This window comes from Microtus pennsylvanicus, chromosome 8, assembly GCF_037038515.1.
Source record: "Microtus pennsylvanicus isolate mMicPen1 chromosome 8, mMicPen1.hap1, whole genome shotgun sequence".
In the NCBI taxonomy this organism is placed as follows: Eukaryota; Metazoa; Chordata; class Mammalia; order Rodentia; family Cricetidae; genus Microtus; species Microtus pennsylvanicus.
In genome coordinates, this window is record NC_134586.1 from 18837161 (window position 1) to 18981339 (window position 144179).

Consider the following 144179-nt stretch of genomic DNA (forward strand, 5'->3'; position numbering starts at 1 on the left):
GGATTATTGAATATCCACTCAGCCAATGATCAATGCAACGAATGAGTCAGTGATAAAGAACATTAAAAGATCCAGCAGTCTGGCACTGTGTGTGTATCCTAGGTGAGAAGTCAGGGACCGTGGCCATTATCACAGGATTCACAACAGTCAAAAGGCAGCAGCATGCAGGTTTGCTCCCCAGGAACAGTGACACAGTGAGTGTCGTGTGCATAGATCACAATCATCAGCCTCAAAGAGGAATGACCAAGTAGGTTTTGTGGCCCACATGCCATTCATGCTAATGAAGACTTCAAACTATAGATCTGTCTGAACCTCTGACAACTCTATCCTGTCTCCAAGAACAGAGAGCTGGGGTCCTAGATCTAGGTATCATTTTTGACCTTAGGAAAGTAGGCAGGAGGCTAGATAGCTCTAAGACAAGTTAAGAGTTACTGCTTAAAAATCAGCCCTGATACATGAGGACTTGTCACATGTCCAAGTTCAATAGCTGTCCTGACAGGAAGGCTTCTCTGCCTACCTAAGTGTAAATCTGGAAAATTCTACAGGAGTATGTTGTAGGGTATCCCTAAGGACATGCTGCTTTGTGGGTACAGCTCATCACAAATCCTTGGACAGATGAGAGGTGTTAGGAGTGCCTGTGCCCTGGTAGCTTTACAAAAGTTCATGTGTGAGGGGAGCAGAAGGAGGCAGAAGAGATGATGGAGCTGGGAAAATGCAACAGATATAATTAAGATGAAACCAGGTCTTAATTTATGCCAAATGATGTACAACAAACAAAAAAGATAAATGTTTGGGTCCTATGTAGAATGTTGGACCATAGGTTTGGGTCCTATGTAGGATGAGGGATAGGTGGTTTGGGCTCAATATAGGATATTGGGCAAAAAGCCTGTGGTAAGCATGCTTCCCTTTGGCTGAATATTTCCTATAGCCCCACACTGCTCTGAAGCCTAAAACTGATGCACAGACCACCAAGGACCTGTACCAGTACCAGGATGATGCTGATGACACACAGAAATGGAGCACTATGTATTATTCAAAATATGTCACTTGCAAGAATATTCTCTGTTTCAAGCTGAACTTTAAAGTTAATTAATTGAAATGAATTTAATGTTCTAAAGGTAACTCAGTAGAATTAGGTTAGGCTTAAAAGATGATTTTTAAATTTAAAATTAAAAAGAAGGTTTTTTTTTTTTTTTTTGTAAAGATCCCAAAAGGAAATGAGAAATATAGCACCTGGAGCAACAGCTGTAGGTGCAGGAAACCAAGCTCTTATTCTTTGGTTTTGAGCCTGGCCTCTAAAGGCTGAATCATCTCCTTAACCCATCCCCCATTCTGCTCAAGGCCTTCCTGTGCTTCCCTGAAGAACATAAGGGCTGCCAGTGCGAAACAACACTTCTGTTGATCATATTCATATTGCTGATCCCTGAAAAACTGTTTCCTGAGTTGGATGTAAAAACAAAGACTGGATAAGTCATGAGTATTTGCAGTGATCACATCTGATCTGGGGGATGCTTGATCTCTGCTTCTCACCAGGAAGAATAAAAGACAAAGAACCAGAGGGCCAGGTGGCTGATCCAGCGGATCTGTGGAAACCTAGTTTGATAGGAGAGGAATGTGGCCTGCAGTCACGGATGTGGGAGGGTGTCGGATGTGCTCTCTGGACATAGGCAAAGACATCTCTGCTGTAGAATGGAGCTTGTGTGACTGGAGCAGCTGATTAGAGCAGGGTAAAGGTAGCTGAGCACAGCTGGAGTGCAAGGAGGAGCTTTATGGCTTTTGGAAGGATGCTTTGGATTCAGACTTTTCATGCTGAAAATATTTGGAATAATAAAAAAATCCCAAGCTGGGCTCAAACTTCAAATCCTCCTCTCTCTGCCTCTTCAGTGAATCCTCCTGTAGCACATCTCAACTGAAGGAAACAATGTGAGTTAGAGGTCTAGTTGAGTAAGCTATGCTGTAACATTACAGGACCCACAAGGATGGGAGGAGCTCAGAATTTGGAATGTAAAATGGCCTTTCCACCCTCTTGCAAAACAAGTTCTTGGAGTGGTTCACATGATCCTAGCTTCACACTAGATTCCCTCACTTCAGGGAAACAGATCCCCTAACCCTCAGTGTCCTTTCTAAAGCCTTTTGCCTCCTGCTGGCAACTCTGAAAAATGCACCACCACCCCCTACTCCTTAGGCATACAAATTCTGCTGAACAACCCATTCATGGAATCTCCATACTCTTTTCCTCTGTCCTGGGGCTCATCATTCACAGCAGAACATCAGCACCCAGTTGGAGGGGGTACACACAGGTGGCCTCCCTTAGTGGTGATTGGCTGGCGTCAGAATTCAAAACTCAATTCTATTTCAAGTGCTGCTGTGGCTATGAGCACTTGAACCCTTGACACTTTACACTAACTTCTAAGTTCCAAGACACCCAGAGATATCTGTTCAAGGTGGGAAGAGAACACCACAGGACTAGTGCGTGCACACCCCTGGTTCATACCTAGTGGTTTCCCACCACCAAAACACTTGCCCTCCCTCAGCTGTAAACACCTCCTTCAAAGATGCTGGGGACATAGTATGTGTCTCATTCCAACTTTACATTTCTTTGTCAGGATTAGGTTCAGAATTTCCATCTAGGTGTGTGTCATGGACTATGTGTGCCCTGGACTTGGCCATCTTCTGTGAAGGGTGACTGGGTAGTTCATTTCATGTTATTAATGGTTTAGAAATTTCCTTGAGATGGGCATTGGTGGCTCACCTTTTAAACCTAGAACTTGGGAGTAGAGGCAGGCAGATCTTTGTGAATTTGAGGCCACCTTGTCTTACAAGAGGACAGCAGGGCAATACAGAGAAACCCTGTCTTGAAAACCAAAGACAAATCAAAGAAACACAAATCTAAAACAAAAAAAAAATAATTTTTTTGACAGCTGTGGAGGCTCCTGCCCTCTTACATAAATGTCCAAAATATAAAATGATAGTTCATGATTGATTTAAATTGTTTTAAAATGTAGGATTTATGGGAGAGCTATCTCATACCTTATCTCAGACCTCTACCAACTGCAACTCCCAGGTAAGAAGATCCTTTACCTTGCCAGGGCAGCTACAGATCCAACTGTACTGGAGATGGTGTGGGTAAACCTGCCTCTACACAGTGAGCAAGGAAGCTGGGACAGATAGTAGACTTGGTCACAATATAGCCAGCCTTCTTGTCAGAGGTGTGGTTAAGCCAGCCCCAAAGTTTTAAATGTGGGAGAGCTATCCCCACTTCTTTTCTGTCACACTGTAGTGTAAGTGGGGAAGATAAATGCCCCTTAACACTTTCCCCTACTCTCCTGCAACAGAGGAGAGATCAGACCCAAATGATTACCATGTGCAGCACCCAGGAAAATGGGCCCTGTTCCTCACAAAGGCAGCTCAGCAGAGACGGCCCTGTTGTCAGACTTGTGAGTGACCCAGTCCCCATGTTGGGAGCAAGGTGGGGATGTCCCCATTACTCATATGACAGAGGCCTCATACCAGACCAGTTACTCTTTTCAATGAACCCTTGCAAGTAAAGATATTTGTAAAAAGTGGTTTATTGTTTAACTCCATGTATCACACGGCAGCTTCCATGATAAGGTTTTAATTTCTTTTATTTTTAAAAAAATATTTATTTTTATATTATGTGGGGGGTGTTGCAAGGGCAAAGGACAGATTTGAGAGGACAGAGAAATGAATAGGATCATGATGCATGATGGGAAAAACACACAGAATACATGAAAAGAAAGAGAATACAAGTAAAAATTTAATAATGAATAAGGGCATATAACTTTAATAAGCACAACAGAAAAAAAAGATTTACATATGACCAATCAGTGATTGAAACAGGGAATACTGAACACACAATCCTGAAGAAAGTATAAGTCAGAGCCTCATGGGAAATCGTTTCCTACCTATCAACAACAATAAAAAGGAACACAAGTATCAGAGAAGAGAGAGAGCATGGAGCCTAAGAACACTATTCTAAAGTCCCTGGGAAACAATGGAAATTCCTCAAAAAAAATTAAGAGGGACTGCAGTTTGATCCACCAATCTGTCGTTTAGATGTTTACACAAAGGATTAAATTTCATAACTTTCAGAGATATGACCATTTCTTTTTCATTAAAACACTATTCATAACAAAGTTACAAGATAAACAACAAGCCTAGATTCCTGTTAACAGCTGAGTTAGCTATATTTGTTAGAGTGAAACTGTAGACAGAGTTTAGAGAGAAAGGGATATGTGGATCAGGAACCTAATGTGAACCTGAAGGACTTTACCCAAAATAAATAAGTGACTCAAGGAAGCATACATTGCCTGATTCCATACACGGGAAACACCCACAGTAGTCAAATGTAAACTTCAAAGAAAAGAGAAATGATCACCAGGGAATAGGGATGGATGGGGAATAACTAAGTACATGCAGAAACTCAAGCAGATTCAGTAAACTCTAGAGACCTGTTGTATTGCATTCCACCTGTCATCCCCAGTTATCTACTGAGTACTAAAAATTTCATAATAGAGTGGGCTGGAGAGATATCTCAGTTGTTACAAAGATCCAGGATAAGCTCTCAGCACCCACATGGCAGCTCACACTCCCCTTACTCTGCTTTAAACGAACCCGGCATTCTCTTCTGGCCTCCTTGGGCACCATGCATGAAAGTGGTGCCCATGTAAACAGGTATTGTCGTAAGTCACAAGACAATCCCACACCATTTTGTAATTATGATTAATAAAACAGTTATTTATTAAAAGAAAAAACCTACAGATCACTTTCCTTGACAATAACCTTCTGCACGACCAGGAAAGGAATCTATTAGTTGGAAGTGGAGTCTGAAGCAAGAGAGAAAAGCATGGCTACTGCTGTTTTTTCAAGCCAAAGAGACCATGCCCAAGTGGGCTGGTATCTTAAAGGCTATTGGCTGAAGAAGTGGAAGGAGCTCCCGCAGTACCTCCCCCTTTTGTTTAAGTAAGAGAGTTCTAAACCTACTACAAAATTTTATACAATAAGAACAAATATCCTATTCTAACTAGCTTAAGTCTTGTATAATAAATAACTTGTCCAAATCATGAGAGGAAAGTAACTACAGTTTTCTAGTCTTCAACCCCGTAGAAGATCCAAGAAGGGAAATAATGTTACCCGAGTAATTAGGAAGTGCAATCAAACAACTTTGAAAACATGTAACAAATCACAGAGACAACTGGCTGCCTGAGCAATCACCCAAAGTCATGCTTGCATTGTTGAAGCAACCATCTTTGGTTAAGGCCTAGAATAACTGACAGATTATTTTTAAAGGCAAGAATATTTTCAAAACCGTCTTACCCTGTCTTGGCAAGATTTGACAGTTCTGCTTATTCATTTCTGGATACTATGTATTTTGTCAGTAGTTGAGGTATGGGCAGTTCCTTGCCCAGATGCGGGTTTTGTCAAGAAGAAGACAAGCTCCAAGTGGAGTGTCTTTGGTGCTCATCACTGTCTTGGGAATAGATAAATTTTACCAGGAACGATTATGTCTCACTACCACAGAACTCTAAGTTAGATTAAATGCCATTTTCTACAGCTCTTTGAAGAGGTTGAAGATTATCTATTTATATAGAATATAATGTCTATGTATCTAAAGAACCTGATTTATCTAACAATAGATATCACAAACATAGATGACTATTGAATTATAATCCCTAATACCTATCTATCTTAAATACTACGACAAAAGAAAACTGTGCACTAAATGAGAGCAATTGTTGTAATATGAGCGGTAGGCTATGTCCCACCACCCAGGAGGGCTCCCAGAGCAGTGGGCTATGACGCGCCACCTGGATAGCTTTACCCAAAATAATTACATGGAAACTGTATTCTTTTAAACACTGCCTGGCCCATTAGTTACAGCCTCTTATTGGCTAACTCTTACATATTGATCTAACCCATTTCTAATAATCTGTGTAGCCCACGAGGTGGCTTACCAGGGAAGATCTTAACCTGCATCTGTCTGGAGTGGGAGAATTATGGCGACTCGCTGACTCAGCTTCTTTCTCCCAGCATTCTGTTCTGTCTACTCTGCCTACCTAATTTTCTGTCCTATCAGGGTCAAGCAGTTTCTTTATTAATTAACCAATGAAAGCAACAGATTAGAAAGAAGTTACTCCCACTTCATTTCACCTTTTTCTGTTTAAACAAAAAAGAAAGGCTTTAACTTTAACATAGTAAAATTACATATAGCAAAACAGTTAACAAGCAAGAATTACAGTTACAATATTTATGTCTATTTTATCTTTTATTATAACTAAGGAAAACTATAATTATCTATTCATCAACTCCATCAAAGACTCCAGAAGGATATAATACTACCTAAGTAAACAAGAAATAAGAAAACTCTAGAAATGACAGAGACATCTCGCTGTCTGGACAGTCACCCAAAGTTCTTTTGTACTATTGGGGCATCCATCTTCAGCCTACAGGCCCATAGTACCCAGCAGACATTTCCATGAAGCAGGAAAATTCAAAGACAGTTCAGTCACTATCTGCTTTGTCCTGTGTCTTGCAGACTCTTTCATGAGTCAGGAACCCCAAAGACCATCTCACCTATAGGCAAGTTCAGCAATCTTCTCTCTGTGGGTTCTTTGTGTCCAGTTTATGCATCAGTCCAGGCAAGAGCAGTTTCTTACCCAAATGACTATCAAACTCTCTAAGGAGCCTCTTTGATGCCCATCTTCCTCTTGAAGTAGCTTGGTGCTGCCAGGAGCAGACGTGTCTCATTGTCATGAAAAGCCCTAAGTTATTAAAACATTAAATGCCATATTCTGTAGTCTTTGAAAGATATGAAGAATGCCTATCTTTCTGCACTGTATGTATGCACATCTATAGAACCTAACATGACTACAAACTTGACTATTCTAGATGAATATTCATTAACAACCTATATACATTACATTTTTAAATGAACTACACAATCACAATACCTTAATCAATATCAGAAATACATATATATATAACAAAATTGTCCTTAACTTAATAGCAATAAAGCAAAATTTATACCAATGCAAATTATTCATATCTATATCATATCCCCTTTAAATGTAAAAGAGCATTTAAAAATAATATTTGGGAACATGGGCACAGTTTTTTCTCTCCAAACTGCTTTCTGCTGAATGAGGGCACTGTTATTCAGGTCTTTTAGGGTGTAACCTGTGTGCCAGGTTCATCTCAGTTGGCAGTTGACTGAAGTCAACCTTTTTTGAGGGTTTTCACAGCAACTTTTCCGGAGGTCATGGTCTATCATACCATATTGGGATAGAATCAATCCACAAGATCTGGTCCTCTATGAAAACAAAAGAAGACCCTCTCCAAATCATCATATCCTTAGACCCAAATTTTGAAATCGTAATACCCTTTTATCCATTCTGGTTTAGCTTGGCAGCCCATGTAATAAAATGTCTGTCTGTACTTAGCTCCTTCACAGTCAAAAATTTTAAAGAAAACACAATGTACATAATCCAGACTCTCTGTGAATTTTTCATTTTTACGTGGCTTATTTTTCTTTATTTCTTTTAATCTCTTAACTATCTGTACTCTGTCTCTTTAAAGACTTTATCCCCCCCACCACCATTTTAAGGGCATTAACTTTATTCTCTCTCTAGCCTACGTATACTCATCCAACAGTGTGATCCATTTAGTGGTCTTCTATGTCTGAAATTTGTTCTATTGTGAATCTGCAACTTTTTACTATCTAGGAACACTTTGTTTTGAGCTTTTAAATCATTAAGCACTTAAGAATCTAAGCTGTGACATTCCTAGTCAAAAACAGGTACTGCCTGCTTGCCCTACCCGGTCCAACATGGCAGAGCCGCTCGTGCCTCTGATCCTTACACATTGCACCAGTAGCGTAGTGGAGCTGCTTGTGCCTCTGAGCCATAGCACACAATGACTTGCTTATAGGCACACAGCAAGTCTAGTTGCCATCAAACAAATCCAAATGCTCCATTCAAAGATTCTGCCTCCCGCAGGAGCCAGACAGAGATTGCAATGGCGGCACAGCCCAGAAAGCCGGCATTTTAAAAGAGACAGTTTTTCCTGCTGCTGAGTCAGCACAATTTCTTTGCGGCACGCAACCCACAAACAACAAAAAGCTGTCTTAAATTCTCTCTCTCTTCTTTTTAAGCCCTCTCAGGTTTTACGTGGAGTTCATTGCCACACTGGGTGCCACTCTGTTGTAGTGGGAGCGGTGGGCTGTGTTCCACAACCTGGGAGGGCTCCCGGAGCTGCGGGTTGCGTTGCGCCACCTGGCTAGCTTTACCCAAAATAATTATACGGAAATGTATTTTCCCTTATGAGCCCATTCCTAATTTTGCTTCGGCTACTGATTATAGGCCCATGTATATTAAATAAACTAATTGCTTTCATTAGAGAAGAATAAGTGCTGTTAAGATTTTGATGTTAAGCCACCAATATAGTGCTTTACAAGGTCAAGAAGATCCTGAAATCTAGTTCTATGATTAGAACTAGGTACTAGAAGAAGTGGGGAGATGAAAGGCCTGGATAAATCCAGACCCCTCTAGCAGGAAAAATAAAGCCAAGAATCTAGGTTCAGTGACTCTGTTTCAGGAACTAGCTGAAGATAAAGATAGATTATAATCTTGAGAATAATCTTGAGAAACAGGGAGTTACCCCCTTGTGATCCCCACAGGTATTTTCAGAATTTCCTATGATGCCTTCCCTACCCCTTTCGGATTACAGGGCTGTGGTTTCTTCCCTTAAAAATCCCTTCTCCCAGTTACTCGAGGTCGAACTCCTCCCCTGTGTGGGCTATGAGTCTTGGCCCCAGTGCACTGGCTCCTGTCCTATCAATCAACTTCATGTGATTGCAGCAAGGATGGTGTCTAGTGAATTACAGAGGTGGTCATGTTATCCTGAGACTTGAGTGAGAGTCTCCCCACACCAGGGATCTTTCAGATGAAATTGGTCCTTATGCTAAATGAAGTACAACAACCAAAAAAAGATAAATGTTTGGGTCCTATGTATGATATGGAACAGTAAGTTTTAATCCTATGTAGGATGAGGGCTGGGCCCTTTATAGGATTTGGGGCAGAAGGCCTATGGTAAGCATGCTCCTTGTGGCTGGACATTTCCTGTAGCCCCACACTGCTCTGAAGTCTAAAGGTGATGCAAAGACAACCAAGGAACTGTACCTCAAGTACAAGGATGACACAGACCACACACCACACAAGGAAATGGAACACTATTCAAAATACGTCACTCCCAAGACTATTCTCTATGTCAACCTGAACTTTAAAGTTAATTAATCGAAATGATTTTAATGTTCTAAAGGAAACTCAGTAGAATTAGGTTAGGCTTAAAAGATGAATTTTACATAAATTTAAAATGAAAAAGAAGGGGGTTTTGTTTTGTAAAGATCCCAAAAGGAAATGAGAAATATAGCACCTGGAGCAACAGCTGTGGGTGCAGGAAACCAAGATCTTACTGCTTGGTTTTGAGCCTGGCCTCTAAAGGCTGAATCATCTCTGTAGCCCATCCCCCATTCTGCTCAATGCCTTCCAGAGCTTCTCTGAAGCACGTAAGGGCTGCCATTGCAAAACAACATTTCTGTTGCGCTTATTCACATTTATGATCACTGACGAACTTTTCCTGGGTTGGACGTAAAAACAAAGACTGGATAAGTCATGAGTATTTGCAGTGATCACATCTGATCTGGGGGATGCTTGATCTCTGCTTCTCACCATGAGGAATAAGAGTCAGAGAACCAAAGGGGCAGGTGGCTGATATCACAGATATGAGGAAACCTAGTTTGAAAGGAGAGGAATGTGGCCTGCAGTCACGGATGTGGGAGAGTGTCTGATGTGTACTCTGGACTCAAGCAAGGACATTTTCGCTGTAGAATGGTGCTTGTGTGACTGGAGCAGCTAATTAAAGCAGGGTAAAGGTAGCTGAGCACAGCTGGAGTGCAAGGAGGAGCTTTATGGCTTTTGGAAGGATGCTTTGGATTCAGATTTTTTATGCTGAAAATGTTTGGAATAATAAAAAATCCCAAGCTGGGCTCAAACTTCAAATCCTCCTCTCTCTGACTCTTCAGTGAATCCTCTTGTAGCACATCTCAACTGAAGGAAACAATGTAAGTTAGAGGTCTAGTTGAGTACCTATCATGTGATGTTACAGTTCCCTCCAGGATAAAAGGAGCTCAGAGTTTGAAATGTGAAATAGCCTGTCTACCCTGCTCCAAACCCAAGCTCATGGAGTGGATCAAGCAATCCCTCCTCACTTCAGGGAACCAGATTCCCTAGGCTTGGAGACCCTTATTTTCCCATGCCTTCTTCTGGTCACTATGAAAAAATGCACCTCCCTACTTCTTAGGCATGTGAGCTCTGCTGAGCAACCCATTCATGGAATCTCCATACTCTTTTCCTCTGTCCTGGGGCTCATCATTCACAGCAGAACATCAGCACCAAGATGGAGGGGGCACCCACAGGTGGCCTCCCTTAGTGGTGACTGGCCGGCGTCAGAATTCAAAACTCAATTCTATTTCAAGTGCTGCTGTGGCTTTGAGCACTTGAACCCTTGACACTTTACACTAAGTTCCAAGACACCCAGAGATATCTGGTCAGGGTGGGAAGAGAATGTCATAGGACTAATGTGTGGACACCCCTGGTTCATGCCTAGTGGTTTCCCACCACCAAAACACTTGCCCTCCCTCAGCTGTAAACACCTCCTTCAAAGATGCTGGGGACATAGTATGTGTCTCATCCCAACTTTACATTTCTTTGTCAGGATTCGGTTAAGGATTTGGATCTATCTGTGTGCCAGGGACTATGTGTGCCCTGGACTTGGCCATCTTCTGTGAAGGGCGACTGGGTAGTTCGTTTCATGTTATTAATGGTTTAGAAATTTCCTTGAGATGGGCATTGGTGGCTCACCTTTTAAACCTAGAACTTGGGAGTAGAGGCAGGCAGATCTTTGTGAGTCAGAGGCCACATTGTTCTACAAGAGGATAGTCAGGGTAACACAGAGTAGCCCTGTCTTGAATAACAAAAACAAATCAAAGAAACAAGAACCTAAAACAAAACAAAAATAAATTTCCTTGACATCTGTGGAGGCTCCTGCCCTCTTACACGAATGTCCAAAATATAAAAGGATAGTTCATGATTGATTTAAATTGCTTTAAAATGTAGCAATTATGGGAGAGCTATCTCATTAACCCAGATCTCCACCAGCTACAACTCCCAGGAAAGAGGATCCCTTACCTTGCCAGGGAAGCAACAGATGCAACTATACTGGAGACAGTGTGGTGAACCTGCCCTGCATAGTGAGCACGGAAGCTGGGGCAGATGGGAGACTTGGTCACAATATAGCCAGCCTTCTTGTCAGAGGTGTGGTTAAGCCAGCCCCAAAGTTTTAAATGTGGGAGAGTTATCCTCACTACTTTTCAGTCACAAAGCAATATAAATGGTGAAGACAAATGCCCCTTAACACTTGCCCTTACTGTCTTGCAACAGAGGAGAGATCAGACCCATGTCATTACCAGGTGTAGCACTCAGGAAAGTGGGCCCTGTTCCTCACAAAGGCAACACAACAAAGATGGCCCTGTTGTCAGACTTGTGAGTGACCCAGTCCCCATGTTGGGAGCAAGGGGGGAATATCCCCATTACTCACATGACAGAGGCCTCAATCCAGACCAATAACTCTTAGCAATGAACACTTGCAAATGAAGAAATATGTTAAAGGGGTTTTCTGTGTAACTCCATGTGTCACGCTGCAGCTTCCATGATGAGGTTTTAATTTCTTTTCTTTTAAAACAAATTTAATTTTGTATTAAGTAGTGGCTGTTGCAAGGGCAGAGGGCAGATTTGAGAGGACAGAGAAATGAATGGGATCATGATGCATGATGGGAAAAATACACAGAATACATAAAAAGAAAAAAACGTAAGTAAAAATTTTAATGAATAAAAGTGGGCATATGACTTTAATAAGCACTACAGAAAAAAAGATTCACATATGGCCAATCATTATATGAAAGTAGGAATACTGAACACATAATCCTAAAGGAAGTAGAAATCAGAGCTTCATGGGAAATCGCTTACTGCCTATCAACAACAATAAAAAAATCACAATTATCAGAGAAGAGAGAGAGCATGGAGCCCAAGAACACTATGGGAATTCTAAAGACCCTGGAAAACAATAGAAATTCCTGAAAAAATTCAAAAGGACTCCAGTTTGACCCACCAATCTTTCTTCAAGACTTTTAGACAAAGGACAATATACCATAACTTTAAGAGATATGACCATTTCTTTTTCATTAAAGCAGTATTCAAAACAAAGTTGCATGATGCACAACCAGCCTAGATCCTTGTTAATGGCTGAGTGTGGTATATTTGTACAGTGGAATGATAGTCAGACTTTAGAGAGAAGGCGACATGTGGATCAGGAACCTAGGTGAACCTGAAGGACTTTACACAAAATAAATAAGTGACTTAGGGTAACATACGTTTCCTGATTCCACACACAGGAAACGCCTGCAGTAGTCAAATGTGAACTTCAAAGAAAAGCAACATGGTCACAACGTAATAGGGATGGATGGGGACTAACTAAGTACATGCAGAAACTCAAGCAGGTTCAGCAAACTAGAGACATGCTGTACTGCATTGCACCTGTCATCCCCAGTTATAGATTGGATACTGGAAGTCTCAAAATAGAGTGGGCTGGAGAGATAGCTCAGTTGTTACAAAGATTCAGAATAAGCTTCCAGCACCTACATGGCAGCTCACAGCCACCTCTAACTCTGCCGGGTTTTTTAATGGAACCCGGCACTCTCTTCTGGGCTTCTTGGGTACCAGGCTTTAAAGTGGTGCACATACAAACAGAGAAACTCACATACACGTAAAAATGCACTCTAAAAATCTTTAAAGATAAATTTTGAATTGGACTCCTGTAATAAAGTAAATAGAAAAAAAGTGAATTCGCATTGTGACATATTAGGAATCTGATTAAATAATGCAGCTTTTAAAAGTAGTTAGGAAAATGTCAAGAGAGCTATGTGTTGAACATTGTGGTGTTCATCTCTATTCCTAGCAATCAAGAGGCTGGTGGGTCTCTGAGCCCTACTCCATATTGGTCTACCTAATGAGTTGCAGGATAATAGGAGTACATACTTACATACACCCCACTCACACACATACACAAACACACACACACACACAGAGAGACAGAGACAAAGACAGAGACAGAGAGAGATACAAATTCCAGAGATTTATAACCAAAAGATAAATTATACAGACCATATCCAATTCTCCTGATTATTTCACAGGGAGCACATAGGTTGTGGTACCTGAAAGTTCTAAAACCTTGTTTATTGGTCATACATTCTAAAATCTCACCACTATATTCTCAATTCTGTAATGCTTTGGAGGAATACTACTAGTTGTTAGGAACTTATTCTCTGTTGGTATCTTCCTTCTATTCAGGGTGTCTTTGTTGACTTTATATCTATATTCAAATTTAGCCAAGAAAATAACTTGAAGCAGGAAAAACTTATCTGTCCCAGTTTTAGAATTTTCAGCTCTAGTTTGTTTTTCTGGTTCCATGGAATGCAGAATATGATGGTAGAGACCATATGTCAACTTGGATTTAGAAAAGCTTGGCCAAAGCAGGACCAAGAGTGAATTAGAGCCACTGATGACACATTTCCAGAGTCTACCTCCCTCCAAACCTGATCTCAGAGCTTCCCTCATCCCCCAGTTTGATTATCAAGTTATAACCTAATCAGTGTATTAAAATGAGGCAGAGCCCTCATTCTCTAACAACTTTTCAGTGACTGCATCTGTAATTAGTATGGAGATCAAGACATCAACACATGACCCTACTTCACAGGGCACTTCCTATCTAAAATATAAGAAAGACTGTGATAGGATTACACTATGCTTCCTTGATTCTAGTCTTGGCCACTTACTGTTACAGTCAAATGAATGTGTAAATTATATGTTAGTGTTAGAGTCTTAAGAACCAGGTAAGATTGGCCAAGATCAAAAACACTGATGACAACTTATGCTGGAGAGGTTGAAAGGTACATGGAACACTTCTGCATTTCTGGTTGGAATGCAAGTTGGTATAGCCCCTTTGGATGTCAGTGTGGCAATTTCTCAGAAAATCAGGAAACAACCTTCCTCAAGACCCATTAATACCACGTTTGGGTATATATCCAAAGGATGCTAAATCGTGCCACAAAGATATGTGCTCAACTATGTTCATAACAGCTTTGTTTGTCATAACCAGAACCTGGAAGCAACTTAAATGCCCCTCAAACAAAGAACGGATAAGGAAAATGTGGTACATTTGCACAATGCGGTACTACACAGTAGAAAAAAAATAATGAAATCGTGAATTTTGCAGGCAAAAGGATGAACTAGAAAACATTATTTTGAGTGAGGTAACTCAGATACAGAAAGACAATTATCACATGTACTTACTCATAAGTGGTTTTTAAACATAAAACAAATATAATCAGTCCACAAATCAAAATGCCAGAGAACTTAGACAACAATGAGGACACTAAGAGAGACATACATAGATCTAATCTACATGGGAAGTAGAAAAAGACAAGATCTCCTGAGTAAATTGGGAGCATGGGAATTTTGGAGGAGGACTGAAAGGTAGAGGGATAGGCAGGGAGGAATGCAGAGAAAAATGAAGAGCTCAATAAAAATCAAGAAAAAATAAAAGCAAAAAATAAAAGAACCAGGTTTAATTTGAGAGTTTTTGCCAAAACTATAATCTGCCTGTAGATCAGGGAGTAAAACAGAGGCAAAGCAGGAGAATGCAGTGTACATTGTGATTCTCAAATTTATGACAAGAAACTTCTCTTCTGTCTTCTCCCCTTCATTCTTCTCTCCGCTCCCATCCTTACCATTTCTCCTCCTCTTGTTCTCTCTTGCTCTGTAACTCAAACTCAGGGCCTCATAAACTGGAAAGACACTCAAATGCCAGAACTTTTATCAAATCCCCTTCATTTTAAAACAGACTTGACTTTTCTTACATGGAAGTACTCTGACAGGCACACTGAAAAAACTAGGCCCGTAAATCTTTAACATTTACCTAATAATAATCTCTGGGGAAGAGATATATGGGAAATGACTGGAGCCATGCTTTTCCCTGATTTATGATAGCTAAGAGCTCATGAAAGGAACCTAAACCCCACCTCCAAACAAAACGGGCTGTTTTGACTTTCTCATCCGTAAAATTTAAAAGGAAATACGTGAACCCTTATGGGTCGAACAATAGCCTCTTAATCAAAGGAAACTGTGACATGCTCAGGAGTTAGTAGAACAAATACAAATGGGACAAGTTGAACTCAGCCTTCATCCCTGGATGTCATTCAGGAAAAAATCTAAAGGTAAAGGGAAATTATTACATGACTTAAGGTCTATTAATTTAAAAAATGAAAACAATGGGTTCTTACAGCATGGCCTTTCAAGAAGAACTGCTATCACTATTAATAAATATATTCCAGTATTATATATAAAAAGGCGATAGAGAAAGATTTGCTTTTTTCATACCAGTGCCAAATATATAAATCCTGATCAAAGATAGTAGTGGAAAATTTTCCCTTGAAGGATAAAACATAACCCTACTATCCATCAATATCACAGGCTTCAAGCCTTAAATCCCCTGTTAAATGTCCCATCTATTATATTTATTCATCATATGGATGATATTTTGCATGCTCAGTATGATTCTACCAAATTACGGGAAGGTTTTCAAATACCTCAAACAATTATAAGTGATACCTGCCTTAAAACAATTTTGTCTCCAGTGACATTATTTACTTTAAAGTTTTTGATAATAAATGACAGCTCATTATATTGCAAAACTTAGTCAAGGCCTATGAGTTTATCTCTGGTTACTGGGAAAGATATAATAACAGATAATAGTAATCAACAGCCCTATTACCTATTATTGCAAGAGTTTCCTTTTGTCTTTTCAGAAAACATACTGCAGGAATCTGTAACCTTGCCCAGCTGAACAGATCTTGGACAGCTGATAACATTGAAGAGATGCAAGAGAAAACAGCAAGCGCCTATCATACTTGTGTGTTTGCTTACTGAACTAAGTCCAAATAATGCCAAATCCAGAATGTATTAGGCATTAGTACCTAGCCCTCCCTTGTTACTAGGGTGAAGATCAGAGGCCCTTGCCTTCAGCTCTTTGCTAATGGCTTCAACCTATTTTGATATGGGTCCTAGAAGAGAAGATTCAAACTTTGAAATGACACTATTGCTTCTCCCAGATACTCTCCTTGCTTTCACAACCTCTCTAATTTATATACCTCTTTTAATATCTCTTTAGTTGTAATACTTTGGCTAGCATATTCTGTCCCTGAATGAGAATGTTCTGCTCTCAGGAAATCAAAATGATATAGAGGTGAGAATTGTGGGAGAAAATGCAGGCATGGCCAGGGAACCAACCCACCTGTTCACTGGGCTAATAAATAAGTAGCATGGAATACCATACTCCTGTGTATATCCAGAAGTAAGAACACTGAATTCTGAAACACTGTGAGTAGATAGCAGTTGTCCTGATGAACAGATTGCATTCTAGGTCTCTTTTTGGTGCTTCTTCAGTAAAAAGACAAAAATGGCATGTGTCCTCACTGTCAAATCTGAGATGGTGCACTGATTAATCACAGTCCATAAGATTCCAATATATATTTTTAGTTGTTCGAGTACAATAAAGCAAAAGCTATTCCCTGTAACTGTCTCCAGAGGCGTTTATCTCTGGACTCTCTTCTGACCTACAGGCTTGTGTGTGTGTGTGTGTGTGTGTGTGGTTGGGAGATTTGGGAAATGACAGTAAGAAAACATTTGTCATCTCCGTGTGGTCCTAAAAGGAAAAGGGAGTCAGAGACAGAACAATTTTCAGGTGATCCTGGACAGGTGATTCAGACAAATGGAGCAGCAATAAGATACTGTATCCAACAAGGAAGAAAGGTGAGAGGATTCATGCTCACAGTTGTCCTCTGAACACCAGTGGTCATATGTGTACTCAGGTACATATGTTCGCACATTCATAACTCAAAAACGTAGATGCACATTCACTCCTACGTACCACACATACACATGGAGGCATGCACACATACATACACACATACACACACTGCATTTGTTTAATACAATCACTAAATTTGGTTTAGCTGTTGGGAACAGTTTTAACCAGACTATTTGCTAGCAGAAGATTCAGCTACCTCTACATGGCTTTGCAATGGTTTTCACCCAGTTCAAAGGAGAAATACATTCACTGATAGTTTAAGAAAAACACTTCTATGATTGATGCTAAGAATTCAGCCTATAATTCCAAAACATAAGCCTCTCAGAATATGGTAGGTACAAAATCAAGGTTGTGGTATATCTACACAAAGTTTTGTGACTTGTCAGAAACAGCTGAAGAAGAGTAAATTTAACCATTTTCTAGCATCCAAATAAGGAGGGAGAAGAAGAGGAGGAAAGAGAAGACAAACAGGGCAGAGACTGAGCTCGAATAAGGATAAAGAGCTGTAAGGAGAGAGAGAGGAGACACTAAAGGTACTTGTTATGAGAAGGGTCTCAAGAGCTATCTTGATGGACAAATATCTAAGGCATGGTGTTGAAAGCTGTAACACAAGCTTATGATAAAGATTGAAGAAGGTTGTAGAGTCCTAGGAACTAAACCTTTGAGGGCTGAGGGCCATGATTATTGAGGCCTGTACAAGGACTGAACACTTAAGGACACCAGTTGCTTCTGATTCCCACACAGCTGCTGTGGCTCACTTCTACAAAAAGAAATGAAAGAACTTCTAGTCATCAAGGTGGAGGAAGGAAACTTCAGCCTGCTAGTTTCTGACATTTTTCACATACTATGCATAAAATGTGTGATTAAAAAAAATTACTTGGGGACGTCAAAAGGCAGTGTTCTGATATTCCTTTACCACAAACTACACCAGAATCTAGGGAAAACAAATCTAAAAGTAGACAAAATTTACACAAGAATAAACATTTTAGAATAAATAAAATATACTGATATGGAAAGCTCTCTATACATCAATGAATAAGAGACAACTTCAATAAAAGCACCCATAGTAGCTTAAATCAAGGTACTAAAGCAAAATGGTGGAGGAAATAAATGAGTTTTCATTGGTCAGCAGAGACATGAAAGAATGAAAAGATTAAAGGAGGACTCCATTAAAAATGGTGAATATGAAATTCATTCAGCCAGCCAAGCTAAAGCAATCAAAGGGGTAATTGTTGGAAGAATTAAGAGATTTTGATGATATTCCAAATAATAGTAAGGAGAGAGGACAATGAAAGAAGCTGAATTTTAATACAGCAAAATTTCTGGAAATGACAGACAAGTCAGAACAATCCCAGGATTTCCAAAGAAGCCTCATTAAGAACTACTGTGGAAAATGCTCTTGTACACCGTAAAGATTTGTCACTCTTATTGGATTAATAAAATACTTATTGGCCAGTAACAAGGCAGGAAATAGATGCAGGGCAACTACACTTGGAGAATTTTAGGAAGAAGGAAGACAGAGTCAGTCACCAGCCGTGTGCAGAAGAAGCAAGTTGAAAATGTTGCACTGAGAAAAGGTACCATGACACATGGCTAAACATAGTCAGAGACTATGTGTTAATTTAAGCTATAAGAGCTAGTTAATAATAAGCCTGAGGTAGTAGGTCAAACAGTTTATAAATAATATGACCCTCTGTATGTTTCATTGCGACTGAACAGCTGTGGGAATGAGTGAGACAGAATCTTATGTCTGCAAAGAACCTCACTTTCTATATTAGTACTGATTGAGATGAGACTAGTGAAAACACCAGACCTGATTCAAACTCTGTCACAGTCACCTCAAGGACCAGTTGTAAAAGTCTAGTGTGTGTCTTCTGAGGAGAATCAGTGAGCAAGCCATCTTCTTATGTCTGTGCACATCTTAGACACATGTATTAGTGGTCATCACTTTCTGTAAAGAACTTACTAAGTACTATGCAATAAAAATTGTATCCCACTTTGGACCTTCTACAAACCCTGATTATCTGATTAGAACTTTTGTGATAGTGGAGAGGTAGGGATATGGCATAGACCAGTTATAATTTATCTTTAAAATGATATCCATTCACTGTCTACTTCTGTGTCTGACTTGATATATTTGTAGCTGACATACAAAACATGTTTGGAAAGTGTTAACAGACTCCTAGTTTCCACCAACCAACAAGAAAAGAATGCTACCGGGTAGCATACGAGAGTTATAGCTTAGGTTCCCCATGTTACTGGAACATGCCCATTTGATGTTTCTGCCATAATTGAAAAGTTTCTTGATTCATGGCATTCTTTGTTCTATTCCAATAAAAACTTCATGAAACTGCCACCATAATGGATCATGGAGTTTGAAGTAACTTGTATCTGTGTTATTGGACCATGAGTATTCATGTTTGACTCTGGAATAAACTATCTCTCACCCATTTATGAGAAGGCTTACATTTTTCATATTGACAAATGCATATTGAAAGTACATAAAGAGAGAGCATGGCATTCTATGCAAAGATGGAGACTATAGGTTTTCCATGAAGGCCACCATGACACAAAAGTACATTAATTACAACACTCTTTGGCCAAAGGCTTAGCCATATTCCTAACTAGCTCATATATATTAATTGAGCCCATTTCTAGTAATCTTTGTATTTCCACAAACGTGAGGAAACTATGTCCTTCAGCCAAAACATGGTGTCTCTTTATATTCTGATTAGTCTTTCTATATATCTCTGTTTGGTCTTCCTGAATAAGGACACTTTAAAAAATCACACATTAGGTCAGAATTGAGAATAATAGAGAGTTATCTATTTTAGCAGTAGACTCACAAATCACAATCCTCTAAGGAGAGTGGACTTCTTCTTCTATGTAAAGCTGTCATGGGGGCGATGTTCTATCTATGGAATCCTGTGTAAGTAACATGATGATTAAGTTCTAATATTATTGTCTGATATAATTGCAAATAGTCTATGAATATTTGGTAGGCTTTTTTTGAGGTTCGTATTTGGAATTCTAGTCAGAGCATTGTAAGAAGTGCACCATTTCAGCTAACCAAGTCAAAATCAACTTGAGCAGCCGGTACCCAAACAGGTCTTATAGCAGCACTATCAGAATCATGAATCATTTCAAACACCTGGAGTTGTTGTGGACCCCATCTTTTTCCTCCAAACTTCAAAGATTACTGCAGTAAAATTTATTGTTTATTATGAAGAACTTAAACATTATTTATACAGACCTATATATTCAAAGAAATATAAGTTAGAGACAAAAATATGTGTGAAGAAATGTAAACTTTTTTCTAAATTCTTTCTTCTTTCTGTCCCATACCAGTCATGTCTTCACATAAGACAGAAATTCTGAATATTTATTTTATTTTTTTTTATTTTTATTTTATTTTTTTTGGTTTTTCGAGACAGGGTTTCTCTGTGGTTTTGGAGCCTGTCCTGGAACTAGCTCTTGTAGACCAGGCTGGTCTCGAACTCACAGAGATCCACCTGCCTCTGCCCCCCAAGTGCTGGGATTAAAGGCGTGCGCCACCACTGCCCGGCGTATGAATATTTATTTTAATATCATGCTTAAATTTAAAAAATGACAGAGCCCTTGTCCAACTCCAAAGCCAGATCTATATAGTTATAAATTTAAGTGTATATTTTGATCACATGTCCTTACTAGTCATACTCCTTTTTCTTGATGATCCTTATTGGATAGCTATTTTTCCTTCTGTCAGCACCCAAACATCCAGGGTCTCTTGAAGTTTTGAATATGTTCATTTTTCTGAAAAGGGAAGAACAGAACCCTGTCCCAATCCTTATTAGGCTTCCTTACCACCAGTATGGTTGTTACTGATGTGGATGAGCTGTCATTTCTTTTTACAAGAGGTTACCCCTTTTGAAGGTGAATCTTTATTAATTTTGATGGTATTCATAGTTTCTCTTCTGCTGTGGAAACAAGAGCAAAGCCCTTCCCCCAATATAGAACATTTCTTGGTTTCTATTCTGAGGTCAATACATCCGTGAAATACACTGGCTGATTTAATTCAGAAGACTTTTCTCTTAATCAATGTCTTTCTGCTGCTATTGTCCCTTTCCCATTAGTTTTAAGAGATTCAAAGTTAATAAAGCATTATGTAATCTATTTTTGGGATTATTGCCCATCCCTTTTTGTTGTTTAACATATCCTCATAGTTCAATTTGATCTTTCTATAACTGCCTGAACTGTAGGATTCTGTGGTATATCTGTAATATGCTTAATATTATAATAAGCAAAAATGTTTCATTTTCTTAAAAGATATATGCTAGATGATTATCTGTCTTTAATTGTACATGTATACCTATAATGGCCATCACTTCTAATAAATGTGTGATTACTAAATGAGCCTTTTCTGAACTTAAAGCTGTTGTCCACAGAAAACCCAAGTGTCAATGGTGTGGTTCACATATTTTAATTTTCTAAATTCTGCAAAGTGAAAACATCCATGTGCCAGATTTCATTCCTTTGAGAACCCATTGGGTTAGTCTCTGAAAGCAATGGTGTTTGGTTATAGAAAGAGCAAATAGGACATCTCTTTAAAATCTCTTTAGCTTGCAGGCATGTAAGAGAAAACTCTTTCTTTAAACATTTGCTATTGGCATGATTTTCTTAATGAAGTTATGAGGCCTGCAACAAACTTACAACCAATAATTGATCAATTTCTGTATTGTCTTGTGATAGAAACCTAGCAGATCCATATGGGGTTGGATATATGTCATTTATATGGGAAAATCCTATTCCCAATTGTATCTCGAAACTGTATGAATAATAAATTCAATTCGTCATGATCTGGTATAAATTCAGTTGTTTCAATATGCAGAACAACTCTTTCTGCATATTGTGATTCAGTAACTATATTAAAATGTTCTTAATATCCCATAGCACCATAAGCATAGCATATAATAATTTAGCCTTTTGAGAGGAATTATAAAGACTTTGTTCCAACTAACTTAATTATCCTGATTTGTAACCTGCCTTCCCTGAATATTTGCATCAATATAAAATGTATGGGCTCCAGGTATTGATGCATCACATACAGTTCAGTGAAAATCCAAGAATTTCTCTTTACAAGGTTAAGTCTATTGCTTTTGGCAAAATTGCTATTAATTCCTTCAAAAAATTAGCAGAAGCCCTTTGCCAGAGTTCACTATCTTCCAATAACTTTTTTTTTATTTATCAATAGTAAACGGCACTACAATCTCTGCTGTGTCTATACCTGCTAATTGATGAAGTCTTAATTTACATTTTATAATTAATTCAGAGGTTTTTTTTCCATATAAGTTTTAATTTTTACTTGGCTTACATGTAAAAAGATTCCTTCTAGGATAATATTGTCTCTCTGCACTAAAATTGGTGTGGGAGAAATTCTGGAAAGCAATATGTCTAAAATACAATTAAAATTTGAATTCACCCTATCCACATATGCCTCCTGTCAGTTCTCCTTAACAAATGTCAATTCCTTTTCTGATACACCTATTAATTCTATGGGACTATTCAAGTCTTTATCACCTTCTAAGGTTTTGTTTAAATGGATTATTAGATCAGGTGTTATTGCAACAGCCAGTCATAAACTGGAAATGTCTCCTAACAATCTTAGAAAGTCATTAAGAATCTGTAGCCAGTCTCTCCTAACTTGTGCCTTTTGTATTCTAATATTTTGTAAACCTATTTTATTCTCTATGGAACTGACAGAATCTCTTCTCTGTATTTTTCAGGAGCAATTTGTAATACCCATTTTGGCAAAACTTTCTTTAGTTCTTCAAAGATTTTTTTTAAAGTATGTGTTTGAATCAGATAGCCAAATGTCATCCATGTAATGGTAGATTATAGACTTAGGAAATTGTTTACATATTATTTCCTATGGCTGACTTACAAAGTGTTGGCACAGAGTGGAGCTATTGAGCATTTTCTGTGAGAGAGTGGTCCGTTGATATCTCCCAATAGAATGAGAATTATTATAAGTAGGCACTGTGATGGCAAATCTTTCTTTATCCTTTTCTGGTAAAGGTATAATGAAGAAACAGTCTTTTAAATCAATAACTATAACAGGCCATCCTTTTGGTAATAGAGAAGGCAGAGGAATTTCAGATTGTAGAGGGCTCACAGGTTGAATTACTTTGTTGACAGCTCTTAGATCTGTCACCATTCTCCATTTACCAGATTTCTTATTAACAACAAATACAGGAGAATTCTAAGGGCTGGTTGATTCTTCAATATGGTGAGCATCTAGTGCTCTTGTACAAGTTGTTCTAAAGCCTTCAGCTTTTCTTCAGGGAGTGGCCATTGTTTAACCCATATTAGTTTCACAGTTAATCATAGTAAAATGGTATCTACAAAGCAGTTATCAAGCAAGAATTAAAGTAACAATATTTAGTCCATTTACATTTGGCAAATTAAGCAAGTAATCTATTATCTATCCCATCTTTATGATTCTAAAGTTTTATATCTACTTTATCTTTTATCAGAACTAAGGAACTATAATTATAATATCTTGTCTTCAATTCCATCCAATACCCCAGAAAAATATATTACCTAAGTAAACAGGAAGTGCATTGTAAGCTACTTTCAAATTCTGTAAATGAGAGACATCTCACTGCTTAGGAAGTCATCCAAAGATATTTTGTAATGTTGGGCAATCCATCTTCTGATAGCAGTAACAATGACAAACATTCATCAATGTACATCCACATAAAATTTAAGAAAGTATTAACAAAACTGCTTCTAGACCCACAAAAAATGGAGTCAATTACAACTTCTTGGAAGCTAAATTTTTTAGATAGGCTCTGTTTGTTGGTGGTGAGCAGAAGCATGGTTTCTTTACAAGGTGGTTTCCTGGCTCATGTTAGTGTCATGAACAGCTCTGGCTCTTACAGGAGTTCCTGTTATGTAACAATTAAGTGGGGTTTGTGAGTAGCACGCTACTAGTTGCTTGATGGTGAAATAGACTTGCTGAATCCCTGGAGCTCAGGGGTGAGCATTGCTCACAGAGGTAGTAAGTATACCTCTGCCATGTTGGAAGAGGTGGAGCCTATAGGCAAAGCCAAAACATTAGTCCTGGACATGCCAACTCAGCAATTTAAAAAAATGCTTTTAGTCAGAAAAGAATTAGGGGACACAAAAATTTGATAAATTTGCATGGGCTTGAGACAAATAGAATAAAGTATAGTAATAGTTAATAATAATTTAGTGATATTAAACTAATGTTTAGGTTTAAGCTGCCTTTCTGTCTTGACAGACACAAGGTGTTTCTTTGACTCTGCCGTCTCTCTCTCTCTCTCTCCATCTCTGTTAAAATTTCTCACCCAACTTTATTCTGCTAAGTCATTGGCCAAAGCAACTTTTTTCTTCAACCAATAAAAGCAGCACATATACAAAATGGCACCCCACATCAAGATACTTTTGAAATTTTTTTTACTTTAAAAAAACATATTTGTCAAATAGAAATCAAATATGAGTTGAAGGAGAAGTTTCTCTTTTGTTTCCACAAAAAGTAAGAGGCTGTGGATTTGTTCCAGGTGAATATGGATCTGGTTTGATGCAGGAAGACTGCCTGAAACTTGACAAGTGATAGCCATCAACAAAAATTATAGCTAGTCTTCCAAGGACTTGGTCATGATCTCAAAATTATCTTGTGGACCTTTAGAGAATCTTTGCCTAAAATCAGTAAGAAACAGTCTACAGAACACAATTTCCACACACACAAGAACTGGATTGTGGAATGCTTTTAGCTAATTGGTGGGTCATGGATGTCCTTTATAGTGGGAGTATTACAGGAATATAGGAACAATAAGATAAAAGGGTAGTGATGGAGGAGGATCATCTGTCTATCTGTTATTTCATTTTTTAATTAATAAAGAAAACTGCTTGGCCTGATAGGTCAGAACATAGGTAGGTATAGAAGACAGAACAGAATGCTGGGAGGAAGAAGGCAGTGAGGCAGATGCCATAGCTCTCCTCTCTGAGATGGACACAGGTTAGAATTTACCCGGTAAGCCACCACTTCGTGGTGCTACACAGATTATTAGAAATGGGTTAAGCAAGATATGAGAGTTAACCAAGAAGAGGCTGAAACTAATGGGCCAAGCAGTGTTTAAAAGAATACAGTTTGTATGTTGTTTTTTCAGGTATAAAGCTAGCCATGTGGGAGCCAGGTAGGACAAAAAGCAGGCCTGCTTGCCTCATCACTACAGGGTAGATTGTTGATTCTACTTTAAACAAAAAAGCAACTATTAATCTCAAATATTTTGCATTGAATTAGACTTTTCTATACTAAAACAAATTTAATATAATTTTTGTTATAGCACACTGTATATATGTTTATAGTCTTGTTTATTGGATTTTTATATGTAGATAAAAATTTAATGATATTTTTGCTATAACAGATTATAAGTAAGTTTCTATATTTATCTATATATTATTTCTATGCAATTCACTTAGAAATGTAGTGTGAAGTTCTAGTCTTTGAAAACTATTCTTATAAACTATATATGATAATCAAGAAATATAGGTTAGTAGTTTAAGTCATAGATAACAGTAAATTTTGTAGATATGTTAGGCATGTTTTAAATATAGTTTAGATTGATAAATGGTCTACAAATAATTAATGACCTTTAGATTATGGCATTTAAAATGTTGCATTAATCTGAGGTCTCTCATAACACTAAGACACATCTCTTCCTGGTAGAACCAGTTTACTTCAGAGATGAAGGCCATTTAAAAAGATCCTTATGGAATTTGCTGTCATTGTGGCAAGATTAGTCATTTGAGCAAAAACCTGCCCTTGCTTGAACTTCTTACAGTATGTTGTACAAACTGGACATGCAGGATCTATAATAGAGTGACCACCGAGCTTTGACAAATCAAGGCAGAATGATGCTTTTGTGTTCTGATTCCTGGAAGGTACTGTCAGGCATTCTACAGGACACAGGAGATAGTAATTGACAAACAGCCAATATGGATGCCACAGTTTTTCAAATTTCCTGCTTCATTGAAAAGTCTTGCCTGATATGATGGGCCTGTAGGAGGAAGATGAATGCCCAATGTTATAAACCTATTTTGGCTGACTGCAATCAGTTCTCTTTGTCATTTCTAGAAATTTGGAAGTCATTTGCAATGTATTTTTTGTTTACTTAAATAATATTATATCTCTCTGGTGTCTTTGGTGGAGGTGAAGACTAGATAATTATAATTGTAATGTTCCTCAGATATGATAAGAAGTAAATTAGTGTAAGAATACATGTGCTGCGGTAGCACATTCTGCTCCTTTAGGATTCCAACCCACTTGGATGTGGTTTCTTATACGGTAAATGCAGCTGTTAAGCCTATGCTTTCGCTCTTGCTTCCAGATCTCACTTCTGGCAGCTAGACTCTGCTCCTGTTCATGCAGAGGTCTGTAATATAGAAAAGTGATCTGCAAGTTTCCCCTAAATAAATAACCCCTTATTATTCATAATTCTGAACTGGTGAGGGATCATTTTGTGACTTCTGCCATCATCTGGTGCCCAATCATTTGGTTTTAGAATCCCCATCCCTGAGTGTCTACCTGTATTCCACCAAGGCTTAAGCATGGCCCAGCTTGGCACAAGTCCTCTCTCAGCAATATTCAGCTGTGGCCTATATATCAAGCCAGCAGTTCATTTGGATATAGAATTCATATACAGTGATTTTTCTTGCTATGGATTGGCCACAGTTCTTTATATTTTCTCATTATATGCCTTGGAGCATCTTCAAGTTTCCATGCACCCCACCACTAGCCTCTCAACAGCATGCACTGTGGATACTCAGGCAAAATGTGGGCTTCCTTGGTCTGAGACAGCTGTTCTGTAGCTTCTAACAGTTTGTCTGCATTTGCTATTTCAGTTCTCTAGGAACATCTGTAGAGCACACAGTCTGTGATTTTTTTTATAAAATAATGGTTTTTAATCAGAACATATCTTTCAGCTTTCATGCTAAAATCAGATTCAGACCAACCAAATGACTCCAAGAGCACCAGTAAGCTCCTCTTAGTTTGTTTTATAGTGGCCTGCGACACCTACTGCCAGGTAATGGCTATTGCACCTACTCCAACTCAAACTCAACCATAGGAAGTTTCATAATTTGAAATATAAATCATAAATTAATAATTTAAAAGGGAAATATGCCAGACAACCTAACTGTCCAGGGTATCAATAGCCTCTTTACTTACACCATATATGAGGTTTTACAAGAGTTATATGATTTTCCTCCTACATCACTACTTTTGATTCTGGGGATAGTCTTCAATATTTTTCCTTAAAAATATGGTTTGATAAGAGGGCTTAGAGTGAGGCACTTTTAGAAATGGTACAGTCTTTACAGAGTGAAACCAAGCTTCTAAAAGAAGAGGTTGGAACTCTTAAGAAGAATACAAACAATTTAACTAACAAAATTCAGTCATCTGTGGTACTTTTTGAAATGGTACAGACTGATAGTAATTTATTAAAATGAAAATTCAGCACCATGGAGAAAGAAAGAGTCAATTTGGCACACAAAACTCAGTCAATGACAGTGGGTGCTGAAACATAATTAGAGAGAATTAGTACTATTGAATGTATTAATCAGATTCTGTCAAAGGGGTATAAGAGGTTGACTGATAGAATGTCTCTCCAGGAAGATAATATGCATACTATAAAGATTATGCCCAAGGATGAGACATTATTTCTATTGGACAGACTTCATACTGTGGAATCCCCTCAATAAGGGCATTAGAACAGAACACAGGAAAGGAGATCCAGACTTTACAAAAGGTGATGGTAAACAGATTTGAGAAGATTGAGGAACTTATCAAATTTGATAACCAGGGACAAATAGTACAATGACAAAATGTAGCCTCATCAGTATGTAAAATCCTCCAGGATAACTTCCCCATACCCTAATGTTGCCAAAGAATATTCATGGGAGTCCATACATATGACTGATCTAAAGGAAATTAAACAAGCAAATGTTAGCTTACAGTACTTTGTTAAGAAAATTGTCAAAACACGGGCTTCTAGTAACAAAGCAATGTCACAAGACTGGACTCAGTTAATCTCAGCAGTCCTAGAAAGTGGAAGCAGTTGCTTTGGAGTTGCTATGTTAAAGTAGAAGTTAAAATTTTAAAGCAACTTGAAAAAGCAAAAGAACTTGAGATTTTTCTAGATCAGATTCTAGGAGAGGAACTTTACTCTGATTCTCAAGATCAAGTTCTTTACAGTGAATACACTTTATTTTTATATAGCACACTAGTTTTAATGGCTTGGGGCAGGATTCAGGAACCAGAAAAGTGATTTGAATTATATCTTAGGGTTAAACAGCATCAGCGAGAAACTTTCAGAGACTTTTTTTTGTACAAATGGAGGTAAATGACCCAGAAGCTAGACATACAATTATTGAATCTTTGTCTTATGAGAATGCCAACTTAGAATGCAAAAGAATGTTTGGGCCTTTAAAGAACAGATCAGCACCCACAAATGGGTCTTGCAAACAAGGAATGTTGTGACACTTGACTATGGTACTGAAGCTTGGGTAGGAGAAGCAATTTCCAATAGTAAGAGTAGACATAAAAATACCAAATATTATAATATTTAATATTTAAATATTTAACTGTGGTAGAATGGGACATCTGAGGAGGGATTGTAGACAATATACCTCTGCCCCTTGAAGTTACAGAGGTCAATCTACCTCTGCCTCCCAAGTGTTGGGATTAAAGGTGTGTACCACCACACCCAACTACTCTCTTTCTTTCTTTACTTTAAGAACTTTAACTTTTTTCAAGCCTGCATATCTTTTTAAACACTGTAAACCATTTAGACATTTTCTTCAACTTTGAATCTGTCTTTTACTGTATATGTCTCTTTTTTGGCCATATGAGTCTTTAATTTATCAAGAAATATCAGTAGGACTAAAGCCGTAGCTTTGGTGGCTGGATCTACCCCATTCCTTAGTTTTCCAGCCTCATTGTGGAGGTACCGGCTGTAGAAATTTTTATTGCCACAACTCTATGGTGTTTCAAGGTCCCTGCCAGCAAGCAAGATGCAACATTATGCACACAGACCAAACTCGGTTTGACTGCCTGCCTAAAAGAGTCAGAGTTTGCCCTGGCAGGATGGCCCAGAAACCTGGCATTTTAAAACAGCGCAGCTTTTTTCCTGCTATGTCTGAAAACCACAAAACATGTGTTCAGCTTTTCATCAACACTGTTTATGTGTTTTGTGGCAGGACCTCTTAAAAGAGCTGCAAGGTTTTGCAGCGAAAGCTGAGTCAGGAAGCCTCTCTTAGATGAGAGCACTTGATTGCCTCTAGCAAACAGAGCAGACCTGAGAAATTGCTACTATAAGAATCCATGCTTTATTCTATTCTTTCCCAAGCTTTCTCAGTCTTTCTGTGGATTAAGTTATCTACATCTGGGTTCCATTTTGTAGTAATGAGGCATACAGGTCTGCTTTTCATCCTGCCTGGTTCTTTCACAGCTAGCTTTACATCCAAAATGACAACACACAAATGGTATTCTTTTAAACACTGCTTAGCCTATTAGTTTTAGCCTCTCATTGTCTAATTCTCATATCTTGATTAACCCATTTCTAGTAATCTGTGTACAACCACGAAGTGGTGGCTTATTGGGTAGATTCAGCATGTCTGACCTGGTGGTTGGCTCCACGGTGTCTGCCTCACTGCCTTCTTCTTCCCAGGATTCAGTTCTGTTTTCTCTGCCTACCTAATTTTCTGTCCTATCAAAGGGCCAAGGCAGTTTCTTTATTTACCAATGAAAGTAACACATAGACAGATGACACTCCTCTATCATCCCCCATATCCACTTGTCTGGTTTCCCTTCAGAGGAAAGCAGGCCTCCAAGGAATATCAACCAAACACAGCACAACAATGCAAATATCAACCAAACACAGCACCCATCAATGAGTATAGTAGAATACCATTAGTAGTCATTTTTGTTTGTTTTGTTTTGTTTTCTATCTTAGGTATCTTGTCTATTCAGTCTCCAGATCTTGGTCCTCCAGGCAGTATCAGTCATGGGCTCTGTTTCTTGAAGTGGGTCTAAATTTAAATCAGTCATTGATAAGTCACTCCCACAAGTTCTTAACCTCCATTACCTCAGGAATTCTGGAAGGAAGGAAGGACAGATTATAAATTGAAGGTTTTGTGGCATTGGTGGTGTTCCAAGCCCACTACTAGAAGTTACCTGGTTATAGAAGATAGCTCGTTCAGGGTCTGAATCCTCAAAATTTAGGAATTCTCCCTAGGATCACTCCTATAATCCTGGGAAATTCCACTGCACTAGATTTCCACATACCCCCTAAATGCTTTCCAATTTCATTCATCTCTTTCATTATTCTCTTGTCCTCCATACACTTAATCCCTTCCATTTCCAGTCCTACCTACCACCAATGTACCCACAACATCTATTTCCCCTTCTCAGGGAGAGCAATGGAGCCAATTTAAAACTCTCCTTATAATTTAGACTTTGTAGGTCCTTGGCTATAATATGACTATCATTTACTTAACAGCTATTATCCACTTATAAGCTACTGCATATAATGTTTATTTTTCTGGGGCCTGATTATCTTACTCAGGGTGATTCTTTTTCCAGTTCCAACCAATTGACTGCAAATTTTATGTCACATTTTGTTTAACAATTGAGTAATACTCCATTTAGTAAATGTATCACATCTATGCCCTTGCATTTGTAGAGTAGATTTTCAGAACTGAAAGATCATCTTGGTGGATTATTTCCTTGAGCAGAATAAAATGTCCTTTCCTATGTCTTTTGATTAATTTTGGTTTGGAGACTATTTTGTTGGATATTAAAATAATTTCACAAGCTTATTTCCAATGTGAACATATTAGACACTCTTTTTCTCACCCTTTACTATGAGGTAATTTCAATGTTTGATTTTGAGGTTTGGTATTTTTGTTTGTTTGTTTGGTTGGTTCTTTGAGACAGGTTTTCTCTGTGTAACAATTATGGAACGAGATCTTGTAGATATTGGTTGTCCTAAAACCAACAGACATCCATCTACCTCTGGCTCCCAAGTTCTGGGGTTAAAGGTGTGTGCCGCCACCACCCAGTGAGGTTTGTTTCTTGTATGCAGCAGAAGGACAGATCTTGTTTTTGACCCTACTCAGTTTGTGTCTTTTTATCGAGGAAATGAGTTCATCGGTATTAAGAGATATCAATAACTAATGAATGCTAATTCCTATTATTTGGTGTTTGTTGTTATAATAGGTTTTATTGGTATTGTTTTTGACAACCCTCTAAACATCTTGTGACTTTTTCCAGTCAGTGCTTTAATCCATTATCTTTATGATGTGACAAGGCAGTGTGAAGGCAGTCATGGTGATTGAGAAGGTAATAAGAGTTTTACATCTAGACTAACAGTCAAAGAAGCAACTGTTTTCCATACTGGGCATATTTTGAGCACAGGAGATGTCAAAAATCTGAAAACCCACCACCACCATGATAAATTTCCTCTAACAAAGCCACATCTACTACAACAAACCACACCTCCCAATACTTCTACTACCTTTAGTGGCCATTTCCTTTCAAACTACAAGTTCTTAGAAAAGCAATCTAAATAGCTCCCTAACAACATGCTAGATCCCAATATTATTTGGGACCTTTACAAGTGCTATGATTGATCAGGGAAATGGAAATAGACTACCTACTCGCTATTTCTCTTTTCTCTCCTCCAAGACACACACACACACACACACACACACACACAGTATGAATATCTTGTCTTTTAATTATGGATGTGTCTACAAGTGTTTTTGCAAAGTGGGAATTGGTGCCAGATCTAAAAGGAGAGGAAAGATGTAAAGAAGCAGATCAGTTGCCGCCTACACACATAGGACACACATTCTTCACTGGCTGGGACTGCCTCAGCTTTCCACTACTATGTACTCTATTTATTGCCAGAGCTCCAAAATTTCCTATCTTTAAAAGTATTCTCTCTTATCTGTATACTGTATTCAGTTTTACATGGATTAAGGTTTTTTTCAGGTATGATTGGCATTGGACTATTGTTGTATGCTATTCCACTTCAGTTAGAGGCTGGCTCTAGAGTTGGATTATGATTTCCCATCCTCTAGACCCAAGCATAATTTTTAAAAATGAATTACATAGTTTTGTGCCATATCAGGTGAGCCACTTGAGTATGTTACAGAGTCAACAAAAGAACAAAGTAAGAAGACTGACTATTCCTAGTGTATATTATTTCTACTCATTTCATACTTTTGGTTTACATTTAAATCTCAGATTGTTTTGCAAAGGTATAAATCTTTTCTCAACATTTATAATACTATTCTTCTAAACTTTTTATACCTCAAATTTTATAAGCATATGTATATGACTAAAAATCTATAAGAAAAAGGTTAACTTAAGACTCCTAACATCAAGACTAATTGTTAAAAATCTATAAGTAGGAAATCTTAAAGAAAACATGTAGCTAGTCACCAAGTTAGCTGTTGTCCCCTCATTATGATGGAGGTAGCCACATGACTCACAGTTATCATTGAATTGGAAAGGATGTATTTTGCCATGTGACTTTCCTTCCATCTTGTTTAAAAGCGATGATATGGTATAAGAATAAAGAAAAGCAATAAATAGGGCTTTGAAAAGGAATGTTAGACACAAAAATACAGAGTTTAACACATCTTCTTGCTGTTTGCTAGTGGCTTGCCACAGCTCCTTTAACAAAGACTTTTCTGACTTAGCCTCAGCAGACAAAAAGTGGCTGTTTTGAAATGGTGGCTTTCTGGGTTAAGCTGCCAGCATGACCTCTGGTTCTATCTGTAGCAAGGAGCTGTGAGGTTGCCTCCCTGCCACCGCAGCTCCCAGCCATCTGCTAGCTTTACCCGAAATAATTACATGGAAACTGTATTCTTTTAAACATTGCGTGGCCCATTAGTTTTAACCGCTTATTGGCTAGCTCTTACATATTGATCTAACCCATTTCTAATATCCTGTATAGCCCCATGAAGTGGCTTACCAGGGAGATCTTAACCTATGTCTGTGTCTGGTGGGAGAATCATAGCGACTGCCTGACTCAGTTTCTTTCTCCCAGCATTCTGTTCTGTCTACTCCACCTACCTAATATTCTGTCCTATCAAAGCCAAGGCAGTCTCTTTATTTAACCAATGAAATTAACACAAAACAAGAGACTCTCCCCCATCATCTATCAGGAGAAGGAACATTTGGATGGGGTTTGTGAGTAGTGTGCTTCAATTTGCTTGATCACAACATGGACCAGCTTTATGCCTAGAACCGAAGTAGTATATGTGGCTCAGAGGTGCAAGCTGTTTTGCCATGCTAGACTGTATTGAGAAAGCAGGGAGTACCATAAACACCATAGTAATACACAGTTCATTTTTCAGACTGGGCTGGCAAGCAGGAAATACTGTATATGCCATACTACTGACACAGCTTAAATTTAAGAAACACTTCCCATTTTTTTAAAAAAAAAAAGAGTTCTTGGACAGTAAATAATCATAGGTAGGCAATAAAGCCAAATCCAGATGAGTCACAGAGTTGGATAAATACACATAGGCTTGGAAGTGGGTTGGTTAGCCATTTGGGCAAGAAACTGCTTTAGCCTGGACTGCTTCAGTGGACTTGCAGGACCCATGGAGAAATGACGGCTGAACTTGCATTAAGGTGAGAAGTCCCTTCAGAGTTCTGGCTTCAGGAAAGAGTCTTCTCGAAATTGTGCAGGACACAGAAAATTTTGACAGACACACTGCCAGTAGAGGTAGGACTGTCATAAAATTTCCTGCTTTGTAGAATAGTCTGCTGGATATTGTGGGCCTGTATGATGGATGCCCCAATGGTACAGAAAACTTTGGGTGACTGTCCAGATATTGAGAAGTCTCTGTCAATTCTAGAGTTTTGGAAATTGCTTACAATGTACTTTTAGTTTACTTAGGTAATATCATATCCTTTTGGAGTCTTTGATGGAGTTGAAGAATTTATAGTTATAGTTTTCCTTAGTTATGATAAAAGATAAGGTAGATATAAATATTGTAACTGTAATTCTTAATTGATACCATTTTTATATGTAATTTTACTATGTTAAAGTTAAAGCCTTTCTTTCTGTTTAAACAGAAAAAGGGAGGTGATGTGGAAGTCCCCTCTGTGTCCTGTGATTACCTTTAATGAATAAAGAACCTGCCTTGGCCTCAACAGGTAACTTATGTAGGTGGGGAAAATGTAACTGAATCCCGGGAGAAAAGAGGGCAGGAAAGATGCTATGGTGCCACTGGAAACAGATGCTGGAAATATTACCAGTTAAGCCACTGCCATGTGGCAATACATAGAATAATAGAAATGGTTTAAATTTAAATGTAAGAATTAGCCAATAAAAAGCTAGAGCTAATGTATCAAGTAGTAATTTAATTAGTACAGTTTCTTTGTGATTATTTCAGATGTAAGCTAATCAGGCAGCTGGAAAGAACTGGTAGCCTCCTCCTACACTCTTCTGACATGCAGGCATATATGTAGACAGAACACTCATATATGTAAATGAATAAATTTTAAAACAAACAAAAAATTAATATGAAAATAGTAGGTATTAAAAAATAAATACTAAGATAAACCCTATGTGGTGATACATAACTATAATTCTAGCATCTGTGAATTAAAGAGAAACCATATTACAAAATAAAGATTATAGAAAGGAATGGTATAAGAGATTAATAGGGTATGCTTGCCAAACATGTGTGAGTAGATTCAGCATATATATACAAGTCTGTAGCATGAAGGTCAGGCTTGTTGGGGTTTCTGTCCTGCTCAGTCCCCCCAGCCATTTAGTCCTAGAGAAAAATCACACATAGATTCCACATTAGATATAAACTGATTGGTCCGTTAGCTCAGACTTTGTATTAGCTCTTATAACTATATTAACCCATTATTTTAGTATATGTTAGCCACATGGCTCAATACCTTTTTCAGTGGTGTAGGTCACATCCTGCTTCTTTGGTGATCTGGGAAGAACTGGGGGGAAGAGCTTCCTTGTAGTAGTAGGAGCGGCGGGCTGAGTCCCCGCACCCGGCCGCCTGAATGGTTAGCTTTTCCCGAAATAATTACACGGAAACTGTATTCTTTTAAACATTGCCTGACCCATTAGTTTCAGTTTCTTATTGGCTAGCTTTTACATATTGATCTAACCCATTTCTATTAATCTGTGTAGCCCACAAGCTGGCTTACCAGGAATGATCTTAACCTGCGTCTGTCTGGAGTGGGAGAACCATGGCGACTCCTCGACTCAGCTTCTTTCTCCCAGCATTCCATTCTGTTTACTCCGCCTACCTAAGGGTTGGCCTATCAAATGGGTCTAGGCAGTTTCTTTATTAATAAGAAATCACTCCCACATCATTTCCCCTTTTTCTGTTTAAACAAAAAAGAAAGGCTTTAACTTTAACATAATAAAATTACATATAGCAAAACAGTTATTAAGCAAGAATCACAGTTACAATATTTATATCTATTTTATCTTTTATCATAACAATGGAAAACTATAACTTCCATTCTTCAACTCCATCAAAGACTCCAGAAGGATATAATATTACCTAAGTAAACAAGAAAATGACAGAGACATCTCGCTGCCTGTACAGTCACCCAAAGTTCCTCTGTACCATTGGGGCATCCATCTTCAGCCTTCAGGCCCATAGTATCCAGGAGACATTTCCATGAAGCAGGCAATTTTAAAGACAGTTCAGTCACTATCTGCTGTGTCCTGCAGAATGTCTCGCAGACTCTTTCATGAGTCATGAATCCCAAAAGACCGTCTCACCTTTAGGCAAGTTCAGCAGTCCTCTCTCTGCGGGTTCTCTGTGTCCATTTTATGCAACAGTCCAGGCAAGAGCAGTTTCTTGCCCAAATGGCTATCAAACTCCATAAGGATCCTCTTTGATGCCCATCTTCCTCTCGAAGTAGATTGGTGCCGCCAGGAGCAGACATGTCTCATTGTCATGAAAAGTCCTAAGTTATTAAAATATTTTAAATACCATATTCTGTAGCCTTTGAGAGATATGAAGAATGCCTATCTGAAATATATCTCTATATATCTAGAAAATCTAAGTAACATGACTACAAACTTGACTATTATTTATGATTATCCATCAACAACCTATATTTCCTAATTATACATTACATTTTAAAAATGAACTACACAATCACACCTTATTCAAGATCGAAAATACATATACATATAACAAAATTGACCTTAAAATCCATACCAATGCAAATTATTCATACCTATATCATATCCCCCTTTAAATGTAAAAGAACATTTATAAACAATTTTTGGGAATATGGGCGCAGTTTTTTCTCTCCAAACTGCTTCCTGCTGAATGGGGGCGTCGTTAATTAGGTCTTTCATGGTATAACCTGTGTGCCAGGGTCATCTCAGTTGGCAGTTGAGCGAAGCAATTTTTTGAAGATGTCACAACAACCTTTCAGGAGGGCGTGGTCTATCATACCAAATTGTAATAGAAGAAATCCATAGGGTCTGGTCCTCTGTGAAAACAAAAGAAGACCCTCTCCAAAGCATCATATTCTTAGACCCAAATTTTGAAATCGTAATACCCTTATATCCATTCTGGTTTAGCTTGGCAGCCCATGTAATGAAATGTCTCTCTGTACTTAGCTCCTTTAGAGTCAAAAATTTTAAAGAAAGCACAATGTACATAATCCAGACTCTCTGTGAATTTTCCATTTTTACGTGGCTTATTTTTCTTTATTTCTTTTAATCTCTTAACTATCTGTATTCTGTCTCTTTAAAGACTTTACCTTTTTTTTAAACCATTAACTTTATTCTCTATATTCTTTTTCTTCTCTCTCTCAAGCCTACGTACATTCATCCAACAGTATGGTCTTTTATGTCTGAATCTGTTTTATTGTGAATCTGTAACATTTTTTTACTATCCAGGAGCATTTCTTAAAATGTTAAGCAGTTCTTAAAAACTTAAGTTGCACCATGTACAAGTAATACGGTAATAAGGTACAGCCTGTTTCCTGCCCAGTCTAAACCTTAACTGCGCTGTTTTTATGGTAATTACGGTAGTTCCTACCTGAGACCGGCACAGTTCAGCATGGCGGAGCTGAGCAGCTCCTGCCTCAGAGCCATTTGGTGCCCCTGAGCCACACACAGTTCCAGGCACACAGCAGTCCACATTGCCATCAACCAAGCCGTAGAGCTTTACTCCAAATGCTCCATTTAAAAGCTCTGTCTCCCACAGGGGCCAGACAGAGATCGCAATGGCGGCACAGCCCAGAAAGCCGGCATTTTAAAACAGCCAGTTTTTTCCTGCTGCTGAGTCAGGACAATTTCTTTGCGGCGCGCAACCCACAAACAGCAAAAAGCTGTCTTAAATTCTCTCTCTCTCTCTCTCTCTCTCTCTCTCTCTCTCTCTCCTTTTTAAGCCCTCTCAGGTTTTACGTGGAGTTCATTAGCACGTTGGGTGCCACTCTGTAGTAGTAGGAGCGGCGGGCTGAGTCCCCGCACCCGGCCGCCTGAATGGTTAGCTTTTCCCGAAATAATTACACGGAAACTGTATTCTTTTAAACACTGCCTGACCCATTAGTTTCAGTTTCTTATTGGCTAGCTTTTACATATTGATCTAACCCATTTCTATTAATCTGTGTAGCCCACAAGCTGGCTTACCAGGAATGATCTTAACCTGCGTCTGTCTGGAGTGGGAGAACCATGGCGACTCCTCGACTCAGCTTCTTTCTCCCAGCATTCCATTCTGTTTACTCCGCCTACCTAAGGGTTGGCCTATCAAATGGGTCTAGGCAGTTTCTTTATTAATAAGAAATCACTCCCACATCACTTCCTTCTTCCCAGAATACTCCCACTCTCATTTCTCTGCATCTTCTTCCTGTCTGGTTTTCCTGCCTGTACTTTCTTCCTGGCTATCAGCCAATCAGCATTTATTTAAAATATAATTGATAGAATATAGAATTGTCTCACACCATTTTCCCTTCTTTTATTTTTTAAGAAAACAAGAACATCCATAGTCGATTCTTTGGGAATGTGGGCGTAGTTTTCCAGGCTACTTCTGGCTGGTTTGGGGCACTGATAATCTTATAGGGACCTAAAAAAAATTTAGAATTATGATCAAGTTCTGACTGGAATATCCTGTGAGTCTTGATCATCTTAGGCAGCAGTCTTGAATCTGTTCTGGTTGTAGAACTCTGACATCTGGGCCACCTGTTCCTACTGGAGATTTCTCAGGTGGTCTTTCTTTATCAAACATGATTTTTCTTAACTCAGAATGAATCCATGGCCTCTCATTTCCTGTGGAAACAAAATCAAATCCTCTTCTCCAAATTAACACACCTTTTGACTTCAGTTTTGTAGTAAAGGTATTTTCAAAATACATATCTTGGATTAGTTCAAAAGCATTTGCAAACAAATGTAATTTAGCAACTGTTGCTCCTTCCTCAGCATTCAAATTTTTAAAGAGAGCATAATAACATAAAGTATGCAGATTCTCTGTCTGTTTTCCATCTTTATGCAGCTTTATTTTAAACTCTATTTCTTTTATTTTTAATTTTTGGATTTTGAGACATGGTTTCTGTGTATCTTTGTTCTGGAACTCAGTCTGTAAACTGGATTGTCCTTGAACTTACAGAGATCCACCTGCCTATGCCTTCCAAGTGCTGGGATAGAAGGTGTGTGCCACCAAACCTTGAACTCACAAGAATCTGTCTACCTCTGCCTCCCAGGTATTGGGATTAAAGGCACAAATCAAAAGAAAATGTTAACTAAACAGATGTTTGTGACCCATAATCTTGTTACTGTGGGGACTTATCAGTGCAGTGCAGTAAAAGATCAAACAAAAACTTATGTATTTTGTACTTAGAACTCAATAATATGTTAACATTAGAAGTCAAATGTTTATGGTGCTTCAGTATCAAATAAAAATACATTAAATGGCACTCTTAAATGTGGAATTTTTAAAAATTAAATAGATAAAGTAAAATGGCATTACTTGTAATAGTTATTGATCACTTGTAATTAAAAAATTGTACTGAGAATATTCCAAAAACATTTTGAGAGTATTCATAATGAACTAAATTATAGTTTGTATGGTATTGATTTTAATCCCATCTAGATTTCCTTTTATGTTTGTCATTCAATTTTGTAAAATATGTTGAATGTTCCAGAAAATATTCAAAGGAATAACAAATTATCTTTCCTGGGATTATTGAAATATTTACATGGTTTAACTTACCCTTCGATTCTTAAATTTCCAGGCCTTCAAAAGAGGAAGTAATGACAAATGTTTATAAGTGGACATAAAGTAGAGGTCACTAATATTGTTTTTGTACTTTAGCTTTCAGATACGTGTACCAGCTTCTACCTGAACACCTATTTAACTTAAAATCATCTATGGTCTCCCAAGCACCTCTAAGGGTTGTACTATAAGATAGTTTTTATCCTTGATGTTATCACACAATACAAATTGATTTTGTATACTGGTATTAGCAGTTCAAAAATGGAGACTCACCATGGGTAACATGTAATAGATTTCCAACAAATGCTTTGACACTTTCCCTACCTTAGATTAAAGAACAACGGACATTGAGTAGTGTAAAGTACGGCTGTTGAACTTGTTACAGATCCAATATTCTCTTGAGTAGCTGAAGTCATTGGCAATTATATTGGCAAACACTGTACCTATAAGGCCACCTCCAAAAACAGGTTCCCTAAAACAAACAAACAAAAAAAAACTAAATTTCTACAGAGGCCAACACTCTTGCAATGAAATTTTACCCACCTCCATTGCTTATTTCCAGAATGAATCAAAGAAAGGCAGAATCCATGAGGAATCAACAACACTGGTTTTCATCTAGTGTCTTTTATATCCCATGGTTCAACTTGAACACTACATCTTTATTATTGATCCATATTGAACCTTGAAATGTGTATCTAAGGCATTTGATAGGTGCTTGCTGCCATGTTAAAAGGAATTGCCACTACTCTGACTTGCCTCACTGAGGGTGATGTTAAATTCTACCTTGAAGTATTTTACAAATGTATACTAATGCTGAAATCTCCCTTCATAGTAAATTGCTAACAGGGATTTAATGATGGAAATGACTGGGCATATGTTTTGTCATTTCAGTAAAGTGGCTCCATTCAAAATGGCTATCAATGCTCTTGTCTAAGAGCTGTCTTAGTGCAGACTTTCTAGGAGGTTCCTAATGTGCCAGGAGTCTCTGTATGTGAGAACAGGTACAACTGTGTAAACAGTTGCCTGGCAAGTCTTGCCCCATCCATTCTGCAATGGCTTTCTGAGGTTTCAGAACCCTCGTAGCCCATCTGCAGTTCTGTAGACATGCCACAAGGTCATTTCTCAGGAGAAAGTGTTTTACATTGATGATGGAGCAGAAAAGCTTATCCCCAGATGCCATCAAAATGTTAAAGATTTTGAGTCAAATCACACAAGGCAAATGCTTTGAAGATGATGGCGAATAAATAGGAGAGCAAGTAGTTGGAAGTTTTCCTGCCTTTACCTTCCACTCCCTGTTCCAGCGACTGCTTACAAATTACCACACAGAGACTTTAAATTATTTATAAATGCTCAGGCTTACTATGGGATAACTCTTACACTTAAATTAACCCATATTTTTATTTATGGTTTGTCAAAATCCCATAGCTTGCTACCTCATTTTTTACACATCATGCTTGCTAGGGGCTGGCATCTTTGGAGACTCCCCTAACTCTGGCATTCCTCCTCCCATCATTCTCTTTGTGTCACTCTGTTTTGTTCAAACTCTTCTTGTCCTGCTATCTGTCAATCAATTTCTTAAAAACAATAAGTATAATTCAAAGTATTGAGCATCCAATGATGTAAATATGTAAGACTGTGGAGCTTGCTAGGGATTGGCTCTTGCATTTAACCACATACCCCGCCTCAGATCCAACCTCAAGACCACAGGCTTATGTTTCTTGCTTTCCAGAACAATTGGCAGAACATGACACTGACTTTTATTTCTCATAGCCACAATTCACACATCACAACACAGGAAAGCAGTAGGAAAAAATAGTCTGAAAACGTACAAATTATTATATTCAGTGTTGTCTGTCCACTTCCAAGGGTGTTGCAATGACTCTCTATACAGGCCAATCCAGTGGGGAGTAATGGATGCACATCTCTTCAGGAAATTCTGTCATAAAACATTAAAAGTAAAATCAAGTGTCCCTCTGTTTCAAATGATCCTTCCGTCTCTCTGCCCTACAGCCTCCTTTCTGAAATGCAGCAGGTTGTATTTGATGGTAATCATCTTTGGAACATCATAACACTCTGTTTTCACTCTATGAAATTATATTAATAATCCAAAGTATATTGTTGGCTCCTCAATTTTTACATGGCTAAAAACACCCCTCATTAAACCTATTCTTTCCATTATTAACAATTACTACATTCACTATGTAATACCTGCCAACTTGGATAAAGACGTCCATGATTATCTTGTATCTAAGTGGATTGTCCGGCCATGTGCATTGACTGCCAGAACTACATGAGAACATGTCTTTGGGAGAGCTCAGGGCTCCAGTCAGAAGCAACAACTTTAGAGATAATACACATTCAACAGAACAAACAACAAACCAATTCTTGATCATTCTTACCAGCTCCTCCAGGCTGTCAAATCGAGCTAGTTCGGCTGCCTGTGCCCTACAGTAGGCTTGGCTGACTGTCCAGTTTCTCCGTTTATCAGAAAAATAAAAACATTTGTTTCCAAATCCAATCCAGCCATTTGGGCAGTTCGCATAACAAGATCCAGGGGTCAACACGACTTGTTTTTCCTTTCTCACTAAAATGCAGACAGTGCAATGAAATAAAGCAAAGAAACATTTTCATGGTACATCTCTTTTGCTAGCCATGCAAATCTCATTTGGGGTTTATGTGTTTATACTGTGCTCCAGTTTATCACTAGAGGACCCGTTCAAGCATGATGGTCCCAAATCCAAGGTCTTCCAGTGGGCTATGAAGAAATGCTTTATTTTCTTTCTTTATAAATATAAAGAAGAATTTAAGAAAGAATTTTAAGAAAGAGTCTTGTTACATCCCCTTTCCTGGATCTCACTGTGTAGACTACACTTGTCTGAAGCTTGTATTTATCCTGCTGTCTGTGCCTCCCATGTGCTGGAACTAAAGACACAGTGCCATACAAGTAAATCATTTCTAGGCCATCAGCTCCTTAGAACTGAGAAGTTTAAACTTCTTTCATTTTAAAAGTTAAGATGCAGTATCTTACAAAATGGGCTATTGATAAACAACATCCTGAACACAAGGACAAGAGAGAGAGCACAGAACATGTCCATGGCCTCAATCAACCCCACAGTACCTCAAAGCAATGACTAAAGAAGGACAATTCCTGTAACCCCTCAAACAAGCCTGGACTTGCCCAAGTATGCCCAAATCTGAAAAACAATAGTCAAAAAAATCTCTTAATGAAACATGAGAAATGATACAGCTTTTTTCCTAGAATTTATCTAGCTATGCTAAAATGGACCTGTGGGTCTTTGTTTGCAGGTTACCATTTTGTACATGTAGTAGATCCTGCATCCTGGAATAAGTGCTGTTTGTCTTTGCCTACTGTTTGAGTCTGGGCCTTCTTCAGTGGTTCTCATTCCCTTAAAAAGACTATTCTTTACTCCTGGACCCTATATCTTCCTTTCCGATAATACTTCACTTCCTCTTTTCTCTTCAAAAAAAGGTTTTCTCACCTTGCCTGAATTTTACTATAGAAGAAATGACAGTGTGTAGAACATGGGCATATCAAAATAGATCTTTTATATCAAGTTCCCTATAATTCTTCCTCACTAGCATTGTGTGTGTGTATGAGTGTGTGTGTGTGTGTGTGTGTGTGTGCACATGCTGGATTTTGTTAGAGCAACACAGAATGGCTATCTTAAAAAAATCTTACAATTGATGTTAGAAAAGTGTGCAGAAATATGTATAGTAATTCTCTGATGGTGGGAGTATAAATTGATAGTCAGCTGAAGGTTCCTCAAAGAAATTTGAAGTAAACATATTATGTGTCACAGCTTTGCCATTCCTGGGCATATATAGAGACAATCTGACATCCTACCACAGAGATATTTGTACATCCATGTTTACTGTGTCCTTATGTACAATAGATATGATATAGACCTGACCTGAATAGCTATCAGCCGGAAAGATCATTAAATGTGTTACACATACAAAACATAATGTTACTCATTCATAAAGAAGAATGAAATTTAGGGAAAGTGAGTGTATTTCAAATGTTTGATATCAAGTGCGGTCACCCAAACTCAAAAATAAAGAAACCCATGTACTCTATTACAAGGAGTCCTGTCCTGTGATGTACAGTGTAAATATCTGTGAGTGTGAGTATTTTTACTACATTGTAAGGGGAACAAGGAAGAGTAGTGTAAAGTGACAACGAATGACAGGAGGTAGTAAGTGGCTTGTAGTTGTAAGAAAGGGTTATAAAGAGAATTGTATTTGTAATTTCAACTCTACCATGTTTTTGTGTGTGTGTGTGTGTGAATAAGTGAATAAAAATGTGATTGACAGTGAAAGTCTAAAACAATAACCAAAGCTCCATAGCATCAGAATTGCTATTATGTGTGGGAGTTCAGTGAGATACATAGGGTTCGGGACTTGACAGGTCTTGGAGTGGCTATGCTAATGTAGCTGTATGATGTGTTTATTTGTAAGTCTATCACAATAGAGTGATTGTGTATGTGCATGTGTGTGTATGTGTATAAGAAGCTCTGAATTTCAGAGAACAGCTTAGAAGAATAACATTTTTTTTCATACCTTCAACTTTTTCATCCTTTAAATGAGTAGAGGGAAGGCACTGTTCTTCTAATGGTCTTCTAAATCCTAGAAATAAGTGATTTCATAAGAGAAATTAAATATCAGAAATGGCTCCCCTACTAATTTTTAGTAGAAGGAAATTTTCTGTCTTTGTCCCCAGTTCTCATACCACATACACCGAGGCTTCAGTGAAAGGGACAAATGTAACAGACAGTGAGGATGACTGTAACTTCTTTTGATTTGACTCTTTTCACATCTGTGTAATACTTTATGTTATACTGAGTAAGATTTTTTGGAAGTTGTTTGTAGATGTTTAGGCCTGTTTATTATTCACTGACTTGGATAACGTTGATTTTATGAAACAATATCACAAAACATTTATTTGAGCTATGACAAAAAGCTGTACAAAATTTTATCAGATAATTCTGAACAGTCCACACCTAAAAAAAGCTTATGAAAAGCATACTTCTAGAACTGTCTGTTTAATATTTTCAAACCGTGGTTGAAGACATTAACTGAAATCAAGAGTCATGTGGTGTGGGGTTCTGTACATTCTTCCAACCAAACACTCTTCACTTCCTCACATCTCTCAGGTGCATCAGCCCTCTTGAGCTTTCTTCCTAGAGCTTTCTTGCTCACTGAATTGAATAGTTCTGCTGCTCCTGTTTAAAGGTTGCTGAATGTCCTCTTCCTCGCCTCCTGTGCACACCACAGCCTGTGCTGTTTTTTCACTGCATCTTTCTGCTACACCCTAAATTTCCAGAGCAGAGGAATTTCCTGTATGTTACCTCTAGAGCCTTTCCCACAATGCTTGGCTCACAGGGATCAGTAAGAGTGACTGAAATGTGAGTGTATCAGAGACCAGCTTTGACAATAATACCACTTACAAGGTTAGGGACATGGGGATTAGAAAAGTTGATAAAGGGTACAAAGACATGAGTGAAAATAATAAAACAGAAAACATAGGATAGTACTGGTGGGATGTTCAAGTGAATACTGAAATCATCCACGTTCAATATTCTATATATTTTTATATCTCAATACTAAGAAGACAAAAGACTTCTTTAACATGGTCAAAAGGACAACTAGAACAGTTATTTACTTCAATACTTTGAGTCATCAAGCCATTACTCCAATAAGCATTTTGTGGTCTATGCAGTGAAACCACCCTAGACCTAGTATCTTGAAGGCAGCAACTCCCAAGGCCAAACCTCCTATTTCAGAAGAAAGAGCCAAAGTATGTTTGAATTTCCTGACCACTAGTCCGGGGGGCTGTACCTACTTGTATAGTATATCTTAAGGTCAGAAAGGCCAAGAAGCCACACCCTAGGTCAGGGTGTGTAGACACACGCTTTGTTAACAACTATCAACAAGGTGAAACTCTCTGACCTTCAGCCAGGATAGAAATAGGTTCACATTTTTGGGTCTCCACATCAATGTATAGAATGTTGCAGAATTTGGACAACGAGTCACATACCTGACAAGGCAACAGAAAGTGCAATTACAGCTACAGTGAGAACCATGATCACTACATAGCAACAATAAAGCTTAACAGGAGGCTCAGTTGAGATGATTCTCAGACATTTTCCTTGATGCCTTTTACCTGAAAATATAAATATCAGAATATCAACCTCAGGAAACTTTCAGGAAAAAAATACCTAGAATTAACTGTAAATTTCACTTCTGCTCCACTTGAGCAAATGCCCTTCACAAAAGTTCCTGGTCCATAAATGATGTCCTTGGCTTGCAAAACACTAGAGAAAAGAGAAACACTTTTTTTTGCCACAATTATCTAGTTATTTTCTCTAGGAAAATGGTCTCATACTTTGTTTCTTTTGTTTGTTTGTTTTTATTTTTTTTTGTTTTTGTTTTTCGAGACAGGGTTTCTCTGTGGCTTTGGAGCCTGTCCTGGAACTAGCTCTGTAGACCAGGCTGGTCTCAAACTCACAGAGATCCACCTGCCTCTGCCTCCCGAGTGCTGGGATTAAAGGCGTGCGCCACCATCGTCTGGCTGGTCTCATACTTTGTAAAGATTTGTCACTTGTATTTTAATGAAATACTGATTGCCAGTAGCCATGCAGGAAGTATATGTGGGGTGACCAGGCAGGAAGTAGTGGCAGGGAGACCAGGAAGAAAATAGAGGTTAGGCAGCAAAAAGGGAGAATTCTGGTAAGAGGAAAGCTCAGTCTGTAGTCATGATCTAGCCACAGAGGAAGCAAGATGAGAATGCTTTACTGATAAAGGTACCAAGCCATGTGGCTTACAAAGACAAGACTTATGGGCTACTATAAGTTATAAGAGTTAATAAAAAGCCTGAGATAATAGGCCAACAAGTTCATGGCTAATGTAGATCTCTGTGTTTTCTTTGGTACTAAATGGCTGCAAAACTGGGCATGACAGAAATCTCAGTCAATAGTTATTGAATTAGGCACAAATGAAAGAGGAATAAACAGAAACAGTGAAGATAATGGTAAATAGAAAATAACAACAACAAAAAACTTTTAGTGCTATAAGAAGAGAACAGGTTAGGACGGATGGGTCTGTAATAATAATATTAATGAAAGAAAATCAGTGTGTAAGCTGGGGTGACAAAGGAGTGTTCTTCGGGCACTTAGGAGGTGGAGGCAGGAGACTCAGGAGTTTGACATAATTCTCGGCTAAATATTGAGTTTGAAGCTTAGATGGACTAAAATAGACCTCATTCTATATATCTGTCTTTCTGTCTGTCTATAATTTATCCATCTATCTTTCTATCTATCTCTTTATTTACCTATTCATCCATCCATCATCTGTCTATCTATCTATCTATCTATCTATCTATCTATCTATCTATCTATCTATCTATCTCTCTATCAGTCTATCTATCAGTCTATCTATCTATCAATCTTTCTATCGCTCTATCTTCTATTTCTCTATAATGAACTAACTAAATGCAGTTTGACATATAAGCAGAATAAGAAAATAAAAAAAAGATCATTTCAACAAAGTACACACACAAGTTACTGTAAATCCATAGTAAGAACTTTCAACATATTAGTAATTAAATGAATTTTTTGAACCTAACAGGAGCTATCCAGAATAAATGAAAACACAACTATAACTAAAGTCAGCATGAATGCTCTCCCCCAGTCACCCAGATCAAGGCAAGGATGTCTGCTCACCATTCTAGCATGACTCTTGGGTTACTATGCAGGACATAAGGATGAGAAAGTGAAATAAGTGTCATGCTCCACAAAGAGAGATGCAAGTGTTGCTATTCAGACAACATGGATGGATCTACATACAAAGTTCTAAGGAGTCTTTTGGAAGAGCCCTAAAAAGAATGAATGAGTTTACAATGAGGCAGGACACAATATCAATGCTTAAAATAATTTGCATTTTTATACACTAGCAATTGTCAAAAATAAACAAATATAAGTACTACAGCTCTCAGAGTACTGCCAAACACATAACTGTACATGTAGTAGAACATGGTCATATTCAGTTGTTGGCAGAGCAACAAGGGCTTTTAAACTCTGAGTCAATTCTCTGTTTCCTTTCATTGGGTTCCTAAAGATCTCAACATATTGTAGGTACAATTTCTTTTGAGAGAATGAAAAAAATAAACATTAACAAGAAAATATAAAATTCTTGTCAGTACATGTTTACCTTTTGATTCTTTTGTCAGGGATCAGAAATACTAAATCTATTTTATTTTTCTATGTGTGGGTTAAGAAATCTCTGTCTGAGACAAGTGCACCAACTAGTTTCTTCTTCAAATAGATTTAAAAAGTTCTAGTCTTCCTGTTTGTGTCTTTTGTCCAATTTTAGTCATTTATTATACAATGAATGAGGTATGAGTCATCATCATGGGAAACAGCTGTCTTAGCATCATATGCAGAGGAAATATCATCCTTTCTTTACCCATGAAACTTGCAAACTGAGACTGCTTTTTTGTTTCCCGGCTGTCCATACTCTAATAATCACACAGAAACTATATCAATTACGACACTGTTTGGTCAATGACTCAAGCATTTTCCTAGTTAGCTCTTATACCTTAAATTAACCCATTTTTATTTCTGTACCACTATGAGGCTGTGGCCTACCAGTAAGTTTCTTGTATCTTTCTATATTGGCAGCTACATGGCACTTGGCTGACTCCACCTTTTTTCCTCCTCTATCTCTGCTTGGATTTCCTGATTTGCTATATTCTATACTGCCATAGGTCAAAGCAGATTGTTTATTAACCAATGGTAATAAAACAAATTCATAGCATACAACAGACTTCATATTTACATCGTTTTCCCTTTTGCATGATTTATTGTTCAATAAATGAGGTATGGAAGAAACTGTCTTAGCATCATATATAGAAGAGATACCTTCCATTCTCTACCTAAAAAACTGTCCACCTTACCTAGTTTACAGTTCATAGACATACACATTTAATAAAACCCACATTGATTTCTAAAAACAAAAATATACCAAAAGTGAGAAGCTGCAGTAAATACATCTTTTTAAAATGGTCAATATTACCAATGTTTGGGAGAAACATAGTTTAGTGGTTTGCTAAAATTTGAATGTTTCTCTCATAACCTAGATCTAAGGGAAATGCCTTTGTTTACATAAAGAAGCCTGTCTGCATTCTAGCAGCTTTATGAATGTAGTCTGTGTTTGCAACAACTCAAATATCCCTGAGCTTGTGACAAAGTGAAACAATATTACTCAAACCTGGGGAAGTGACTGAAAAGAAAAACTGGACCTCGGGCTTGCATTTGCCCATTTCTTCTTGTGCTTGCTAAATGTTTTTCAGCTTTCTCTTCCCAGAGATCCTTAAGCAAAAATTTGATGCCCACTTTAGTAACCCTTAAGTAGTTGGCAACAAAAGTAGTCATTCATGGCTAGCAAGGTGGCTTAGTGGAAAAAAAAGTGTATTATATTCAAGCCTGATATCCTGGATTTAGTCCCTGGAACATGCACAAAAGCAGGAGATAACCAAATACAGGTAACTGTTTTATTGACTTTAGATGTGAGTTAAAACTCATGTGTGAAGTCACCACTACTACCATCACCACCAAATCCCAAACAGCAACAAAATCTCACCCAGTCCATGTGCAGTTTACTTGGAGAATCTGATGACAGGTCACTAGTTTTCTGCTGATAAATTTCAATTACCTGCTCTCTTTTTGCTCATTCTCTTACCCGCTAGTTTCCTGAAAGGTTTCCCTGACCTGTTTGAAAATATTTTTTGTGTTCAGGTTTGAAATACAAACTCTGAATTTACATCTCACACCTCAATCAATCATGTTATCAAACCTCTTCTACTGTGTTCACAGTTGACATATGACTGGAATGTACTGTGGATTAATCTCAAATGCATGATTTCAGCAGGGATCCAGCTTTAAGACATTCTTGAAAAGCAAGTGTTTCAGCACTGAAAAGGCAAAGATGCCATAGGCTGTGTACAGAGGAAAAGAGTTTCTAGAGAAGGGCACTGGGGTACTAGAGTGGGGTCTGAGTCTATAATGTGACTATGATGAAGACTTCATAGTTACATATGTTCTAAAAGTTTATGAACATATAAACTTTTATGCAGTGGTATAGTTAAGGGGAAGGTTTAAATTGTAGACATAAAGAAGAGTACAGTGAGAGGCTTCAGGAAAAGTTCAGAGCTGTGAGAGAATGTAGTGGACTAACATGGCCAGCAGCTGGAAGTGGATGACAAAGAGAAAGGGAGGGGGCAGAGATGAAGACAAGGGAGGGGGAGAGACCAGGGGAGAAGAAGATAAGAGTGAAGACCAAGAGAAGGAGTAAAGAGGAGGGTAAGAGAAAGCATGGCAGGACTATAGGGCACCAAGACTGGGAGAGGGAAGCCCAAGATATGGAGTTTAGGGTAGGGTGCAGATTGAAAAGAACTGAGATGGGCCACAGGCACTGAGTAAGCCTGGAGGTCAGCATGTGCTTTGGTGTGCTGAAAGTCACCAGAAGCTGTTTTCTAACTGACAACTCTCACTGCTTTCTTTCTTTACTTTTTGTTTTGCTTTGTTTCTGTTTTGATTTTTTTTAATTAAAACAAAAATGTTGTTATGGAAAATATCAAAGCACATAGAAAAAATGGTAAGAAAAAGCCACAGGCTGTGCTACCTTGTCTCAAATGAACTGTGGAGTGTTTGTTTGGGGATGGGGGGTCTGTAAGGAGGATGGAAATATTTTCAGTTATGGAACTATTTGACCTAGCTGAAAAACATCTATGTTTTATGAACTTGCTTTCAATGGAAAGTACGAATGTTGCTTTCCAGAAAATTCAATATTCTTTCACTAAAACACACAAAGAAAAATTAAAGTGATGGAAAAGGGAAGAAAGAAGTAGAAATAAAAATGAAGCCAATAGTTTTCAAACAGAGAAAACAGTTTTCTCCCTAAAGACTAAAACAGAAATCCCACAAGATTCTTCATTTCCATAATTTTCTGTAGAGTGAAAATACCAGACGATTTAGTGCTGTGGATATGTGTGTGTGTGTATGATTTGCCAGGGGGAGAAGTGGCCACACAACCAACCACTGCACCTTATTCCTCCCTGAGTTTTCTTTGAATCACTCTGGATCTGAAAACCTCAGGTTCTAGCTTCATAGGGAACTTCCTTAGCTGAAAATATTGAAAGGTATTGTGTTTGAAATTCCTTCCATCTGAGAAATAAAATGTATGGTATACAGCACTTTCCTGTAACTCACGAGATCAAGATGGGAAAAGAAAACTACAAACACACACACACACACACACACACACAAACACACACACACACACGAACACACCAAAACCAAGATCAAAACAAATAACTAATGAAAAACCAAACAACAACAAAAAGTCCAATTACCTAAAATACAATCAAACAAGAACTATTCCTCAGGCTCTTAAAATTAACTCATCATTCATTTTTGTCTTGCCTATTTGAGTACTATACACTCGATAGAGTAAGTAAGGTATTAGAGGCCTCCAAGCACTTCCACTTCTACAAAGTCCTACCATGGCAAACTTAACAGACTGGGGATTCAGTTCCTCTCAAGCCCTGGGAAGGCTCCTCTCTGCCTTTTCAGTTTGCTTCAAATTTTATCAAATACATACCCATGTCTCCCTCTGGAATGTGGTCTGGGGCAGACATTTCTGCCTTTACCATGCCCATGGAAGTCTCTTCAACCTCTTCAGCAGGCATCTCTGAACTGAGAGGAAGAAACTTGCCTGAACTAAGGAGGAGGGATGAAACCTGAAACCCTGGAGAGGGAGACAAAGCTTTGTATTCTGAGTTTCCTAATAAGCACTCTGCAAGCACAACCCAGCTGTCTGTGTGACTCATTAACCACTCCTTAACAGTTCTGAACACATCACCTCTCAGCACATAGCGTTTTGTTCCTGGAGGAAACAGAATTACAAAGTAGGACTATGTGAAGTGAAATTAAGTGGACTATAGTACAGTAAACATTTCAGATTCATCACTACTACTTTAAGAAAAGTATTACTTTGATGAAAGTCACTGTTATTCAGTGGGGAAATGTTGATTGATTGTCTGACTGATTGAATCAGGGTTTCACTATGTAGCTCAGTTTAGCCTCAAATAAACCCACATTGGACCTGCATTTCTTGTCTATGTCCTATATTTAAAGATCAGGATTGCTGTAAGTCCTGAAATTCCAGATCATATAGGTGAGGGCAGATCAGACCTGGACAGGGAGGCAGAGAGGAAAGTGGCATCGAATTAAAGGGCAAAGTGACAAACTTCTGGAGTCAGAGATACTTGTGCCTGAGGTTATTATAGATGCAAAAATCCCAGCAAAAAGAGTAAAAAAAAAAACAGTTTTCCTAAAGTTAGGTAGAAGCTTCACCAGCTGCATGTGTTAATTCCTGCTCTGGATTCAGTCAACTGTGGTGAGGGGGTGTCTTTCTTCACCTCGTTCTCTATATGGCTGAAGACACTAACTGATGATGTTGTGGGCTTCAAAGCAAATCTGAATTCTGGAGTTAGGGAGCAGACACTAAAAACTACACTTCCATTTATCTGTACACACATCTTAAAATGTGTTGTCAAATATAAATCACAAACACTTTGGGAGAAGAACCAAGACTCAAATCTCTTTCCCTCCCACTTTGTCACCCCATAAGGCTCCTCACTATGTAAAACCTCAGCATAGTTTGCCAGAGACTGTGTTGCATTGGATTGGGAAGATTTATGGCCCAACCATTACCCAGGAACCTTGTTGACATGCAGATTCAGACTGTCTGCACTTGGTAACAATCTCCAGGTGACATCTGCATTTCTGAGAAGCCTTTCCAGAAACACTCCTTCCTGAGGAAACAGACAGAGCCACTCAAATCTGTTGTACAGAGGTCAGTTCCTAGATTGTTTTACGTTTAAGCAGTTATTAAAAAAATGTACATACCCAGACATCATAGAGGATGAACTCTTACCTCAATCAGCTGTGGATCCCACTTTCTATTCCCTGGTAATTGTCTTATTTTGAAAAAGAGGGAAGTGCCAGCATTTCCTCTCCTAAGCCTTTGATATGCTCTTACACTTTTACAACTCCCCTGTCAGTACTTGAAGATAAGCTTTGACTAAAGCTGCAGGGGCTTCCAAGTTTAATGACCTCCTTCTGTGATAGAAAAATATTTTCTTTCTTTTTATTTATTTATTAAAAATTTCAACCTCCTCCCTTCCTCCCATTTTTCTCCTCCTCCCCCCACTCCTCTTCCCCCTCCCTCTCCACTCCTAAGAGCAGTCAGGGTTCCCTGCCCTGTGGGAAGTCCAAGGTCCTCCCCCCTCCATCCAGGTCTAGGCAGGAGAGCATCCAAACAGACTAGGCTCCCAGAAAGCTAGTCCATGCAGTAGAATCAAAACCCAGTGTCATTGTCCTTGGCTTCTCAGTCAGCCCTCATTGTGAGCCACATTCAGAGAGTCAGGATTGATCACATGCTAGTTCAGCCTCAGTCCAGCTGGCCTTGGACTCTCCGTGGTGGACAAATCCCTTGCCTTCCTGACTTAGATAGCCCAGACCCAAAAAGATGAATATGGTATGTCCTCACTCACAAGTGGATTCTAGCCATAAATAAAGGACATTGAGCCTATCATTTGTGATCCCAGAGAAGCTAAATAAGAAGGTGAACCCAAAGAAAAACATATAGTTATCCCTCTGGATATTGGAAGTAGACAAGATTGCCAGGCAAAAGTTGGGAGCACGGGGGTGGGACTGGGGTGGAAGCAGAAGAAGATGGGGAGAGAGAAGGGAGAAGGGGAGGATTGGGGAGAGCTTGGGGAAATGGGATGCTTGAGATGGAGGAAGGGTGGATATGGGAGCAAGGGAAGTAGATATCTTAATTAAGGGAGCCATTTTAGGGTTGGCAAGAGACTTTACTATAGAGGGGTTCCCAGGTGTCCAAGGAGATGTCACCACCTTGTTCCTTGGGCAGCATAGGAGAGGGTGCCTGAACTGGCCTTTTCCCATATCCACACTGATGAATATCTTGCATGTCACCATAGAACCTTCACTGGTGATGGATGAAGATAGAAACAGAGACCCACATTGGAGCACTGGACTGAGGTCCTAAGGTCCAATTGAAGAGCAGAAGGCGGGAGTAAAATATTTTCTTACAACCAAAAGATAGCCTGAAGTCAGAAGGAGGAAAGAAACACGATGGTAAGAATAAGTGTTCACTCAACGAAAAGCACACTTATCCAGTCCTGAACCTCTGCCTTCTCAAGATAGGGGGGACTGCAGTTATGAGCCTACAGCCAGTCTCTGAGGGTCTCAGGAAAGAGGCAGGGAATGGAATGGGGAGGAATTGTGGCCACAGAGAAGTGAGCTATCACAGATTTAATATCCTTATGTCTTAGTATTCTAATGCCATAAAGAGACACTTTGACCATGGGATCTCTTAAAAAGAATAGCATTAGCCGGGTGATGGTGGCCCACGCCTTTAATCCCAGCACTCGGGAGGCAGAGGCAGGCGAATCTCTGTGAGTTTGAGACCAGCCTGGTCTACAGAGCTAGTTCCAGGACAGGCTCCAAAGCCACAGAGAAACTCTGTCTTGAAAAACAAAACAAACAAACAAAAAATAAATAAATAAAGGATAGCATTTCACTGGACTCTGCTTACAATTTCAGATTTTTAGTCCATTGTCCTCATTGTGGGGAATATGGAGGTATGCATGTGGACATGGTGTAGCTGAAGAGTTCTAAATCCAGATCTGCAGACAGCATGAAGAGAGAGAAGAAGAGAGTGAGAGGAAGCCACTAGGTCTGCCTTGGACTTCTGAAACCCCAAAGATCACCCCTAGGGATATACTTCCTCCAACAAGGTAGCACTCCTTGATCCCTTCCAAGTAGCTCCACTCCCTAAAGATCAAATATTCAAATATATGAGCCTATGAAGGTTATTTCTATTCAAGTCAGGAATCTGCCTGACTCCATTCTAAATGCAGGATTCATTATGCTGTATTTTAAAAATAAGTTTCTTTTTACAGTGTGAATTGAGTTGCTCTGTTTCCTGGTACTTGTCCTTCCCAAGCCCATGATCTTGATTTGCTTTTGAGAATATCCTGACTATCTTTCTTTCTCTCTGAGTTTCCCTGACCTCCCCTTTTCTCTCCTAACCACATGGGGGAAGGAATCACACAGTTTTTTAAAATATTTTTTAAAATTGTCTCTTGCCCCTTTGTCTCAATTCTATAAAACTACTAGTGATTTTACTCCTTAAAAGGGGCAAATAGGTGAATTTGGGCTGTTTGCTCTCTCTTTAACTTATCTTAGGAGGCAGTGGCTTGTCAGCCCACAGTTGTACCCCAATAAAATTCAAGCTCACTTGAAATTTGGCTCAAATTGTGGAGGTGTTCTCCTATTCTCACCGTTTGGATAAACACCAGCTCCCCTTGTTTCAGATATGAACAAAGTCCAGGAGATTTTTTTTCATCCTATAACTTGACTTCCCTGGATGTGGCTCTGGAGAAGAGAAGAAGCAGACTCTGTGGTTTGGAAAGCCAAGGAAATGTGGGAAAAAACCTCCATGATATGGAAGGAGTCTTTGATGGAGGTAGGGTAGGCCAGGAGAAATTGTTGGCTTTTCTGGGCTGTTCAATCCCACCTATGTTAGAGTTAAAGGAGGAAACATGGAATTAACTTCATGAGCTGATGAAAAGTATCCAAGCATTGAAGAGGTCAATGCAGCGAGAGTGCTAGTAAGGCCACAGCAAGGGCAATATAATGATATTTTCTTTCAAAAAATTAATTAGTTGAAGGTTAAATAACCAGAACTAGGCATGATGGTTTACACCCATAATCTCAGCACTGGTGAAACTGAGGGAGGAGGATTGCAGTGAGTTTCTCATGAGATTAGGCTACAGAGAAAGTTCTATCTCAGAAAAACAAAGTTAATTAATTAGGAGTTCGTAGAACCGAGCTAAATGGATGAGATTTCCAGGGATCTGGTTAGAGATGAGCTTATGGGTTCCTGTGGTCAGGACTACATGTGTCTCACCACCTGAATTCATATCACATCTTTAACAATCATGTCGCTGATGGTCAGAACAGGATTTATTCCCCATTACAAGGGCTTCCTGTGTAAAACTCAAAGTAAGAGCCCATTCCAGGTTAGAAATGAAATGGACACATAGAATACTGATTTTCTTTTCCTTCTTAAATTACTTAAAAGAAGCAATAGGTTTAGAATATCTGAAGTATGCCACATACATTTTGTATACATGGTCATCTTTTTATTGGCTGTGACTGCCAGAATTAAGGCATTATGCTGGCCTTCCCCGTCATCTGACAGGATGTACACAGGTTGTACTCTCGCCAGCACAAGGTCCTAATAGGTACTCAATTGTAGAGGTCCTCTTAAGAAGCAAATCCTGCTGATTTAGACCTCTCTCTTCTCACCAAGGAAAACAGGTCTTGAACTCTCTCTCTCTCTTTCTCTCTCTCTCTCTGTCTCTCTCTCTGTCTCTGTCTCTCTGTCTCTCTCTCTGTCTCTGTCTCTCTCTTTCATCTTCTCTCTCTTCTCTTCCCCTCTCTCTATGTCTATCCTTTTTCTCCTTCACCCTAAACTCCTAATACCCTCTTCTTAATGAAACTCCACACTCAAGCTCTCTTTGCATGGAGTATTCTGTCACCCACTGTGATTCTCACCAGTGGTGGGACCTATCAGGTCCCTACTCACGCTGTATATTAATAGTGACTGTCTAAAGTAGACAATGTAACTTGAAAGATTGGGCCTGCCAGAGGGTGTTCAACCCCATCTTAAGCCAGAAGCCTGTTCATCTTATTGGCGATACCACTACACACTCCATAGAGCACTCTTATCTTCATCAAGGACTGATTAACAAACACACTTTAAGTATTTAAAAATCATGTCCAAGTTCCCAGAAGAAGTAATTAGGAAACCTTGGGCTCAATTTCATTGAAAACAAGCACAGAAGTTTAGGCCCTATGCCCTGCTGGCATCTTCTTCTGTCTGGACAGGCCTAGTCTATTCTAGTCAAAAGTATGCATGACCTGGAATGGACATAGATAACAACTACACAAGTCAAAGCACTTAAATGCAAACATTAGTAACTATGATTAAATCAAGGAAAATTAAAGAAATAAAAAAGCATTTGTTAGTGAACCTCATATTTGAGAGGAGGGATTCAGTATCAGTGTCACAGTAAAGTCAAAATATCTATTGTTAATTTTTTTCTCTCTGTTTCCATCCAACTGACAGATACAATGTTTGGGTAAATTCATTCTGGCTCACAGATGAAAGAATACAGTCCATTATGGTATGGGAACCTTAGAAGAAACACTGTAGCAGCCTGTTGCCACAGGACTGTACAGAAACTGCTTATTAGCTGACAATAGCCAGGAATGGAGTGAGATGGGCCCAAGGTGGAAGCCCCCACCTGTGTCAATCAGCACTAGAAATCACGCCCAAAGGTCTCAAAACTCTCAGACAGCACCATGAAATGTAGGGGACATTTCACCTTTAAAGAAAAACAGTCTTGAGCACTGTTCCCTTCATGAGTCCAGGAAGAATTCATATAAAAATTATTTCATGAGACACTGGAGACTCACCAAAAGGCACTTGCCTTTCTGGAGAATGACTTGAAATCAGACCAATTATTTACCTCCACTCTGTTCATCAAGGAAAATCTTCTCTCTGTCAACAATGGTCCTGTGAGAGGTCAAGGGCCCATTGCATCCTATTCACCATTGGGTTGACCACTGATGGCTGGACTAAACTTGATTAGAATTGTGTATAGCGCACTGTTGTTTGCTTGTTTGTTTGAGTCAGGAATTCTCTCTAGAGTCTGAATGTCCTGAAATTCATTCTATCGACCAGGCTGGCCTCAAACACATTCAGCTACCACTCCTAACTTTCAAGAGCACTTTTACTCAATTGGATCTGTTACACACAAAGGTATTCAGAGGGATTGTCTGGATGGTAAAGGGAGAAAGGAGAGTGTTTGCCATGCCTGTCGGTGAACTTGAAGCTGGTATACACAGGGATAAAATGTCTTTATTGTCGTGGATACAGTGGAGCTCCTACTAAAAAAAGCAAAAAAAAAAAAAGATGGATTATTGAATATCCACTCAGCCAATGATCAATGCAACGAATGAGTCAGTGATAAAGAACATTAAAAGATCCAGCAGTCTGGCACTGTGTGTGTATCCTAGGTGAGAAGTCAGGGACCGTGGCCATTATCACAGGATTCACAACAGTCAAAAGGCAGCAGCATGCAGGTTTGCTCCCCAGGAACAGTGACACAGTGAGTGTCGTGTGCATAGATCACAATCATCAGCCTCAAAGAGGAATGACCAAGTAGGTTTTGTGGCCCACATGCCATTCATGCTAATGAAGACTTCAAACTATAGATCTGTCTGAACCTCTGACAACTCTATCCTGTCTCCAAGAACAGAGAGCTGGGGTCCTAGATCTAGGTATCATTTTTGACCTTAGGAAAGTAGGCAGGAGGCTAGATAGCTCTAAGACAAGTTAAGAGTTACTGCTTAAAAATCAGCCCTGATACATGACGACTTGTCACATGTCCAAGTTCAATAGCTGTCCTGACAGGAAGGCTTCTCTGCCTACCTAAGTGTAAATCTGGAAAATTCTACAGGAGTATGTTGTAGGGTATCCCTAAGGACATGCTGCTTTGTGGGTACAGCTCATCACAAATCCTTGGACAGATGAGAGGTGTTAGGAGTGCCTGTGCCCTGGTAGCTTTACAAAAGTTCATGTGTGAGGGGAGCAGAAGGAGGCAGAAGAGATGATGGAGCTGGGAAAATGCAACAGATATAATTAAGATGAAACCAGGTCTTAATTTATGCCAAATGATGTACAACAAACAAAAAGGATAAATGTTTGGGTCCTATGTAGAATTTGGACCATAGGTTTGGGTCCTATGTAGGATGAGGGATAGGTGGTTTGGGCTCAATATAGGATATTGGGCAAAAAGCCTGTGGTAAGCATGCTTCCCTTTGGCTGAATATTTCCTGTAGCCCCACACTGCTATGAAGCCTAAAACTGATGCACAGACCACCAAGGACCTGTACCAGTACCAGGATGATGCTGATGACACACAGAAATGGAGCACTATGTATTATTCAAAATATGTCACTTGCAAGAATATTCTCTGTTTCAAGCTGAACTTTAAAGTTAATTAATTGAAATGAATTTAATGTTCTAAAGGTAACTCAGTAGAATTAGGTTAGGCTTAAAAGATGATTTTTAAATTTAAAATTAAAAAGAAGGTTTTTTTTTTTGTTTTGTAAAGATCCCAAAAGGAAATGAGAAATATAGCACCTGGAGCAACAGCTGTGGGTGCAGGAAACCAAGATCTTACTGCTTGGTTTTGAGCCTGGCCTCTAAAGGCTGAATCATCTCCTTAACCCATCCCCCATTCTGCTCAAGGCCTTCCTGTGCTTCCCTGAAGAACATAAAGGCTGCCAGTGAGAAACAACACTTCTGTTGATCATATTCATATTGCTGATCCCTGAAAAACTGTTTCCTGAGTTGGATGTAAAAACAAAGACTGGATAAGTCATAAGTATTTGCAGTGATCACATCTGATCTGGGGGATGCTTGATCTCTGCTTCTCACCAGGAAGAATAAAAGACAAAGAACCAGAGGGCCAGGTGGCTGATCCAGAGGATCTGTGGAAACCTAGTTTGATAGGAGAGGAATGTGGCCTGCAGTCACGGAAGTGGGAGGGTGTCTGATGTGCCCTCTGGACATAGGCAAAGACATCTCTGCTGTAGAATGGAGCTTGTGTGACTGGAGCAGCTGATTAGAGCAGGGTAAAGGTAGCTGAGCACAGCTGGAGTGCAAGGAGGAGCTTTATGGCTTTTGGAAGGATGCTTTGGATTCAGACTTTTCATGCTGAAAATATTTGGAATAATAAAAAAATCCCAAGCTGGGCTCAAACTTCAAATCCTCCTCTCTCTGCCTCTTCAGTGAATCCTCCTGTAGCACATCTCAACTGAAGGAAACAATGTGAGTTAGAGGTCTAGTTGAGTAAGCTATGCTGTAACATTACAGGACCCACAAGGATGGGAGGAGCTCAGAATTTGGAATGTAAAATGGCCTGTCCACCCTCTTGCAAAACAAGTTCTTGGAGTGGTTCACATAATCCTAGCTTCACACTAGATTCACTCACTTCAGGGAAACAGATCCCCTAAGCCTCAGTGTCCTTTCTAAAGCCTTTTGCCTCCTGCTGGCGACTCTGAAAAATGCACCACCACCCCCTACTCCTTAGGCATACAAGTTCTGCTGAACAACCCATTCATGGAATCTCCATACTCTTTTCCTCTGTCCTGGGGCTCATCATTCACAGCAGAACATCAGCACCCAGTTGGAGGGGGTACACACAGGTGGCCTCCCTTAGTGGTGATTGGCTGGCGTCAGAATTCAAAACTCAATTCTATTTCAAGTGCTGCTGTGGCTATGAGCACTTGAACCCTTGACACTTTACACTAACTTCTAAGTTCCAAGACACCCAGAGATATCTGTTCAAGGTGGGAAGAGAACACCACAGGACTAGTGCGTGCACACCCCTGGTTCATACCTAGTGGTTTCCCACCACCAAAACACTTGCCCTCCCTCAGCTGTAAACACCTCCTTCAAAGATGCTGGGGACATAGTATGTGTCTCATCCCAACTTTACATTTCTTTGTCAGGATTCAGTTAAGGATTTTGATCTATCTGCGTGCCAGGGACTATGTGTGCCCTGGACTTGGCCATCTTCTGTGAAGGGTGACTGGGTAGTTCGTTTCATGCTATTAATGGTTTAGAAATTTCCTTGAGATGGGCATTGGTGGCTCACCTTTTAAACCTAGAACTCGGGAGCAGAGGCAGGCAGATCTTTGTGAGTCAGAGGCCACATTGTTCTACGAGAGCACAGTAAGGGCAACACAGAGTAGCCCTGTCTTGAAGAACAAAAACAAATCAAAGAAACAAGAACCTAAAACAAAACAAAAATAAATTTCCTTGACAGCTGTGGAGGCTCCTGCCCTCTTACACGAATGTCCAAAATATAAAAGGATAGTTCATGATTGATTTAAATTGTTTTAAATGTAGCAATTATGGGAGCGCTATCTCATTTTTCCAGACTTCTACCAGCTACAATTACCAGGAAAGAAGATTCTGTACCTTGCCAGGGCAGCAACAGATGCAACTATACTGGAGATGGTGTGGTGAACCTGCCCCGCATAGTGAGCAAGGAAGCTGGGGCAGATGGGAGACTTGGTCACAATATAGCCAGCCTTCTTATCAGAGGTGTGGTTAAGCCAGCCCCAAAGTTTTTAAATGTGGGAGAGTTATCCTCACTACTTTTCAGTCACAAAGCAGTATAAGTGGTGAAGACAAATGCCCCTTAACACTTGCCCTTACTGTCTTGCAACAGAGGAGAGATCAGACCCATGTCATTACCAGGTGTAGCACTCAGGAAAGTGGGCCCTGTTCCTCACATGGGCAGCTCAGCAGAGATGGCCCTGTTGTCAGACTTGTGAGTGACCCAGTCCCCATGATGGGAGCAAGATGGGAATATCCCTATTACTCACATGACAGAGGCCTCAATCCAGACCCATTACTTTTAGCAATGAACACTTGCAAATAAAGATATATGTTAAAGGGGTTTTCTGTGTAACTCCATGTGTCACACTGCAGCTTCCATGATGAGGTTTTAATTTTTTTCTTTTAAAACAAATTTAATTTTGTATTAAGTAGTGGCTGTTGCAAGGGCAGAGGGCAGATTTGAGAGGACAGAGAAATGAATGGGATCATGATGCATGATGGGAAAAACACACAGAATACATAAAAAGAAAGAAAACACAAGTAAAAATTTAATAATGAATAAAAGTGGGCATATGACTTTCATAAGCACTACAGAAAAAAAAGATTCACATATGGCCAATCATTAATTGAAAGTAGGAATACTGAACACACAATCCTAAAGGAAGTAGAAACCAGAGCCTCATGGGAAATTGCTTACTGCCTATCAACAACAATAAAAAAATCACAATTATCAGAGAAGAGAGAGAGCATGGAGCCCAAGAACACTATGGGAATTCTAAAGACCATGGGAAACAATAGAAATTCTTCAAAATATTCAAGAGGACTCCAGTTTGACCCACCAATCTTTCTTCAAGATTTTTTTTAATTAATTAATTTATTTATTATGCATACAATATTCTGTCTGTGTGTATGTCTGCAGGCCAGAAGAGGGCACCAGACCCCGTTACAGATGGTTGTGAGCCACCATGTGGGTTGCTGGGAATTGAACTCAGGACCTTTGGAAGAGCAGGCAATGCTCTTAACCTCTGAGCCATCTCTCCAGCCCCTTTCTTCAAGAATTTTAGACAAAGGACAATATACCATAACTTTAAGAGATATGACCATTTCTTTTTCATTAAAGCAGTATTCAAAACAAAATTGCATGATGCACAACCAGCCTAGATCTTTGTTAACGGCTGAGTGTGGTATATTTGTACAGTGGAATGATAGACTTTAGAGAGAAGACGACATGTGGATCAGGAACCTAGGTGAACCTGAAGGACGTTACACAAAATAAATAAGTGACTCTGGGTAACTTATGTTTCCTGATTCCACACACAGGAAACACCTGCAGTAGTCAAATGTGAACTTCAAAGAAAAGCGACATGGTCACCACGGAATAGGGATGGATGGGGACTAACAAAGTACATGCAGAAACTCAAGCATATTCAGTAAACTAGAGACATGCTGTACTGCATTGCACCTATCATCCCCAGTTATAGATTGCATACTGGAAGTCTCAAAATAGAGTGGGCTGGAGAGATAGCTCAGTTGTTACAAAGATTCAGAATAAGCTTCCAGCACCTACATGGCAGCTCACAGCCACCTCTAACTCTGCCGGGTTCTTTAATGAAATCTGACACTCTCTTCTGGGCTTCTTGGGTACCAGACTTGAAAGTGGTGCACATGCAAACAGAGAAACTCACATACACGTAAAAATGCACTCTAAAAATCTTTAAAGATAAATTTTGAATTGGACTCCTGTAATAAAGTAAATAGAAAAAAAGTGAATTGGCATTGTGACATATTAGGAATCTGATTAAATAATGCAGCTTTTAAAAGTAGTTAGGAAAATGTCAAGAGAGCATTGTGGTGTTCATCTCTATTCCTAGCAATCAAGAGGCTGGTGGGTCTCTGAGCCCTACTCCATAATGGTCTACCTAATGAGTTGCAGGATAATAGGAGTACATACTTACATACACCCCCAATCACACACATACACACACACACACACACACACACACACAGAATCAGAGACAAAGACAGAGAGAGATACAAATTCCAGAGATTTATAACCAAAAGATAAATTATACAGACAATATTCAATACTCCTGATTATTTCAAAGGAAGCATATAGGTTATGGTACTTAAAAGTTCTAAAATCTTATTTATTGGTCATACATTCTAAAATCTCAATACTATATGTTTCTCAATTCTGGAATGCTTTGAAGGAATACTGCTAGTATTTAGAAACTTGTTCTTTTGGGGTATTGTCCTTTTATCCAGAATGTCTTCATTGGACTTTATATCTATATTCAAAAAAGCCAAGAAAATAACTTCAAGCAGAAAAACTTTATCTGTCCCAGTTTTAGAATTTTCAACTCTGGTATGTTTTTCTGGTTCCATGGAATGCAGATTATGATGGTAGAGACCATATGTCAACTTGGATTTAGAAAAGCTTGGCCAAAGCAGGACCAAGAGTGAACTAGAGCCACTGATGACACATTTCCAGAGTCTACCTCTCTCCAAACCTGATCTCAGAGCTTCCCTCATCCCCCAGTCTGATTATCGTGTTATAACCTAATCAGTGTATTAAAATGAGGCAGAGCCCTCATTCTCTAACAACTTTTCAGTGACTGCATCTGTAATTAGTATGGAGATCTCAAGACATCAACACATGACCCTACTTCACAGGGCATTTCCTATCTAAAATATAAGAAAGACTGTGCTAGGATTACACTCTGTTTTCTTGAATCCAGTCTTGGCCACTTACTGTTACAGTCAAATGAATATCTAAAATATATGTTAGTTTTAGAGTCTTAAAAACCATGTAAGAATGACCCAGATCATAAACACTGATGACAACTTATGCTGGAAAGCTTTCAAGGTACAGGGAATACTTCTGCATTACTGGTGGGAATGAAAGTTGGTACAGCCCCTTTGGATGTTCATATGGAAATTTCTCAGAAAATCAGGAAACAACCTTCCTCAAGACCCATTAATACCACATTTGGGTATATATATCCAAGGATGCTAAATTGTGCCACAAAGATATGTGCTCAATTATGTTCATAACAGCTTTGCTTGTCATAGCCAGAACCTGGAAACAACCTAAATGCCCCTCGACCAAAGAATGGATAAGGAAAATGAGGTACATTTACAAAATGGAGTACTACAAAGCAGAAAAAAATAATAAAATCGTGAATTTTGCAGGCAAAAGGATGGAGCTAGAAAACATTATTTTGAGTGAAGTGACCCACATACAGTAACACAATTATCACATGTACTCACTCATAAGTGTTTTTTAAACATAAACCAAAGAAAACGAGTCCACAAATCACAATTCCAGAAAACTTAGACAACAATGAGGACACTAAGAGAGACATACATAGATCTAATCTACATGGGAAGTAGAAAAAGACAAGATCTCCTGAGTAAATTGGCAGCATGGGAATCTTGGAGGAGGACTGAAAGGTAGGGGGATAGGCAAGGAGGAATGCAGAGAAAAATGAAGAGCTCAATAAAAATCAATAAAAAAAAGCAAAAAATAAAAGAACCAGGTTTATTTTGAGAGTTTTTGCCAAAGCTATAATCTGCCTGTATATCAGGGAGTAAAACAGAGGCAAAGCAGGAGAATGCAGTGTACATTGTGATTCTCAAATTTATGACAAGAAACTTCTCTTCTGTCTTCTCCCCTTCATTCTTCTCTCCTGTTCTTCTCTCTGCTCCCATCCTTACCATTTCTCATCCTCTTGTTCTCTCTTGCTCTGTAACTCAAACTCAGGGCCTCATACGCTGGACAGACACTCAAACACCAGAACTTTAATCAAATCCCCTTCATTCTAAAACAGACTTAACTTTTCTTACATGGAAGTACTCTGACAGGCACACTGAAAAAACTAAGCCCATAATTCTTTAATGCTTACCTAATAAATATCTCTGGGGAAGAGATATATGGGAAATGACTGGAGCCATGCTTTTCCCTGATTTATGATAGCCAAGAGCTCATTACAGGAACCTAAACCCTACCTCCAACAAAATGGGCTGTTTTACTTTCTCATCCGTAAAATTTAAAAGGAAATACGTGAACCCTTATGGGTCGAACAATAGCCTCCTATTCAAAGGAAACTGTGACGTGCTCAGGATTTAGTAGAACAAATACAAATGGGACATGTTGAACTCAGCCTTTATCAGTGGATGTCATTCAGGAAAAAATCTAAAAGTAAAGGGAAATTATTACATGACTTAAGATCTATTAATTTAAAAATGAAAACAATGGGTTCTTACAGCATGGCTTTTCATGAAGAACTGCTATTACTATTAATAAATATATTCCAGTATTATATATAAAAAGGGGATTTGAGAAAGATTGGCTTTTTTCATACCAGTGCCAAATATATATATATATATATATATATATATATATATATATATATATATATATCCATCCTGATCAAAGATAGTAGTGGAAAATTTTCCCTTGAAGGATAAAACATAGCCCTACTATCCATCAATATCACAGGCTTCAAGCCTTAAATCCCCTGTTAAATGGCCGATCTATTATATTTATTCAATATATGGATGATATTTTGCTTGTTCAGTATTTTTCTTCCAAATTACAGGAAGGTTTTCAAATACCTAAAACAATTATAAGTGGTACCTGCCTTAAAACTATTTTGTCTCCAGTGACATTATTTACTTTAATGTTTTTGATAATAAATGACAGCTCATTATATTGCAAAACTTAGTCAAGGCCTATGAGTTTATCTCCGGTTACTTGGAAAGACATAATAACAGATAATGGTAATCAACAGCCCTATAACCTATCATTGAAAGAGTTTCCTTGTGTCTTTTCAGAAAATATGCTGCAGGAATCTGTAAACCTGCCCAGCTGAACAGATCTTGGACAGCTGATAACATTGAAGAGATGCAAGAAAAATCAGCAATCGCCTATCATACTTGTGTGTTTGCTTACTGAACTAAGTCCAAATAATGCCAAATCAAGAATGTATTGGGCATTGGTACTTAGCCCTCCCTTGTTACTAGGGTGAAGATCCGAGGCCCTTGCCTTCAGCTCTTTGCTAATGGCTTCAACCTATTTTGATATGGGTCCTAGAAGAGAAGATTCAAACTTTAAATGACATTATTGCTTCTCCGAGATACTCTCCTTGCTTTCACAACCACTCTAATTTATATACCTCTTTTAATAACTCTTTAGTTGTAATACTTTTGCTAGCATATTCTGTCCCTGAATGAGGATGCTCTGCTCTCAGGAAAGCAAAATAATATAGAGGTGAGAATTGTAGGAGAAAATGCAGGCATGGCCAGGGAACCAACCCACCTGTTCACTGGGCTAATAAATAAGTAGCATGGAACACCATACTCCTGTGTATATCCAGAATTTAGAACACTGAATTCTGAAACACTGTGGGTAGATAGCAGTTGTCCTGATGAACAGACTGCATTCTATGTCTCTTTTTGGTGCTTCTTCAATAAAAAGACAAAAATGGCATGTGTGCTCACTGTCAAATCTGAGATAGTGTGCTGATTAATCAGTCCATAAGATTCCAATATATATATATATATATGTTTTAGTTGCTCGAGTACAATAAAGCAAATGCTATTCCCTGTAACTGTCTCCAGAGGCGTTTATCTCTGAACTCTCTCCTGACCTACTGGCTTGTGTGTGTCTTTTGGGGAATTTTGGGAAATAATAGTAAGAAAACATTTGTCATCCCAGTGTGGTCCTAAAAGGAAAAGGGAGTCAGAGACAGAACAATTTTCAGGTGATCCTGGACAGGCGATTCAGACAAATGGAGCAGCAATAAGACACTGTATCCAACAAGGAAGAAAGGTGAGAGGATTCATGCTCACAGTTGTCCTCTGAACACCAGTGGTCATATGTGTACTCTGGCACATATGTTCGCACATTCATAACTCAAAAACGTAGATGCACATTCACTCCTACATACCACACATACACATGGAGGCATGCACACGTACATACACACATACACACACTGCATTTGTTTAATACAATCACTAAATTTGGTTTAGCTGTTGGGAACAGTTTTAATCAGACCATTTGCTAGCAGAAGATTCAGCTACCTCTACATGGCTTTGCAATGGTTTTCACCCAGTTCAAAGGAGAAATACATTCACTGATAGTTTAAAAAAAAACACTTCTATGATTGATGCTAAGAATTCAGCCTATAATTCCAAAACATAAGCGTCTCAGAACATGGTAGATACAAAATCAAGGTTGTGGTATATCTACACAAAGTGCTGTGACTGGTCAGAAACAGCTGAAGAAGAGTAAATTTAACCATTTTCTAGCATCCAAATAAGGAGGGAGAAGAAGAGGAGGAAAGAGAAGACAAACAAGGCAGAGACTGAGCTCGAATAAGGATAAAGAGCTGTAAGGAGAGAGAGAGGAGACACTAAAGGTACTTGGTATGAGAAGGCTCTCAAGTGCTATCTTGATGGAAGTATCTAAGGCCTGGTATTGAAAGCTGTAACACAGGCTTATGATAAAGATTGAGGAAGGTCGTAGAGTCCTAGGAACTAAACCTTTGATTGCTGAGGCCCATGATTATTGAGGCCTATACAAGGACTGAACACTTAAGGACACCAGTTGCTTATGATTCCCACACAGCTGCTGTGGTTCACTCCTACAAAAGAAATGGAAGAACTTATTGTCATTGAGCAAGGAAACTTCAGCATGCTAGTTTCTGACATTTTCAAATAGTATGCATAAAATATGTATTTAAAAGAAAAACTTACTTGGGGACTTCATAAAGGAAGTGTTCTGACATTCCTTTACCAAAAACTACACCAGAATCTGGGGAAAACAAATCTAAAAGTAGACAAAAATTTACATAAGAATAAACATTTTAGGATAAATAAAATATACTGATATGGAAAGTTCTCCATACATCAATGAATAAGAGACAATTTCAATAAAAGCATCCATAATAGCTTAAGTCAAGGTATTAAAGCAAAATGCTGGAGGGAATAAGTGAGTTTTCATTGGTCAGCAGAGACATGAAAGAATAAAAAGATTAAAGGAGGACTCCATTGCAAAATGGTGAACATGAAATTCATCTAGCCAGCAAAGCTAAAGCAATGAAAAGTGTAATTGTTGGAAGAACTAAGAGATTTTGATGATATTCCAAATAATAGTAAGGAGAGAGGACAATGAAAGAAGCTGAATTTTAGTACAGCAAAATTTCTGGAAATGACAGACAAGTCAGAACAATCCCAGGATTTCCAAAGAAGCCTCATTAAGAACTACTGTGGAAAATGCTCTTGTATATAATAATTTGTCACTCTGATTGGATTAATAAAATACTCATTGACCAGTAACAAGGCAGGAAATATATGCAGGGCAACTACACTTGGAGAATTTTGGGAAGCAGAGAGGCAGAGCTAGTCACCAGCCTGGTGCGGAAGAAGCAAGGTGAGAATGTTGCACTGCGAAAAGGCACCATGCCACATGGCTAAACATAGTCAAAGACTATATGTTAATTTAAGCTATAAGAGCTAGTTAATAATAAGCCTGAGGTAATAGGTCAAACAGTTTATAAGTAATATAACCCTCTGTATGTTTCATTGCGACTGAACAGCTGTGGGAATGAGTGAGACAGAATTTTATGACTGCAAAGGACCTCAATTTCTATATAAGTGAAAACACCAGACCTGATTCAAACTCTGTCACAGTCAACTCAAGTACTAGTAGTAAAAGTCTAGTGTGTATCCTCTGAGGAGAGTCAGTGAGCAAGCCATGTTCTTATGCCTGTGTACATCTTAGACACATGTATTAGTGGTCATCACTTTCTGTAAAGAACTTACTAAGTGCTATGCAATAAAAGTTGTATCCCACTTTGGACCTTCTACAAACCCTGATTACCTGATTAGAACTTTTGTGATAGTGGAGAGGTAGGGATATTGCATAGCCCAGTTAAAATTTACCTTTAAAATGATATCCACTCTCTGCCTACTTCTGTGTCTGACTTGATATATTTGTAGCTGACATACAAAACATGTTTGGAAAGTGTTAACAGACTCCTAGCTTCCACCAACTCACTTGAAAAGAATACTACCAGGTAGCATATGAGACTTGTAGCTTAGGTTCCCCATATTGCTGGAACCTGCCCATTTGATGTTTCTACCATATTTGAAAAGTTTCTTGATTCATGGCATTCTTTGTTCTATTCCAATAAAAAACTTCATGAAACTGCTACCATAATGGATCATGGAGTTTGGGGTAACTTGAATCTGTGTTACTGGGCCATGAACATTCATGTTTGACTCTGTAATAAACTATCTCTCACCCATTTATGGGAAGGCCTACATTTTTCATATTGACAAATGCATATTTAAAACTATCTATCTCTAGAAAGGGCATGGCATTCTATGCAAAGATAGAAAGTATGGGTTTTCCATCAAGGACACCATGACACAAAAATATATAAATTATAACACTCTTTGGCCAAAGGCTTAGGCATATTCCTAACTAGCTCATATATATTAATTGAGCCCATTTCTAGTAATATGTGTATTTATACAAAGCTGCAGATTACTCATAAAATTTTGGCCACTATGTGCTTCAGCAGAAACATGGTGTCTCTTTATATTCTGATTACTATTTCTATATATCTCTGTTTAGTCTTCCTGAAGAAGGATGCTTAAAAAAATCCCACATTAGCTCAGAATTGAGAATAATAGAGAGATATTTATTTTAGCAGTAGACTCACAAATCACAATCCTCTAAGAAGAGGGGACTTCTTCTTATATAATTATGTCCAGCTGTCATGGAGGCAATGTTTTATCTATGGAATCCTGTGAAAGTAACATGATGATTAAGTTCTAATATTATTGTCTGATATAATTGCAAATAGTCTATGAATATTTGGTAGGCTTTTTATGAGGTTCCTATTTGGAGTTCTGGTAAGAGCATTGTAAAAAATGCACCATTTCAGATAACCAAGTTGAAATCATCTTGAGCAGCCAGTACCCAAAACAGGTCTTATAGCAGCACTATCAGCATCATGACCTCATTTCAAACACCTGGAGTTGTTATTGTGGACCCCATCTTTCTCCTCAAAACTTCAGAGATTACTGCAGTAAAACTTATTGGTTATTTTAAAAACTTAAACATTATTTATACAGACTTATATATTCAATGAAATATAAGTTAGAGACAAAAATAGGTGTGAAGAAATGTAAACTGTTTTCTAAATTCTTTCTTCTTTCTGTCCCATACCAGACATCTCTTCACATGAGAAAGAAACTCTGAATATTTATTTTGATATCATGCTTGAATTTAGAAAATGACAGAGCCCTTGTCCAACTCCAAAGCTATATATATATTTATAAATTTAAGTGTATATTTTGATCACATGTCCTTACTAGTCATATTCCTTTTTCTTGATGATCATTATTGGATAGCTATTTTTCCTTCTGTCAGCATCCTAATATCCAGGGTCTCTTGAAGTTTTGAATATGTTCATTTTCCTGAACAGGCAAGAATACAACCCTGTCCCAACCCTTACTAGGCTTCCTTACCACCAGCATGGTTGATACTGAAGTGGATGAGCTGTCATTTCTTTTTACAAGAGGTTACCCCTTTTCAAGGTGAATCTTTATTAATTTTGATTGTATTCATGGTTTCTCTTCTGCTGTGGAAAGAAGAGCAAAGTTCTTGCCCCAATGTAGAACATCTCTTGGTTTCTATTCTGAAGTCAATACATCCGTGAAATACACTGGCTGATTTAATTCAGAAGACTTTTCTCTTAATCAATGTCTCTCTGCTGCTATTGTCCCTTTCTCATTAGTGTTAAGAGATTCAAAGTTAATAAAGCATTATGTAATCTATTTTTGGGATTATTGCCCATCCTTTTTTGTTGTTTAACATATCCTTCATAGTTCAATTTGATCTTTCTATAACTGCCTGAACTGTAGGATTCTGTGGTATATCTGTAGTATGCTTAAAATTATAATAAGCAAAAATGTTTCATTTTCTTAAAAGATATATGCTAGATGATTATCTGTCTTTAATTGTATATGTATCCCTATGATGGCCATCACTTATAATAAATGTGTGATTACTAAATGAGCCTTTTCTGAACTTAAAGCTGTTGTCCACTGAAAACCTGAGTTAGTGTCAATGGTTCACATATTTTAATTTTCTAAATTCTGCAAAGTGAAAATATCCATGTGCCAGATTTCATTCCTTTGAGTACCCATTGGGTTAGTCTCTGAAAGCGATGGTGTTTGGTTATAGAAAGATCAAATAGGACATCTCTTTATAATCTCTTTAGCTTGTAGGCATGTAATAAAAAACTCTTTCTTTAAACATTTGCTATTGGCGTGAATTTTTTATGAAATTCTGAGGCCTGAAACATACTTATAATCAATAATTGATCAATTTATGTATTATCTTGTGATAGAAGACCTAGCAGATCCATATGGGATTGGATGTATGTTATTTATATAGGAAAATCTTATTCCCAATTGTACCTTGAAACTGTATGAATAATAAAGTCAGTTCTTCATGATCTGGTATAAATTCAGTTGTTTCAATATGCAAAACAACTCTTTCTGCATATTGTGAATCAGTAACTATATTAAAATGTTCTTAATATCCCATAGCACCATTAGAATAGCATATAATAATGCCTTTTGAGAGGAATTATAAAGGCTTTGTTCCAACTAACTTAATTATCCTGATTTGTAACGCGCCTTCCCTGATTTATTTGCATCAATATAAAATGTATGGGCTCCGGGTATTGGTGCATCACACACAGTTCAGCGAAAATCCAAGAATTTCTCTTTACAAGGCTAAGTTTATTGCTTTTCGCAAAATTGCTATTAATTCCTTCAAAAATTAGCAGAAACCCTTTGCCAGAGTTCATAACTCTGGCAAACTTTTTTTATTCATCAATAGTAAATGGCACTACAATCTCTGCTGTGTCTATACCTGCTAATTGATGAAGTCTTAATTTACCTTTTATAATTAATTCAGAGGTTTTTTTCCATATAAGTTTTAATTTTTTACTTGGCTATATGTAAAAAGATTCCTTCTAGGATAATATTATCCCTCGGCACTAAAATTGGTGTAATAGAAATTCTGGAAGGCAATATGGCTAAAATACAATTAAGATTTGAATTTACCCTATCCACATGTGCCTCCTGTCATTTCTCCTTAACAAATGTCAATTCCTTTTCTGCTACAGCTATTAATTCTCTGGGACTATTCAAGTCTTTATCACCTTCTAAGATTTTGTTTAGATCAGGTGTTATTGCAACAGCCAGTCATAAACTGGAAATGTCTCCTAACAATCTTAGAAAGTCACCAAGAATCTGTAGCCAGTTTCTCCTAACTTGTGCCTTTTGTATTCTAATGTTTTGTAAACCTATTTTATAACCTATGGAACTGACAGAATATCTTCTCTGTATTTTTTCAGGAGCAATTTGTAATACCCATTTTGGCAAACCTTTCTTTAGATCTTCAAAGATTTTTTTTTCTAAAATATGTGTTTGAATCAGATAGCCAAATATCATCCATGTAATGATAGATTATAGACTTAGGAAATTGTTTACATATTATTTCCTATGGCTGACTTACAAAGTGTTGGCACAGAGTGGAGCTATTGAGCATTCCCTGTGATAGAATGGTCCGTTGATATCTCCCAGTATACTGAGAATTATTATAAGTAGGCAGTGTGATGGCAAATTTTTCTCTATCCTTTTCTGGTAAAGATATAATGAAGAAACAGTCTTTCAAATCAATAACTATAAGAGGCCATCCTTTTGGTAATAGAGAAGGAGAGGAATTTCAGATTGTAGGGGGCTCGTAGGTTGAATTACTTTGTTGACAGCTCTTAGATCTGTCACCATTCTCCATTTACCAGATTTCTTATTAACAACAAATACAGGAGAATTCTAAGGGCTGGTTGATTCTTCAATATGGTAAAGTCCTCTTGTACAAGTTGTTCTAAAGCCTTCAGCTTTTCTTCAGGGAGTGGCCATTGTTTAACCCATATTGGTTTCACAGTTAATCATAGTAAAATGGTATCTACAAAGCAGTTATCAAGCAAGAATTAAAGTAACAATATTTAGTCCATTTACATTTGGCAAATTAATGAAGTAATCTATTATCTATCCCATCTCTATGAGTCTAAAGTTTTATATCTACTTTATCTTTTATCAGAACTAAGGAACTATAATTATAATATCTTGTCTTCAACTCCATCTAATACTTCAGAAAAATATAATATTGCCTAAGTAAACAGAAAGTGCAAGCTACTATCAAATTCTGTAAATGACAGAGACATCTCACTGCTTAGGAAGTCATCCAAAGATATTTTGTAATGTTGGGCAATCCATCTTCTGACAGCAGTAACAATGACAAACATTCATCAATGTACATCCACATAAAATCCAAGAAAGTATTAACAAAAATACTTCTAGACCCACAAAAAATGGAGTCAATTACAACTTCCTGGAAGCTAAATTTCTTAGATAGGCTCTGTTTGTTGGTGGTGAGCAGAAGCATGGTTTATTTACAAGGTGGTTTCCTGGCTCATGTTAGTGTCATGGACAGCTCTGGCTTTTATAGGAGTTCCTGTTATGTAACAATTAAGTGGGGTTTGTGAGCAGCATGCTACTAGTTGCTTAATGGTGAAATAGACCAGCTGCATCCCTGGAGCTCAGGGGTGAGCATGGCTCACAGAGGCAGTAAGCATACCTCTGCCTTGTTGGAAGAGGTGGAGCCTATAGGCAAAGCCATAACATTAGTCCTAGACATGCCAACTCAGCAATTTAAAAAAATACTTCTGGTCAGAAAAGGATTAGGGGACACAAAAATTTGATAAATTTGCATGGGCTTGAGACAAATAGAATAAAGGATAGTAATAGTTAATAATAATTTAGTTATATTAAACTAATGTTTAGGTTTAAGCTGTCTTTCTCTCTTGACAGATACACGGTGTTTCTTAGACTCTGCCGTCTCTCTCCATCTCTGTTAAGATTTCTCACCCAACTTTACTCTGCTAAGTCATTGGCCAAAACAACTTTATTCTTCAACCAATAAAAGCAGCACATATACAAAATGGCACCCCACATCAAGATACTTTAGAAATTTCTTAACTTTAAAAAGTCAAAATTAAAAACCCATTTGTCAAATAGAAATCAAAAATGAGTTGAAGGAGAAGTTTCTCTTTTGTTTCCACAAAAAGCAAGAGGCTATGGATTTGTTCCAGGTGAATATGGATCTGGTTTGATGCAGGAAGACTGCCTGAAACTTGACAAGTGATAGCCATCAACAAAAATTATAGCTAGTCTTCCAACGGCTTGTTTATGATCTCAAAATTATCTTGTGGACCTTTAGAGAATCTTTGCCTATATTCCGTAAGAAACAGTCTAGAGAACACAATTTCCACACACACAAGAAATGGACTGTGAAATGTTTTTAGCGAATTGGTGAGTCATGGATGTCCTTTATTGGGAGGATTACAGGAATATGGAACAATAAGATAAAAGGGTAGTGATGGAGGAGGGTCATCTGTCTATCTGTTATTTCATTTTTTAATTAATAAAGAAAACTGTTTGGCCTGATAGGTCAGAACATAAGTAGGTGGGGAAGACAGAACAGAATGCTGGGAGGAAGAAGGCAGGGAGGCAGATGGCATAGCTCTCCTCTCTGAGATGGACACAGGTTAGAATTTTCCCAGTAAGCCACAACTTCATGGTGCTATACAGATTATTAGAAATGGGTTAAGCAAGATATGAGAGTTAGCCAAGAAGAGGCTGAAACTAATTGGGCCAAGCAGTGTTTAAAAGAATACAGTTTGTGTGTTGATATTTCGGTTATAAAGCTAGCCATGTGGGAGCTAGGCGGGACGAAAAGCAGGCCTGCTTGCCTCATCACTACAGGGTAGATTATTGATTCTACTTTAAACAAAAAAGCAACTATTAATCTCAAATAGTTTGCATTGAAATCAACTTTTCTATACTAAAACAAATTTAATATAATTTTTGTTATAGCACACTGTATATATGGTTCTAGTCTTGGTTATTGGATTTTCATATGTAGATAAAAATTTTAATGTTATTTTTGCTATAACAGATTATAAGTATGTTTCTATGTTTGACTAAGGTATTATGACTATGCAATTCACTTAGATATGTAGTGTGAAGTTCTAGTTTTTGAAAGCTATTCTTATAAACTATATAGGATAATCAAGAAATATAGGTTAATAGTTTAAGTCATAGATACCAGTAAATTTTGTAGATATGTTAGGCATGTTTTCTATAACATACAGAGATATAGTTTAGATTGATAAATGGTCTACAAATAATTCATGACCTTTAGATTATGGCATTTAAAATGTTGCATTAATCTAAGGTCTCTCATGACACTAAGACACATCTCATCCTGGTAGAACCAGTTTACTTCAGAGATGAAGGCCATTTAAAAAGATCCTTATGGAATTTGCTGTCATTGTGGAAAGATTGGTCATTTGGGCAAAATCCTGCCCTTGCTTGAACTTCTTACAGTATGTTGTACAAACTGGACATGCAGGATCTACAATAGAGTGACCATCGGGCTTTGACAAATCAAGGCAGAATGATACTTTTGTGTTCTGATTCCTGGAAGGTACTCTCAGGCATTCTACAAAACACAGGGGAAAGTAATTGACAAACAGCCAATATGGATGCCACAGTTTTTCAAATTTCCTGCTTCATTGAAAAGTCTTGCCCGATATGATGGGCCTGTAGGTGGAAGATGAATGCCCAATGTTATAAACCTATTTTGGCTGACTGCATTGGCAATCAGTTCTCTGTGTCATTTCTAGAAATTTGGAAGTCATTTGCAATGTATTTTTTGTTTACTTAAATAATATTATATCTCTCTGGTGTCTTTGGTGGAGGTGAAGACTAGATAATTATAATTGTAATGTTCCTCAGATATGATAAGAAGTAAATTAGTGTAAGAATACATGTGCTGCGGTAGCACATTCTGCTCCTTTAGGATTCCAACCCACTTGGATGTGGTCTCTTATACGGTAAATGCAGCTGTTAAGCCTATGCTTTCACTCTTGCTTCCAGATCTCACTTCTGGCAGCTAGACTCTGCTCCTGTTCATGCAGAGGTCTGTAATGTAGGAAAGTGATCTGTAAGTTTACCCTAAACAAATAACCCCTTATTATTGATAATTCTGAACTGGTGTGGGATCATTTTGTAACTTCTGCCATCATTTGGTGCCCAATCATTTGGTATTAGAATCCCCATCTCTGAGTTTCTACCTGTACTCCACCAAGGCTTGAGCATGGCCCAGCTTGGCACAAGTCCTCTCTCAACAATGTTCAGCTGTGGCCTATATGTCAAGCCAGCAGTACATTTGGCTATAGAATTCATATACAGTGGTTTTTCTTGCTATGGATTGGCCACAGAACAGCTTCAAGTTTCCATGCACCCCACCACTAGCCTCTCACCAGCATGCACTGTGGATACTCAGGTGAAATGTGGGCTTCCCTGCTCTGAGACAGCTGTTCTGTAGCTTCTAACATTTTGTCTGCATTTGCTATTTCAGTTCTCTAGGAACAGTGTGTGATTTTTTTTATAAAATAATGATTTTTAATCAGAACATATCTTTCAGCTTTCACCCTAAAATCAGATTCAGACCAACCAAATTTCTCCAAGAGCACCACTAAGCCGCTCTGAGTTTGGTTTGTAGTGGCCTGCGACACCTACTGCAAGGTAATGGCTATTGCACCTACTCCAGCTCAAACTCAACCATAGGTAAGATTCATAATTTGAAATATAAATCATAAATTAATAATTTAAAAGGGAAATATGCCAGACAACCTAACTGTCCAGGGTATCAATAGCCTCTTTACTTACACCATATATGAGGTTTTACAAGACTTATATGATTTTCCTCCTACATCACTATTTTTGATTCTGGGGATAGTCTTCAATATTTTTCCTTAAAAATATGGTTTGATAAGAGGGCTTAGAGTGAGGCACTTTTAGAAATGGTACAGTCTTTACAGAGTGAAACCAAGCTTCTAAAAGAAGAGGTTGGAACTCTTAAGAAGAATACAAACAATTTAACTAACAAAATTCAGTCATCTGTGGTACTTTTTGAAATGGTACAGACTGATAGTAATTTATTAAAATAAAAATTCAGCACCATGGAGAAAGAAAGAGCCAATTTGCCACACAAAACTCAGTCAATGACAGTGGGTGCTGAAACATAGAGAGAATTAGTACTATTGAATGTATCAATCGGATTCTGTCAAAGGGGTATAAGAGATTGTCTGATAGAATGTCTCTCCAGGAAGATAATATGCATACTATAAAGATTATGCCCAAGGATGAGACATTATCTCTATTGGACAGACTTCATACTGTGGAATCTCCTCAATAAGGGCATTAGAACAGAACATTGGAAAGGAGATCAAGTCTTTAAAAAAGGTGATGGTAAACAGATTTGAGAAGATTGAGGAACTTATCCAATTTGATAACCAGGGACAAATGGTACAAAGACAAAATTTAGCCTCATCAGTACGTAAAATCCTCAAGGATAACTTCCCCACAGTTCTGTCTTTCTTTCCAGTAATAACATCAGAAAGAGTATTTGGCCCCAAATACCCTAATGTTGGCAAAGAATATTCATGGGAGTCCATACATATGACTGATCTAAAGGAAATTAAACAAGCAAATGTTAGCTTACAGTACTTTGTTAAGAAAATGGTCAAAACACGGGCTTCTAGTAACAAAGCAATGTCACAAGACTGGACTCAGTTAATCTCAGCAGTCCTAGAAAGTGGAAAGCAGTTGCTTTGGAGTTGCTATGTTAAAGAAGAAGCTAAAATTTTAAAGCAACTCAAAAAAGCAAAAGAACTCAGATTTTTCTAGATCAGATTCTAGGAGAGGAACTTTACTCTGATTCTCAAGATCAAGTTCTTTACAGTGAATACACTTTATTTTTATATAGCACACCAGTTTTAAAGGCTTGGGGCAGGATTCAGGAACCAGAAAAGTGATTTGAATTATATCTTAGGGTTATACAGCATCAGCGAGAAACTGTCAGAGACTTTTTTTTTTTTTACAAAGACTAAGGTTGTACAAATGGGGGTAACTGACCCAGAAGCTAGACATATAATTATTGAATCTTTGTCTTATGAGAATGCCAGCTTAGAATGCAAAAGAATGTTTGGGCCTTTAAAGAACAGATCAGCACCCACAAATGGGTCTTGCAAACAAGGAATGTTGTGCCACTTGACTATGGTACTGAAGCTTGGGTAGGAGAAGCAATTTCTAATGGTAAGAGTAGACAAGAAAATACCAAATATTATAATATTTAATATTTAAATATTTAACTGTGGTAGAATGGGACATCTGAGAAGGGATTGTAGACAAGGGACTCCTAGGAATAATGTCTCTTCAGGGAATGTAAGGAATAGGAGGACTCACCCTTCAGGTATAAGCAGGAAGTGTGACAAAGGCTGATATTAGACCAATGAATGTAGGTCAATGAAAGACAGACAAGGTAACCTGATACCACTGGGAAATGCTGTGGGTGCCATCTTGCAGGCCCCCATGACAAATGAAGGCCAGTTATTCCTACTTACTCTGGAGAACGTATCTCACTAGGAAATTTTAAAAATTCAATGCTTAGTAAATGTGATCATGTCAGGGGGAAGTAGCCAGCAATTGAAGTTCGTGAAGCAGGCCCAACAGCAAACCTAGCTCTCATGGGTGAATGTTGGATAGGAAAGGCCCTAATGGCATTGGTTGCAGAATGTCTTCTTGCTACATCTATGCCTTTATATCTTTGCCGCTGATTTTTTCTTTGTTATCTCTCATGGTGAGGATGGATATGGTGAGATTCCCACTGCCCTTAATGTAGTGTGATTATCTTATAAAAATATCCCATTCTAATGAACATTTTACCTATATATTATTATGAAGATGATTTCCTCTTAAGCAATGTACTTTATATTGTTGAACTGAAGCAAAGATTTTATAGAATAATAGAGTTACTTTAAATAGACTTTTGATGATTGAGGTTCTTAAAAATAGAATAGAGAATCATAATAGAGGTTAGCTTAGTGGGAAAATTAATAAAGGTAAAAGCAAGATAAGGAGTTGTCTCTGCCCCTGATAATTCATGAGTACATAGGATACAAAATGAAAACAAGAAAATGTCACATAACTAATTTTCCTTCAGGAGTTGTATATACTGTGATTAGATTATTACAAGAAACAACTTAGATATTGTGTCCCAGATGCTAAGTTAGCTCAAGTTCTTTTTATCTTAATGTTGAGAGGTGTACTCACAGGTTTGGTGTACATCATAGCTGAAACAAATCTTTTAAATGGCTTATTGTTAAGTAAAGCTGGTTCTGTTAATAGTCTTGTGGTGAAAAACCTGGGGAAGCAACCTAAAGTTACAAATGCACAAAGTTGAGTTTGGGACTCATTGAGATCAAGGATCAAGAGCAAATGAGCCTGGTTATTACTAGCTGCCATGACTTTTTTGTTAGACTAGGTTGGAGATTAAAGATGATCCCTTGTGCCCATTTCTGCCCTTAGTTGCCTGACATAAGAGGTTGTTGATGAGTGGGTCTGTATCCTGACCATTTAAAGAAGATATGACTGATTGTTTTTCATATATAAAATTTTAGTTTTAGATTATTTTAAGATTTCTTATACAATTGCCTTTTGAGATAAAAATAAAATGAGGTCCATTATTATAACCACAAAATGCAGTCTGCCAAAAAAAAAGAACTGATTGAGGAAAATACCTTGCTTCCTTACGCTCTGTTAATATAACAATTTGTATTGGTATAAATGTATTTAGGATCTTGGTACAACTTGCTTTTTATTGCTAATACATGAAGTCTTCAGTCATGTAAGTGATATGAAAACATGTTGCATTTTGCTTGTATTCATTGTAATCTTTAACTTGGAAAATAGAATGTAACCATATTGTAAGTTTTATAATGCTTGAGGGATTTTTCTGGTATATGTGTGTGTGTGTGTGTGTGTGTGTGTGTGTGTGTGTGTGTGCCTGTGTGTGTGTATATATATATATGGCATAAGAAAAAAACTAAGTTAGTTAGAAGGAAAATATTAAGAGACACAAGGGATACATCTGAATAGAGGAAAGAAAAGATGATGGAGAATGTTAATGGTATGTCTGTGTGTGTGTGTGGTTTCTTTTTTCAGTAGCCTCAGAGAATTAGTTCAGCCCCCTTTCTAGTCACAGAGAATTAAGTTTTACACCATCAGATAAAAAAGTCAAATTGAGTGATTAATTTGCCATCTCTGTGGCTTCCCTCTAAACCTCTAAGATTCTAGAGACTGGTACTCATGGCAGCAATAGAAGATGGAAGAGCATTGATTCCATCTTTTTACACTAGGATACTGTCAGATTTTGATCTTGAGAGCTATTTCCTGGAGAAATCAATAATAGGTACTATCTTTTAATCAAATCTGTCAATATGTTTTCTTTGATTGGGAAATGTGAACCATTGAATTGCAAGATATTGGTAAAAAGTGTGTATTATTTCCTGTGACTTTGTCGTATTTTCCCCCATTATTTTTTTTCACAATTTTCTTTTTAAGAAAAGACATATTCTCATATGTAATACATCTCAACCATGCTTTCCCCTCTTTTCACTCATCCAATTCTCCTGCCATTACCCCTCTCCCCTTGTAGTAATGAGACAAACAGGCCCACTTTTGTTCCACCTGGCTCCTGCATGGCTAGCTTTGCACCCAGAATAACAACACACAAATTGTATTCTTTTAAACACTGCTTGGCCCATTAGTTCTTCCCCTTATTGTCTAATTCTCACATCTTGATTAACCTATGTGTAATAATCTGTGTACCACCACGAAGTGGTGGCTTACTGGGAAAGATTCAGCATGTCTGTCCTGGTGGTTGGCTCCATGTTGTCTGCATCACTGCCTTCTTCCTCCCAGGATTCATTTCAGTTTACTCCACCTACCTAATTTTCTGTCCTATCAAATGGTTAGGCAGTTTCTTTATTAACCAATGAAAGTAACACATAGACAGATGATCCTCCTCCATCATTTCCCATTTTTCTGTTTAAACATATAAAAAGGCTTTAACTTTAACATAGTAAAATTACATATAACAAAACAGTTATCAAGCAAGAATTACAGTTACAATATTTATATCTACTTTATCTTTTTTCATAACTAAAGAAAACTATAACTATCTCTTTATTCTTCACCTCCATCAAAGACTCCAGAAGGATATAATATTACCTGCATAAACAAGAAATAAACAACTTACAAACTCTAGAAATGACAGAAACATCTCGCTGCCTAGACAGTCACCCAAAGTTCTTTTATACCATTGGGGCATCCATCTTCAGCTTACAGGCTCATAGTATCCAGCAGACATTTCCATGAAGCAGCAAAATTCAAAGACAGTTCAGTCATTTTTTTCTGTGTTCTGCAAAATGTCTCACAGACTCTTTCATGAGTTAGGAACCCTAGAGAATCATCTCACCTCTAGGCAAGTTAAGCAGTCCTCTCTCTGTGGGTTCTTTGTGTCCAGTTTATGCAACAGACCAGGAAAGAGCAGTTTCTTGCCCAAATGGCTAGCAAACTCCATAAGGAGCCTCTTAGATGCCCATCTTCCTCTCGAAGTAGATTGGTGCTGCCAGGAGTAGACATGTCTCATTGTCATGAAAAGTCCTAAGTTATTAAAACATTTATAATGCGATATTATATAATCTTTGAAAGATATGAAGAATGCCTATCTAACTGAAAAATATGTCTATATATCTAGAAAACCCAACTAACATGAGTACAGGCTTGATTATTATCAATGATTGTCCATTAACCACCTATACTTCCTAATTATACATCACATTTTTAAATGAACTACACAATCACAATACCTTAGTCAAGAGCAGAAACACATATACATATGACAAAATTGACCCTTACTTTATACCAATAAAGCTAAATTTATGCCAATGTAAATTATTCATATTTATATCATATCCCCCTTTAAATGTAAAAGAACATTTATAAACAATTTTTGGGAATATGGGCACAGTTATTTCTCTCCAAACTGCTTCGTGCTGAATGGGGGTGCTGTTGTTTAGGTCTTTCATGGTATAACCTGTGTGCTAGATTCATCTCAGTCGGCAGTTGAGCAAAGTGATTTCTTGAGGGTGTTCACAGCAAAATTTCAGGAGGGCATGGTCTATCATACCATATTGGGATAGAAGCAATCCATAGGGTCTCATCCTCTGTGAAAACAAAAGAACTTGTCAAAAGCATCATAACCTTAAATCCAAATTTTAAAGTCAAGGTATTTTCAAAATATCTATCTTGGATTAGTTCAGCAGCATTTATAAACAAATATCATTTAGCATCTGTTGCTCCTTCCTCAACATTCAAACAATTCAAAGAAAGCATAACAGCATACATTATCAAGATTATCTGTTTATTTTCCATCTTTGCAGTTTTCCTTTAACCTCTATTTCTTTTATTTTTACTTTTACTTTTTGAGACAGATTCTCTGTATATCTTTCTGCTGGAATAACTCTGTAGACCAGGCTGTCCTTGAACACACAGAGATCCTCCTATCTCTGCCTCCCAGGCATTGGGATTAAAAGTGTGTGCTGCCACACCTTGAAGTCACAGAGGTCAATATACCTCTGCCCCTTGAAGTCACAGAGGTCAATCTACCTCTGCCTCCCAAGTGTTGGGATTAAAGGTGTGTACGACCACACCCAACTACTCTCTTTCTTTCTTTACTTTAAGAACTTTAACTTTTTTTTCAAGCCTGCATATCTTTTTAAACACTGTAAACCATTTAGACTCTTTCTTCAACTTTGAATCTTTCTTTTAGTGTATATGTCTCTTTTTTGGCCACATGAGTCTTTAATTTATCAAGAAATATCAGTAGGACTAAAGCCGTAGCTTTGGTGGCTGGATGCAGCCCATTCCTTAGCTTTCCAGCCTCATTGTGGAGGTACCGGCTGTAGCCATTTTTATTGCCACAACTCTATGGTGTTTCAAGGTCCCTGCCAGCAAGCAAGCTGCAACAATATGCACACAGACCAAACTCAGTTGGACTGCCTGAAAGAGTCAGAGTTTGCCCTGGCCGGACGGCCCAGAAAGCTGGCATTTTAAAACACTGCAGCTTTTTTCCTGCTATGGCTGAAAACCAAAAAACATGTGTTCAGCTTTTCATCAACACCTTTTATGTGTTTTGTGGCAGGACCTCTTAAAAGAGCTGCAAACTTTTGAAGCTAAAGCTGAGTCAGGAAGCCTCTCTTAGATGAGAGCACTTGATTGCCTCTAGCAAACAGAGCAGACCCGAGAAATTGCTACTATAAGAAACATGCTTTATTCTATTCTTTCCCAAGCTTTCTCAGTCTTTCTGTGGATTCAGTTATCTACATCTGGGTTCCCTTTTGTAGTAATGAGGCATGCAGGTCTGCTTTTCATCCTGCCTGGCTCTTTCACAGCTAGCTTTACACCCAAAATAACGACACACAAATGGTATTCTTTTAAATACTGCTTATCCCATTAGTTCTAGTCTCTTATTGTCTAATTCTCATATCTTGATTAACCCATTTCTAGTAATCTGTGTACCACCACGAAGTGGTGGCTTATCAGGTAGATTCAGCATGTCTGACATGGTGGTTGGCTCCATGGTGTCTGCCTCACTGCCTTCTTCCTCCCAGGATTCAGTTCTGTTTTCTCTGCCTACCTAATTTTCTGTCCTATCAAAGGGCCAAGGCCGTTTCTTTATTAACCAATGAAAGTAACATGTAGACAGATGACACTGCTCCATCATCCCCCATATCCACTTGTTTTGTTTCCCTTCAGAAGAAAGCGGGCCTCCAAGGAATATCAACCAAACACAGCACAACAAAGTATCAGTAAGTCTAGGCAAAACCCTCATATCCAGGCTGGGTAAGATAACCCTGTAGGAGGACAACAGTCCCCCCAAGAACTCGCTAAGAAGTCAGCGATATCCCTGCTCTCACTGTTAAAATTTCTACAAAAACACCAAGCTAACAACTATAACGTACATTCAGAGAATCTATGTCAGACCAATGTAGGCACTGTAACTGTTACATCAGTTTCTATGAGCCCCTATGTGTCCCTATTAGCTGATTCTGTGGATTGTGCTCTCCTAATACGCTTGACTCTTTTAACTTTTAAAAGTCTTCCTTCCCCTCTTCTTTAGGATTTTCTGAGCTCCAAGCAGGGGTTACCCAATGGAAATCTATAATTTAGGCTCTAATTCTATCTAAAGGTTAGCTGTGGGACTGTGCATTGCTCCTGTCAGCTGCCAGAGATAGGCTTTCTGATAACAATTAGGCTAGGCACCCATCAATGAGTGTAGTAGAATACCATTAGTAGTCATTTTTGTTTGTTTTGTTTTGTTTTCTATCTTAGGTATCTGGTCTATTCAGTCTCCAGATCTTGGTCCTCTAGGCAGTATCAGTCATGGGCTCTGTCTCCTGAGGTGGGTCTAAATTTAAATCAGTCATTGATAAGTCACTCCCACAATGTCTTCACCTCCATTACCTCAGGAATTCTGGAAGGAAGGAAGGAAGGAAGGAAGGAAGGAAGGAAGGAAGGAAGGAAGAAAGGACAGTTTATAAATTGAAGGTTTTGTGGCATTGTGTAGTAATAAGGAGCGGCAGCGGGGCTGCCTGCCCGGCTAGCTCTTGCCCCGAAATAACTACACAGACACTGTATTCTTTTAAACACCGCTTGGCTCATTTCTACCTAGCATCTTCTAGGCTAACTCTCCCACCTGGACTAGCCCATTTCTTATCTTCTGTATAGCACCGGTCTTACCGGGAAGATTCTAGCCTAAGTCCATCCTGGGTCAGAGCTTCATAACGTGCGTCTTCCCTGGAGCAGGTAGCATGGCGTCTCTCTGAAGCATCTGCTCCGGAGAGGAGAGCTGTCGAGTCTGAGCTCACTTCCTCTTCTTCCCAGCGTTCTGTTCTGTTTACTCCACCCACCTAAGGGTGGGCCTATCAAATGGGCCTAGCAGTTTCTTTATTGCTTAACCAATGAAATCAACAGATTGATATATGACACTCCCCCATCACTTCCCCTTTTTCTGTTTAAACAAAAAAGAAAGGCTTTAACTTTAATATAGCAAAATTACATATAACGAAACAGTTATCAAGTAAAAGTTACAATAATCTTTATCATAACTAAAGAAAACTATAACTATAACTAACTATTCTTAACTTCATCAAAGACTCCAGAAAGATACAATACTACATAAGCAAACAAGAAAAAAGCAACTTTTAAAACTCTAGAAATGACAGAGACATCTCGCTGCCTGGACAGTCACCCAAAGTTCCTCTGTACCGTTGGGGCATCCATCTTCAGCCTTCAGGCCCATGGTATTCAGCAGACATTTCCATAAAGCAGGAAAATTCAAAGTCAGTTCAGTCACTATCTGTTGTGTCCCGCAGAATGTCTCGCAGACTCTTTCATGAATCAGGAACCCCAAAAGATCATCTCACCTTAGGCAAGTTTAGTAGTCCTCTCTCTGTGGGTTCTCTATGTGCAGTTTATGCAACAGTCCAGGCAAGAGCAGTTTCTTGCCCAAATGGCTATCAAACTCCATAAGGGTCCTCTTCGATGCCCATCTTCCTCTTGAAGTAGATTGGTGCTGCCAGGAGCAGAGTGTCTCATTATCATGAAAAATCCTATGTTACTAAAACATTAAATGTCCTATTCTGTAATCTTTGAAAGACATGAAGAATGTCTATCTAAAATATATCTCTATATATCTAGAAAATCTAACTAACATGACTACAAGCTTTACTATTATCGATGATTATCCATTAACAACCTATATTTCTTAATTATACAGTACATATTTAAATGAACTACACAATCACAATACCTTAATCAAAATCAGAAACACTTATACATATATCAAAATTGACCTTAAATCTCTACCAATAAAGCAAAATCTATACTAATGCAAATTATTCATATCTATATCATATCCCCATTTAAATGTAAAAGAACATTTATAAACAATATTTTGGGAACATGGGCGCAGTTTTTTCTCTCCAAACTGCTTCCTGCTGAATGGGGGCGCTGTTAATCAGATCGTTTAGGGTGTAACCTGTGTGCCAGGTTCATCTCAGTTGGCAGTTGAATGAAGTAATTTTCTGAAGATGTTCACAGCAACTTTTTGGGAGGTCGTGGTCTATCATACCAAATTGGGATAGATGCAATCCACAGGGTCTGGTCCTCTGTGAAAACAAAAGAACACCCTTTCCAAAGCATCATATCCTTAGACCCAAATTCTGAAGTCAAGATACCTTTAGAACATATGTGTAGGTTCAGCTTAGCAGCCCATATAATGAAATGTCTCTCTGTACTTAGCTCCTTCACAGTCAAAAATTTTAAAGAAAGCACAATGTACATAATCCAGACTTTCTGTGAATTTTCCATTTTTACGTGGCTTATTTTTCTTTATATCTATAACTATCTCTACTCTGTCTCTTTAAAGACTTTACTTTTACTTTTTTCTTTTTAAACCATTAACTTTATTCTCTATATTCTTTTTCTTCTCACTCCCAAGCCAACGTACATTCATCCAACAGTGTGATTCATTTAGTGGTCTGAATCTGTCCTATTGTGAATCTGCAATTTTTTACTATCCAGGAGCACTTTTGATTTACGCCTTTAAATCACTAGGCGCTTAAGAATCTAAGCTGTGACATTTCTAGGTTAACTTTTTGCTTTTTGAGCGCATATCTTGTCCTGGAATAACCCTGTAGACCAGGCTGTCTTTGAACTCTCAGAGATCCGCCTGTCTCTGCATCCCAGGCATTGGGATTAAAGGGGTTTGCTACTATACCTTGAACTCACAGATATCTGTTCGTCTCTGCCTTCTAGGCACTGGGATTAAAGGCGTGTGCTACCACACCTTGAAGTCACAGAGGTTTACTTTAAGAATTTTAACTTTTAGTCTGCATATATTTTTAACACACTTTAAACCATTCAGAAATTTTCTTTGTCTCTGAATCTCTCTTTACTGTATATCTCTCTTTGTTTTTCTGACCACATGAGTCTTTAATTTACCAAGCAGTCTCAGTAGGACTAAAGCCATGGCTTTGACGGCTGGATCCAGCCCATTCCTTAGCTTTCCAGCCTCATGGCGGATATACAGGCTGCAGCCATGTTTATAACAACACCTCTATGGCGTTTCAAGGTCCCTGCCAGCCAGCGAGCTACAACAGACAACACTCAAGTCCTCTCTCAGTAGCCGGCCCTCCTGCCTCAAACAGTCAGAGTTTGCCCTGGCAGGCTGGCCCAGAAAGCTGGCATTTTAAAACAACACAGGTTTGTTCCTGCTGCTGAGTCAGGAAAATTTCAAAATGGAGGACGTACCATTTTGTGCTAGCTCCATCACCAGGTAGGAGCAGCACTCAGCACTTTAATTCTGAGACTGAGCGTGCAGCACAGAAATTCTTTTCATCCAAGTAACATCCAAATCTGGCACGCAGAGCACTGCGCAGTCTGAAAACACGTCTCTGTACGGCGGCAGAATCCGCCATGCTCTTCCACCTGCCTAAGCCTGATTCGGCCGTCTGCCCAGGTGCAGGCGGGGAGCGCTGAGAGCCATCAGCACGGTCTCAGAGCACTCTCCTTCCGATCCCAAGTGGGAACACAACATAAAGCCAGAGTTTGCACTGGCAGCACAGCCCCAAGGAGCTGTGCTTTAAAATGACACAGCATTTTTTTCTGCTGCTGTTGCCGAATCAGGAAATCTCTCTACAGCACGCCACCAACAAACAGCAAAAATCTGTGTTAAACTCTCTCTCCATTATTTTTAAGCCTTCTCAGGTTTTTTAAGTGGGTTTAGTCCATCACGTGGGGCGCCATTTGTAGTAATAAGGAGCGGCGGCGGGGCTGCCTGCCCGGCTAGCTCTTGCCCCAAAATAACTACACAGACACTGTATTCTTTTAAACACCGCTTGGCTCATTTCTACCTAGCATCTTCTAGGCTAACTCTCCCACCTGGACTAGCCCATTTCTTATCATCTGTATAGCACCGGTCTTACCGGGAAGATTCTAGCCTAAGTCCATCCTGGGTCGGAGCTTCATAACGTGCGTCTTCCCTGGAGCAGGTAGCATGGAGTCTCTCTGAAGCATCTGCTCCGGAGAGGAGAGCTGTCGAGTCTGAGCTCACTTCCTCTTCCTCCCAGCGTTCTGTTCTGTTTACTCTACCCACCTAAGGGTGGGCCTATCAAATGGGCCTAGCAGTTTCTTTATTGCTTAATCAATGAAATCAACAGATTGATATATGACACTCCCCCATCAGCATTGGTGGTGTTCTAAGCCCACTACTAGAAGTTACCTGGTTATAGAAGATAGCTCGTTCAGGGTCTGAATCCTCCAAATCTAGGAATTCTCCCTAGGACCACTCTTGTATAATCCTGGGAAATTCCACTGCACTAGATTTCCACATACCCCCTAAATGCTTTCCAATTTCATTCATCTCTTTCCATATTCTCTTGTCCTCCACATACTTAATCCCTTCCATTTCCAGTCCTACCTACCACCAATGTACCCACAACATCTATTTCCCCTTCTCAGGGAGAGCAATGGAGCCAATTTAAAACTCTCCTTATTATTTAGACTTTGTAGGTCCTTTGGCTATAATATGACTATTATTTACTTAACAGCTAATATCCATTTATAAGCTACTGCATATAATGTTTATTTTTCTGGGACCTGATTATCTTACTCAGGGTGATTCTTTTTCCAGTTCCAACCAATTGACTGCAAATTTTATGTCACATTTTGTTTAACAATTGAGTAATACTCCATTTAGTAAATGTATCACATCTATAACCTTGCATTTGTAGAGTAGATTTTCAGAACTGAAAGATCATCTTGGTAGATTATTTCCTTTGAGCAGAATAAAATGTCCTTTCCTATGTCTTTTGATTAATTTTGGTTTGGAGACTATTTTGTTGGATATTAAAATAATTTCACAAGCTTATTTCCAATGTGAACATATTAGACACTCTTTTTCTCACCCTTTACTATGAGGTAATTTCAATGTTTGATTTGAGGTTTGGTATTTTTGTTTGTTTGTTTGGTTGGTTCTTTGAGACAGGTTTTCTCTGTGTAACAACTATGGAACGAGATCTTGTAGATATTGGTTGTCCTAAAACCAACAGACATCCATCTACCTCTGGCTCCCAAGTTCTGGGGTTAAAGGTGTGTGCCACCACCACCCAGTGAGGTGTGTTTCTTGTATGCAGCAGAAGGACAGATCTTGTTTTTGACCCTACTCAGTTAGTTCGTGTCTTTTTATCGGGGAAATGAGTTCATCGGTATTAAGAGATATCAATAACCAATGAATGCTAATTCCTATTATTTGGTGTTTGTTGTTATAGTAGGTTTTATTGGTATTGTTTTTGACAACCCTCTAAACATCTTGTGACTTTTTCCAGTCAGTGCTTTAATCCATTATCTTTATGATGTGACAAGGCAGTGTGAAGGCAGTCATGGTGATTGAGAAGGTAATAAGAGTTTTACATCTAGACTAACAGTCAAAGAAGCAACTGTTTTCCATACTGGGCATATTTTGAGCACAGGAGATGTCAAAAATCTGAAAACCCACCACCACCATGATAAATTTCCTCTAACAAAGCCACATCTACTACAACAAACCACACCTCCCAATAGTTCTACTACCTTTAGTGGCCATTTTCTTTCAAACTACAAGTTCTTAGAAAAGCAATCTAAATAGCTCCCTAACAACATGCTAGATCCCAATATTATTTGGGACCTTTACAAGTGCTATGATTGATCAGGGAAATGGAAATAGACTACCTACTCGCTATTTCTCTTTTCTCTCCTCCAAGACACACACACACACACACACACACACACACACACACACACAGTATGAATATCTTGTCTTTTAATTATGGATGTGTCTACAAGTGTTTTTGCAAAGTGGGAATTGGTGCCAGATCTAAAAGGAGCAGATCAGTTGCCGCCTACACACATAGGACACACATTCTTCACTGGCTGGGACTGCCTCAGCTTTGCACTACTATGTACTCTATTTATTGCCAGAGCTCCAAAATTTCCTATCTTTAAAAGTATTCTCTCTTATCTGTATACTGTATTCAGTTTTACATGGATTAAGGTTTTTTTCAGGTATGATTGGCATTGGACTATTGTTGTATGCTATTCCACTTCAGTTAGAGGCTGGCTCTAGAGTTGGATTATGATTTCCAATCCTTTAGACCCAAGCATAATTTTTAAAAATGAATTACATAGTTTTTGTGCCATATCAGGTGAGCCACTTGAGTATGTTACAGAGTCAACAAAAGAACAAAATAAGAAGACTGATTATTCCTAGTGTATATTATTTCTACTCATTTCATACTTTTGGTTTACATTTAAATCTCAGATTGTTTTGCAAAGGTATAAATCTTGTCTCAACATTTATAATACTATTCTTTTAAACTTTTTATACCTCAAATTTTATAAGCATATGTATATGACTAAAAATCTATAAGAAACAGGTTAACTTAAGACTCCTAACATCAAGACTAATTGTTAAAAATCTATAAGTAGGAAATCTTAAAGAAAACATGTAGCTAGTCACCAAGTTAGCTGTTGTCCCCTCATTATGATGGAGGTAGCCACATGACTCACAGTTATCATTGAATTGGAAAGGATGTATTTTGCCATGTGACTTTCCTTCCATCTTGTTTAAAAGCGATGATATGGTATAAGAATAAAGAAAAGCAATAAATAGGCCTTTGAAAAGGAATGTTAGACACAAAAATACAGAGTTTAACACATCTTCTTGCTGTTTGCTAGTGGCTTGCCACAGCTCCTTTAACAAAGACTTTTCTGACTTAGCCTCAGCAGACAAAAAGTGGCTGTTTTTGAAATGGTGGCTTTCTGGGTTAAGCTGCCAGCCTGACCTCTGGTTCTATCTGTAGCAAGGAGCTGTGAGGTTGCCTCCCTGCCACCGCAGCTCCCAGCCATCTTCTAGCTTTACCCGAAATAATTACATGGAAACTGTATTCTTTTAAACATTGCGTGGCCCATTAGTTTTAACTGCTTATTGGCTAGCTCTTACATATTGATCTAACCCATTTCTAATATTCTGTGTAGCCCCATGAAGTGGCTTACCAGGGAGATCTTAACCTATGTCTGTGTCTGGTGGGAGAATCATAGCGACTGCCTGACTCGGTTTCTTTCTCCCAGCATTCTGTTCTGTCTACTCCACCTACCTAATATTCTGTCCTATCAAAGCCAAGGCAGTCTCTTTATTTAACCAATGAAATTAACACAAAACAAGAGACTCTCCCCCATCATCTATCAGGAGAAGGAACATTTGGATGGGGTTTGTGAGTAGTGTGCTTCAATTTACTTGATCACAACATGGACCAGCTTTATGCCTAGAACCGAAGTAGTATATGTGGCTCAGAGGTGCAAGCTGTTTTGCCATGCTAGACTGTATTGAGCAAGCAGGGAGTACCATAAACACCATAGTAATACACAGTTCATTTTTTAGACTGGGCTGGCAAGCAGGAAATACTGTATATGCAATACTACTGACACAGCTTAAATTTAAGAAACACTTCCCATTTTTAAAAAAAAGTGTTCTTGGACAGTAAATAATCATTGGTATGCAATAAAGCCAAATCCAGATGAGTCACAGTGTTGGATAAATACACATAGGCTTGGAAGTGAGTTGGTTAGACATTTGGGCAAGAAACTGCTCTAGCCTGGACTGCTTCAGTGGACATGCAGGACCCATGGAGAAATGACGGCTGAACTTGCATTAAGGTGAGAAGTCCCTTCAGAGTTCTGGCTTCAGGAAAGAGTCTTCTCGAAATTGTGCAGGACACAGAAAATTTTGACAGACACACTGCCAGTAGAGGTAGGACTGTCATAAAATTTCCTGCTTTGTAGAATAGTCTGCTGGATATTGTGGGCCTGTATGATGGATGCCCCAATGGTACAGAAAACTTTGGGTGACTGTCCAGATATTGAGAAGTCTCTGTCAATTCTAGAGTTTTGGAAATTGCTTACAATGTACTTTTAGTTTACTTAGGTAATATCATATCCTTTTGGAGTCTTTGATGGAGTTGAAGAATTTATAGTTATAGTTTTCCTTAGTTACGATAAAAGATAAGGTAGATATAAATATTGTAACAGTAATTCTTAATTGATACCATTTTTATATGTAATTTTACTATGTTAAAGTTAAAGCCTTTCTTTCTGTTTAAACAGAAAAAGGGAGGTGATGTGGAAGTCCCCTCTGTGTCCTGTGCTTACCTTTAATGAATAAAGAACCTGCCTTGGCCTCAACAGGTTACTTAGGTAGGTTGGGAAAATGTAACTGAAAACTGAATCCCGGGAGAAAAGAGGGCAGGAAAGATGCTATGGTGCCACTGGAAACAGATGCTGGAAATATTACCAGTTAAGCCACTGCCATGTTACAATACATAGAATAATAGAAACCAATTCTTGATCATTCTTACCAGCTCCTCCAGGCTGTCAAATCGAGCTAGTTCGGCTGCCTGTGCCCTACAGTAGGCTTGGCTGACTGTCCAGTTTCTCCGTTCATCAGAAAAATAAAAACATTTGTTTTCAAATCCAATCCAGCCATTTGTACAGTTCGCATAACAAGATCCAGGGGTCAACACGACTTGTTTTTCCTTTCTCACTAAAATGCAGACAGTGCAATGAAATAAAGCAAAGAAACATTTTCATGGTACATCTCTTTTGCTAGCCATGCAAATCTCATTTGGGGTTTATGTGTTTATGCTGTGCTCCAGTTTATCACTAGAGGACCCGTTCAAGCATGATGGTCCCAAATCCAAGGTCTTCCAGTGGGCTATGAAGAAATGCTTTATTTTCTTTCTTTATAAATATAAAGAAGAATTTAAGAAAGAATTTTAAGAAAGAGTCTTGTTACATCCCCTTTCCTGGATCTCACTGTGTAGACTACACTTGTCTGAAGCTTGTATTTATCCTGCTGGCTGTGCCTCCCATGTGCTGGAACTAAAGGCACAGTGCCATACAAGTAAATCATTTCTAGGCCATCAGCTCCTTAGAACTGAGAAGTTTAAACTTCTTTCATTTTAAAAGTTAAGATGCAGTATCTTACAAAATGGGCTATTGATAAACAACATCCTGAACACAAGGACAAGAGAGAGAGCACAGAACATGTCCATGGCCTCAATCAACCCCACAGTACCTCAAAGCAATGACTAAAGAAGGACAATTCCTGTAACCCCTCAAACAAGCCTGGACTTGCCCAAGTATGCCCAAATCTGAAAAAACAATAGTCAAAAACATCTCTTAATGAAACATGAGAAATGATATAGCTTTTTTCCTAGAATTTACCTAGCTATGCTAAAATGGACCTGTGGGTCTTTGTTTGCAGGTTACCATTTTGTACATGTAGTAGATCCTGCATCCTGGAATAAGTGCTGTTTGTCTTTGCCTACTGTTTGAGTCTGGGCCTTCTTCAGTGGTTCTCATTCCCTTAAAAAGACTATTCTTTACTCCTGGACCCTATATCTTCCTTTCCGATAATACTTCACTTCCTCTTTTCTCTTCAAAAAAAAGTTTTCTCACCTTGCCTGAATTTTACTATAGAAGAAATGACAGTGTGTAGAACATGGGCATATCAAAATAGATCTTTTATATCAAGTTCCCTATAATTCTTCCTCACTAGCATTGTGTGTGTGTATGAGTGTGTGTGTGTGTGTGTGTGTGTGTGTGTGTGCACATGCTGGTTTTTGTTAGAGCAACACAGAATGGCTATCTTAAAAAAATCTTACAATTGATGTTAGAAAAGTGTGCAGAAATATGTATAGTAATTCTCTGATGGTGGGAGTATAAATTGATAGTCAGCTGAAGGTTCCTCAAAGAAATTTGAAGTAAACATATTATGTGTCACAGCTTTGCCATTCCTGGGCATATATAGAGACAATCTGACATCCTACCACAGAGATATTTGTACATCCATGTTTACTGTGTCCTTATGTACAATAGATATGATATAGACCTGACCTGAATAGCTATCAGCCGGAAAGATCATTAAATGTGTTACACATACAAAACATAATGTTACTCATTCATAAAGAAGAATGAAATTTAGGGAAAGTGAGTGTATTTCAAATGTTTGATATCAAGTGCGGTCACCCAAACTCAAAAATAAAGAAACCCATGTACTCTATTACAAGGAGTCCTGTCCTGTGATGTACAGTGTAAATATCTGTGAGTGTGAGTATTTTTACTACATTGTAAGGGGAACAAGGAAGAGTAGTGTAAAGTGACAATGAATGACAGGAGGCAGTAAGTGGCTTGTAGTTGTAAGAAAGGGTTATAAAGAGAATTGTATTTGTAATTTCAACTCTACCATGTTTTTTTTTTGTGTGTGTGAATAAGTGAATAAAAATGTGATTGACAGTGAAAGTCTAAAACAATAACCAAAGCTCCATAGCATCAGAATTGCTATTATGTGTGGGAGTTCAGTGAGATACATAGGGTTCGGGACTTGACAGGTCTTGGAGTGGCTATGCTAATGTAGCTGTATGATGTGTTTATTTGTAAGTCTATCACAATAGAGTGATTGTGTATGTGCATGTGTGTGTATGTGTATAAGAAGCTCTGAATTTCAGAGAACAGCTTAGAAGAATAACATTTTTTTCATACCTTCAACTTTTTCATCCTTTAAATGAGTAGAAGGAAGGCACTGTTCTTCTAATGGTCTTCTAAATCCTGCCCTCACTTCTCTCAGGTGCACCAGCTTTCTTGAGCTTTTTTGCTCACTGAATTAAATAGTTCTGCTGCACCTCTGTTTAAAGTTGCTGAATGTCCTCTTCCCAGGGATGCTGAGCCTGGCCTCCTGTGCACACCACCACCTAAGCTGTTCTTTCACTTCATCTTTCTGCTAGACCCAAAATTCCCAGAGATGGGGATTTTCCAGTATGTTACCTCTAGAATATTTTACACAATGCTTGGCTCACAGGGATCAGTAAGAATGACTGAAAACGCAAGGGTATCAGAGACCAACTTTGACAATAATACCACTTTACAAGGTTAGGGACATGAGGATTAGAAAAGTTGATAATGGGTACGAAGAGATGAGTGAAAATAATAAAACAGAAAACATAAGGTAGTACTGGGAGGGAGTTCTAGTGAATACTGAAATCATCCACGTTCAATATTCTATATATATTTATATCCCAATACAACAGGGATAAGAAGACAAAAGACTTCTTTAACATGGTCAAAAGGACAACTAGAACAGTTATTTGCTTTACTACTTTGAGCAATCAAGCCATTAATCCAATTAGCATTTTGTGGTTTATGCAGTGAAACCACCGTACACCAAGTATCTTGAAGGCAGCAACTCCCAAGGCCAAACCTCCTATTTCAGAAGAAAGAGCCAAAGTATGTTTGAATTTCCTGACCACTAGTCTGGGGGGTGTACCTACTTGTATAGTATATCTTAATGTCAGAAAGGCCAAGAAGCCACACCCTAGGGCAGGGTGTGTAGTCACACTCTTTGTTAACAACTATCAACAAGGTGAAACTCTCTGACCTTCAGTCAGTGTAGAAATAGGTTCACATTTTTGGGTCTCCACATCAATGTATAGAACGTTGCAGAATTTGGACAACGAGTCACATACCTGACAAGGCAACAGAAAGTGCAATTACAGCTACAGTGAGAACCATGATCACTACATAGCAGCAGTAAAGCTTAACAGGAGGCTCAGTTGAGATGATTCTGAGACATTTTCCTTGATGCTTTTTACCTGAAAATATAAATATCAGAATATCAACCTCAGGAAATTTTCAGGAAAAAACAATTACCCAGAATCAACTGTAAATTTCACTTCTACTCCACTTGAGCAAATGCCCTTCACAAAAGTTCCTGGTCCATAAATGATGTCCTTAGCTTGCGAAACACTAGAGAAAAGAGAAACATTTTTTACCACTCTTTTCTAGTTATTTTCTCTAGGAAAATGGTCTTGTACTTTGTAAAGATTTGTCACTTGTATTTTAATGAAACGCCAGTAGCCATGCAGGAAGTATATGTGGGGTGACCAGGCTGGAAGTAGTGGCAGGGAGACCAGGAAGAAAATAGAGGTATGGCAGCAAAAAGGGAGAATTCTGGGAAGAGGAAAGCTCAGTCTATAGCCATGACCTAGCCACAGAGGAAGCAAGATGAGAATGCCTTACTGATAAAGGTACCACGCTACATGGCTAACACAGACAAGAATTATGAGTTATAAGAGTTAATAAGAAGCCTGAGATAATAGGCCAACCAGTTTATGGTTAATGTAGACTTCTGTGTTTTCTTTGGTACTAAATGGCTGCAAAACTGGGCAGGACAGAAATCTCAGTCAATAGTTATTGAATTAGGCACGAATGAAAGAGCAATAAACAGAAGCAGTGAAGATAATTGTAAAAAGAAAATAATAACAACAAAAAAAACTTTTAGTGCTATAAGAAGAGACCAGGTAAGGACGAATGGGTCTGTGATAATAATATTAATGAAAAGAAAATCAGTTTTGTAAGCTGAGGTGACATGGGAGTTCTCTTCTGGCACATGGGAGCTGGAGGGAGGACAGTCAGGAGTTTGACATTATTCTTGGCTAAATATTGAGTTGCAAACTTAGATGGACTAAAATAGACCTCATTCTATATATGTGTCTTTCTGTTTGTTTATCATTTATCTATTTATCTTTCTATCTCTTTATTTATCTATCCATCCATCCATCATCTGTCTGTCTATCTATCTACCTTCTATCTCTCTCTCTCTCTCTCTCTCTCTCTCTCTCTATCTATCTATCTATCTATTTATCTTTCTATCGATGTATCTTCTATTTCACTATAATGAGCTAAGTGCAGTTTGACATATAATCAGAATAAAAAAAATAAAAAAGGAACATTTCAGCAAAGTACACACACAAGTTACTGTAAATCCATAGTAAGAACTTTCAGCATATTAGTAAATAAATGAATTTTTTTAACCTAACAGGAGCTATCCAGAATAAATGAAAACAAAACTATAACCAAAGTCAGCATGAATGCTCTCCCCCAGTCACCCAGAGCAAGGCAAGGATGTCTGTTCACCATTCTAGCATGACTCTTGGGTTACTATGCAGGACATAAGTATGAGAAAGTGAAATAAGAGTCATGCTCCACAAAGAGAGATGAAAGTGTTGCTATTCAGACAACATGGATGGATCTACATACAAAGTTCTAAAGAGTCTTTTAGAAGATCCCTAAAAGAAATGAATGAGTTTACAATGCAACAGAACACAATATCAGTGCTTAAAATTATTTGCATTTTTACACTAGCAATTGTCAAATGTAAACAAATATAAGTACTGCAGCTCTCAGAGTACTGCCAAACACAAAACTGTACATGAAGTAGAACATGCTCATATTCAGTTGTTGGCAGAGCAACAAGGGCTTTTAACCTCTGAGTCAATTCTCTGTTTCCTTTCATTGAGTTCCTAAAGATCTCAATATATTGTAGGTACAATTTCTTTTGAGAAAATGAAAAAATAAACATCAACAAGAAAATATAAAACTCTTGTCAGTACATTTTTTATCTTTTGATTCTTTTTGTTAGGGATCAGAAATACTAAATCTATTTTATTTTTCTGTGTGTGGGTTAAGAAATCTCTGTCTGAGACAAGTGCACTGACAAGTTTCTTCTTCAAATAGATTTAAAGTTCTAGTCTTCATGTTTGTGTAGTTGTTCATTTTGAGTCATTTATTATAAAATGAATGAGGTTGAGCCATCATCATGGGAACCAGCTGTCTTAACATCATATGCAGAGGAAATATCATCCTTTCTTTACCCATGAAACTTGCAAACTGAGACTGATTTTTCGTTTCCCGGCTATTCATACTCTAATAATCACACAGAAGCTATATTAATTACAACACTGTTTGGTTAATGGCTCAATCATTTTCCTAGTTAGCTTTTATATCTTAAATTAACCCATTTTTATTTCTGTACCACTATGAGGCTGTGGCCTACCAGTAAGTTTCTTGTATCTTTCTATATTGGCAGCTACATGGCACTTGGCTGACTCCACCTTTTTTCCTCCTCTATCTCTGCTTGGATTTCCTGATTTGCTATATTCTATACTGCCATAGGTCAAAGCAGGTTGTTTATTAACCAATGGTAATAAAACAAATTCATAGCATACAACAGACTTCATATTTACATATTTATCCATGTTGCATCATTTATTGGACAATAAATGATGTGTGAATCATCACTATTGGAAGAAACTGTCTTAGCATCATATATAGAAGAGATACCTTCCATTCTCTACCTAAGAAACTGTCCACCTTGCCTAGTTTACAGTTCATAGACAACACATTTAATAAAACAAACATTGATTTTTAAAAATAAAAATATGCTAAAATTGACAAACTGCAGTAATCTGTTAAAAATGCTCAGTATTGCCAATGTTTGGGGGAAACATAGTTTAGTGGTTTGCTAAAATTTGAATTCATTTCCCTCATAACCTAGATCTAAGGGAAATGCCTGTGTTTACATAAAGAAGCCTGTCTGCATTCTAGCAGTTTTATGAATGTACTCTGTGTTTGCAACAACTCAAATATCCCTGAGCTTGTGACAATGTGAAACAATATTACTCAGACCTGAGGAAGTGATTGAAAAGAAAAACTGGACCTCAGGCTTGCATTTGTCCATTTTGTTGTGCTGCCTAATTGGTCTTCAGCTTTCTGTTCCCAGAGATCCTAAAGCAAAAACTTAATGCCCATCTTAGTAACCCTTAAGGAGTTGGCAACAAAGGCCGTCATCCATGGGCCAGCAAGGTGGCTTAGTGGAAAAAAAAATGTATTACATTCAAGCCTGATATCCTGGATTTAATCCCTGCAACATGCACAAAAGCAGAAAATAACCAAATATAGTATTAGGAGCGGTGGGGCTGCATCCCCAGCACCCTGGCCGCCTGCTAGCTTATGCCTCGAAATAATTACATGGACAATGTATTCTTTTAAACACTGCTTGGCCCATTATATCTAGCCTCTTCTCGGCTACTCTCGCACCTGGACTAGCCCATTTCTAATAATGTGTGTAGCACCCCAAGGTGCACTTACCTGGAAAATTTTAGCCTACGTCCATCCTTGGTCAGAGCTTCATCGCGTGTGCCTCAGAGAGCAGAGCTATCGCGTCTGCCCGGGAGAGGGAGCATGGCGTCTCTGAGCTCACTTCCTCTTCCTCCCAGCATTCTGTTCTGTTTACTCCACCCACCTATGTTCTAACCTATCAGGGCAAGCAGTTTCTTTATTTAATTAACCAATGACCTTCCTCCATCAACCAAATACAGGTAGCTGTTTTATTGACTTTAGATGTGAGTTAAGGCTAATGTCTGAAATCAGCACTACTACCATCACCACCAAATCCCAAACAGCAACAAAATCTCACCCAGTCCATGTGCAGTTTTCTTGGAGAATCTGATGACAGGTCCCTAGTTTCCTGCTGATAAATTTCAATTACCTGCTCTCTTTTTGCTCATTCTCTTACCCGCAAGGTTCCTGAAAGGTTTCCCTGACCTGTTTGAAAATTCTTTTTGTGTTCAGATTTGAAATACCTACTCTGAATTTATATCTCACATCTCAATCAATCATGTTATCAAACCTCTTCTACTATACCTCCTGTGTTCATAGTTGACATATGACTGGAATGCACTGTGGATTAATCTCAAATGTATGATTAAAGCAGGAATTCAACTATATGACATTCTTGAAAAGCAAGTGTTTAAGCACTGAAAAAGCAAAGATGCCATAGGCTGTGTACAGAGGAAAGGAGTGTCTAGAGAAGGGCACTGGGGTACTAGAGTGGGGTCCAAGTCTATAATGTGACTATGATGAAGACTTCAGAGTTAAATATGTTCCAAAAGTTTATGAGAATGTACATGAATGCAATGGTATAGTTAAAGGGAAGGTTTAAATTGTAGACATAAAGAAGAGTACACTCAGAGACCTCAAGAAGAGTCCAGAGCTGTGAGAGAATGTAGTAGACTAAGATGGCCAGCAGCTGGAACTGGATGATAAAGAGAAACATGGAGGGGGGGACAGAGATGAAGACAAGGGAGGGGGAGAGACCAGGGGAGAAGAAGATAAAAGTGAATACCGAGAGCAGGAGTAAAAGAAATGGGTAAGAGAAAGCATGGCAGGACTATAGGACACCAAGGCTGGGAAAGGGGAGCCCAAGATATGAAGAAGTTTAGGGTAGGGTGCAGATTGAAAAGAACTGAGAAGGGCCACAGGCACTGAGTAAGCCTGGAGGTCAGCATGTGCTTTGGTGTGCTGAAAGTCAGCAGAAGCTGTTTTCTAACTGACAACTCCCCACTGCTTTCTCTCCTGACTTTTGTTTTGCTTTGTTTCTGCTTTGATTTTCCATAACAAAAAAATATTATGGAAAATATAAAAGCACATAGAAAAAATGGTAAGAAAAATCCACAGGCTGTGCTACCTTGTCTCAAAGAACTGTGGGATGTTTTTTTGCGGGGGTCTGTAAGGAGGATGGAAATATTTTTTTGATGGGAATATTTGACCTAGCTGAAAAACATCTACATTTTTATGAACTTGCTTTCGATGGCAAGTATGAATGCTGCTTTCCAGAAAATTCAATATTCTTTCACTAAAACACACAAACAAAAAAAATTAAACAAAAAAAATGGAAAAGGGGAAGAAAAAAGTAGAAATAAGAATGAAGTCAACAGTTTCCAAACATAGAAGACAGTTTTCTCCCTAAAGACTAAAACAGAAATTCCACAGGATTCTTCATTTCCATAATTTTTTGTAGAGTGAAAATACTAGACGATTTGGTGCTGTGTGTGTGTGTGTGTGTGTGTGTACTTGTGTGTATGATTTGCTAGGGGGAGAAGTGGCCACACAACCAGCCACTGCACCTCTTTCATCCTTGCCTATTCATTGAATCACACTGGATTTGAAAACCCCACACCCTAGCTTCATAGGGAACTTCCTTAGATGAAAATATTGAAAGGTATTGTGTTTGAAATTCATTCCATCTGGGACATAAAAAGTATGGTTTATAGCGACTTCCTGTAACTCACAAGAATGCAAATTATGGCATCAGGAGGTGACTGGAAACCTACACACACACACACACAAACACACACACACACCGACGAACACAACAAAATGAAGAAAAAACAAATAAATAAAAAAACAAACAACAACAAAAAGTCCAATTCCCTAAAAACAATCAAACAAAAACTATGCCTCAGGCTCTAAAAATTAACTGATCATTCATTTTTGTCTTGCCTATTTGAGTACTATACACTCGATAGAGTAAGTAAGGTACTAGAGGCCAACAAGCACTTCCACTTCTACAAAGCCCTGCCATGGCAGAGTTAACAGACTGGGGATTCAGTTCCTCTCAAGCTCTGGGAAGGCTCCTCTCTGCCCTTTCAGTTTGCTTCAAATTGTATCAAATATATACCCATGTCTCCCTCTAGAAGGTGGTCTGGGGCAGACATTTCTGCTTTTACCATGTCCATGGAAGTCTCTTCAACCTCTTCAGCAGGCATCTCTGAACTGAGAGGAAGAATCTTTCCTGAACTAAGGAGGAGGGATGAAACCTGAAACCCTGGAGAGGGAGACAAAGCATTGATTTCTGTGTTTCCTAATAAGCACTCTGCAAGCACAATCCAGCTGTCTGTGTGACTCATTAGCTACTCCTTAACAGTTCTGAACACATCACCTCTCAGCACATAGCGTTTTGTTCCTGGAGGAAACAGAATTACAAAGTAGGACTATGTGAAGTGAAATTAAGTGGACTATAGTACAGTAAACATTTCAGATTCATCACTACTACTTTAAGAAAAGTGTTACTTCAATGAAAGTCATTGTTATTCAGTGGGGAAATGTTTGTTGATTGATTGATTATCTGACTTATTGAATTAGGGTTTCACTATGTACCTCTGTCTAGCTTCAAATAGACCCACATTGGACCTGCATCTCTTGCCTTATGTCCTGTATTTAAAGATCAGCATTGCTATAAGTCCTGAAATTCCAGATCATATAGGTGAAGGCAAATCAGACCTGGACAGAAAGTCAGAGAGGAAAGTGGCATGGAATTAAAGGGCAAAGTGACAAACTGCTGGAGTCAGAGATACTTGTGACTGAGGTCACTATAGATGCAAAATCCCTGCAAGAAGAGTAAAAAAGACCAACATCCCTGAGTTTAGGTAGAAGTTTCACCATCTGCATGTGTTAATTCCTGCTCTGGCTTCAGTCAACTGTGATGAGGGGGTGTCTATCTTCACCTCTTTCTCTACATGGCTGAAGACACTAAACAATGATCTTGTGGGCTGCAAAGGAAATTTAAATTCTGGAGTTAGGGAACAGACACTAAAAATTACACTTCCATTAATCTGTACATACATCTTAAAATGTGTTGTCAAATATAAATCACAAACACTTTGGGAGAAGCATCAAGACTCAAATCTCTTTCCCTCCCGCTATGAAACCCCATAAGGCTCCTCACTATGTAAAAGCCGAGCATAGTTTGCCAAGACTGTGTTGCATTGGATCAGAAAGAATAATGTTCCAACCATCACCCAGAAACCCTGTTAACATGCAGATTCAGACTGTCTGCACTTGGTAACAATCTCTTGGTGACATCTGCATTTCTGAGAAGCCTTTCCAGAAACACTCCTTCCTGAGGAAACAGGCAGAGTCACTCACATCTGTTGTACAGAGGTCAGTTCCCACATTTCTTACGTTTAAGCAGTTATTTAAAAAATGTACATACCAAGACATCATAAAGGATGAACTCTTACCTCAATCAGCTGTGGATCCCACTTTCTGTTCCCTAGTAACTGTCTCATTTTGAAGAAGGGGGAAGTGCCACCATTTCCCCTCCTAAGTCTTTGATATGCTCTTACTCTTTTTAAACTTTTCTGGTCAGTACTTGATGCTATGCTTTCACTAAAATATTAGGGGTTTCCAAGTTTAATGATCTCCTTCCTGTGACAGGGTCAAAATCTTTTCCTACAACTAAAAGACAGCCTGAAGTCAGAAGGAGGAAAGAAACTTTATGGTAAGAATAAGTGTTCACTCAATGAAATGCACACTGTGTCCTGAGCTTCTGCCTTCTCAAGATAGGGGAGACCTCAATTTATCAGCCTAAGGTCAGGCTCTAAGATTCTCAGGCAAGAGGCTGGGAATGGGATGTGGAGGATTTGTGCCCATAGAGATGTGGCCTGGGGCAGATTCCATATCATTGTGTCTTACTATTCTAATGCCATGAAGAGACACCACGGCCATATAAAGAATAGCATTTAACTGGACTTCCATTGTCCTTGTGGTGGGGAATATGGAGGTATGCATGTAGACATGGTGTTATGGAATCAGAGAGTTCTAAATCCAGATCCGCAGACAGCATGAAGAGAGAGAAGAAGAGAGTGAGAGGAAGCCACTAGGTCTGCCTTGGTCTTCTGAAACACCAAAGACCACCCCAGTGATACATTTCCTCCTACATGGCAATACCCCTCAAATCCCTTGCAAGTATCTCCATTCCTTAAGGATCAAATATTCAAATTTATGAGCCTATGGGGGCCATTTCTATTAAAGCCAACAGGAATCTGCCTAAATCCATTTAAAGGCACGATCCATTCGGCTGTATTTTAAAAATAATTTTCTATTTACTATGAGTGTTAAGTAGCACTGTTTACTGGAACCTCACATTCCCAAGCCTTTGATTTGTTTTTGAGAAAATCCTTACTTCCCCTGTCCCTCCCTGAGTCGTCCTGACCTTCCCTGAACACTATGTCTTTTTTAAGTATTTTTTTTATTTCCTCTTGCCACATTTCTCAATTCTGTAAAACTAGTAGTGATTTTACTCCTTAAAAGGGGCAAAGAGGTGAATTTGGACTGCTCGTTCTCTTTACTCAACTTATTAAGCAGTGGCTATTGAGTACTCAGTTGCACCCCAATAAAAATCAAGATTGCTTGGAATTTGGCTTAAATGGTGGAGGTGGTCTCCTATTCTCACCATTTAGATAAACACCAGCACACCTTGTTTCAGATATCTTCAAAGTCCAAGGGATAATTTTCATCCTATAACTTGACTTTCCTGAGTGTGGCTTGGATACAGGAAGAAGCAGATTCTTTGGTTTGGAAAGCCATGGAAGTGTGGGAAGAAACCTCCATAATGTGGAAGGAGTCTTTGATGGAGGTAGGGTGGGCCAGGAGAAATTATGAGCTGTTCTGGGCTGTTCAATGCTGCCTGTGCTAGAGTTGAAGGAGGACACAGGGATTTCAAGAGCAGATCAAAAGTATGCAAGCATTGAGGAGAGCAAGACAGAGAGAGCTATTGAGGACTCAGCTTGGGCTGTATAATGAAATTTTCTTAAATGACAAAACTTAATTTACTAAAGGTTAAATAAACATAGCTGGACATGATTGTTCACACTCATAATTAAAGCACTGGAGAATCTAAGGGGGATTTCTGTGAGTTTCTCATGTGATTGGGCTTTAGAGAATGATCTATCTCAGAAAATCAAAATTAATAAGGAGTGTGTAGACCAGACCTAAATGGATGAGATTTCCAGGGATCTGGTTAGAGGTGAGCTTAGGGGTTCCTATGGTCAGGACTGCATGTGTCTCACCACCTGAATTCATATCACATCTTCAACAGTCATGTCTCTGATGGTCAGAACAGGATTTATTCCCCATTACAAGAGCTTCCTGTATAAAACTCAAAGTAAGAGCCTATTCCAGGTTAGAAATGACACAGACACATAGAATACTGATTTTCTTTTCCTTCTCAAATTACTTAAAAGAAGCAACAGGTTCAGAATGACTGAAAGTGTGCCACATGCATATTGTATACATAGTCATTTTTTTATTTGCTTTGACTGCTAAGATTCAGGCATTACGCTGGTCTGCCCCGTCTGTGGCAGGATATACACAGGCTATACCCTCATCAGGCTGCCATTGCGAAACAACATTTCTGTTGAGCTTATTCACATTTAAGATCCGTGAGTAACTTTTCCGGGGTTGGAGGTAAAAACAAAGACTGGATAAGTCATGAGTATTTGCAGTGATCACATCTGATCTGGGGGATGCCTGCTCTCTGCTTCTCACCAGGAAGAATAAAAGACAAAGAACCAGAGGGGCAGGTGGCTGATTGGGCAGATCTGAGGAAACCTAGTTTGATAGGAAAGGAATGTGGCCTGGAGTCACGGATGTGGGACGGTGTCTGATGTGCCCTCTGGACATAGGCAAAGACATTTCCGCTGTAGAATGGAGCTTGTGTGACTGGAGCAGCTGATCAGAACAGGGTAAAGGTAGCTGAGCACAGCTGGAGTGCAAGGAGGAGCTCTATGGCTTTTGCAAGGATGCTTTGGATTCAGATTTTTCATGCTGAAAATGTTTGGAATAATAAAAAAATCCCAAGCTGGACTTAAACTTCAAATCCTCCTCTCTCTGCCTCTTCAGTGAATCCTCCTGTAGCACATCTCAACTGAAGGAAACAATGTGAGTTAGAGGTCTAGTTGAGTAAGCTATCATGTGAAGTTACAGGTCCCTCCAGGATGGAAGGAACTCAGAGTTTGAAATGTGAAATAGCCTGTCTACCGTGCTCCAAACCCAAGCTCTTGGAGTGGCTCAAGCAATCCCTCCTCAGTTCAGGGAACCAGGTCCCCTAGTCCTGGAGGCCCTTACTGCCCCATGCCTCCTGCTGGTCACAATGGAAAATGCACCCCCTACTCCTTAGGCATATGAGCTCTGCTGAGCAACCCATTCATGGAACCTCCATACACTTTTCCTCTGCCCTGGGGCTCATCATTCAAAGCAAGATGTCAAGAGCACTAAAATATGTTGGACATTGTGGTATACATTTCTATTCCCAGCAGTGAAGAGGAAGGTGGATCTTTGAGTTTCATTCCATTCTGGTCTACATAGTGAGTTCCAGAATAATAGGAATACATACTTACCCCTCCCCCCCCCCCTCTCTCTCTCTCTCTCACACACACACACACACACACACACACACACACAGAGAGAGAGAGAGAGAGAGAGAGAGAGAGAGAGAGAGAGAGAGAGAGAGGAGAGAGAGAAACAGAGAGAGTGAGTTTCAAATTCCAGAGATTTAAAAACAAAACTAAATTATATAGCCAATATCCAATTCTCCTGATTATTTCACAGGAAGCACATAGGTTGTAGTACCTGAAAGTTCTAAAACCTTTTTTATTATTCATACATTCTAAAATATCAATAGTATATGCTTCTTGTTGCTCTTGGTCCTGCTTTGGTCAACATTTTCTAATTCCAAGGTGACATATGGTCTCCAACAACATATTTTTTTGAGACCGTGGGGTTTGAGTCTAGTGGATTCTTCTCAAATTTTCATGGAAATTATAGGAATTATGAAATCAAATGGCTTATGGAAATTGATAGAAAAATGATGACATGTTTTTGCAGGATTCCACCCATCTAAGCTTATTCTGCTTAGATAAATTGTGCATTATTTGATACAGGATAAAACCGAACTCTCTGAACAATGAGGACTGATGAGAAGCCAAGGAATGGCATGGGGTTTTGATCCTACTTCATGTTCTGGCTTTGTGGGAGTCTAGCCAGTTTGGATGCTAACCTTCCTAGACCTAGATGGAGGGGGTAGGACCTTGGACTTTCCACAGTGCAGGGAACCCTGACTGCTCTTTGGACTGGAGAGGGAGGGGGAAAGGAGTGGGGTGAGGGGGAGATGAGTGGGAGGAAGGGGAGGGAAATGGGAGGCTGGGAGGAGGTGGAAATTTTTTTTCAATAAAAAATAAAAAAAGAAATAAAAAATGGAAAATTCACAGAGAGTCTGGATTATGTACATTGTGTTTTCTTTAAAATTTTTGACTGTGAAGGAGCTAAGTACAAAGAAACATTTCATTATATGGGTTGCCAAGCTAAACCAGAATGGATATCATAAGGGTTTCTTGATTTCAGAATTTGGGTCTAAGGATATGATGCTTTGGAGAGGGTCTTCTTTTGTTTTTGTAGAGGATGAGACCCTGTGGATTGATTCTATCCCAATATGGTATGATAGACCATGACCTCCGGAAAAGTTGCTGTGAAAACCCTCAAAAAAGGTTGACTTCAGTCAACTGCCAACTGAGATGAACCTGGCACACAGGTTACACCATAAAAGCCCTGATTAACAGTGCCCCCATTCAGCATGAAGCAGTTTGGAAAGAAATAATGTGCCCATATTTGCAAATATTGTTTATAAATGTTCTTTTACATTTAAAGGGGGATATGATACAGATATGGATAATTTGCATTGGTATAAATTTTGCCTTATTGATAGAAATTTAAGGTCAATTTTGTTATATGTATTTTTGATCTTGATTAAGGTATTGTGATTGTGTAGTTCATTAAAATGTAATGTATAATTAGGAAATATAGGTTGTTAATGGATAATCATCAATAATAGTCAAGCTTGTAGTCATGTTAGTTGGATTTTCTAGATATATAGAGATATACTTTAGTCAGATAGGCATTCTTCATATCTTTCAAAGACTACATAATATGGCATTTTAAATGTTTTAATAACTTAGGGCTTTTCATGACAATGAGACACATCTGGCAGCACCAATCTACTTCAAGAGGAAGATGGGTATTGAAGAATCTCCTTATGAGGTTGTTTAGCCATTTGGGCGAGAAACTGCTCTTGCCTGGACTGTTGCATAAACTGGACACAAAGAACAGGCAGAGAGAGGACTGCTGAATTTGCCAAAAGGTGAGATGGTCTTTCAGGGTTCCTGACTCATGAAAGAGCCTGTGAGACATTCTGCAGGACACAGAAAAATGTGACTGAACTGCCTTTGAATTTTCCTGCTTCATGGAAATGTCTGCTGGATACTATGGGCTTGAAGGCTGAAGACGAATGCCCCAACGGTACAGAAGAACTTTGGGTGACTGTCCAGGAAGTGAGATGTCTCTGTCATTTCTAGAGTTTGGAAGTTGCTTATTTCTTGTTTGCTTAGGTAATATTATATCCTTTTGGAGTCTTTGATGGAGTTGAAGAATGGTTAGTTATAGTTATTGTTTTCCTTAATTATGAATTTGTCTAATGTAAATGGACTGTACTTATTCACTGTATATATTGTATATAGTTATCATACTTACTGTATATAGTTTTTCTTATATTAACAACAGCATTATTTTTATTTTAGGCAAAAGTAGAATTATATTGTTATATATTTGTGTTTGAAGATCAGAGTGCAAAGCTATTAGCTCTAGCCAGGCATACGGGGCAGGTAATGATGGCATATACCTTTAATTCCAGAAGTCATACTAGTTAGCCATTGATGCCAGGCAGTGTTGGTACACTTCTTTAATTCCAGCACTAGAGAGGAATAGAAGATGGAAGGAGAGAGGAACTCAGGGTCTCAGTCTAGAGTCTGCATTCATGCTGAGGTTAGGATCACCCAGTCTTGCTGGAGGTAAGAACTTTCTGTTGGTTGGTTGCTTACCTTTATGATCTTCAGCTTAAACCCTAATATCTGTCACAGGGTTCTCATTATTATTGCTACACTCCTTGCTCCCCTGTTATTAGGGAAGAGGGACAGTCTTTCCTACCTCACCAAACCCTACCATTTAGTTGTACTTTTAAGGGTATCACTCTTTCTCACTATTACCTAGTAGTAAAAACCTGTCCTGTCCCTTTTATGGGTACTGATTCATTAGCCAGAGTGGGAACATCTATTTCTTTTGATCCCACATCCACTTGATCCCAGCATTACTGGCATTCCCCCTCTTCAAACCGCACAATCTGACACATCTTTCCCTTTCCAGGCCTTCTAGTTGTATCTCCAAATATGGGACAGCCAGAACCCTTCTGTAACATCCTTTCCCTCATGTCATCCAATTGAAAAATACTACCAATTGCATCATCCAGTCTCTTCCCAAAATTTTAAGGGACTTAAGTCTCTTACCTTTGACTTCTTAAGAAAGACTCTTCTGTCCTCCCACATCTTTCCCCAGACTTAGGGTTGAAAACAGCAACAGAACCACCTACATGGCTCAGGGTCTCCAACTTAATCAACTTAGAAGTGGCTTCCCTTCACCCTATAAAAGCCAACCCACATTAGCTTCAATGGGCCCTCCCAACATGAAACTCTAAACAAAAGATTGAATATCTCTTACCTAGGTCTTTCAAATAGCATGTAAACAAGGTCACTCAGAAGCAAGATTCAAATTTGATTTATGTTGCCTATTTGATTCTGTTAAAGAGCATAAGGATCTTTTGTTTCTAATGGCTTATTCTACCATTATATTTCATTCCAAATTCTTGTCACTGTCTCTTCAGCTGTTTCTTCCCTCTATATCTACGTTTCATCTCTCTTTGCCTCCTCAGTAAGTATCCTCTGTTTCCTTGAGCTTGCTATGCCCTCCAATACATGACTACATGGGCAGCTCTCTAGTTATTAAGACACTTGTGTTTCTCCCTTTATTAGAGCCCTCCCTGTTTTCTTGTCTCTTCCCTTTAGTGACTGCCTGCTAAATTTTGCAGCATCCTTAAGCACTTATGTGTCTCTGTGATCTTGTCCTCCTGTCTGTTAGCTCTGTCCTGGAAGTCTCACAGTTTCTTTGTGTCATTAAGGCTATCTCCTTTGCCTCTCAGATCCCGGTTGGAGCTTATAAAAAACCCTTCTACTGGAGTTCATTTTACAACCTTTCTTCTCTTCCTCCATGAATGTGAATTTATTAAAGCTCCACTCTATAGAAATGAACAGATTGACCTAAATAAGGTTCAATGTCCAAAAGTAGCAAAGTCAATTTTCAAGAGTGGCAACTTCTTTCACTGCATAAAAACCTGATATATAAAATCCCTTAAATCTAAACTAGCTCCATCCTCCTCTATTTCTTCCTATCTCTACCAGTTTGCAGTGTCTCTTACATATTTCTGTTTATTGTCCAAGAGACCCTCCCCTCTAACCAACATCCTGTTCTAATAAGTGAAAAGTTTTTTTGGCCTGATAGTTTCTCTGCTGACACAATAATCCAAATTAGAACAAGTTAAACTGAATTAGAAAAAGCTGAGGTTTAATCGATGTCAGTGCTTCCAGATAGCCAGGAAAGAAAACCTGAAGACCAGGGTGAAGGGAGAGAAAGACCAGGAAGATCATGTGTTTTTTCTCCAGGGGTCAGTTTCAATGGCCCTTGGGAGTGGTCTTGAGCATCTCTTAGGAGGCGGCACCATTTGGCAGGCTTTCTCTGAAGTGTAGTCTGGACTGAAGCAATTCCCAGGCAAAGGGGTTGGAATGGAACTTTCCACCCAGACATTCCAGACTCCTTGGATATATGGATGCCAGGGGCTGGGGTGAAGCCTGGACATAAAAATTCCAAACTCTTTGGGTATAAGATATCAGCAGCTGCAGTGAAGCTTCCAACCAAACCTCCCAGACTATTTGGGTATAGGGGCGCCAGTTCAAGTCTAGCTACTTCCTGCGGGCATGGAGCAACATGGGAGATGGAAGAGTTGGGAGTTGGTGGGTTCACGCACATCAGGAGGTGTGGCTAGAGAGGCATCTAGTTTACTGTCTTCCTGGAGATTTGGGGCACCTGTTCCTTGAGGGAGATGAAGAGGCGAATTGCTAGAAGAAGAAAAAATAGATTGTTATTACTGGCTCTATGAATGGGGCTAACCATGGGAAGGGTCATTAACTGTCAGCAAAATTGGGAAAGAGAAATGCACTGGCCATACAGGACAGGCACATGTGAATAAGTGAGACACAAAAACAGATATGCCATGTAAATTCAGATTTTGGTGGATACGTGTCCATTTGAGCCAGAAGACGTGGTACCAATGGTGAATGAAGTTCCAGGGGCTGGTACAAGTGTTGCAATTATCTAAAAGGCCCTCTGTAAGTTGGTCTTGGCTCAGACAGCAGTAGAAACTTATGAAAATTCTTGAAAATGGGTGGGGTTAAAATACACTTTGGAGAGTTAGTTTTTGCCAGACCTGACTTTTTTGATACAGCAGCAGAACTTTTTTTCTAGGAACATGCATGTATCTGGAAGACAATTGGAACAGATTTACATCTTGGTGTCATAGTAAGGATAAGGTCAGAAAACTGCTCTATAGCAGGCTGTCAATGACTGATCCAGTTTTCTAAAACTTCTTTATTCAGTTCTACTTCAACTGAGCTTACCCCCATGACCATTTTCTGTATTTTAGTAGAATAATTCCTGTCCCAAAATGATAAATAATGAAAGCAAGGTTTTTGAAAGATAGTATTTAAAAAACATTCCTTGTTTAATAAGGTATTAAAACTTCAACTCCGTAAGCATACTCATATATAGGAATGTTGCTCATGCTGGTACCTGAGCTTTGCAATATAAGAGTCTTCTACCTCATATTAGTTTTAAAAGACATGAACAGGTCACGGAGAGCAACTGAGACTTGGCAGTGTGTTACAGAACTGAAGTTCTTAAAGAGGGACTAGGAGAGGCTATTGGTAAAAATGCAGCCCAGTAGCAATGAGAGTCTATGAAAGTGTATTAATGTCTGAGAATGAGAAAGCTCAACACTGTTTTGAAGGTATAAGAAAGTGTTTAAGGCAAGATTGAAAATTCTAAAAATACACGTAAGAGATTTATGATAGTGAAAAATGTTTCAGAATTCTTTCCCCCTCTATGCTATTGTTAAATAAATATTTCAAAGGCTCAGGAAATCTATACTAAAAGGTTAAACCAGACCACCTGTAGGAGTCTACAGACTGCTCACCAGCAGATTATTATCACTATATCACCTAAATAGATTTCTAAAACACCTGTAACCTTTACTTGCTTTCTGTATGATCAACTCGAGATTACAGTTGACATTAACCAGAGACGTATGGAGGCTGCCTTTATTGGTATCCAAAGAAACATGACTCATATTCAAAATCATTTAACTTTTATGCAAGGTGGGGAATATTTTGCATCCTAATTAAGGACCCATGACAACTCACATAGGAAGCAGAAGTCATAGGTAAGCCTTACTATAACATCTATCACAACCACTCATTGAACTCAACAAATCATACAAGAAGAGGTGATAGCATTTAGGAAAGTTAGATTCTCAAGTTTGAGTTGTAAATAGGTTTTGATGAAATGAGACAACGCCTGGATGTTAGGCTGAAAGAACTCATTAGGGAGACTCTATGGAGCATCTGTGGATGACAGTACAGATGTAGGATCTAAAGTAAAGATGTCATGTAATGTGTGAGAGGGATCCAGGCCTTTGAGAGCCTTGGCAATAGCCACCTCACTGGCTTGTTTTTGTTTTTTTTTTTTTCTGTTAGAGAAAATGGAATTGTCTGCTTGGTACTTTTTGCAGTGAATAATTCCTGTGAATGTGGGAAGATGAGAGGCCTTTAGCAAGTCCATAATTTGGTTATTGACCCTCTGTTTGTTGTTAGTCCATGCTTATTCCAGAAAACTGTATGCGATAGGAGAATGTGGAAGGCAGTTTGGGAATCTTTATTAAGGTTTAGGGACTGTCTCTTTACTAATTGAGAGGCACAGGTAAGAGTCATTAGTTTGGCCAGCTGGCTTGTCATTCATGCTAGAATGGTCTGCTGAAACTGACAAAAGGGATTAATAATCAGTGCAAAAAGAGGCTCATATTTGGGGTCAAGAGCTGCCTTATATAGGTGCTGAGATAAAAGGGAGAAATAAGGGAACCCAGAGCATACGAGACCAGCCATTATGTATGATAGCTTACAATAATCTATAATGCCCTCTTCTGACATGCAGGCAAATGTGCAGACAGAGCACACATATATTTAAATAAATTAATAAATTTTATACCAAACAAAAAACTAATATGTGATAAAGATGTATTTAAAAATAAACAGTAATGATAAAGCATACATGGTCATACTGGGAATTAAAGAGAGACTATGTTACAAAATAAAGATTATAGAAGGAGATGGTGGTACGGATAAATATTGCATACTTGCCAGGCATATATGAGTATGTTTAATTTGTGTGTGAGTGTATGTATGTACACACATTCTAAAGATAGTATTAACAAAATTGTGATGTTTGTGATCCGTAATATTGTTCTTCTGGGGACTTGTCAGTGCAGTGCTTTGAAATATCAAACAGAAACATAAGTATTTTGTTCTTAGAACTCAAGAATATAATAAGATTAGACATCAAATATTTATAAAAGGTTCCTTGAAATTAAAAAATGTAAACTGAGAAGCAAATTCCAAAAACATTTTGACAATATTTCTAATGAACTAAATTATAGTCTGTATGGTATTGGTTTTAATCCTGTCCAGACTTTCCTTCACATTGTTTGTTCATTTTTGTAAAAGATGTTGACTGTTTATAAAAATATTTGCAAGTTGCAGACCAATCATATTTACTGTGATTATTGAGTTATTTCCATGGTTTCACTTGCCTTTCATTTTCTAAGGTGCCAGCCATTTAAAAGAAGTAATGAAAAACATTCATAAGTGGTCATAAAAGTAGAGGTCATGAATAATGTTATTGTACTTTAGGTTTAAGATATGTTTACCAACTCATACCTGAACACCTATTTAATTTAGAGTCATCTATGGTCTCCCAAGCACCTCTAAACGTTATACTCTTAGTTATTATCCTTGATGTTATCACACATTAAAAATTGGTTCTGTATAATGGTTTCAGCAGATCAAAAATGGAGCGTCACCATGGGTGACATGTAACAGGCTTCTTACAAATGTTTTGACATTTTACCTACCTTAGATTAAAGAATAATGGACGTTGAATAATGTAATGTACGGCTGTTGAACTTGCTACAAATCCAATATTGCAATGAGTGGCCCCCATGATTGGTGAGCATATAAAAAGACCGAACCTGTTAGGGCACCCCCACGGGGAGTTTCTCTAAAACAAAACAAAACAAAACAAAAAAAAACAAGCAAAATTTTTACAAAGGCAAACTCTCCTGCAATGAAATATCACCCACCTCCATTACTTACTTGTAGAATGAATAAAAGAAAGACAGGGTCCATGAGGAATCACCAACACTGGAGTAAAATCCCAGGGCTCAAACTGAACAGGACACCATTGCCTTTGTTCCATATCAAACCCAGTAATGTGCATATAAGGTATTCAATAGGTGCCTGCTGCCATGTTCAAAGGAATTGCCACCATGGTTTTCCTCATTGAGGGTGATATCAAATTCTACCTTCAAGTATTTTACGCATGTATACAAATGCAGAAACCCCCCTTCATAGTAAATTGCTAACAAGGCTTTAATGATAAAAATGACTGGGTCTGTATTTAGTCATTTCAGTAAAATGACTCCTTTCAAACTGTCTATCTATGCTCATGTCCAAGAGCTGTCTCAGTGCTCTTCAGTGATAGACTTTAGAGGAGGTTTCTAATGTCCCACGAGTCTCAGCATCTGAGAACAGGTACAGCTGTGTAAACAGTTTTCTGACAAGTCCTACCCCAGCCAATCTGCTGTGGTTTTCTGCAGTTTCAGATCCTTCACAGTCCATCTACAGTTCTGTAGACAACCCACAAGGTCATTTCTTAGCAGAAAATGTTTTACATTGGTGGTGGAGCAAAAAGATTATCTCTGATGCCATCATCATGTTAAAGATTTCAAGTCAAATGACACTAGTTAAAGATTTGGAAGGTGATGGATAATAATAGATCATGTAGTAATTTGTAAGCAGTTGCTTGAACAAGGAGTGGGAGGTGAGGGCAGAAAAACTTCCAACTACATGATCTATTCTTTATACAAAAAAGTAGAGTAGGCCAGTCATGCTGGTATATGCCTTTAAATCCCAGCACTTAAGAGACAGAAACAAGCAGATCATTGTGAGTTCGTATAAACTTTCTGTACCCATTTTCTTTTCTATCTCAAGTATACATATATTTTTTAACACACTGTAAAATGTTTAGAGGGTTTCTCTATCATAATGTCTTTACTGTATATCTCTCTCTTTTTCTGATCAAATCAGTATTTAATCTGCTAAGTGATATGGCTAGGATTAAAGCAGCAACCTTGATGGCTGGCTCTGCCCCATTTCTTGGCCTCCTGAGAGTATAGTTTTGTGATGGAAGTATGGGTGGGAGCCTTGTTTATTGTCACAGCTCTGTAGAGTTTCTAGGTCCATGCCACCATGAAGAAGCCTGATGCCAGCTGCTTATCAACACCATTTAAGTGTTTAGTGACATGATCTCTTAAAAAAGTCACCATGAAGTTTTTGCTGCTAATTCTGGGTCAGGAAGACTTTCTTAAAGGAATTGTACATCTGTTCACCACCATCACACAGAGCCTACTGAAGAACAGATAGTTACCAAGACACTGTGCTTGACCCTGTTCTTGGATGTCTAGAAGCCTTTTTAACTTAAAAAAAAAAAGACTTTCTCAGTCTTTGGTGGAAAATCTTGTCAAACATTTGAACTTCATTTGTAGATGGACATGTGCTTTTGTTTCCCAGCTGCCCAGAACCAAATAATCACACAGAAACCATATTAATTACAACATGGTTTGGACAATCGGCTCAGGCTTACCATAAGCTAGCTCTTACAACATAAATTCTTTCTTTGGTTAGTCCCATGACTTGGTACTTTAGCTCAGTGCAGCATTATCATCTTTTTTCTTCTGCATATAGATGTTGACAACATCTCTACCTTTCATCTTCCCAGAATTCTGTTAGTCTGGTTGCTCCACTTACACTTTCTGTCTGATTACCTGCCAATCAGTGTTTAACTAAACCAATGGAATGACAAATCTTTACATTGCATCCTATTATCCCATAGCATCCTATTCTTTATCAAAACTTCACAAGAAAGGTCTCTAATTCAGTTGCTATTATTGATCCCCCTTGAAACCTCTTGACCTAGTCCTACAGCTTCCAATCAATTTTACCACCACTGTCTTCCAACTTCCTATTAGGGTGTCCCATTTTACTCTTATACATTTCCACCACTTCCATAGTCCAATGTCCTAAAGTCTTCCATATTGTTCCAAAATATCACTGGAGGAAGTTAATGGAACAGGAGTTAAGAGCTTACATCCTGAGTTACAAACTGGGGGCAGAAAATGGACTAACAGACAACAGCATGCGGTTTTGAAATCTCAAAACCCATGCCCAGTTATATTCCTCCTCTTTACTAGGCTACACAATGTAATCTTCCTTAAAATGTTCCACCAACTAGGGATCAAGCATTCAAATATATGATCCTCTGAGGGTCATTTTCCTTCAAACTACCACATTAATATTATTTTTATCTTGCCAACTCTAACCTTTGTTGAAAAATATCTTTAGATTCATGTGGATCCAACTGTCTCTTTTCTTTTTATTCTTTGAGAATTTTATATGCACATAATGCATTTTGATCATATATATATATATATATATATATATATATATATATATATATACATCCCACATCCATCCTCAACATATCCCTGTCTCAATTTTATGGCTTTTCCCTTTCTAAAATTAACTTATCAAGTTTAATGGATAATACTGTATAAGCATAGGTGTAGAGACACCTACTGGAGTAGGAGCAATCCACTAGTAGCCATGCATTCCCAATGAAAACTTACTCAACTGGTAATAGCTCCTTAGTGAGGGGTGGCAACTTATGAGCACCTTCCCCAAACATAATGGAATAATTCTTTTCATTATTTTGAGTAAGGGTCTCTTTCTAGCCTGGCTCTTTAAGAACTCACTGAATAGACAAGGCTTCTAGTCTTAAACTCTAGGAGAACCTCTTGTCTTTACTTAGAAACTGTTAAAATTATAGACATGTGCCAGTGAACTTGGCCCATGGTATGATTTGACAGGCATAATTTTGTGAGATAATCACAATTGTACTTAATTTGCATATGCAATTACCAAGTTACGTCCAGAAGACAGAATTTTAGGTTATTTTTCCATTAATTACACTCCCTCTTCCATGGTGTTTCCTGGAATTTATACAGATATGTGACTTAAGGCTGAGCACTCAGTTATGTATTACAACACTTTGATCAGTTATAGTCATTCCTGCATTACTCACTGTGCTGTAAAATATTTGATCACTGCAAATCTCCAAGATTGTGCTATTTACTAGAACAACCTGCCTCTAGCTTCAGTGCATCCTAGCCCTAGAACACACCCTTAATCAAGGAGATTTATGCTTATAATAAACAGAATTAAATAAGGTTAAGAGTCAGAGCAAACAACTTATTAACAGAAAGTAGTCATAAAGAGTAAGAGAGAGCCAGGCGGTGGTGGTGCATGCCTTTAATCCCAGCACTCAGGAGGCAGAGGAAGGCGGATCTCTGGGAGTTTGAGGCCAGCCTGTTCTACAAAAGCTAGTTCCAGGAAGGGCACCAAAGCTACAGAGAAACTCTGTCTTGAAAAAACAAACAACAACAACAAAAAAAAAAAGAGTAAGAGAGAGTCAGGAAGATGGAAAGAGACGTAAAAAAGAAATAGAAGAGAGCGACTTTGAGTTTGCTGCTCCTTTTTGGTTCGGAATGGCAGAAGAGAAGTCTCTTTCTGGGACATCAGTGAAGGAGAAAGGTCATCTGGCTGCTTTCTCTGCCTCTCTGAGATAGCAGTTTATCACCCCAGCATCTAGTCCAGGGATATTTATTAGTACCATAAAAGTCAGAGACTTAAACATTTGTCTCCCTACATGAAGGTGATGAGGAAGTGGCTTCAGAGGCACAGTCAGCAACTGAGGCAGCAATAAAACCAGGTGTAATCATTGTGCTGCAGATATAATGCATCAATTGATGCTGGGTCATGGTGGCACACCTTTAATCCCAACACTGATGAGACAGATGCAGGAGAGGACCTCTGTGAGCTTGAGGCTAGCCTGGTCTACAGAGCAAGTGCCAGGAGAGGCTCCAAAGTTATACACAAACTCTGTCTTAAAAAAAAACAATTGTCATCCAACATGCTATATGATCACAAAGACAGAGAAATAACACTAGCTGTGGACAAACTAAGAAGTCATAATATTTGTTAAGCCACCTAGGGAGGCCAGGCAGCATAAAAACCCTGTATTGAAAAACCAAAAAAAGGAAAAAAAGAAAGAAATATAAAAGAGAAAAAAGAGAGACATCTAGGGAGTCCTTAAGGAAAGAGGTAAGTAATACATCTTTCCAAAGTTAAGGTGTGAAATATGACAATTTAGGGTACTAGGACCCTGTATAATGCTACTCTGGATGGCTTGAAAATGGAAGCAGTAAATAAGGGGGTAAATGACTGAGATAGTATTGACATAGTGCTGATTATAATTTCCTTCAGTCTGGTAATTACTATTTTATCACTAATAGAAATCTTAAGGATTTTTTGTACCAAATAAAAAAGGCATTTGATGATGTGCCAAACATGAAAAGTCTATAGATAATATACTAGTCTTAGAAAAACTCATAATTGAAAATAAGAAAACTACTTAGATACAGACAGAGAAATTTAAAGAACGTACTGCAACACCACATGATGAAACTGAAGAAAGGCAGTCCAAGGTTATTAGAAAACAAACCTTAGATTGTTCAGTTACTGTACAAGAACTACCAGGAGATGATAGACATCCCCAAAGTTTTCAGAAAGTTAAATGGAATCCTATAGAAATATTAGACTAAGGAGATTTAAGCAAGCAATAATTTCATACAATATACATTTACCTTATGTAAAGCAGATGGTAAATCTGTGGTAACGCAGAACATATCTGTCAAGACTGGAAAGATTTGGCAAAAGCAATATTGGAAGGTTGGTCTCAGTTACAATGGTGAACATGGTGAAAAAAGGAAGTGAGGGTCATAGAACAGTGAAATCAGGGTAGAGGTATTAAAATCTCCCAATATCAGTTGCTATGTGAAGGCCAATATACCAAATTGTAAAGGCATTTTGAATTTGATGGCCACACATTGGTGCTATGTTGTTTATTAGCTTATATGCTTGGGCAGGGTTGAAGAATCAGTACAGAGCTCTAAGTTATTTACTAAAATTATATAAGGCCCAAAAGACGCCTTCATTGATTTTTTGGAAATATTAACCTCAGTTGTAAATACAATAATGTCAGATCCAGAAATCAGACAAATAGTAATCAAATCTTTGACTTTTGAAAGTGCTAAATTCAGAATATAAAAGACTGATTAGATCTTTAAAGGCAAGATCATCACCAATAGATAAATAGATTAGTAATTTAACTGATATTGGATCGCACACTTATGATGATACTCTGAAAGGAGAAGTAATTTTTAAAAAATTCAAAAAGGAATCTAAAGGTCAGATGTTTTAATTGTGGTAAGAAAGGTCATATGAAAATATTATAAGCAAGTCATTCATAGAAACAACTAGAAACAATGTGGGTTTTTTTCCCCCTAGAGATAACCCAAACAGAAAGCCACAGACCTATGGAAGAGGTATGGAAAAGGTGTGGCAAAAGCTGGCATTGGACTAATGAATGCAGATCAACAAAGGACAGAGAAGGTAATTCTTTGCCATTGGGAAATGCTCTGAGGGGCCTGTCACAGGACCTACTATTAAATTTGATTTAGTTATTATCTGTCAGTGTTGTAGAAACTCATCCTCAAAGCAATTAAAAAACTTAAAGCCTGTTGTTGACAGCATCACTGCTCTGGATGTAATCAAGAACAGAACAGCCTCAATAGATAAAGCAAAAAGTTCAGGAGAGAACATAAAACAAGTATTTGGGCAAATTGCTATAAATTATCAGAAGCCAAAGTTAGAAAAGCAAATAAATGACATTGAAATTAAAGTTTTAGTGGACAGAGGAAAAACTATAACAATAATTTCACTAAAATCTTGGTATTCAGATTGGCCTCTTGAGGAAGTGAGTAGTCAATTTTTTAGGATTGAAACTTTATTTGTCAAACACACACATACACCCTTGCAGGGTCAAGGGATTGCGGAGGCTTTGATACTGCTAGGAAAACTCCAGTGATCTGGCCTTGATTGATAGAAAGAAGCACCCTTTTCTTTTCCTCATATTCCTGCCTAGCAAAATTAGGCAAGGGGACTTGTTGAAATGGATGTAAGGTTGGGAAAGACAATGAGACTTTTTTCAACACAACTATCCATGATCCCAAATCAAGAGACTACAAAATGTGTCTACTCTCACTGTGGTTATTATTCTAGAAACTATCACCTTGAACAGAAACCTGAAAGACAAAAATAGAATAAGGTCACCTCCAATGTTTTGTTTGACCTTTCCTGAATTTCTTCAAATATTTATTAACTTCCTCTTTAAGGAGTCCTATAGTCTTCATAAAATTGGTTTCGAGGTATTTTCTTGTGCTTTAGCTCTCTTAGAATATTCAGGACTTGATGTAGTAGGCTGGATGGACTTTGGTGGTGACATTTTATCTTGGTTTTTGTTGATTTTGTTCTTAAGCTAGCATCTAGGCATCTGAGTTTGTAATCACTATAAGTCTAGGTGTCAAATTCTGCAGTTGTCTTTTTTGAATAGGTGTTTTTTTTTAATCTTGGTTTCTGTTTCTTTTCTGGTCCTCTGGACATTGTGACCTGTGGTTGTTCAAGGGTTCTTTGACAAAGTCACAGTCTATTACATGGTGACCTGAACGGCATTGGTGGGTAGGAACTCAGAGAGTAGGGAAGGTCTGCTGGCGTGCAGCCTACCTGGGCATCCAAGTACCTGTGTGGCATCTTCTCTAGCAGAGGGTCTGCACCTCAGTTGGGAGCTTTGACATCATAATTATGAGGGATGAGGTTAAGTTCATTGGTTAAGAACACTAACTGTTCATATTAGCACATGGGTTCTATATTAGTCTGGACTCACTAGAGTAGCAGAACTTATAGAATGAATATCTCTCTTTCTCTCTTTCTCTCTCTCTCTCTTCTCTCTCTTTCTATATATATATATATTCTATTTAATTCTCTCTATATATATTCTATTTAATTCTCTCTCTCTCTCTCTCTCTATATATATATATATATATATATATATATATATATATATATATATATATATATTGGATTTCTTAGAATTACTTACAGCCTATAGATCAACTAATCAAGCAATGACTGGGTATGAACAGAAATCTTAAAAATTCAAAAAAGTTACCAGTCCACAAGGCTGTAATAGTTGGTTAATTAGATAAGCTAAAAGAGCACATTGACTGCTGGGCTTCAATAATCTGATAGGTGGATCTTCATGATTAGTCTCAGGAAGAGGTGAGGAATTAGACAAATGAGAAAATAGAACTCTGTGGCTAGCTTTGTAATCTAACAGTTTAGTGGACAGAGTGAATAGATGAACGGTAAAACGTGCCATTGCCATGTTTCCTATGTTTGAGCTTACTAGAGCCCTTTAAATGAGACAGAGTCAGATCGATCTCTGTGAGTTCAGGGCCAGCCTGGTCTATAAAAACAATTCCCAGTACTGCCAGGACTACATAAAACAACATTGTCCCAGTAAATCAATAATAAAATAATGGTCCCTTATTTGTAGTACATATATATATTGCATATATACCTAACAACTTTATTATATGGATTTTATAGTGTAGGTGACTTCTACATTTCTTAGGATTTCTCTCAAAGGCCACAATAAAAAATTCTGTATATCAAAGAGGTATAAAAAAAAACCTTTCCAATTGAGGATAAAAAACAAAACATATCATGTGAACTTTTGCCAAAAAGTCTTATCTATATCCCCTAAAGTACTGAACAGAAAGAATTTAGTCAGTTTGAAGAAAAGCAAAAATACTCTAAGGATGAGGAGCCCAAAAAAGACAAGACATTGAAATCATACTATATTATATTTCATTGTACCATCCATATTTTAGTGGGAAAGAAAAAAAATCATCTGTGACATCTGCCCATGTAACTTGATTTTATTTGGAAAGAACTGTTTTTATTTTTCTGAAGACATAAGAAAGTAGACATTCAACAAGACTTTGTGCATGGCATTATAGGCCAGACTCACTCAGCATGAAAAGGCAGAGAAAATGGTACAAAATATCTGGGACTAGTTTTGTTTGATTGATTTTTGTCATTGTTTTGTTTTGTTTTGTCAGTTAAAGAGGTTTTTTTTGTCCTCAATTAGGGAGTTTAAAGTTAAATCATTTTGAAGGATCCCATTCAATGCAGAGTAGTGCAATTTATTTATGTTTCTCTTCTAGCAAAAGCCCTGAGATATTTCAGAAACCTTCTCACATATATTTGTAGTCAGCCTGAAGGGCCAGAGAGAGTGTTCCCAGTCTACTATCTACTAAGACATAGAAGACTATAGAAGGTTTTGTTTATGTTACAGAATTTTTGTGGGAGAATGCAAAACACAGACACACACATACAGATAGATGGATAGAAAGATGGATGGATAGATAGATACATAGATAGATGATAGATAGATAGATAGATAGATAGATAGATAGATAGATAGATAGATAAACAGACAGATGCATATACAGAAAGATGATTGATAGGCACACAGAGACAAAGACAGACTCACATATAGACACACACACACAAAAAAAAACACACACACACAGAGAGACAGTTCTAGTCACCCCAAAAAGGAATCCCTTATCAAACCAAAATACTCATTGCATAAATATTCAGTTTGGTGATATAATGAGTTTGTCTTGGGGTTTCTAACTGTGTTAAGGAGGTTAACCCTTCCTTAAATTTTTAGCACTCAGAGATAAAGGAGGAAAAAATCCTCATGAATTAACATGCTGCTTAGCCTCAAGCTATGGCATAATAGGCCTATACCTCATCAGAAATATTCAATAGTTTATTTATGGTTAGACATTTGTAATACTCTTGTCTACATGACCACCTGTGGAAATTTGAATGAGAAAAGCTACATAGGGTCATGTATTCAAAACCTTGGTTGCCAGTTACTGGAACTGTTTGGGAAAAGGACACACGGCATTCCTGGTGTAGGTATGTAATTAGAGATGGCAGGCACAGTCTCTTTCTCTCCCTCCCTCCTTTTCTCCTTCTCCCTTCTCATATCCCACTCTACAGGCCACTGTCCCATATCTTCCTGCTGCATACTTCTCAGCTTCTTCTCTCCTTGCCATGCTGCCCGCTTATTCTTTCTTCCATGACGATCATGAATTAACCCTCTTAAATAAAAATGAAGCCCTAACTAAGTATTTTATTTGAGGCCTAGGTGATGGTGTCTCTTGGCAACAATAGAACATAACTAAGATACCAATGAAGAAGAAGCCTTTTAATTTGCACACCAAAAGAATTTTTTTTCAGAACTAAGCAAATTTTACAGAAGTTGCGATTTACAAGTTTCTAGTTAGAACAGTTTTATCTTCAGCAAAAAGAACTTTCAATCTCAGAAGACATAAGGAGTGGCTGCTTCTTAAAGGTGAAGAACAGATGTATCACATGTTCACCAGAGATGGGGATAAGCAAGATTACAAAAGCAGAAGCAAGCAGTGTAGTGTTACTTCTGTTGTCCCTGATAAGGCACTGTCTGCTTTATTGCTTGCTTGTTTCTTTGTAACAATATTGCCTAAGTAAGATGATTAATCATAATTAATTGCAAAACTTGTTGTTGTTGTTTTCTTTGCCCTTCAACAGGAGGATCAGTGAGGGGTTATTCACAAGAGCACGGATGACTCAAAATCAGCTGCATCACCAGAAATCACACCATAACCCTGCTGCTGATCCCAAGATATCACATCTAACCACATCAGTTCAGGACTCATAAAAGCAAAGAACACAAAGTTACACTTTTGGGATGAGTTAGCTTATATTCTGTTTTCTTCCAAGCAGAACTTTATTTTGTAATAGAGGTTTCTAGAACCCTTTTGTTATCCTGGCTAATCAAACAGTTTTACAAAAGAGGAACAAGATGTTACCTCCAATATCTTGCAAGAACGTCTGAAGCAGCAAGAGATTTTTTTGCCAAGACTTGGTAGTTTTTAAGAATAACCCAACTATTCCCAGAAAAGGGGAAATAGAGTGACAGAGTGCAGCCTGTACAAGCTAGGGGTTTAATGTTAAAAACATTTTTGTTATGTATTTACGTTATGTGTATATGCATGTGTGTATATACCTATATCTTAAAAATAGTAATTAAAATGTTACATGTATTGTTAACCTTTATAGGAACATCTGTAGAGCAGGGAGTAGTGCAGAAATACTCAAGGTTTACCTGAAACTATAAAACATATGCATTTGCTTTCTATGTTTTACGAAAGTATTTCCTAAAGAGATACATATGGGCTTCCGACCATTGGTTGAACCTGTAGAGAGAGTCATCAGAGCAGGTTTTAGATGGGTCAGACAATACTGAATACAACAGCCTCTACATTTTTAGTTTGCTTTTCATTCTATTGTCTTTGTGTGTTGTGATATGTGTGAGTTGTGGCTGTGAGGGATGAAAGACAATGTCGTGTGAAGCCAACTGTACTGGGAGGAAAGAGATATAAACCCCTGGGCAGGAGTGACTCAGAAGGAACATGTGTGCTTACACTCAGAAGCCAGTCAGTCTCCAGCGAGCTACATATGCCCTCAGATCTGAATGCTTCTTCTGCCCTTCCACTGGGTAGCTTCACTCTTAGAAAGCCTTTACTTAAGTTAGCTTCACTTAAAACCCTAGTGTGATGGTGGTATCTGGAATATATAATGCCTAATCTTTCGCCAGTTTAAAACTTTTCTTTCTTGATAAATACCCTGTGTTGAATGTAGAAAGAAAATTCAGATGAGCATTTTGATGTTCAGAAATCCTAAGAATTTTTTGCAGAAATGTGAGCATGACACTTGTCCATCCACTCTTGTCAAAACTGTATGTGTTCAAAAGACAACAGGCTCCAGGATATCCAGCAACCTCCTCTAAAGACTCATCATCAGAGAGAACCTCAAGACAACTTTGCTAAGATAAAAACAATTAAGTGGGATATTTTGGTTTTTTTTTTGTTTTTGGGTTTTTTGAGACAAGTTTTCTCTACTTAGACATGGTTGTCCTTGATCTCAGAGATCTACCTACTTCTGTCTTCCAAGACTTTGGAGTGAAGGTGTGTGCCATTGTGCCAGGTTCAGTGGTATAGTTTGAGCTCTACTATTTCAGGAGAAAATATAATGTAACTGCCATCAATAAAAGGAATCATTACTCTTCTTGATCCCCCTTCTCTCCTCTTTCTTGTAAAATTCTTCACTGTCATTACACCTCCTAATTTATGAAAGGGTTTTATGGGCAAGGGTATTCTTCAAGCATGACTCATGGAGTACCACAATAACATACCACACAACAAACTCACAGAAGAAATCTATTTGGGAGAGACACAAAATCCTAGTTGCCTCTGAATACAATGACAGACAGCAGAGGGCTGCTGTAGGGTAGGGCTTTTACAGAGATTTTGGAACATGCTCAAAAATCTAGTGTAGCATGAACAGTGAGCTAATGGACAATTATACTGTCACAGGAATTATTGCTGGGCCACAAAGTTTGAAACATTGTTTGTCAGTTAACTAGTCATTGTGGAAAGAGACTTCTAAGTCTATGTACTTAGAGACAGGGCAGGAGCAAGGTGATTTTCCATTTGCCTTTTAGGAAATATTCCACAAAATATTGTTTAGTATTAATAAAGAATCTGGGATCAGGAGTTGTAATGACATTGTCCTTAAGCTACTTCATGTTGTATGGCAGTGTTGAAGTCTTTGAAGGCACACTTGATTTATCATTAGGAAATAATCTGGGCTTATAAACCTCTGTTACCAAGGCTAATAATCCTATAAATATATAGCTAAAAATCTTTGAGTTTGTTATTGAATAAATTTAGATAAGAAATTCATAACACAGTGAGATTAAGAAAAATGGAGTTAGGGGCTAAGAAAAGCAGCATCCAAATCCATATAAGACACTTAATGATCTATGAATGAGAGGCATCAAGCTATTCCTTGACATTTGTAAGACTTATCTGGAGTTGTTGGACCTTTTCCTTTACTACACCTAATTGATTGACATATAAGTGACATTTTTTTCTGAGGAAGAGGCAAACACCACTCTTCTCCAATATTAGCAGATGTAATTCCTGTCATTTTGTAGCATCATGGTAGCCAGTAAGTCTCTTTGACTCTGGAGAGTAATGTGGCCTGAATTACCCTTTGGAGATCCTTGACAAACTGAGAGAAAAACTGATGAGGTCATGAATGGTGTCCATGTGTTTGGCCCAGAAGGGACACACAGTCAGCATTCTCCAAAGTATCCCAGGCAGAGTGCCATTCGGGAACTGATATTTGGAAGTTAAGGTGAAATAAGAGATGAAGTGAACATGAGAACAAAGAAATGAATAAGTGTCATCCAAGAGGGAAGGGATTAGGAGGTAACTTTGATTAATATTAATGACATCTTCTGTTTTTTCAATACCTAGAGGTTGGGATAGTGGGATATATATTTTTTTCTTTAAAAAAATTGTTTGTGCTTCATGGATTATGGTGACAAATATTGTAGTATAACTTACTAGATACTTTTATCTTCCATGTGCCATTGGTCTGCTGTAGGTCTTTAATTACCCATTCCACATAATAGTTAGAGTCTGCTCCTAGATATGCCTGATATTCTTTATAAGGACAATAAAGGTAACCTTCATAAATTCTGGAAAACAACAACAGCAATCTCTACTTTGGCCCTGGAGAAAGTGAGCAAAGGAACGAGATGTGGCAGAGACTGGTGAATGGATAAGTATATCCTCGAAACCTGCTGTTGAGAAGTCTCCATACCCTATCACCCAAGTAGTCTAGGTGAATTGTTGAGTGTTAGTCTCTTGAACTTCATTAAGTCTGTTTGCTACTACCAAGATAAAGGAAGAGAAGGTAATGTAGGATAAAAGATCTGAGCTCACTTCTATGTTTCAAAACCCCACCAATCCCTGGGCTTAAATCCGATCAATCCCTGAGCTCACCTCAAGTTCAAGACTTGGAATCACATTCAACCCTATCCTGGTGACCTCCATCCCCATAAAACTGTATATAAACCTGTCTCCCACCCAGTTCTGGCTGTTTCTTTTCTGAGCAGAGGCAGCCAACCTCCCATGTCTTCACAATAAATCTCTTGGGAGAGGCTCTTATAATGTGCTGTGACTTGTTGATATCCCTTAGATCCCAACTTCCAGGATATCTTTCCTGTCAGAGTTTTAGCACTTAACTGGTGTCATGACTCAGAGGCTCATATGTTGCCTGTACTTCCCTTCAGGTCTGAGCTGCAATAGCACACTATCCATCCTCTCTGGTCCACCTACAACAAACTTACCGTTCAATTCACTGATTATTTGACAGCCAATCTAACAGTACCAATTAGGTAAGTTTATCCTTTAGTCAGTGTAAAGGCTAAATTCAAGGAAGTATCAGTAGAATGTGCAACAGTCCCCTGGTGCTCTTGGAAATGAAGTATCCTTAGACACAATCTTTAAGACTACAGTTGGCCTAATTGCCAGAATTTATCCCCCCACACTTAGATCTTCAACCCTACAGTTTCCTAGGCCCAACTAAGCTATATCCCCTTTTCCTGTCTTCATTTTGACCTGCCCTTCAGAGCTGCTTGTAATCTCATACTTCCTCTAGACCCTCATGGCTTTTGTGTCCCTATCCCCTATTCTTTTCTGTGGATGAGGCCCTTCCCCTAGATCTTGGTTCTCATCCTTGTCTTTTGGGCTCCACAGCTTCTGGTCTCCATGAAAGCTCTGGTTCCAGGCTCCAAGTTTCTTCTCTGGTTTAGCCAAGCAAGGCCCCTGACCTCTGTTGAGTGCTGTGACAACCCACTTAACAGCTTTTGTCTTTCTCCAGTCATCCCTGAGTCCTTGGGATATCCTTGACTATGGAATGAAAGGACATTTTTCTCCATGTGTCCTCTGTTATCTATGGGAATGTTGTCTTTCATAATCTCACATTTGCCTTTGGGATGCCTCTTAAAAATCCTCCAGTCTCTCGACCTGGAACTGCCCTTGTCTTAATTCGGGTATTTATTGCTGTGAAGTGACACCATGATTATGACAACTCTTAGAAAAGAAAGCATTTCTTGCAGGGTAGCTTACAGTTTCAGTGGTTTAATCCATTATCTTCATGATGAGACATGAAGATGCGAAAACAGACATGGTGAGTGAGAAGGTGCTGAGAGTTCTACATCTTAAATCATAGTCAGAAGAAGCAGCTGTTTTTCATACTGGGCATAGCTTGTGCACAGGAGACCTCAAAAACCTCAAAACCCACACCCACCATGGTATACTTCCATCAACAAGGCCACATCTATTCCAACAAAGCCACTCCCTATGGTGCTCGTTTTCCCTAGAAAAGATATATAAATGGCTTCCTAACAGTTCCCTAGACCCCAATATTATGTGGGACCTTTACAAATACCATGAATGATCAGGGAAATGGAAATAGCTTCTCCGTCCTCTATTTCTCTTTTCTCTGCTCCACGACCTGTATGATAAGAACTTTAGTCTTTAAAGAAAGATATTAAAGAAAACACCAGAAAGTGGAAAGATCTCCCATGCTTTGGGGTAGGTTCAACCTGAAGGTCAGAAAAACAAAGCAGCCGCCACTGCCTCTTACCTCTACCTAAGTATGAAATGACAACCTGCCTCCAAGAATCTCAGAATGAGGCATTATCTGAGAACTGTCTCCTCCCATCTTATAACCCTTTCTAGTTCTCAGATTAAGGGAGCACACCACTACTGTTGGGTTTCTATGGTAAGCTAGTGTGCCTTCTTGGATTAAAGGAGTGTGTCATTGCTTCCTGGTATCTAAGGCTGGACAATGTGACTATTTTACTTTTCTGATCCTCAGGCAAGCTTTATTTATTAAAATACATATGACTATAATATATATTAAATTTTTGTCATGATATTAATGGTCATATATAATACTAACTAATTCAAGGAAAAAGTTTCATCTACATTCCTGTGCAAGATATCTGATTTGAGTCTCTGTAAGTTTTTTTTTTGGTTAACAAACAGTTATTTATTTCTGTCACTATTATTATGTTGATATCGATATTTTTATTGTTTTTATTGAGCTATATATTTTTCTCTGCTCCCCTGCCTTCCTCTCCCTTCTCTTTGTACACTTTCTTGTGATCCCCATACTCCCAGTTTACTCAGGAGATCTTGTCTTTTTCTACTTCCCATGTAGATTAAATCCATGTATGTTTCTCTTAGGATCCTCTTTGTTTTCTAGGTTCTCTGGAATGTAGGCTGGATTTCTATCCGTTTTCTTCAGGGAACCATGAGAATACCTAACAATGACCTTTGAAGTTTCCAAAAACCAGGATGGGGCCCAACAATGACAATTCCTCCAGGACTATGATAACAACACCAAACTGAAAAACACCACCTAAAGATAGGTTTTGGACTACAAACAGATCAAATCTATTTTGAGGTGTCTTCCTGAGATGATCCAGCCTCACAGACTACTCTAGCCAGAAATTTAGACAAGCCGTGCACGTTTTCATTACAAAGAGATTTGACAACAAATGATACAACATCCTCTCCCAGGACTTGACAATCAACCCAAATTTTTCTTTTCAGGGTTCTCAAAGGATGTCATCGCTCCCATATAGCAGGAAGTAAATTTAAGATTACAATGGCCACATTCCGGAGAAGTGGGGTGGGTAGTTTTTGGCCATTCAATGGGCTATGGATATTTGTCATTGTTTATGGGAATTGGTTAAAAGTTGTTATTAGTTATGGTCAGGAGGAATATTGAACAAAGGAGATTAGATTCAAAGTTCTTGTTTTGAAAAGGAAAAAGGAGTATATAAATGATAGAATTGAAGGGTAGATTATTGAGTCTACTCTGAAAAGAAAAAAATGAGGATATAGATTGATAAGATAAAAGATTAATGACTGTAATGTTTAAAAGCAACTACTGGTTTTAGATAGTTTACATTGTACTTTTGAATTTAAATTTTGCATATTGATACAAATTTTAGATAAATTTTGTTAAGACATACTGAACATACATTTCTAATCTTATTGAAATTATTTTTCCATACAGCTCATTTAACAATGTAATGCAAAATTCTAGTTCTAGAAAGTTATACTTACCCACTATAGTAGTTCACACCTTTATCCGCAGTACTACAGAGGAATATGAAACAGAAGGAGATAGAAGGAGCTTAGTGCTTCAGTCTGCAGTTTACAGTCACGCTGAGGATAGGATTACTCAGCCTTGGAAAAGGCAGAAACTAGTAATTGGTTGCCTTGCTTTCTGAACTTCATCTTGAACTTCAATATCTGTCTCTGGGTTTTTATTATTTGTGCTAGACTCCTTGCTCCTTTATTATCACTGTGGGGGGACAGCCTTACCCACTTCATCAGACCCCACTATTTAGTTGTATTTTTAGGGGTATCCCCTTTGCTCACTCCTTCCTAGTATTAGCAACCTGTCCTATACTTTTGCTGGGTACTGATCTATTAGCCAGGGTGGGAGTATCTGTTTCTTTTGCTCCCCTGTTTACATGACCACAAGATCTCTGTCATTCACCCCTTCTCCAAACCACACAGTCTGACACAACTTATCCTCCACTGGCTTACTAGGTGTATCCCCAAGTATGGGACACCCAAAACCCCTCTATAGCCAATCATCATTCCCCCTTTTCATCCAATTGTAAACTCCTACCAATTACGTCATTCAGGTTCAACATCCACTCTCTCTTTAAAGTTTTAGGAAACTTAAGTCTCTTATCTCTGACCTCTTAAGAAAGACTCTTCTGTGCCTTCACATCTTCCTCCATACTTGTGGTTAAAATCCCAACAGAACCTACTACTTGGCTTAGGATCTCCAACTTAACCAACTTGGAAGTGTTTTTCCTTCCCTCTACTACCCAACCCATATAGCATAAACCCTAACCAAAAGGCTGAACAGCTCTTACCCATGCCTTTCAACTAGCATGGAGACTCAGTCACTCTGAACCAATATTCAGATTTGACCTATGCTACTGATTTGATTCTCTTAAGAACTACAGGAATCATTTGTTTATGCTGGCTTGTTCCACCCATTAAGTTTGGTTCCAGATTTTATTGTTCTACTCTTCAGCTCTTTCTTCGTTCTACTTGCTTTAAATATCTATCTCTCTTTGCCTACTTAGTAAGTGTCCTCTTTCTGGGTCCTTGAGCCTGTTATGCCCTCCACTGCCCCCCCCCCCAAATGGGCAACTCTCTAGTCATTAAGACACTTGCTCCTCTCCATCTATTAGAACCCTCCCTGTTTCCCTGTCTCTTTGCCTTAGTAGCTGCCTGCTAAATCTTGCAGCATCTTTAAGAACTTCTGGGTTTTTATGATCATGTCCTGATGTCTGCTAGCTCTGTCCTGGAAGTCTCACAGGTTCTTTATGTCATCATGGGTTTCTCTCTTGCCTCTCAGCTCCCACTTGGTGCTGATAGAAACTCCTTCTGTTGGAGTTCATTTTGCAATCTTTCTTATATTCCCCCATGAACTTAATTTTTATTAAAGATACACTCTATAACTATAAACAGCTTAACCTAAGTACAGTTCAATGGCCAAAACTGGCATACTCAATTTTCAATAATGGCAGCTAATGTCATTGCATAAACAAATGATTTGAAAATCTCTTATATCCAGACTTGTTCCTTCTTTCTCTATTTCTTCCTATATATACCTGTTTGTGGTGTCTCTTATATACAGATGTTTATTGTCCAAAAGACCTGCCCCTCTAACCAACAGCCTGTTCTAATAACGTCAGGAAACTGATCTATAACAGACTGTCAACAACTGACCCAGTTCTCTTTGACTCCTTTATTCACCTCTACTTCTTCTGAGCTTAACCCATTGCCATTTTCTCTATTTTTATATGGTTTTCCTGTCCAAAAACCATAAATAATAAAAACAGGGTTTATGAAAGACAGGATTTTAAAAATATTTTTTTATTTAATACTGTATTAAAATGTCACCTCCAGGTATATACTCATATACTAGAATGTAGCTCATGATGGTACCTGAACTTTGCAATATAAGTCTCTTACCTTGTATAAGTTTTAAAAGACATGAACAGGTCATGGAGAGCAACTGAGACTCTTGGCACTGTGTGGCAGGACTGAAGTTCTTAAAGAGAGGTCAGGAGAGGCTATTGATGAATATGTAGCTCAGTTGCAATGAGAGTCTAAGAAAGTGTATTAAGGTCTGAGAATGAGAAAGTTCAAGCATGTTCCAAAGGTATAAGAAAGTGTTTTCTGGTATGTAATTTATGCAGTTTCTGTGTGGTTATTTTGGTAATGAGCAGCCAGGAAAACACAAGCGGCCTCCTACTACAAACTGATGATAGCATTTAGGAATATATACTCTCAGGGGTGGACCATATGTATGTTTTAATAAAATGAGATAAAGACTGGCTATTAAGGTGAAAGAGCCCATGTAGATAGGATAGAATTTGCAGAGTGTCTGAGGATGATAATGGAGATGGAGACTATAAAGATGGCTGATGACATGTGGGAGGGTCCACTCCCCTGAGAATCATGGCTCTAGCTACATTGCTGGGTTGGTTATTTTCATAATAATGATAATGGAATTGATAATAGAATTGTGTGCTTGGTACAGTTGGCAGTGGGAAATCCCTATGATTGTGGAAAGATGAGAGGCTTTTACCAGGCTCATAATTTGGTCTAAGTTGAGTATTGGCACTCTCTTTGTGTTAGTAGTTCATGATCATTCCAGATAGCTACATATGAGAGAAGAACATGAAAACCTATTTGGAGTCTTTATTAAGGTTTAGAGACTGTCCATTTGCTAATTGAGAGGAGTGGGTAAGAGCCATTAGTTTGGCCTACTGGTTTGTGGTTCAGGCTAGAAGTCTCTGCTGACACTTACAAAAGGGTTAATAATCAATAAAAGAAGGGTTCATATGAGGAGCCAAGGGCTACCTCATATAGGTGGTTAGAAAGAAAAGAGAAAGAAGGGATCCAAGAGCAGGAGAAACCAGTCATGCCATATGGTGGCTCACGTCAATCTATAATCTGACATGCAGGCAGACATACAGACAGAGCAATTGTATACATAAATAAATAAATTTTAAAACAAACAAAAAGCTTATATAGGGAAATGATACATTTAAAAAATAATTAGCAATGGTATAGCCTGTGTGGTGATATATAACTATAATTCCAGTCATCTGGGAATTACAGAGAAACCAAGTTACAAAATAAGTATTATAGAAGGGGATGGTAGTACAGATTAATAGTGAATGATTGCCAGCCATGTGAAAGTAGGTTTAATTTATATATCAATACAGTAAAAGACAGTGTAAACAAAATTGATATTTGTAACCTGTAATTTTTTTCTTCTGGGGACTTGTTAGTGCAGTGGTATGAATGATCAAACAATAAAGTAAGTATTTTGTTCTTAAAACTCAAAAGTATGTAAATATTATAAGTCTATGCATCAAATGTTTAAGAAGGCTCCTTATGAAACAATGGATGAATTAAAATGGCTTGCATATGTATGCAATTCTCAAAAATTAAATTAAGAGAGTAAAATGGCATTCCTTGTAATAGTTCTTAGTCCACTGTAATTAAAAATTGTAAACTGAGAAGCAAACTCCAAAAATATTTTGACAAGATTTCTAGTGAATAAAATTACAGTGTGTATGATATTAGTTTTAATCATGTCTAGATCTCCATTCATGTTTGTCATTAAATTTTGTAAAAAATAAAAAAGTTAACTGTTTCTAAAAATATTTGGAGACTGAGACAACAAACATCTTTCCTGTGGTTATTAAATTATTTCCAGAATTTCACTTTCTGTTCATTTTTTTAATATTCAAGGCATTTCAAAGAGGAAGTAATGAAGTAAAAGTTCATAAGTGGCCATAAAAGTAGAGGTCACAAAAAATTTTATTGTACTTTAGGCTTAAAATATGAGTACCAACTCATACCTGAACACCTATTTAATGTACAATCATCTACGGTCTCTCTCCCAAGTATCTGAAAGTATAGTCCTCTAAGATAGTTTTCATCCCTGGTGCCATCACACATTATGAATTGATTTGATATAATGTAACATAAACCATGGGTAAGATATAACAGGTTTTTCACAAATACTTTGACAATTTCTCTACCTTAGATAAAAAATTACTGGGCACTGAATACTAATATGTGTAGCTGTTGGGTTTGCTACAAATACAGTATTTTTCTACGAAGCTCTTGTTACTGGAGATCTCGTTCATAGACAGTATGGCCCAGTTGTCATCTCCTAGGACAGGTTCCCTAAAACAGAAAACAAACAAAATTTCTACAGAGGCCAGCAGTGCATTCACTCCCACAATAAAATATTACCCTACTTTACTGGTTATTTGTAGTATGAATCAAAGAAAGGCAAAATCCATGGGAAATCAGTGACACTGGTTTTTCACCTAATGTCTTTTACATCCCAGGGATCAGATTGAACAATACACCATTGCCATTAATCCATGGTGAACCCTGTAATGTGTATAGAAGGCATTTGCCAGAATCAAAAGAACTGGTACCATGGTTTGCCTCATTGAGGGTGATACTAAATTCTACCTTGACATATTTTATACATGTATACAAGTACAGAAACCCCACTTCATAATCAATTACTAACAAGGCTTTAATGATAAAAGTGACTGGCTCTGTCGTTTTTGTCATTTCAGTGAAATGATTCCTTTCAAAATTATTATCTATGCTTATACCCAGGAGCCGTCTCAGTGTTCTTCAATGATGAGACTTTAGAGGAGGTTCCTAAGGTCCCAGAAGTCTCTGTATTTGAAACAGGTGCAGCTGTGTAACAGTTGTCTGGAAAGTCCTACTTGAGCCAATCTGCAATGGCTTTCTAGGGTTTCAGGGCACTCACTGCAAATCTTCAGTTCTGTAGACAGCCCACAAGGTCATTTCTCAGCAGGAAATATTATACGTTGGTGATGGAACAGAAAAGATTACCCCTGATGCCATCATCATGTTAAAGATTTCAAGACAAACCACACTAGGTAAATACTTTGAAGATGATGGATAATAAACAGGAAATCAAGGAGTTGGAAGTTTTCCTGTCCTCACCTCTCACTCCCTGTTCCAGGAACTACTTCCAAATTTAATATTATTTATAAATGCTTGGCCAATAGCTCAGGCTTATAACTAGCTAACTCTTACATTTTAATTAACCCACATTTCTATTTATGCTTTGCCACATAATTCATGACTTACTACCTCATTTTTTACACATCCTGCTTGCTCGAGAGCTGGCCTGCATCTCTCAAGACTCCCCTGACTCAACTGCTCCTCTTCCCATTAATCTCACTGGGTCAGTCTGTCTTCCCAAATCTCTTCTTGCTCTGCTATTGGCCAGTTAGTCTCTTATTAACAATGAATATAATCCAAAGCATTGAGAATTCAAAGAATTTAAATTTGATGTAGAGCTTGCTGGGTATTGGTTCTCACACATAAGCATACACCATGACTCAGAGCCAACCTCAAGACCAAAGGCTTATGTTTTTTGCTTTCCAGAACAATTGGCATCACACGACACTGATTTTTATCTCTCATAGGCACAATTCACACACCACAATATAGGAACACAGTAGAAAGAAAACTGGTCTGAAAACATACAAGTTATCATATTCAGTGCTGTTTGTCCACTTCCAAGGGTGTTGTAATGATTCTCTGTGCAAGCCAATCCAGTACTGAAATTTCCATGCATATGTCTTCAGGAAATTCTGTCATAAGACATTAAAAGCAAACACATGTGTCTCTTTGTTTCAAATGACCTTTGAGTCTCCCTGACCTATAGCCTCCTCTCTGGATGGAAGCAGATTATAACTGAGAGTCATAGACTTTGGAGCCAGCACAATAATCAGATTTCAGTGTATGCACTTTACACTCACAATCTAAAATATATTGGTGGCCCTCATTTTTTTTTCTGGCTAGAATCATCCCTTAGTAAGCCTGGTCTTCAAGTTATTAACAGTTTGATGTGGGAGTGATTTCTTTCTAATCTATTGCTTTCATTGGTTAATTAATAAAGAAACTGCCTAGGCCCATTTGATAGGCCAACCCTTAGGTGGGTGGAGTAAGAAAACAGAATGCTGGGAGAAAAAAGCCGAGTCAGGCAGTCGCCATGATTCTCTCACTCCAGACAGACACAGGTTAAGATCTTTCCTGGTAAGCCAGCTCGTGGTGCTACACAGATTATTAGAAATGGGTTAGATCAATATATAAGAGCTAGCCAATAAGAGGCTGCAGCTAATGGGCCAGGCAGTGTTTAAAAGAATTCAGTTTCTGTGTAATTATTTCGGGTAAAGCTAGCCAGGTGGCCGGAAGCGGCCCGCCGCTCCTATTACTACAACAGTTGCCACATTCATTATGCAATACTGGCCAACATGGATAAAGACTTCCATGATTATCATGTATCTCAGTGGATTGTTTGGCCATGCAGGTTAACAATAAATATGAAAGCATGTCTCTGGAGTGGGGCTCCAGTCAGAAGCAACCACATTAGCAACTGCATACACTAATATGTTACCTTTGTCCTTCACAAAAGAGGAAGGGTAGAATCCCTCCACAAGCTTCATCTTTAACCTTCCCATCACAAGGCAATACAAATTCAACATAACAAACAACAAACCAATTCCTGATGCTTTCTTACCAACTCCTCCATAGTTTCAAATTCAGCTAGTTGGGCCTCATGTGCCATGCAGTAGTTCTGGCTTAATGTCCAATTTCTCTCAACTTCAGAAAAATAAAAACATTTTCTTCCAAATCCAATCCAGTCATTTGGACAAGTGGCAAAGCATGGTGCAGGGGGCGAAGTGACTGCATTTTCCTTTTTCACTAAAATGCAGACAGTGCAACAAAATGATGTAACAAAGAAAAGTGTTCATGTCATATCCTCTCAGCTACCCATGCAAATCTCAGTTTTGAGGTATGTGCTTGTACTATAGCTCTACTCATTTATTACTAGAAGACACATCATATCATGATGGTCCACAACCCAGGACTTTCCAGTGGACTCTGAGGAAATGCTTTATTTTTCTTCTCTGTATTTTGTGTTTTGAGACAGAATCTTGCTATATCCCCTGCTTGGGCTGGATCTCACTGTGTGAATTGTATTTGTCTGGAGCCTTTACTAATCCTGCTATGTATGTCTCCTTAGTGCTGGGACTAAAGACACTATGTCCTGCAAGAAAATCATTTCTAAGCCATCAGCACCTTGGGAGTGAGAGATCTAAACTTCCTCCATTTTAAAAGCTAGATCTAAGTTTCAGTTTCTTAAACAAAGGTCTAATAATCAACAACACCCCTGACAACAAAGACAAGGGGGAAAGAGCAGAGAGCATGTACATGGCCTGAATAAGCTATACAGTACCTCAAAGCAATGACCAAAAAAAGAATAGTTCCTATAATACCTGGAACAGGACATACTTTGACTTTCCTAAGTATGCCCAAACATGGAAAAATAAGTCAAAAATATTATAATGTAACCTTAGAAATGACATAGCTGTTCCTGGAATTTCCCTAGCTATGGTTAAAAGGAACTGTTCGTCTTTGTTCCTTCCAGGTTGTCAATTTGTACAAGTGGTAGATCCCACATGCTTGAATAAATAAATGCTCTTTGTTTTTGTCTACTATTTGAATCTGGGTCTTCATTCCATAATTCTCATACCCTTTAAAGAACTATTCCTGATTCCTGAAATCCTATAACTCTTTTTCCCATAATACTTCACATCCTCCTTATTTCTTAATAAATAAATAAATAAATAACTCACTTGCCTGAATTTTACTATAGAGAAATGACATTGTGTAAAACATAGACATGGCAAAATCAATCTTCTATATCAAATCTTTTATAATTCTACCACACTGAATATATATATATATATATATATATATATATATATATATATATATACATATATACATACATATTGGTTCTTATAGAGCTGCTCAGAAAGGCTATTATAGACAACTCTGATAACTGATGTTAAAAAATGTGCAAAAATATGGACATTCATAAACTGCTGGTGGGAGTCAAATTTACATAGCCAGCTGGAGATTTTTCAATGAAGTTTAAAGTAAATATACTACATGACACAGTTATACCACTCCTAAGCATATGTGGAGCAAACTCACCATCCTGCTACAGAGATACCTGTACATTCATAGCTATTGCTTCCCTATTTACAATAGTAACGGAATGTACTTGCTCCTAATACCCATCAAATAACAGATAATTAAATGTATTATACATACGAAACAGGATGTTATTCAGCCAAAAAGAAAAATGTAATTTAAGGAAAGTATGCTATCAAGTTAGGTCACACAAAATAAGAAAGAAAGAGGCCCAGGTATTCTGTCAAATGCAGTCCCAGCCTGTGATACACAGTGTGAACAGCTGTGAGTGTGGGCATGGTTAACACATAGACAGGAGAACAAGGAAGAGTGGTGTAAGGTGACCAGGACGAACAAGATGTAACAAGGGGCTAGCAAGTTGTGAGAAATGATTATAGAGACAATTGTTTTTGTAGTTTCTGCCCTATCATATTTTTTTTGGTGGATAAGTGCATAAAAATGGGATTGACAGTGAAAGTCTAAACCCATAACCAAAGCTCCACAATTTCAGAATAGCTCTTCTAATTGTGTGGAATGTCAATGAGATACATTCAATGAGATACATAGGGCTTGGGACTTGACAGGTGTTGGAGGGGCTATACTAATGGAGCTGTGTGATGTGTTCATTTGTGATTTTATCACAATAGAGTGAATGTGCGCACACATTGTGGGGTGTGTGTGTGTGTGTGTGTGTGTGTGTGTGTGTGTGTAAGAAGCTCTGAATTTCAGAGTACAGTTTAGAAGAATAACAATTTTTCAGTCATACCTTCAACATTTTTATCCTTTACAGGACCAGAACACTTTTCTCCTGAAGAGATTCTAAATCCTAGAAATAAATGATTTCATAAGAGATAATAAATATCAGAAATGACTCCCACACTAATTGTTAATAGAAGGAAATTGGCTGTCACTGTTACCAGTTCTCACACCCTGTACACCGAAGCTTCATCGAATAGGACAAATACAACAGGTAGCGAGGATAACTATCACGTCTTTCTATCTTGCTCTTTTCAGAGCTGTGTAATAGTTTACGTTACACTGACTAAGACTTTTTAAAAATTGTTTGTTCATGTATAGTCCTGTGTATATTCACCAACATGGTTAAAGTTTATTTTTATAAAACAATATCGCAAAACATTTATGTGAGCTATGAAAAAGGGTGTGCAAATTTTTATCAGATAATTCTGAACAGTCCACAATTAAAAGCTTAGGAAAGGCATACATCTAGAACTGGTATGTTCAATATTTTCAGAGTCTGGTTGAAGACATTAACTGAAACCAAGAGTCATGGTGTGTGGGGTTCTGTGCATTCTTCCAAACAAAAACTCTTCATTGTCCTCACGTCCCTCAGGTGCATCAGCATCCTTGAGCTTTCTTCTTTGAAATTTCTTGTGTTTGTTCACTGCCTTGAATAGTTTTCCTAGGTGAACATATGTCTTCTACATCTCTGTCTAAATGTTGCCGAATGCCATCTTCCCAGGGATGCTGAGCTTGATCTCCTATGCACACTACGCCTCATTCTTTTCCATCAGTGCATCTTCCTGCTAGCTCCTAAATTCCCAGAGAAAACGTTTCTCTAGAGCCTTTCCTATAATGCCTGGCTCACGGTGATCAGTAAGTATAACTGAAAATGTGAATGTCTCAGAAAAAAATACTACTTACCAGTGCAGGAGCAGGGGATTAGAAAAGTTTGTAAAATATATGAAGACTTGAGTGAAAATAATAAAAGAAAACATAAGACTGTAACAGGAAGGAGTTCCAGTGAATACTGAAATCACCCACATTTAATTTTCTGTACATTTTTATATCCCAATACAATAGGGGTAAGAACACAAAAAACTGCTTTAACATAATTCAAAGGACTACTAGAGCAGTTTTGCTTCAATATTTTGAGCCATCAAGCCATTAATCCAAAAAGCATTCTGTAGTTTATGCAGTGAACCCACCCTAGACAAAGTATCTTGAAGGTAGTGACTCCCAAGGTCAAACCTCCTATTTCAAAAGAAGGAGCAGAAGTATGCTTGAATTTTTTGACCATTTGTCAGAGGGGTTTGTGTCTACCTTGATGGAACATTTTAATGTCAAAATGATCAAGTAAGTTCACCCTAGGTCAGGGTGTGTAGACACACTTTTTTCAACAACTTTTAGCAAGCTAAAACTCTCTGACCCTCAGGCAAGGTGGAAATAGGCTCACATTTTTGGGTCTCCACATCAATGTGATAGAATGTTGCAGAATTTGGACAATGAAGCACGTACCTGACAAAGCAAAAGAAAGTGCAATTACAGTTACACTGAGGACCATGATCACTGCATAGCAGCAGTAAAGCTTAACACGAGGCTGGGTGGGGCTCTTTCTGAGACATTTTCCTTGCTGTTTTTTACCTAGAAATATAAATATCAGAATATCAACCTCAAGAACCTTTCAGGGAAAAACATAAGTTTACCCAGAATCAACTATATATTTCGCTTGTACTCCCCTCCTACAAATGTCCTTCACAGAAGTTCCTGGTCCATAAATGATACCCTTAACTTGCAAAACATTAGAGGAAAGGGAAACACTACTTTTTGCCAAGATTTTTTAGTTATTGAATTAGGGACCAATAAAAGAGCAAGAAACAGAAACAGTGGTAATCATGGAGAAAAGGAAATAACAACAAAAACCACCCATAGGTGCTTTTATCCTGTTTCTTGTATTATTTTTATTAAAAAGCTGCTTGACCAGTAGCCAGGCAGGAAGCAAAAGCAGGGTAATAAGGCAGGAAGTAGAGGCAGGTAAATGAGATTACTAAGAAGAGGGAAGTTTTAGTCTGCAGTAGTGACCCCAGCCATAGAGGAAGCAACATAGTAAGATGTGAATGCCCTACCAAAAAAGTATCAAGCCACCTTGTCTGTGGCTAACACAGACAAGAATTATGGGATAATAAGCTATAAGAGTTAATAAGAAGCCTGAGATACTAGGCGAGGCAGTTTATAATTAATGTAGACCTCTGTTTGGTTTCCTTGGGGCTTAACAACTGCAGGAACTGGGCAGGACAGAAAACTCAGTCAACACATAGATTTAGTGCTATAAAAAGAGACCTGCTTGGTTAGGACTGATGAGACTGTAATAATAATTATAATAATAATGATGATGAAAAGAAAATGTGTGTGTAAGGTGGGATGGCACAGGATTTCATACACTAGCAATTGTCAAATACAAACAAATGTATAAATATTGTAGCTCTCACGGTACTATCAAACACACAATTGTACACGTAATGGAACATGTTCATATTCAGTTGCTGGAAGAGCAGCAACAAAGGCTTTTAACCTCTGATTCACTTCCTACGCGTTTTCATTGGGTTCCAAAAGATCTCAATACATTGTAGGTACAATTTCTTTTGAGAGATAGAAAAAAATACAAAATATCAGCAATAAAATATAAAACCCTTGGTAGTACATTTTTATCCTTTTATTACCTTTTCAGGAACCAGAGCAGAGGAATTTCATTATTCTAAATCCAATTTATTTTTCTGTGTATAGCTAAAGAAAACTCTGCCTGACAAAAGTTCACTGAGATTTTCTTTTTATTTTTTCTTGTTCAAATAGATTTAAAGTTCTAGATTTCATATTTGGCTCTGTTGTCCATTTTGAGACATTTATTGTACAACAAATGAGGAATGAGTCATGACCATAAGAACTAACTGTCTTAGCATCATATGCAGAAGACATAACATCCTTTTTTTACCTATGAAACTTGTAAACTGAGACTGCTTTTTCATTTCCCGGCTGGCCAGACCCGAATAATCACAGAGAAGCTATATTAATAGAACACTGTTTGGGGAATGGCTCAAGCATATACCTTGTAAACTCTTATATCTTAAATTAACCCATTTCTATTAATCTGTGTGTCACCACAAAACTGTGAGCTATGGGTAAGTTTCCAGTGTCTTTCTCCATCAGCAGCTACATGGAATCTATCTGAATATACCTTGTTTTCTGCTCTATCTCTGCTTGGATTACCTGCCTTGCTATATTCTGCACTGTCATAGGTCAAAGCAGCTTTTTTGTTAACCAAAGGTAATAATCCTACTCACAACATACAGAGAGGAATCTCACATCTCCTCTGTATGCTGTGAATACTGTTGGTTAATAAAGTACTTACTGCTTTGGACCTATAGCAGGGCAGAACCTAATTAGCTAGGTGGAGAAAACTAAACTGAATGCTGGGAAAAGGGAGGCAGAGGAGAGAGAACCCATTGAGCTGCCACGGGAGGCAGGCATGCCAGAACCTTGCCAGTAGGCCATTGCCCTCATGGTAAAATATAAAATAATAGAAATAGGTTAAATTAAGATATAAAAGCTAGCCAATAAGAAATTAGAGTTAATAGACCAAGCAGTGATTTAATACAATTTTCTGTGTGGTTATTTCGGGAGTCTGGGATACTGAGAAATGAACAATACTTTGACATTGTTTTCTTCCAATATCTTTTTGCTGTTTGTTGAGCAAAGTATTTTTAAGGTTCACAGAAACCTTTTGGAGAAATCTTGTTCCCTCAAACAACATTAGCCAGGAAGGAATTCAAAGGTTTTCATTTTCTGTGGAAACAAAAGCAGAACATCTTTTCCAAAGTAACAAATCCTTAGACTCAAATTTTGAAGTATATATATATGTTGGTTTAGCTTAGCAGCCCTAGAATCAAATATCTCTCTGCTGTCAAGAAATTCAAAGAAAACACCATAATATACATAATCCAGATTCTCTGTTTATTTTTCATCATTGCGTGGCTTAATTTTAACTCTATCAGTTTTTTAATATTTATTTTATTGTCTTTACTCCTTTAATTTATGATTGTCTGTATTCTTTTCTCTCTCTCTTAAGCCCATGTATATTTATCCAACATTGTGACCCATTCAGAGGTCTTTTTCATCTGATTCTGTCTTCTTGTGTATCTGAAATCCTGTAAGCATTTTCTGACCAGGAAATTTCTTGTTATTTGTTTTGTTTTTTTTTTCCAAATGAGTGTCTAAGACTAAAGCTATGGCTTTGCCTGTTGACTCTGTCCAGTCCAAAATGGTAGATGCATGTTCAATGCCTCTAAAAGCCATGCTGACTGCCCCAGCTTCAGGGGCACAGAGGGTCTATGTCACCATTAAGCAACTTGTATCACTCTGCTCACAAACCTTAAGTGAGCTATAGAGGGACCTCTAGAAAGATCCAGAGCCATTTTTGCTTCCAGAATGAACCAGGAAGCCGTTTCTTATAGGAAGGAGATATGCCTCTCCTTGCAGCCAGCAAACAGAGCCTATCTGAAAAAAAAAGACATGAGACTACTAAGTAGCTGCACTTGGCTCCCATTTTTTTGTGGGTCTAGAAGCTGGTGTAGGAGTTCCTTCTGTTTGTGAGTTGCTTTCATTGGATAATGAACTTGTCCTAGTTGGTGTGGCAGAATTTAGGTAGGCAGAGAAGACAGAACTGAATTCTGGGAGAAAGAAAGCAGAATGGGAGAACTGCCATGGAACCACCAGAATCAGACATGCTGAATCTTTCCCAGTAAACTACGACCTCATGGTGATATACAGATTAATAGAAATGGGTTAAATCAGTTAGCCAATAAGAGGCTAGAGATAATGGGCCAGGCAGTGCTTTAATTAATACAGTTTCTGTGTGGTTATTCTGGGTGTAAGCTAGCTGGGCACCCGGGACAAACAAAAGGCCACCCTCCTCATGCAACAAGAAGCACTATGTTTTCTTTGAGCTTTTGTAGGTCTTATGTGGATCCATGCCAGACATAAACACCTTTTCATAAACTGAGATGGCTTTTTCTTTTCCTGGCCACCCAGACATGAAACTATATTAATTACAACACTGTTTAGCCAATTGTTCAACTGTATTTCTATTTAGTTCTTATATCTTAAATTAATTCATTTCTATTAATCTATGTATCACCATGAGTCTGTGGCCTACTAATAAGGTTCTTGTGTCTTTATCTGTCAGAAGGAACATGGTATCTGCCTGACTCTACCTACTCTCCTCTATATCTGCTTGGATTTCCTTACTTGATATATTCTGCCCTACCATAGGTCAAAGCAGATTCTTTATTAACCAATGGTAAAAAATAAAAGAACATATTCATAGCATACAGAGGGGAATCCCACCTCAGACTTCATGTTTCCATCTTTATCCACTTTCGAATCATTTATTTTCCAATGGATAAGTCATGAATCATCACTATGGGAAGTCACTGTCTTAGCATCATATGTAGAAAAGATACCATCCTTTCTCTACCTAAGAAATGTCACTTTGCCC

The 144179-nt window shown here is 38.2% G+C and overlaps 2 protein-coding genes across 2 annotated transcripts in view; both read right to left on the reverse strand.

The window, feature by feature from the left end:
- Positions 1 to 37966: 37966 nt before the first annotated feature.
- Positions 37967 to 101393, reverse strand: LOC142855694 (uncharacterized). Its single transcript, XM_075982141.1, has 10 exons — positions 101306 to 101393; positions 95472 to 95597; positions 94492 to 94557; positions 92307 to 92491; positions 51034 to 51346; positions 45413 to 45538; positions 43936 to 44001; positions 41754 to 41938; positions 41184 to 41290; positions 37967 to 39826 (listed from the first exon to the last, which is right to left on the reverse strand). The coding sequence occupies exons 1-10, from the start codon at positions 101391 to 101393 to the stop codon at positions 39685 to 39687; spliced, it is 1404 nt and encodes a 467-aa protein (XP_075838256.1). The 3' UTR covers positions 37967 to 39684.
- Positions 101394 to 131692: 30299 nt separating this feature from the next.
- Positions 131693 to 144179, reverse strand: part of LOC142855450 (C-type lectin domain family 2 member E-like) — a 15175-nt gene continuing 2688 nt past the window's right edge. Inside the window, exons 2-6 of the mRNA XM_075981948.1 lie at positions 140147 to 140272; positions 138657 to 138716; positions 136428 to 136612; positions 135392 to 135498; positions 131693 to 134035 (exon numbers count right to left, since the gene is read on the reverse strand). Coding sequence (XP_075838063.1) covers positions 133918 to 134035; positions 135392 to 135498; positions 136428 to 136612; positions 138657 to 138716; positions 140147 to 140272 — 596 coding nt within the window. The 3' untranslated portion in view covers positions 131693 to 133917. The remainder of the gene's footprint in view (positions 134036 to 135391; positions 135499 to 136427; positions 136613 to 138656; positions 138717 to 140146; positions 140273 to 144179) is intronic.

What these genes read in the sequence shown, in the direction of transcription:
- LOC142855694 (XM_075982141.1), bottom strand. Translation starts at nt 101,393, where the DNA reads ATGCCTGCTGAAGAGGTTGAAGAGACTTCCATGGACATGGTAAAAGCA. An exon ending in ACTTTCTGTTGCCTTGTCAG is followed by an intron (nt 94,558 to 95,471) that starts GTATGTGACTCG and finishes AAGTGAGGGCAG; the next exon opens with GATTTAGAAGACCATTAGAA. An exon ending in TTGACAGCCTGGAGGAGCTG is followed by an intron (nt 41,291 to 41,753) that starts GTAAGAATGATC and finishes GTTTTATGACAG; the next exon opens with AATTTCCTGAAGAGATGTGC.